Genomic DNA, 142757 nt, shown 5'->3' on the forward strand with positions numbered 1-142757 from the left:
TTCTTCCAGTTTCTAGTCAGTTCATATATAATTTTTACACTTATGTTGTAGTTTTTTATTTTATATGCACATATACTTCATATATGGAGATGCAATATGTACATGCATTACATCTGCGTCTAAAATCCCAAATTTTCCTCTCAGTTTTCATATTGTAGCAAAATAGGGCATGTTTTATAACGTAATATATTTTCCTACATGAGCTTTTAAAAAGAAATGTTATGGTCGCTGACTGGTTGAAGTGGTCACAATATTCATGGTTTGTTGATTTTTATTTATATCTTTGATTTGCATACAGTAGATGTCATGTTTTACCCGTCACACACACATAGTAGATGCTCCAGTGTGGCCCAGGTTCACACGCATACACACATACTGTACACTGGCCTCAGCTCTCAGTGTCTCCAGTTATATAAAATATAAAAACCTTATGTAATGTTTATGTAACAGCGGTGGAAGCAGCCAAGACAAAGTTATTCACTGAGCGGTCGGTGCATCACAGTGACACTTCAGAGCTCAGAGCTGCTCCCAGGTCAGATTCACTGAGCCTCACAGACACAGTCACCGTTGGACTAATATTTACATCTGGACGGCTGCTGCTGCTGCTGCTGCTGCTGCTAACAACGACATAAATCGGTTTTACAGAGTCGTCTGAGAGCAGGAAACTTTTCACATGTAGAGATAATGAATATAGAAAGATGTTTGTTTTAACTTTAAGCTTTTGGTTTGAAATGCAGAAGCTGAACATCACATCAGAGTAAACACAGCTCGGTCACACACATGCACATGCAACAGGACTGAGTCTATAATAAGGAGCTACAAACACTGACCGTGCTGAGATCTGAGGACCAAGTTCTCCTTCTCTGACCTCCTTCTCCTCCTCCTCTACTTCTTCTTTTTCCTTCGTGTCTCTGTTTCTTCTCTGTGTCCGTTCACACGTTTCTGCTGCTGCACATTGAGTTTCTCCACCTCCACTTGACTCCCTCCCTCCCTCCCTCCCTCTCTCTCTCTGCCCTCAATCAGTCCTTTGTGTTGTGGCTTCACCTCGCTCGTCCTTACACATACTCAGCCCACAGTTACAAAAAGAAAAAAGGGAAGTTGGGTCAACATGAGAACTCCACAGACTCAGATGAGAGTCGTGTTACAGAGCAGCAGCAGCAACAGCAACAGTGGCGGTGGTGAAAACTCAGACAGAGATTAAAGAAGTGGCAGGATGTGAAGTTGAGAAACAACTTTAATGAAAACTGTTGGAGAGAAAAAGAAACAGGAAATTTCAATGTAAAAAAAAAAAAAAAAGAGACTGGCAGAAACATGAGAAACATCCTCAAGAGAAACACAAACAAAACCTGAACCTAAGAGAAAACTGAGAATAAAAAATTAGAATTTGAGGAGTCATTTACACAATTTACCACAATGACGATTTTGATTCGATGTGGTAATATAAGTGTCAGTTTTGAAGTAAAACAAGTGACTGAACAACAGTTATTCTTACTGTACGTTCATCAAAATGTATTTTAGTCACAGTGAATCCACCACAGGATAGAAAACATGAGTCAGGTTGTAAACGACAGGGTAAAGTAGGGTAAAGTAAAGTTGGGTCGGCTCAAGTATGTAGGGTCAAGTAGGGTCAAGTTGGGTCAAGAAAAGTAAAGTTGAAGAAAGTTAAGTGAAGTTGCGTAAAGTTGAGAATAAGTTATGTAAAGTTAGGCAAAGTTGGGTCAAGTAAAGTAAAGTTGCGTAAAGTTGGGCAATGTTGGGTCAAGTAAAGTATTATTTGGGTAAAGTAAAGAAGATCTTAATATTTGGTTGACTTGTGGTTCTTATCAGACCTGAGAGAAAACTGAGACTAAAACCAGGACATTTAAAAGTCTTCACTGATTAATATTCAATTAAATTAGTTTAATTAATTAGATTAAACTTTGTATTCGTCATTGGACGTCAAAATGCACTGTTATCAATCATGAAATGCCAAAAACAATGTCAATGTAAGTGATCAATTTGATGAGTCATTTTTACACAATTTACCACAATGACGTTGTGATTCGATGTGGTAATATAAGTGTCAGTTTTGAAGTTAAAGTGACTGAACAACAGTTATTCTTACTGTACGTTCGTCAAAATGTGTTTTAGTCAGAGTGAATGAATCCACCACAGGATAGAAAACATGAGTCAGGTTGTAAACGACAGGTTTCTCAGGAAGATATTTATCATATTTACTGAATAATTCTGACATCACAGAATTACTTGTGTGTCGTCTGCATGTTTAAATACACAGTATATATATATCTATCAGATCAGTTTTCTGTGGAGGTAATGCTCTTCTTTTCTCACATAGTTTCTGTAGTTTTCACTAACAAACTGTGTAAACACAGGATGTTTACGCCAAAACACTGAGGATGTGAAGCACCGAGTCTGAGGGTGATGAAGGTTCAACCGTCCACTGTGAAAAGACTCGTGTGCAATATCCAGCCTGCTTTTATGATGTCACAATGATGTCATCCGAGGTACCTCAACCCACTCTACACACTGAGGAAGACGTCGTTGTCGAAACCGGTCTGTGTGCTGTAAGCGCCGACGCAGTTTGTAATAAAAGTCAATAAGAAGGACACGAGTGCTGCTGGCCTCTCTTCTTTTTCTTTAAGAGCAATTTTTGGCCGTGCACCTCTTTATGGCAAGCCATTTTAACATTTAAAAGCCAGACTGGATATGTGTTGCAGATATCTGTAATTCAGTTTTGCCTCGTCAAAAAGAACATTTCAGATATCCACAACTACGTTCTTCCTAGGACAAAGGACGTCACTTTTGCCGTTCATGTGTATGGGGTTTGTCATTACAGATATCTACAATTCAGTTGCAGATATCCGCTATGTGAATTACAGATATCTGTAACTGAATTATGACTAGTACTAATTCCAGTTACAGATATCTACAACGTCATTTCGCCTTGTCAAAACTTAATTTAAGATATCTGAAAAGGGACATGTAGATATCTTTAACTGAGGTGAATTACAGATATCTTGAACTGGAATTATGACTAGTCAGAATCAATTTGTAGATAACTCCAACTGGAATTCGTAATAGTCGTAATTCAGTCACAGATATCCGTGTTTCACATAGCGGATATCTGCAACTGAATTGTAGATATCTGTAATGACGAACCCCATACACATGAACGGCAAAAGTGACATAATTTGTCCTAGGTAGAACGTAGTTGCGGATATTGGAAATATTCCTTTTGGCGAGGCAAAACTGAATTACAGATATCTGCAACACATATCCAGTCTGGCTTTTAAATGTTAAAATGTCTTGCCATACGTGTGCAATAACCAGCCTGCTTATGATGTCACAGTGATGTCATCAGAGGTACCTCAACCCATACCTGGAAGCTACAGATTTATAACAGAGAGAGACCCGGTGGACCTTTTCAACACAGTGGAGTGAACACCTCGCTCTCGGATAGTGTTGTACTGTTGTTAATGTATATGACACAGTGTGTTTGCGGGGGAGGGGGGGTGATGTACAACAGTGTAAACAGACAGTGGTGGTGTTGGTGGAGAGGCAGAAAACCTGGAGGTGGTGAGACCTGGAGCAGGATGATCCACTGGACCTGCACAGATGTTTTCTGTTAGGACAGAATCCACAGATCCTGAACCGGATGGACAGAGGACAGAGAGTTACTGAGGTAATGGGACTTACATGTGATCCAGTCCAGCGCTGTCCCAGATGTTCACAGAGCTGCTCTCGTATTGTTTCCAGATGGGTTTTGTTCTGAACTTGAGTGAACCAGTTTGACCAGAACAGACTGACCCGAGGACGGTCACGAGATGCATTCACTTACCAGTGTCCAAAGAGGTCTGGAGGCGTCCGATCGGTCCAGATCCACAGAGAGACGCCTTCAGGGGCCGGAGGAATCCTGGTCCACTTAGAGGACAAGAACCTGAAGAACCAAGAGAACCGAGGAGAACTGGTGCTGGTTCAAAGTCGAATACTGGTCTTTGAAAACCAGTCTAAGACAATTGTGGTGTTGGAGAAAACAGAAACCACCACTTGGAGCCTGAAGGTGGGCGTGGCCTGACTTATGAATGAAAACTGTTGTGTTCCCATCATAGGACGTTCGGATATTGATATAAACTATTGATGACATAACTTATGGAGGCAAATTTAAATGATTAAGTCAATCAAATACATGTATTAATAAATCTCCATTAAACTACATCTTAAAATAAACTCTTGACTCAGATGTATCGGTCCTTTATAGACACGTCCAACCTACATCATTTCTACAATCCTGGAAAAAAAAGTGGTTGCTAAAACAGTCATGTGATTATTTTTGATGAACTAATCATCATCATTTAAGCTTACTAATCATGTCCTTATGATCTCAGACTTGTCTTTATAATGGTCCTTTACAGGTAGCTTCAGCTTGTCTGTTGGTCTGGTCCACAGACTCTGTTAAAGTTAAAGCAGAAGTAAGCGGAATATTTGTGTTAATATAAGTCTTAAATAGTTATATCTTCCGACAGCAATCACTTATATAGAGTGTTTGGTCTGAAACACGGGTCTGTCAGTCACTCTGCTCTGCTGTAAGCCGAGGAGAAAACTTTCCTTGTATCCTACAACCTTTATCCAATGAGGAGAGAGAACGGCATAAAGGGGCGGTCCTCTCTGTGTGTGCAGCCAAGGGATGCGTGTGAATGTGGTGACGTAGGGACGAGGGCGGGGACTGCTAACTCCATCGGCTGACAGGAAGTTAGCCAAAACCACCGGATCGCTTACTTCTGCTTTAAACTGTCTTAAAAAAACTCTTGACTCAGATCTATCGGCCCTTTACAGACACATCCAACCGGAAAAAAGTGGTTGCTAAGACAGTCATGTGATTATTTTTGATGAACTAATCATCATCATTTAAGCTTACTACTCATGTCCTTATGACCTCAGACTTCTCTTTATACTGGTCCTTCTAGATCTAGTTCTTATCAGGTAGCTTTTGCTTGTCTGTTGGTCTGGTCCACAGACTCCGTTAAAGTTAAGTTAAGTAAAGTTGGCTAATGTTAAATTAGGCCTAGTAAATTTGGGTTGAGTAAAGTAAATTGGGTAAAGCTGGGTCAAGAAAAGTAAGTTCGATAAAGTAAAGTTGGGTCGGATCAAATATGTAGGGTCAAGTCAAGTAGGGTCAAGAAAAGTTGAGTAAAGTTAAGTGAAGTTGCGTAAAGTTGGGATAAAGTTATGTTAAGTTGGGCAAAGTTGGGTCAAGTAAAGTATGTAGGGTCATGTAAAGTTAAGTTGGGTCAAGAAAAGTAAAGTTGTGTGAAGTTGGGTCAAGTAAAGTATTATTTGGGTAAAGTAAAGAAGATCTTAATGATCAGACAGCCTCATCTCGTCTGTTGGTCTGGTCCACAGTGACGTCCTCCGACTCCGTCTCATTGGTCCAAACATTTCAAAGGAGGTTAAATCGAAAGCAACTGGACTTAGTTATTTGTCTAGGAAGACGTTTCACCTCTCATCCAAGAGGCTTCATCAGTTCATGTAGCATCTGACCAGGCTGGGACTGGTCAGTTGCTTTCGATTTAACCTCCTTTGAAAGACTATGACCTGGGCAAATGAGAATATGCACCGGCTTATTGGTCCAAACAGTTTCATATGAACCCAACCATGTCAGGTTCAGGTTGTCTTAAAAACAACACATACCCATTTATTTGTATATAAAATCAATCATTGAAGAGCTTCAAAAAAAAAAACCTCGTAGTTGATGAACAATAAATTCATGGAAACTGTGATTTTTTTTTTCTCTTTTACTTGTTTTTTATAACAAAGAATATGAGAGTCATGAAATATGAAGAGCACAGAATCAACCCAGGAACACATGAGTATTTCTTACACTAACTGTAGATAGCATGTACCGTAAAACAGGAACAAAGGCTAGCGTTCAGAGTGACACGACTCACGGAGCTCCGCCCCCTGCTGGGCGACGAGGAAACCTACTGTTTTGTTTGTTTTTTATGGTCGAAGCTGTGACAGTACAAAAAAAACCAAAACAAAAAAGTCCCACAGCTGAAGTCAAAGAAAGAAAGAAACCTGGCGGCCATGTTTTTACAGTTCAATCCACAATGATTATGAAGATGATGAAGATGATGAAGATGATGATGAGGGAAGAGTTAACGAGGTAACTACATGATGTCACTGATGACACAGTCTCTGCTGCGTCCAGGTTCGGTTTCACGAGCACGTCGATCCCGAGGCGCCGTCCTCGTCGTCAGGTGGACAAGCAACGAAGTCGGCCAACATGGACGCCATGGCCTCGTCGTCCATCTGAGGGATACAGAGAGCGATTGACGACGACAATCAATATTTCAGATTTCAAAATAAAAAGGCACGTCTCACAAATGATGATATGTATCTATGTCTGATAGATATTTTCGATTTGGATCAATGCTCTTGAAGGGATAGTTCACCGAAAATTGAAATTTCACTCATTATCTACTCACCCTCATGTCGACTAAGGGCTGGGAGAAGTTTCAGAGTCCTCCGTGCCTTCTCTGAGTTACAGGGGGTCTCGGCGTAGCAGTGCATGTCCATATAACGGTTGCAAATGGATAACAACTGTCTTCGTAACAAAAAGACACACCAAAAAACATCCAAATACCTCCATGCTGCTCGTATGCAATGTCCCTGTTGTATTGAAGCCCCGAAATGCGAAATTGTCCCGAAAAAAAATTAAATAAGTCTATATTTCAAGCTTGTTTGTAGCGGAAGCTCCTCTTCCCGGTTCGTCCAAATTTGACGAACCAGGAGGAGGAGCTTCCACTACAAAACACGGACATTACATACGAGCAGCATGGAGGTATTCGGATGTTTTTTGGTGTGTCTTTTTGTTACGAAGACAGTTGGTATCCATTTGCAACCGTTATATGGACATGCACTGCTACGCCGAGACCCCCTGTAACTCAGAGAAGCCACGGAGGACTCTGAAACTTCTCCCAGCCCTTAGTCGACATGGGGGTGAGTAGATAATGAGTGAAATTTAAATTTTGGGTGAACTATCCCTTTGACTCAATGATTGTGATTTGATTTACCCTACGCATTCCTCCTTTAAATAATTTCAAAATAAAAGTCTGTTATTGTGTTGGTGCTTCAACTTGGCGTCAACAGCTCTGATATGTTTCCTATCATGAGTCATTGATCTTAATCACATGTCAGTTCTCACCTTTTTCTTCTCGGTGCTCTGTCCCGCCTCTTCCTCCCGCTTCCTCTTCACTCCCTTCCCTTCCTCTCCATCACTCCCTCCTCCTCCTCCTTCTCCTCCTCCTCCTCCTCCCCTCTCTGTCTCTAGCTGCTCTCCCTCCCCTCTGTCTCTTTTCTCAGAGCTGCTCTCCGCCGGCTCTTTGGGTTTCGGACTGGCGGAGGACTCTGGAGGTTCTGCAGCAGCTGTCGGGTCTGGTTCTCCCTCTGGAGGAGCCGGGGGCTGCGGCTGCTGCTGCTGCTGCTGCACCTCCTGGTTCTCCCTCACGCTGACCTCCTCCTCCTCCTGTGCTGCTTCAGGCCTGAGCTCCTGCAGAGGAACATGAGTCAGTGTCAGTTTCCTTGAAACAACACTGCAAGGATAAAAACTTCATTTATCAACCACAGAAACACGATAAGAGAGTTTCCTGTTTCCTGTTTCGCTGGAACAACTGGAGCCAGAACCGGCTGATTAGACCCAGATGCTTCGATTCTGTTGGTTCACTGGTGTTTTTAAAGTAGATAACACAGAATGAGAACAAAAGAAAGATAAACTACAACAGGATATCAGGATCATACCGAGGAAAATGAAATAATCTAATGTAAATTTCAGAAAGTGGGAAAATATTGGGAATAAACTCAGAATTTTAGGTTCTGGAAAGTTGGGTGAAATGAAGTTGAGAAAGTTGGGTTAAGAAAAGTAATGTTGTGGAAAGTAAAGTAAAGTTGGGTAAAGTTCGGGAAAGCAAAGATAAGTAAAGTTGAGTAAAGTAAAGATAAGTGAATGTGGGTAAAGTAAATCAAAGTTGGGTAAAGTGAAGTAACGATGAATGAAGTAAAGTAAAGTCGAGTTAAGTTGAGTTAAGTAAAGTAAAGTTGGGTGAAGTAAGTAAAGTAAAGTTGAGTGAAGTAAAGTTGGATAAAGTGAAGTAAGTTGAGTAAAGTAAAGTTGGGGAAAGTAAATTACGTAATGTTACGTAAGGTAAAGTTGGGTAAAGTGAAGTAAGTTGGGTAAAGTAAAGTTGAGTAAAGTAAAGTTGGGGAAAGTAAATTACGTCAAGTTAGGCAAAGTAAAGTAAAGTTGGGTAAAGTAAAGTTGGGTAAAGTAAATTACGTAAAGTTAGGCAAAGTAAAGTTGGGTAAAGTGAAGTAAGTTAGGCAAAAGTAAAGTTGGGTGAAGTAAACTTGGGTAAAGTAAATTACGTAAAGTTAGGCAAAGTAAAGTTGGGTAAAGTAAAGTTGGGTGAAGTAAACTTGGGGAAAGTAAAGTAAAGTTGGGGAAAGTAAATTACGTAAAGTTAGGTAAAATAAAGTTGGGGAAAGTAAATTACGTAAAGTTAGGCAAAGTAAAGATGGGTAAAGTGAAGTAAGTTGGGTAAAGTAAAGCTGGGTGAAGTAAAGTAAGTTGGGTGAAGTAAAGTTGGGTAAAGTAAATTACGTAAAGTTAGGCAAAGTAAAGTTGGGTAAAGTGAAGTAAGTTGGGTAAAGTAAAGCTGGGTGAAGTAAAGTAAGTTGGGTGAAGTAAAGTTGGGTAAAGTAAATTATGTTAAGTTAGGCAAAGTAAAGTTGGGTAAAGTGAAGTAAGTTGGGTGAAGTAAAGTTGGGTGAAGTAAAGTTGGGGAAAGTAAATTACGTAAAGTTAGGCAAAGTAAAGTTGGGTAAAGTTGGGTAAAGTGAAGTAAGTTGGGTAAAGTTGGGTAAAGTGAAGTAAGTTGAGTAAAGTAAAGTTGGGGAAAGTAAATTACGTAAAGTTAGGCAAAGTAAAGTAAGTTGGGTAAAGTAAATTACGTAAAGTTAGGCAAAGTTAAGTTGGGTAAAGTGAAGTAAGTTAGGCAAAAGTAAAGTTGGGTGAAGTAAAGTTGGGGAAAGTAAATTACGTAAAGTTAGGCAAAGTAAAGTAAAGTTCGGTAAAGTGAAGTAAGTTAGGCAAAGTAAAGTAACGTTGAGTTAAGTAAAGTAAAGTTGGGTAAAGTGAAGTAAGTTGGGTAAAGTGAAGTAAGTTGGGTAAAGTAAGTTAGGTAAAGTAAAGTAACGTTGCGTTAAGTAGAGTAAGTTGGGTAAAGTAAAGCTGGGTAAAGTAACATTGAGTTAAGTAAGTTGGGTAAAGTGAAGCAGCCTCTCTCTACTCTGTGATGTCACTGGTACCTGTTGGCTCTGATTGGTCGTCTGTTCTTCAGTCGACGGCGTCACCTCCGCCTCACTGGTGCTCTGCTGCTCCCACAGGTTCACCTCCTCCTGCACCGCTGCTCCTCCTCCTCCTGCTCCTCCTCCTGCTCCTGCTCCTCCTCCTCCTCCTGCTGCTCCCCCCTCCTCCACCTCCTCCCTCTCCTCCATCGCTCCTCCGGTCACGCACAGTATCTGGGGCATGGTGGGGTCGCTGTCGTCGTCCTCCTCCTCCTCCTCCCCCTCCGCTCCTCCTCGCGCCTCCTCCAGGACTCCGATGCTCTCCACCTCCTGCACCTTCATCCTGTCGTCGGGGAACACGACTCTGTTGGGCTGGATCTCCTCGATGCCTCCCTCCTCGTCTCCTTCCACGCCGAACGCCGCCATCCCTTCTTCTTCCTCTTCCTCCTCCTCTTCATCCACCACCGCCGCCGCCGCCGCTTGCGCCTCCTTCCCCTCCTCCACGCCGACGACTTCCCCTTCGCTCTTGTCCTCCGCTCCTCCTTCCAGCGGCGGTATGCCCCCGTCCTCCTCCTCCTCCTCTTCCTCCAGCTCCTCGCCCTCCTCCTCCTCCTCGTCGTAGTCCTCGTACTCCTCGCCGTCGTAGAACTCCTCCTCGGCGAAGTCGCTCACCTCGTCCTCCTCGTCCTCTTCGTCCATCCCTTCCTCCTCCTCCTCCTCCAGCTCCTCGTCGTCCTCCATGTCCTCCTCCTCCTCCTCAAATCAAATCAAATCAACTTTATTTATATGGCACTTTTCATACATTGTAACACAAAGTGCCTCACAGAGGATAAAAACAAAACAATACAAAACACCGTGAAAACCCCAAACCTCCCACCCCCACAAATATACACACAGATACACAATTACAGTACAGGTCAAAAGTTTGCAATGCATTTCCTTTATTTTCATGACTATTTACATTGTAGATTCTCACTGAAATTGACCCTTTGTTGGCCTTCTGATTGGTCTGCTGTTCCACCAATCAGAGCGCTTCTCCCCATGTCACGTGTTGCGCAACATTCTAAGGTTGGACAACCCTGGCATGAAACCCTATGAAACAAGATAGGTAGACAGCAACTTTTGGGCAAAAACTACTTTATAATTTTTCAATATGGTTAAAATGTGTGCCTGGGGTTCCTGCAATAGCGACTCACAATATCTGGAACGTATTGGAGTCATTTTTATCCCATTCCCTAAACACAAGACATCAATAAACATACTTAGCCTATGTACTGTATATAATATTACTTTAACCTTCTGTTATGTATTTAGTTGAGCTTAATAATAGGGTTTGGGGGTGGTCCACTAGGGGGAGCTCTAGGCATAGGTCAGGGGTTAACTGCATAGGTTTGTTTGTTGTTGTTGTGCAGTCCTCATGAGAAGTGAGCCTGTTTTTCCCTGGCTGTACTGTGCTAAGTGCTAAGCTCATTCATTCTCTAGTCCACTCTCTGGTCGTGTTCATAAACAGAGAAGATCTAATACCTTCAAAGTTATCTAGCAAACGTAACATTACCGCTGCTAATGTCTTTTGAACTTTGTGAAGTTTTACGAGGAGAAACGGGAGATCGGCGTAGATTAAGCGTTAGCTTGCGCCGTTAGCTACTAGCTAGTGAGTGACCAAAACAATGATTTTCTCCCATTTTTCGGAAAAGTCGGGTAATGCCCGTTCAACCGCTCTTTAGCCACGTCTGTCTTCTATCACGGACACCATTTTTCTGATATGTAAGTTAATTCAAATTTCCCTTACTAGCAATTTAAATCTGCCTAATTTTCAATGGTTTCCAATGGGAGTTAACCCTTCCGTGACCATTGTTTGTCCAACCTAGCAACAGTAACCGTGGGGGGCGGGGCCTTGACAAAGGGTCAATTCCACTAATGAACCCTGACAAGGCACGCCTGTGAAGTGAAAACCATTTTCAGGTCAGGTTCACCTCTTGAAGTTCATCAAGAGGATGCCAAGAGTGTGCAAAGCAGTAATCAGAGCAAAGGGTGGCTACTTTGAAGAAACTAGAATTGATGGGGGCAGAGATAGAGATAGAGGAGGAGGAAGAAGGAGAGAAAGAAGAAAAGAAGAAAGAGAAGACAAAGAAGAAAAGACGTGTTCTCAGTTATTTCACACTTTTTTGTTAATTCCACATGTGTTCATTCATAGTTTTGGTGCCTTCAGTGAGAATAAAGGAAACACATTGAACGAGAAGGTGTGTCCAAACTTTTGACCTGTACTGTACATAGACATACGGACATACATACCCACACACACAAACATACACACCTCCTCCTCCTCGTCCGTGCTGTTGATGTTGATGACGGCCGAGTCTTCGTTGTTGTTGTTGGCGGCCGGTGGCGGCGGATGCGGCGGCCCGTGCTGGTGCAGGTGGCGGCCCTGCTGGCTCAGCTGGTTCTGCAGCTGGTGCATCTGCAGCGGCAGCGCCATCGGCCCCGTCTGCCCCCCCGCCGCCGACGGCTGCTGCATCAACATCTGCTGCAGCTGCGGCCGGCCGGGCAGCGAGTCGCCGGGCGGAGCGGCGGCGGCGGCGGCGAGGGAGCCGGCGTTCAGCGGCGGCACCAGGGAAACCACGGAGGTGCTGACGGGAGGGAAGGAGTTGACGGGAGCGGCGGCGGCGGTGGTGAGGAGGAGCGGCGAGGACGTGGCGAGGCTGTTGGGGAGCGAGATGCCGTCTATCGTCGTTGTCGCCGACGACGCCGTGGTGGCCGCCATCGTGACGCACTCTCCTCCCGGGAGCAGCGAGGCCGCGGTGACGCCGGGCGTAGCAGACACCAGCGGGTTGTTGTTGCCGGCGGCGACGGCGGCGTTGACGTCGTCCTGCTGGTTCTCCATGCTGAGCATCCCCGGGGGGACGATGACCACGCTGTCGTCAGAGTCGCTCGCCAGGGAGATCTCCACGTCCTCCGCCTCCTCCTTGTCGTAGCGGACGAACACGGGTCTCTGGCCCTCGGGGGGGCCGAGCCCCGACGCCTCCGACAGCTGCTGCGCGGCGGCGGCGGCGGCGTGCGGCGACAGGATCATGTCGGCCGGCGTCGGGCCCTGACCCGGCAGCAGAGACAGGTGGTTCTCCAGCGAGCCGAGCAGCGAGGCCGCGCCGAGGCCGAGGGAGTGGCGGGAGGGGAAGGGCGGCGCGGGGGAGGGGCCGCCCAGCAGGGTGGGGAGGGTGAGAGAGGAGGAGGAGGAGGAGGAGGGGGCGAGGACGGGGGCGGAGGGCTTCAGGGTGAGGGGGGGCAAGGGGAGGCAGATGGAGGGGGTGCGGGGGTGGAGGAGGCAGTTACAGACGGTCAGAGCTTCAGCACAGAACGAAGAGACCTGAGGGGGAGAGAGAGAGAGGGGGGGGGGGTTATCAAGTGACTCTGTAGACGTCTCCATAAAGCAGTATCTATCATCAGATAGATACGCTTCACAAACTTTAAAGGGATACTTCACCCAAAATCAATAATTCACCAATCATCTTTCAGTTTTAGTGGTTTTCCAGTTCAGGCAGGTGAAGGGAGTTGGTGGATCTGGTTCATTAGCAACTTGATATTTGGGTTTCAGTGTCACTTGGACACAACATGAGTAAGTTAACACTTAATTTGATCTCTGTTTTTAGCCTTGTTGTCGCGAGATGTTTGTTCGTCATTGTAAACCGTTGGATGTATGATGTAAACACTGAAGAACATCTTAGCAATTCTCACGCATCTCACTCAGCCACTGGGAGCTACTGCAACACGGCTAAAAACAGATATCACATTTATTTTTTCAGAACAACTTTTTCATGTGGCGGCTTCAGGACACTTGGGTCAGTACAGATGAGCAGTATGGCGGTATCTGGATGTTTCATAGTGTGTGTTTTGGACGATTCAAAAGTGAACTCTATCCGCCGCCATTTATATGAAAATCCATTCCCAGCCGGACCCCCCCTGGAACTCCTAAAGGGGTTTTGATGACTCAGAAAGTTCTCCAAACCCTTCCTTGGCATGACGGTGAGTAGATGATTGGTGAATTATCGGTTTTGGGTGGAGTTTCCCTTTAATTTGGACAAACTACATGTTGAATTTGTAAACAGTCATACGTTGGGATATAAACACTGAGCACCATATATACTACCCGTCGTTTATGATGATTATGGAAGTTATGACGTGACTTTTGAGAACCACAGACATAAAGTGACTCTGACTCTGTTTCTCTGATCTCAGGTGACTGCTGTTGTTGTTCGCCTGTCTCGGCTGCTTAACGTATTAAAAACACCTCCACACCCTCAGCTGCTCTGATCTGTGACGTATTTGTTATTCAAACCACACAACAATGAAAAACTGTCTTGACTCTTTCACAAACAAACAAACAATGACGGCTTTGTTGAACTTTGAGCTCGTTCAGTCTGCGACGACAAAAGGAGAAGCTGCGTTTCATGTAACCCGAGTCACCTCTGGGACCAGGTTCCTGTGTCTGATAACATCTGGATTTCACAGTCGGAGCTGCTGCAGCTTCTCAGCGTGTTATAAACTGCACTTTTTCTGTTTGTTTGTTCCTTTTGTTTTGTTTTTTTGTGTTAATTGATGATGTTTGTTGAAGTTTAGATATTTCACAGTCACTTTGTAACATTTTGACACATTTTAATTACTGTACTATTCTTCAGTGAAATTTTGATGTTATTTGCACATGAAATTAGTAGTTTCTTTTTTAAATATATATATATATATGTGTACAGACCATTGTGTGTTTTATGGACTAAAGATGGAAATTAGCTTAAATCTGGTGCAACCATCCTTTAATTTTTTCTCTTTTTCAAAAAATATCAATCTATGTGCACATGGTCCCAAATTAAAATCAAATCACTCTGGTGTTTTTGAGTAAATAAATAACAACTTCATGAGAACAGGTACAAGTTTTTGCAACATTGTGTGATTTCTCTCTTTCTGTTTCTCTCTCTCTCTCTCTCTCTCTCACCTTCAGGTTGCGGTCGGTGCGTCCGCTGCTGAGGATGGAGACGGCGCAGGTCAGAGGTGGAGGCCACGAGGGCGACGGCACCAGGACCAGAGCCAGCAACAACCTGACACACACACACACACACACACACACACAATAACACACGTTAAACTACACATCACATGATCATCACAGCTGCTGGACAGATGTTGAGTGAACTAAACACAGTCTGACTCTGTAACATCTGGAGTTTCTCAGATGTTTCACCTGATCCACTCCAGATGTTCTCAATGTTTTTGTGTTTTTTTCCATTAACTTTAATGTTAATGAACATTTTCCTCTGTGGATATTTAATTAAAATGTTTTATATTTGAAGTAAAAACTAAAAACTGAACGAGAAGCAGTTTTCTTGTTCTAACTGTGTGTAGTTGTCGTTGTGTAGCAGCTGCACCTGTACAGCTCCCGTCTGCTCAGCGCGCTGCTGTACTGCCCACTGACGCCACCTCCTGGTTCACACGCCGCAGTGCTGCTCGTCTGCTGCTGCTGCAGCCGCACGCACAGCGGCAGCACCACGTCATGGAGACGCTGAGGGAGAGATGATGGAGGTTAGTATCAGTTTATGTTTGTGTTGTTGTTGTTGCCTTAGTTACTGTTGTTGTATTCACCTTGTGTATGTCGTCCTTCAGCAGCGTCCCACTGGTCAGGATGATCTGTCTGATGGCTGTGAAGGAGGAGGAGGAGGAGGAGGAGAAGGAGAAGAGACCAAAGTGGATGTTGACAGAGGAAGAAGAAGAGGAAGAAGTAGAAGGAGAGGAAGAAAACAAAGAAGAAGAAGAAAGAGGGGGAGAAGAGGAAGATGAAGAAGGAAGGGTAGAAAGAAGAGAAGGAGATGAAAAAGGAGGAGGAGGAAAAGATGTAGAAGGAAGAGAAGAAAGAGAAGGAGAAGAAAAAGAAAACAAAGAAAAAGGAGAAGTAGATGAAAAAAGAAGAGGAGAAAGAGGAGAAGAAGAAAAAGAAAAAAAAGGAGGAAAAGGAGAAGAAGATGAAGAAAGAGAAGAAGAAGAAGGAGAAGACAACATCAGTGATGGCGTCTCAGACCAGGGTTAAGGTTGAGACTCAAGCCTGAAATACACTGCATGCGGAACGACTCCGGAACGACAGCGCACTCCGCCGTCCGCCAACTCACACATGATTCGTTTGTGATCTGTTTGGTGCGGCTCCGCCGGACAACGAGTGTCGCGGGAACGCACGAGATCTCGCGAATTCACGCATAATCGCGCAATATTGCTGGCTGTAGTCTCTTGGAGAAAGAGGCATATATTCATACATACAGTAGAAGGTCGACTCGGTCCTGTGCTACAGCCTTTTCTCTCTCTCTTTTTTTTTTTCTTTCTTCATCCATGGTGTCGACGGGGTGAAAAGACGCCTGAAAACCTCTGACCTGTTGACTTCAGGTCTGCCTCGCCCATTATGACATGTTCTTGTAATGAAACCCGATCCAAGTGAACACAGAGTATTTTATTTTGAAAATCAACCGGGGTTTTATTTTGTATTTTGTAGCCGACTTCCTTCCCGGCACAATCTGCTCTGTGCTGCTTGATGCGGCATGCTCTGGCGTCCGGCAAAAATAGAAGCTCTGCGTATGTCGTTCCAGAGCAATTTCGCAGCGGAACCGGAGATTGTGTGAGCTGACACATTGACCAAAATTGAAACGTAACGGCTCCGACGCCGTGGCGGAGTCGTTACGCATGCAGTGCATTTTAGGGGTCAGTTGGACTCGTCACCTCTGAGCGCGGCCAGACACGTGTCCTGGTTGGACAGGAAGTCTCCTTTCCTCTGCAGCGCCGGCCCCACGGCATCGACCATCACCAGAGGCTTCGTACGGCGAGGACCCGGCTTACCGCCCGGCACCGCGTCCGCTGAGAGACCGGCACGGAGCTGAGGGGGAGAGGAGGGGGGGGGTGAGTAGAAGACAGAGAGAGGAGAAGAGTCAGAGCCAGTCCTGCACCTCCTCCCGTGTCATCAGTAGTTGCGTTTCCATTAGGGCTGTCAGTTTTTAGAAAAATGAGGTTCGAACGAATATAGAATGACCCGTAATTCGTTCGGATATATTCGAATATTACAACGCCCAGCAAAACTCGTGTGAGAGAAATTGGAGCAGCTTCATACCGCACTTGTTCTTGTTTTAATGTGAATCCGAACCTTTAGTCCTGTTGCTTCTATCTTGTAATGTATTTATCTGTGTGCTGTGTGATTTCTGTGTCTTGTAAGTGTAGTAACTTTTCTATGCTGCTGTCTTGGCCAGGCTTCCCTTGAAAAAGAGGTCATTGTGTCTCAACGGGACCGACCTGGTTAAATAAAGGCAAATAAAATAAAATCACTGCGTCTCACCTTGACTGACTCGGCCCCCGGTGTGATGTCACTGAGCAGCTGGTTGAACAGCAGCTCCGAGTGGCCGGGACTTGCCTGCAGCACGCCGGCCGAGGCTCCGCCCACCTGCACCCACAGCTGCAGCGTCCGGTACACCGACACACGCACCGAGCTGCACACACACACAGAGACAGAGGTTTGTTAGTGGAACCAGCTGTTGGATAGATCCAGATGTGGAGGTGTATGTATCCAGATGTGGCGGCGGCGGGGTCACCTGTAGGCTCGCTGCTGGCCCAGACTGGCCTCGGCTGCTGGCGTCCACGCCGACAGCGTCTGGGAGAACAACCGCTGCAGGACGACGGTGAACTGGACCATGCTGCTGCGCACACTGACACACACACAGAGATACAGAGATGCTGACCTTTGAACTTTTGGATACAAAATAGAGAGAGAGGAAAGAGGAAAGAGGAGAGGAGAGAGGAGAGACAATAGAGGAAAGGAGAGAGGAAAGGAAAGGAGGGAGGAGACGAGAGAGGAAAAGAGAAAGAAGAGAGGAAAGGAGAGATGAAAGGAGAGAGGAAAGGAAAGGAGAGAGGAGAGGAAAGGAGGGAGGAGACGAGAGAGGAAAAGAGAAAGAAGAGAGGAAAGGAGAGATGAAAGGAAAGGAGAGAGAAGAGAGGAAAGGAGAGATGAAAGGAAAGGAGAGAGAAGAGAGGAAAGGAGAGATGAAAGGAGAGAGGAGAGAGGAAAGGAAAGGAGAGAGGAGAAGAAAGGAGGGAGGAGAGAGGAGGTGAGAGAGGAAAAGAGAGAGAAGAGAGGAAAGGAAAGGAGGGAGGAGAGAGGAGACGAGAGAGGAAAGGAGAGAGGAGAGAGGAAAGGAAAGGAAAGGAAAGGAGGAAGTAAGGAGGGAGGAGAGAACATGAGAGGAAAGGAGAGAGGAGACGAGAGATGAAAGGAGAGAGGAAACATGAGAGGAAAGGAGAGATGAAAGGAGAGAGGAGAGGAAAGCAGGGAGGAGAGAGGAGAGAGGAAAGGAGAGAGGAAAGGAGGAAGTAGAGAGGAGATGAGAGGGAAGGAGGGAGGAGAGAGGATAAGGAGAGGTAAGGAGAGGAAAGAGGAAAAGGAGAGATGAAAGGAAAGGAGGGAGAAGAGAGGAGATGAGAGAGGGAAGGAGGGAGGAGAGAGGATAAGGAGAGGTAAGGAGGAGAGGAGAGAGGAAAAGGAGAGATGAAAGGAAAGGAGGGAGAAGAGGAGACGAGAGAGGGAAGGAGGGAGGAGAGAGGATAAGGAGAGGTAAGGAGGAGAGGAGAGAGGAAAAGGAGAGATGAAAGGAGAGAGGAAAGGAAAGGAGGGAGGAGATGAGAGTGGGAAGGAGAGAGGATACGGAGAGGTAAGGAGGAGAGGAGAGAGGAAAAGGAGAGATGAAAGGAGAGAGGAAACATGAGAGGAAAGGAGAGATGAAAGGAGAGAGGAGAGGAAAGCAGGGAGGAGAGAGGAGAGAGGAAAAGGAGAGATGAAAGGAAAGGAGGGAGAAGAGAGGAGATGAGAGAGGGAAGGAGGGAGGAGAGAGGATAAGGAGAGGTAAGGAGGAGAGGAGAGAGGAAAAGGAGAGAGGAAAGGAGAGAGGAAAGGAAAGGAGGGAGGAGAGAGGAAAGGAGGAAGTAGAGAGGAAATGAGAGTGGGAAGGAGAGAGGATACGGAGAGGTAAGGAGGAGAGGAGGGAGGAAAAGGAGAGATGAAAGGAGAGAGGAAACATGAGAGGAAAGGAGAGATGAAAGGAGAGAGGAGAGGAAAGCAGGGAGGAGAGAGGAGAGAGGAAAGGAGGAAGTAGAGAGGAGATGAGAGAGGGAAGGAGGGAGGAGAGAGGATAAGGAGAGGTAAGAAGGAAAGGAGAGATGAAAGGAGAGAGGAAACATGAGAGGAAAGGAGAGATGAAAGGAGAGAGGAGAGGAAAGCAGAGAGGAGAGAGGAAAGGAGAGAGGAAAGGAGGAAGTAGAGAGGAGATGAGAGAGGGAAGGAGGGAGGAGAGAGGATAAGGAGAGGTAAGAAGGAGAGGAAAGAGGAAAAGGAGAGATGAAAGGAGAGAGGAAAGGAAAGGAGGGAGGAGAGAGGAAAGGAGGAAGTAGAGAGGAAATGAGAGTGGGAAGGAGAGAGGATACGGAGAGGTAAGGAGGAGAGGAGAGAGGAAAAGGAGAGAGGAAACATGAGAGGAAAGGAGAGATGAAAGGAGAGAGGAGAGGAAAGCAGGGAGGAGAGAGGAAAGGAGGGAGGAAAGGAGGAAGTAGAGAGGAGATGAGAGAGGGAAGGAGGGAGGAGAGAGGATAAGGAGAGGAAAGAGGAAAAGGAGGGAGGAGAGAGGAAAGGAGAGGAAAGAGGAAAAGGAGGGAGGAGAGAGGAAAGGAGGAAGGAAAGGAGAGAGGACAGAGGAAACATGAGAGGAAAGGAGAGGAGTGTGTGTGTGTGTGTGTGTGAACTCACGCTGTGATGAGCGCTGACAGGACGTCCAGTGTGTTGGTGTGTATGACGGGCAGAACCAGCAGCCGCACACTCCCCTCTCCTGTCAGAGACTGACACACACACACATTTGTCCTGTTTACACGAGAGCTTTAATTCAGAATTAGAATAATTTAATTCTGAGTAAGAATTAATTCCGCTTTAAAAAGACCATGTAAACACTTAATTCCGAGTGAAAATTATTATTCGGAATTCAACCTAATTCCGAAGTAAAGCGTGCCACACACATAAAGATTTTATAAATCTCAACCGATTTTTTTATCTGTGAGAGACCCCACACATGAAGATAAAAAATCTGTGATTGAACAGTTTTGATCGTATTGTGTGTGGTGTGCTGCGATATTCCAAACACAACACACCACACACATTTTTCAGAATCTTGACCCTCTGGTCAGAAAACAATCCGCGGCATCAGCAGCGATACCAGGGGTGTCGTTGTAGCTACTCTTTCGGGTCTATTTCCGGAATGGACAATGAGAGCGACGTAATTTTTTTTTTAATGAAAGCGGGACACTTCAGCCTTTACAACGATCCCATCTGTGTGTGTCTGTGGCTCCGGACACCGAGCAGTCAAGCGGCTGTCCAATAGGGAGCCGTGCTGTCACATGACGGGCTGTGAGCGGCGGTCACATGATCGTTTAAACATGGCTGCTGTATTACCGGCTGTTGCTGGCTATGATCACTACTGTCTTTGCTATCGGCTATCAGGAAACCTCCCGTGTATGTGTGAATGTCTGTGTGAACCTCATGTAACACCAGGGCTGCACCGTGGCTCTCTGTGAGGTTGCCGGTGCTGTGTGGAGAAGTGGCTTTTTGCCGCAAGCAGCATGCAGAGCTCGGTGAGCAGGCGCTTCTCCGCACAACACCGGCTTTCCACACACAAGATGACTTTTGATTGAAACGGCCACCGAAGTCGGCCCCGATAATCGTAAATATTGAACATGTTTAATACTTACGATTATCGGCGCCGAACGTTTTCCGAGCCGATTGTCGGGGGAATTTTGACTCTTAACACACCACACACTACAAGAGAATCTTATAAGATAATCTTAAGACCTTAAGATAATCGGGCGGTGTCTGTCCGTGGTCGGAAGGGGGAAAATCGGGGCAAAATCAGCCCGATTATCTTTATGTGTGTGGCAGGCTTAAGTGGGTGGTTTATTCCAACTTTAAATCTGAAATAATTAATTCCTCGATCATGTAAACGTTTATTCTTATGGAGTTTGTTTTCTTCCGGTAGACGTAAATACGTAAACACGTGTACCCTCTGTCCAATCAGAACGCTTCCCGACCCCCAGACATTAAGCAGAATTAAATAAAGGCAATTGAACGTGTTTTCCATGTAAACCTAAATTCGGAATTACTATTTCCATGTAAACTCGAAGGAGAATATTTTAATTCCGAACAATTTAATTCAGAATAATTCATTCCGAATTAAAAAACATCATGTAAACGTGGTAATTGTTACTGTGTGTGTGTGTGTGTGTGTGTGTGTGTGTGTGTGTGTGTGTGTGTGTGTGTGACTCACGATGCTCTTGGCGCTGACGGCCAGCGCTCGACACACCAGGTTGAGAACCGGTCTGACGGGCAGACGGACGGCCGAGGCCGGGTCCACGCTGAAGGACGGAGAGGGACAGGGTCAGCTGTGATGGGTCCTTGTTGCCATGACGACAGAGACCTTTCCTCTCTCCTATCTCCTCTACTCTCTCCCCTCCACACTTCTCTCCTCTTTCCTCCTCCTTTCCATTCTCCTCCTCACTATCCTCTTCTTCCCTCCTTCCTCCTCTCTCCTCCTTTCCTCTCCTCCTCCTTTTCTCTCTCCTCCTTTCCTCTCTCCTCTCCTCCCCTCACCTCTCTCCTCTCCTCCCTCCTCTCATCTCTCCTCCTCACTCTCCTCTCCTCTCTCATTTGCTCCTTCCTCCTCCTCTTTTCCTCTCTCCTCCTCTCTCAGTTCCTCCTTTCCTCTCTCCTCACTTCTCTCCTTTCCTCTCTCCTATTCTCTCCTTCACCTGCTCCATGATGAACTTCATTTACAGTAGAATCAAAGTAATGAGACGAGAGTGTGTGTGTGTGTGTGTGTGTGTGTGTGTGTGTGTGTGTGTGTGTGTGTGTTGTACCTGAGTGTGTGTTTGAGCGCCAGGCAGACAGATGTGTATCGGTGCTGCAGCTGCAGCAGCAGCAGAGGATCTGATTGGTCGAGGTGAGGGAAGGCCAGTTCCACCCCCGGACCCTCGTACTGCACCGTCCCCTCTGAGGCGACAGGAGAGAGACCATCACACAACCATAGATAGATAGATAGATAGATAGATAGATAGATAGATAGATAGATAGATAGATAGATAGATAGATAGATAGATAGATAGATAGATAGATAGATAGATAGATAGATAGATAGATAGATAGATAGATAGATAGACACTGCACCTGTTTCTGATCCCTGGTAGATCTGAGCCAGCAGCCCATTGGCCGAGGCCAGTAGACAGTGGATCTGATTGGTCCAGCCCTCAGCTCTGCCGGCGCCGACCCCCCGGTCCAACAGCCCCCCCAGGCAGGGCAGACGGCCGTAACACTGGCACGCCATCTGACACACACACACACACACACACACACACACACACACGTTAAAATAAAGACCTGTCCTGGATCTACGTGATGTGAAGAGAGGAGAGAGGAAAGGAGAGGAGAGGAGAGAGGAGAGAGGAGAGAGGAGAGAGGAAAGGAGAAAGGAGATGAGAGAGGAGAAAGGAGGAGATGAGAGGAGAAAGGAAAGGAGAGGAGAGGAGAGAGGAAGGGGGAGAGTAGATGAGAGAGGAGAAAGGAGGAGATGAGAGGAGAAAGGAAAGGAGAGAGGAGATGAGAGAGGAAAGGAGAGGAGAGGAGAGAGGAAAGGAAAGGAGAGGGGAGACGAAAGAGGGGAAAGGAGAGAGGAGAGAGGAGAAAGGAAAGGCAAGAGGAGAGAGGAAAGGAAAGGAAAGGAAAGGAAAGGAAAGAGGAGAGAGGAGATGAGAGAGGAAAGGAGAGGAGGGAGGAGAGGAAAGGAGAGAGGAGAGAGGAGAGGAGAGAGGAAAGGAAAGGAGAGGGGAGACGAAAGAGGGGAAAGGAGAGAGGAGAGAGAAGAAAGGAAAGGCAAGAGGAGAGAGTAAAGGAGAGAGGAAAGGAAAGGAAAGGAAAGGAGAGGAAAGGAGATGAAAGAGGAGAGAGTAAAGGAGAGAGGAGAGAGTAAAGGAGAGAGGAGAAAGGAAAAGGAGAGAGTAAAGGAGAGAGGAGAAAGGAAAGGAGAGAGTAAAGGAGAGAGGAGAGAGTAAAGGAGAGAGGAGAAAGGAAAGGAGAGAGGAGAGAGTAAAGGAGAGAGGAGAAAGGAAAGGAGAGAGGAGAGAGTAAAGGAGAGAGGAATCTTTCCTCTCCTCCAAGCCAAACACACACACACATTAAGACAAACATCCTGTATCTACGTGAAGACGAGTGACGTCACAATTATAGATTTTCTTGGTACAGTTACTGTCAGAGAAATGATCACAATTATTCTGCATTAATTATTAATGTGTAAAATCAAATATAGTCAAAATATAATGACTTTATCTAATCTTATCTAATTATATACACAAAATATTTGAAGTATCTACTAATATAGGACCAATTATTAATCCTCCAGGGGAAATGATTGAAATATTTAAGTCATTAATTGTCATCTATACCAAATGTTTAAGTTTATTTTAATCGTTTTTTATTTGATTTGATTATTATAATTATTATAAATGACACGCTAACATTAATTGTGGCGTTTAATACTGCGATTAATTGTGAAAACAGGTAATCGTGATGACAGTGACAGTGAGAGACACAAACCTCCTGTGTCTTCTTGTTGGTGCTTTCCATCTTAGAGAGGAAATACGCTCCCAGTTTGTCCTGGAAAACAACAAGTAAAACATTTAAATCGATAATAAAAAACACAAAATACACAGAGTCTGGATGAGGAGACGCCGACTCACCCTCAGGGATCCGCAGGCTCGGGGGTAGTAGGTCATACAGGCCGTCATCCCCTCCATGGCCGACAGCTCACACTGACACAACAGGAGCAGGAAGGAACGTTAAAAACAAACTACAGTAAATACAAGACAGTAACGCAAAATAAAACAACAACAACACTTAACAATTATTTATGTTCAAAAGGAGTTGAAAAAAACAGCAGAATAAAATTAAATAGCACTTTTCATACAGTGATTGTAACTCAAAGTGCTTTAAAGGTCATTTAAAAACAACAAATATAAAGGCTAAGGAATAAAAACTCATCCCTAAAACTAAGTAAAATAAATACATTTATATTTAAAAGTAATAAATCTGACAATAAATGGGAGCATAAATATATAAATATGTAAATAGATAAATACAGCTACAAATAAAAACAAAGTAAAATGGCATAGGATAAAATAAAAAATAAAATGAAGTCAATATATTAAAATAAAATGTAAAAAACTGGCTTTTGAATGTATACAAATGCCTTTTCTCTTCACCCTCAATTAATCTTGGTCTGTTCTCTGGGGCAGTTTCTGCTTTTATTTTGAAAGCGGTAGTGACAGTGAGCTACAAAAAGATAGTTTTGATTATTTTGTTCATCAACTATTTGTCTGAGGCTTCAAGAATCACTTTAATATTGTGTGTTTGGATGTTTTCCTCGTGTCCTCACCTCCGTCTTGAGCCCCAGCAGAGACGTCAGGATGCCCAGGACGGAGTTGAGGCCGACCTCTCGGGCGAGTTCAGCCAGCTGGGACGAGTACTGCAGCAGGTCTCTGAGGATGTTCACCGCCAGCTGGATGGTCTGGACCGGGGCCTGAGACTGAGGGAGGAACGGGACCAGGACCAGGACCAGGACCAGGACCAGAACCAGAACCAGTATTATGGATGAGTCAAACAACACACACACACACACAGGAAACATAACTTACAGTCACTACGCACTTTATTTTTCTACACAGTTACACACATTGCACATTTTCTACTTTGCACTACAATCAACGCTGCCAATTTGTTGTTGTATATACTTTTGTACATCACATTTTATTTTATTTGCTATTGCTATTTTATTATGTATAGTTTGTTCTTTATATATTTTACTATTTTATTATGTATAGTTTGTTCTTTATATATTTTACTATTTTATTATGTATAGTTTGTTCTTTATATTCTTATACTATATGTTGTTATCGTCACTGTGTGTCTGTGTAATGCTGCTGCTGCACTGTAATTTCCCAGCTTGGGATCAATAAAGTATATCTATCTATCTATCTATCTATCTATCTATCTATCTATCTATCTATCTATCTATCTATCTATCTATCAACATGTGTGTGTGTGTGTGTGTGTGTGTGTGTGTGTAGGTCGTACCTGGATGACCTGCTGCAGCGAGCGCAGCCAGGAGAGACAGTGCTGCTCAAACAGCTCACTGGAGCTGTCCTTAACCAGCATGGAGAGCAGGCACAGGCCCTCGAACCTGAGAGAGGAGAGAGGAGAGGAGAGGAGAGGAGAGGAGAGAGGAAAGTGGAAAGAGGAGAGGAGAGGAGAGAGGAAAGGAGAGAAGAAGGGAGAGGAGAGGAGAGAGGAAAGAGGAAAGGAGAGGAGAAGAAAGAGGAAAGGGGAGAGGAGAGGAAATGAGAGGAGAGAGGAAAAAGGAAAGAAGAGAGGAGAGGAGAGAGGAAAGGAGATGAGAGAGGAGAGGAGAGGAGAAAAGAGGAGAGGAGAGGAGAGAGGAAAGGAGAAAAGAAGAGAGGAGAGGGGAAAAAGGAAAGGATAGAGGCGAGAAGAGAGGAAAGGAAAGGAAAGGAGAGGAAAGGAGAGGAGAGGAGAGGAGAGAGGGAAGGAAAGGAAAGAAGAGAGGAGAGGGGAGAGGAGAAAGGGAAGGAGAGAGGCGAGGAAAGAGGAGAGGAAAGAGGGAAGGAAAGGAGAGGAATGGAAAGATAAGAGAAGAAAGAGGAAAGGAAAAGAGAGAGGAGAGGGGAGGAGAGGAGAGGAGAGGAGAGAGGAAAGAGAAGAGAAGAAAGAGGAAAGGAAAGGAGAGAGGAAAGAGGAGAGCACATACACGTGTTTATTTGTTTAGTGACACAAGCACGTGAGGATGATGTTTATAAATCACAGAAATCAACACTAATTAATTAAACAAACGGTGACGTCACAGCACAGGTGTCACACAGGTGCTTTGTTTTCCACCTCACCTGGTTTTGCTCGAGCCCAGTTTGACATTGCTGAAGCCCACGAGACCCCCGACGGCGCTCGCGCTCTGCAGAGACACACACACACACAGGTGTTCACACAGGTAACACAACAGGTAACACAACAGGTAACACAACAGGTAACACAACAGGTAACACTCCCCCCAGTTTGTGTGTGTGTGTGTGTGTGTATGTGTGTGTGTTAGTGTGAGCAGCGTGAACAACAAAAGCGTAGTGTAGTGAAGCAGCCGTTACTAGGCAGCAGCAGGCTAGCTAACAGTGAACTAGCCTCGGAGCTAACGCGTCGCCTAGCAGCCGGTACCGACCTGCGTGGGGAAGACGCCGTGTTCCCGGTAGTTGGCCAACAGCGCCGGTAGATACTCCGGACGCTGCTCCTTCAGCACCGACACCAAACCCTCCGTCAGTCGCAGAGCCGTCGGGCCATGCAGCCAAGCCGAGGTAGCCATCTTTCCTCCTCTCCGCCTGGCGACGTCACCGCTGTGCGACGGCGACGGAGGAGTGACGTAGTTATAGTGATGAGGAGAGGAGGGAGCTGTTTTTGTTGAATCTTTTCATTTTACAAGGAAAATACTACACCCAGAAATGTAAATGGAGTCTAAAGAAACCAGATTTTCATGAATTCAAACTAGAAATCCGATGTTACATGCAAATACTGCACATGAAAGACAGAAAAGTGTAGGGATTTGTATTAATAGATAATGAATGATTGGATTATTAAAATAATGAATAGAAGTAGTAAGTAGGCTAATCATGTGTGATGTGATGTTTTAGTGCTGAGTGCTGTAACTTTTTGAAAGAACACAGTGTGCAGAGATAGAGAGAGAAGAGCAGGTTTGAGCATATCTGTTGAAATAAACAACTTATTATGAGGAAAACTCATCTCAGGGTGCTGTAGAAGAAGTGGTGTGAGGGAAGCAGAACAGGATGTTGTCTCTTTTTCAGAATGACCAATGCTGATACGGAGGCAACCGTGGAGTCAGATAACACGAGGAGGATGACAGCATCATGGACCAACATGCGAGTTCAGGCAGCAAACTCAACAGAAGATATTTTAAAAAACTCTGGACTATTACAAACTTCTATATAATTGTTTGTCTGTATATTGTATGTGTCATAGATTGTATAAAGCAGGTATGTGTGTATTTTTTTTAAGGAGATGAAGAAAGAAGAGGGAAGGAGATAGGAAAGAGGAGAGGAGATAAAGGGAAGGAGAGAGGAGACAGAAAAAGAGCAAGGGGAGAGGAGAGGAGAAAAAGGAAAGGAGAGTGGATATAAAAGTAGAGAGGGGAGGGAAAGAAAAGGAGGAGAGAAATGAAGGGAGATAGATAGATAGATAGATAGATAGATAGATAGATAGATAGATAGATAGATAGATAGATAGATAGATAGATAGATAGATAGATAGATAGATAGATAGATAGATAGATACTTTATTGATCCCAAGCTGGGAAATTACAGTGCAGCAGCAGCAGCATTACACAGACACACAGTGACGATAACAACATATAGTCTAGTATAAGAATATAAAGAATAAGAATATAAAGAACAAACTATAGCTACTTAATAAAATAAAATAGAATAGATAGAAAAGGAGAGAGGAGGAGAGGGGAGGAGAAAGGAGATAGAAAAGGAGAGGAAAGGGGAGAGAAAGAAAAGGAGGTAGAAAGTGAGAGAGGAAAGGAAAAAGGAGATAGAAATGGAGAGGGGAGGGGAGAGGTGACGTCACCACTGTGCGACGGACGGACGTGTGACGTAGAACTAGCGCGCCGTTGTGTATTGATTGTTGTGAGGAGTCTGAGCAGCAGCAGTTGTTTCTTTTAGCAGGAGAAACCAAACCAAACCGAGCCGAGCCGGGCCGAACCGGGCCAGACCATAATATTCACCTCCGTGTGCTTCAGTGCGGTTCGACCTGCTGTTGTTGCCCCGGTAACGGCCCCTGTGTTCGGCCTCGGTGATGGCGAACGAGCGGCTCCGAGCGCTGGAGGAGGTGGAGAAGGAGATCGCGATGGTGCTGCAGTGTGCAGGTACACACACACACACACACACACACACACACACACACACACACACACACACACTGATAGGAGTTTATTGTGTTATTATGAAGGTACTACACACAAACTACTACACAAAGCTACACACAATAATCTGGGCTGCGGCTACAGATCACAAGTTTGATCACAATACCATATTATATCGATTATTTTCACAATTATTAGTGAATCAATGAAAGTACAAATGCCATTAATCTCAAATTACAAATAACTTAAAAAAAAGAAAAAGTATTTCTGCACTCAAACAAACATTTAAATGAAAAACTTTATCTTTACGTATTGACCTAACATGTAATAATTTCATTTCATTTTGATACATTCTTCTGGTTGCACATATTTACATAATGTAGCTACACATTGTCACCATGAATGAAAAGGAGCAGGATGAAGAAAACTTATAGCCCCTCTCTGTTGTTATAATTACATTGGCTTACTTCAACACCAATATTATACTCATCCCGTGACACACACACATCTTCACACTTTGTTAGCTATATTTTGCATTTCTGGTTACATTATTTCAAACTTTTTTTACATCAAGGATCCCTCAATCGACACAAATTAGACCACGATCGACCCCCCCCCCCATTGGACAAAATCTTGAAACAAACACCAGAAATACACAAATATTTGTTGTGAAACTGAATAACGTTACTTTTTTTTAAAGTCAATATACGTTCAAATTACTGCCAGTGGCGTGAACTTTTGGAAAAATTTCAAGAAATTTCTGCAAAAACAATGTAGGTACTTCTGGGAAAGAAATGTGGTAAACTTTTGAGAAAAAGTTGGAGACCACCTTGAACCCTCTAAAGGACACCTGGGGGTCCCTGAACCCCATTTTGAGAACCACTGATTTAGATTATATTATAATTACATTATTTAGCCTACATGATATTATAGTTTATATTTATATTTATTTATATATTTCTCTTATTTATTTTACTTACATGTCCACTAGTCTAGGAGCAGCCAGCAGACATTTCACTGCACGTTACTCTCATTCATTCATTCATTTATTTATTGAATTGTGACATTAATCAACATTTCATCCGTAGTAGTTGTGTGTGTGACAAATAAAGTAATATTTTAATCTTGTAATGACCCCCTCCCCCCACCCCTCCTCCTCACCTGTCTCAGGTAACATCGTCCTGGAGCTCTCCAAAGACAAACACAACGCCAGCTTCCTGGACCGGCAGCTGGTCCAGTTCCAGAGCTCCGTCACGCGGGTGGAGAGCGAGCTGAGCGGCCAGATCCGCTACCTGACCCAGGTCAGAGCTGCACCCTGCTCTTAGGATTATTATTATTATTATTAATATAGGGGTTTTATACTCAGCTGTGCTTGGTTTTATATTAGTGTTAAAGGAATAGTTCACCAAAATATGAAATTCACCCTCATGCTGATGAATACTCCGGAGTAGTTTTTTATTCTTCAAAGTGAATCTAGAGACCCAGGAGGCCGGTTCCTAGTCCAACGAAAACTTGATATGAGAGTCAATTAGCGCCTGACACAAAAACGTCCATAAAACTACACAAAAACCATTTAATCTTCCTCCACACTGCTCGTCCACTGCAATCCCAGTGTCCTGAAGGGACATAGTCCAGAGTTTACTGGAAACGACGAAAAATGTTTTACTCATCATCATTGATAAGCACTAACTGTATTTATAAACTACACACTAATGAGTATTCATGCATTATAAATGAAGAATTCAGTATTTATTAATGCTTAATAGTGTGTACTTATTATAATGTTACCTAATTATTTAATATTTATTGATTCCTTAAAGGGGCATTGCGTAACTTCTCCTGTTATCTATAAGTGTTCCTTTCAGCTCTGAATTAGCCGTTCATATCATTCATATCTACATGGAGCAGGTAAGCTCGGTGCCGGCTGCCATGTGGTGTCGCCATGTTTTTAGGTGGCGTCTGTGAAAAGTCACCGCGGTAACGCAGTGAGGAGAAATGGAGCGTTACACTGATGCTGCATTCACCTGCAGTCGGGCAGACGGCCGTAGCTAACAAACCAGATGTCATTTTAGTCACAGAAGTCGAGAGAAAGACGGTAAAACGTGGGTCAGGTCAACAATACGACATCGCCATGACAACATATTGTCACGTGTATTGTTTTGCCACTTGTTTACATAGAGGCTTGTTTATGCCGTTACATACAGCGGCTGTCGTCCGTCTGCCATCTGCCCAATTTCACGTGAATGCAGCATGAAAAATACGATTGAGTTGCTTGCGATATACAACCGCAACGCTAGATGGGAGTAATTCCTACACAATGTACCTTTAATGCTGCACTGACTTATTTGATCTTTTTGACATTTAGGCTAGACTTCTTTTTATTGATGCACTGTTTCTCTTTAAAGGGATAGTTCACTCAAAATTCAAATTTCACTCATTATCTACTCATGTCGACTAAGGGTTGGGAGAAGTTTCAGAGTCCTCCGTGGCTTCTCGGAGTTACGGGGGGTCCGTGCAGCAGTATTTGTCCATATAATGGTTGTGAACGGGGCTCACTTTTCTTCATCCAAAAAGACACACCATAAAACATCCAAATACCTCCATAGTGCTCGTCTGTAATGTCCCTCTTGTATTGAAGCCCCGACATGAGAAATTGTTCCGAAAAAAATTAAATAAGTCTATATTTTAAGCTTGTTTGTAGCGGAAACTCCCAGTGTCTCAGTTCACTGCTTTGCCTACTTATTTTATTTTATTTTTTTGACATTTTTTTTTTAAATTGATGCACTGTTTCTCTTTAAATAGTTTTGATTGGCTGCACAATATCTGTTTTTTTATGCACTTACATAAAGGTGACAATAAAGTGAAATCTGAATCTATTAAAACACAATTTTCTCTGTGTTTTTGAAACCAATCTGATTCCTTACATTCAGTTTTAACCCCGTGTGGTCACTCTGAGTGTCTCATAGGTCTCTCTGTCTGTGTCTCTCTGTCTCTCTGTGTCTCTCTGTGTCTCTGTGTGCAGGTAGCGACCGGTCAGCCTCACGAAGGCTCCACCTACTCGGCCAGGAAGGACTGTCAGATGGCGCTGAACCGGGCCGAGTACGCCAAGGTCAAACTGGGAGAACTGGGACGGACGTGTGAGGTGATGCTGGAGCAGCAGCAACAACAACAACAACAACAACAGCAGCAGCAGCAACAACAACAACAGCAACAACAACAACAACAGTCGACATGAGAGGAGCAGGTTGATGAACTCATCCTCCTTAAAATAATGTGTTTTTATTGTACTTACAAACTAATAGAAAAACAAAAAACATGTTTTTTTGGTAAAACCTCATTTTTCCAAGAAGAGTATGTTGAGTTTATTGTGTTTTTTTTTCTTCTTTATGCACAAAAACCAGCGTCACATCTGGAAACACAACATTTTTTGTAAAAAATAAAAATAAAATAAAGACTTTTTTTTGTTACCATAATTGTTTTTACAGTTTATTGAGAAACAGCCTGAAGCTCATGTAACATTTTTTTTTGATTGATTATAATGATCGATAATAGATGTGATATCTTCCATTTACATTTATATTATACAAATCTTATATTTCTCTTATAATAATGTGGAGAAGAAAAATAAAAAATCATGTAAAAATCCACTTCAGAAGGAAATCAACAAAAAAAAAAAGTAAAGTTAAGTCTATTTGATTGATTCTCCAACATGAACAGTATTGATCCACACTGTAAATCAGTTAACTGTATCATCGATGGACGGACGTCAGACTGGTCATTTGCACTTTTATATTAAAGTGTCTAAAGTTTCGTTTACAATAGTAGATTTAAAACAACAGTGTTGTTTAGTCCGGGTGCATTAAACACACAGTAAATTCACTTCTTATATCTGTTAGTACGAGTTAACTGGAAACAAAACGATGGTTCCTGTAGCTTCATGAAACTTTGTTCTCAGGTGATTTCATCATGAATCAACAGGAACAGGAAGCAGCAACTTCCTCTCGTATTGATTAAGAAACAGACGATCGATTACATCATCATCATCCATCTGAACACGGACTTGATCTGTTCAGACTAAAACGTACAAACTGACAGAGCTTCGTCTGTCAGACTGGAGCAGTGGTTCGGTTGTCTTCCTCCTCCTCCTCCTCTTCCTCTTCCTCCTCTTCCCCCTCCTCCTCCTCCTCCTCCTCCTCCTCCTCCTCCTCCTCCAGCTAACAGAAGGGGAGCTCCTCTTTGGGTCCTGTTAACCTGAGCCGAGCAAAGTCCTCAAACACAAAGTCGTCGCCCTGAGGAGAAGATCTGGAGAGACAGAGACGGAGAGAGAGACGGAGAGAGAGAGACATGAGGTCACTGACGTCACAGTGACGTCACAACACACAACTAAACACATGTGGAAACATAATATAATATGGGTTTGTTTCAGGTATAAGATGTTGCCATATATGTCATATATCAGGGGATATACTTATTATGACCTACTGTATATTACATAGGTTTGAGAGGGAAGGAGAGAGGAGAGGACAAAGGAATGAGGAGAGGAAAGGAGACAAGAGGAGAGGAGAGGACTAAGGAGAGAGGAGAGGAAAGGAGACAAGAGGAGAGGACTAAGGAGAGAGGAGACAAAATGAAAGAGGAGAGGAGAGGACAAAGGAGAGAGGAGAGGAAAGGAGACAAGAGGAGAGGAGAGGAGACAAAATGAAAGAGGAGAGGACAAAGGAGAGAGGAGAGAAGAGAGGAGAGGAGAGGGCAAAAGAAAGAAGATGAGAGGAAAGGAGAGGAGAAGACAAAGGAAAGAGGAGAGGAGAGGAAATGAGACAAAAGGAGAGAGGAGAAGACAAAGGAAAGAGGAAAGGAGAGAGGAGAGGACAAAAGAAAGGAGAAGAGAGGGAAGGAGAGAGGAGAGGACAAAAGAAAGGAGAAGAGAGGGAAGGAGAGGAGAAGACAAAGGAAAGAGGAGAGGAGAGGAAATGAGACAAAAGGAGAGAGGAGAAGACAAAGGAAAGGAGATGAGAGGGAAGGAGAGGAGAAGAGAGGATAAAAGCAAGAGGAGAGGAGAGAGGACTAAGGAGAGAGGAGAGACAGAAGGAAAGAGGAGAGGAAAGTAAAGGAGAGGAGAGACATACTGTATATTACGTAACACTTACTCCATGCCGAACTCTATGAGGTTTGCCTCGACAGGAGCGTTGACCACTGAGGGAACAAGACACAGTGAGTTATTATCATTACATTATTATTACATTATTGTGTACATTGCCTGTGTGTGTGTGTGTGTGTGTGTGTGTGTGTGTGTGTGTGTGTGTGTGTGTGTCTGTGTGTGTCCTACCTGTCTGGGGTTTGGAGCAGGGCTGGTCTGCAGGTTTAGGATGCATCAGGACGAACGGGAGTTCAACCGCTACATCCCTACACACACACACGTAAAATAAATAAATAGTTCGTCCTAAAACAGATTCACTCATCTCATCGTCTATATTCTGAAGGTTTTTACAGAAAGAAATTGTTGATATATCATTCACAGCCTGATTTATACAACATTTATTCCTAAAAACATGGTGAAATTTGTTGTTTTTTTTAGGGCTGGTGACAGTATTTTCTCATTTACAGAGTGATACAAAGAGATATCCAAAATCCTCCTCTGTAAAAACTTCTCACTCTAATATAAGAATTTATCCATTGTACAGGTTTCAGTTCTGGAAATATATGCAAATTAGCGCATATATCAGATATTGCCTCATTTACATATTTAAACATACAATTTGACAAAACCTGTAATAGAAAAACTATTAGTCTTAATGTGAGTGTGGACCGACCCTCCGCGAGACACCACCAGTTTGACTTTGACTCTGTAGGACACGACGATCCCCATCATCTCCTTGTTGGTTCCCTCCTTCACTCTGTAACACACACGACACACAAACAGTATCAGTACAGTAGACTGTGTCAAAGATATACTCTATTTACCAAGATACCCCATAATACATCCATGAAGATACCCCATGAGCGGCCGTTCCATGATAAAAACTGTATGCACTTCCTGTCTCTCTAAATGGGCGTGGCCAACCGTCACCCCACCTCGTCTGTGAACGTGTGTGTGGATTTATACAATTTGTAGGTAGATGAAAGTGAGATATTTATATTTTCTTATGATAACATTAAATATTTACACTACTAACAGTCATATTTAGCATGACGAAAATAATTTAAATCATTTTTTCGGGAGTTCGCGGCCGTTTGTTTGACGTTGCCTAGGAGATCTGTGCCAAATCTCGCGAGAGTGTGTCGTAGAGACAGAGACAGGTCTTGAACAAAGTGGATTTTCTCCTGAAAATTGCCATTTTTGTGTCAAAATGTTCAGAAGAGATGTGGCTTGTGAAAAATGAGTTCAAAATTTATTTCAGTGACTGTGGGGAGAAAGAATCGGCCATAATCTGTGTTCACGTTCAATTTTCCCATTGGAGTCAATACACTCAAGGCGTGGCCTTGCAGAAACCCACGTGACATGTATACGGGAAGCTGACTCGTCATGGGGGGTCTTGGTCAAGGGGGCAGTTGTCGGTCTGAGAAGTGAAGCTCACTTCCGCGTTCAAAAAACTGCAATCCCCTCGGCTTCCTCTGGGGGCTGGTGTCAGAAAGCAGCATTCTCCATAGACCCCCATGTTAAAATCATCGACTTTACATCCTCAATAAACATGTTAAAAGCCTGGTGTCAGAACGTTTTTTCGTCTCAATCGATAGTTTCTACCCCCGCACACACTCTGAGGGGGGTGAATTTTTTTTTAACTCTACCGTTTTACTGTTATTAGGTTAAAACTCTGGCCAATTAGAGCGCGGAAACGTTGAGTGACAGGTCCGTGGACAGCTAGTCTGGGGCCGTTGACTCGCTGTTTTGGTAGGAAACGGATCCAGGGCAAGAGAGACAGACCTTTCCGTCAAAATAAAAGCACCGAGCTAATAAAATGCGGTAAAACTCTTTAATTTAAGGAATATAATTTACAAGAACGTCCCCGAGCCATTAAGTTAACATTTTGCTTTTATTGTATTACAAGTTAATGTTTATTTTATGTTAAAGCAGATATCAGTGGCAAGGCCGTTTCGGCTAATGCTGTGTTCAAGGCAGGCTTTTGAAACCGTAAGTTACAGCTTCAAGTCACAACTACGACTTGGTAGCGTTCCAGGTAACCCGTAGCTCGTGTTTTTACCGTCCTGTTGTCTGTGAAAGTTCCCTATAACGGCCACTCGTAACTTCCGACCCGTGAACTCGTACCAGATCGAACTGGTATGACTTCACAGGAAGGAAAAACACAAAGTACGAGTTTCCTTGAACGCACCATGAGTTAGCAGCCCCCGCCCTTGTCAGGCATCAATTGGTCCTCGTGCTACGTCACCACATTCACGCGCATCCCTTGGCTGCACACACAGCCCTTCATGCCGTTCTCTCCCCTCATTGGATAACACTTGTATCCCACAAGGAAAATTTTCTCTTGGGGTTACAGCAGAGCAGAGTGACGGAGAGACTCGTGTTTAGGCTGAAATACTTCATGTAAGTGATTGCTGACGGAAAATAGGACTATTTAGGACTTATATTAACAAAAACATTCCACTGATATCTGCTTTAAGTTTTATGTTGGTGAATACTTTTATTTTGGTGAATTTGGTGATTTCGGTATCCGCTACAGACAGGAACCAGAATGCAGACTAATTGGGAGGTAACTGACACCAGGCTCTTCGCTTGTCTGAAGAGCCTGGTGATGCGAGGCTAGTGGACAGCTGCTTCGAGGCCAGTGGGCGGGTTCTCGGCCGGTAAATCCAACATGGAACTGTTCAGGCCGCCATATTTGAGTCACAAAAACGACTCCCCAAAACCTATGGGTGACGTCACGGATGCTACGTCCATTCTTTTTACAGTCTATGATCTTGGTTTATAAACCATCTTTGACTGTGTGTAAGTGTGTGTGTGTATGTACATGGTGCTGGAGGCCAGGTTGGTGTCTTCGTGCTTCAGCTTCCCGTCCAGCGCCAGGCCTCTCTTCTCCCTGTTGGCGCCCAGGACGGGGGTCAGCGTGTAGACCTGGCAGGAGGTGGAGCTGGGCGCCACCTGGTCACTGAGGGAGGAGACGGAGACGGACAGACAGGGGTGTGTGTTATTGTTGTGTGTGTGTTTATCTTTAACATCTGTGTAACATCTGTACCGTACTCACTCGGCTTCCAGCTGAGCCACTGGACACTTGTACTGAGCCGTGGAGAAGAGACAGATGTCGGCGTACTGACGGACTGGGAGGAGGACGAGCAGAGTTATAGTTCAGTTAGTGCAGTGCATCATGGGAAAATAGTAAGAAACTATGAATGTTACAAAGCCAACATTAGCCAGAGGTTATGATACCTCCTTTAAAGGGATAGTTCAACATTATGGGCAAATTGGCCCATTGCCATAATCCCTATAGTCATAGCAGTAGGTTCATTACCTTTATTTGTTGGTGCAAGCTGTTTTTAGAACGGCGGAGCAGAGCCGCGAGCTGCTCAGAGCTACACTACGGAGGCTCATGGGATTTCTTGGTTTCCCTCATCAAACACACAATCCAACAACTCCAAAACGCTCTGGTGGACAAGTTGTGACCTGCACATTCACCACGCTATGAGATAATAACACAACGTTACCAGACAGAGTTGTTTTAGAGGGAAATACAGAGACTGCTTGATGAAAAACTGTCCCTGAAGGCAACGCACATCAGCTGTTTTGCATGAATTTCCCTCTAAAACAACTCTGTCTGGTAACGTTCTGTTATTGTTGTGGAGTTGTTGGATTGTGTATTTGATGAGTTTGATGAGGGAAACTAAGAAATCCCATGAGCCTCCGTAGCGTAGCTCTGAGCAGCTCACGGCTCTGCTCCACTGTTCTAAAAATAGCTTGCACCGACAATTAAAGGTTTACGAACCTACTGCTATGACTATAGGGATTATGGCAATGTGCCAATCTGCCAAAATGTTGAACTATCCCTTTAAATCTGTATTCGTGTTGACAGACTTCTCTGTCGTTACCTGAGATCTTGACCTTCTTCACGGTCTTGGTGGAGTTGTTGGTGACGTGGACGTTGACGCTGATGGGCTCTCCGTGGTAGTAGAGCTGGAGACGGACGGACACTCATCAGTTTGTGTCCGTCTAATCAAACAGCAGTCCATTGTGTGTGTGTGTTTGTGTGTTTGTGTGTGTGTGTTTGTGTGTTACCTCCTTATCCAGCGAGGCCTCTAGGTGCAGAGATTTGTCCGACATCAGGAAGCTGCGGCTCGTCTCCACCATCGGCTGAGGACCCGGCGTCTCCGGGGCGAACTGGACCTTTCGTATCGCCAGGTGGACGGAGTTCCTGCACATATAGAAACTTCACGTGAAGCAACGGAGTGGATTTCTTCTCCAGTGGGATCATTTCGTGGGGGGGTGGGGGGGGGTTTGTCTTTCTAATACTAGAAGGGATAGTTCACCCGAAATTGAAATTTCACGACTAAGGGCTGGGAGAAGTTTCAGAGTCCTCCGTGGCTTCTCTGAGTTACAGGGGGTCTCGGCGTAGCAGTGCATGTCCATATGACAGTTGCGAATGGATACCAACTGTCTTTGTAACGAAAAGACACACCAAAAAACATCTGTCTTGTATTGAAGCCCCGAAATGCGAAATTGTCCCGAAAAAAATGGTTCGTCAAATTTGGATGAACCAGGGAAGAGGAGCTTCGAGAAGCTTCCGCTACAAAACAAGCTTGAAATATAGACTTATTTAATTTTTTTCGGGACAATTTCGCATTTCGGGGCCTCAATAAAAGACGGACATTACATACGAGCAGCATGGAGGTATTTGGATGTTTTTTGGTGTGTCTTTTTGTTACGAAGACAGTTGGTATCCATTTGCAACCGTTATAGTTAGTCGTGAAATTTCAATTTTGGGTGAACTATCCCTTCTAGTATTAGAAAGACAAACCCCCCCTCTGACTCTGAAACTGGGGGGGTTTGTCTTTCTCTGACCTTTGGTGGATCTTCTCCTCGGCGCTCTTCGCACAGAAGACTTTGAGCTCGAAGTCGACGCCACAGGCCTTCCCCGTGTCCTCGGGGCCCGGCTGGAGCGTCACCGAGCAGGGCAGGTTCTGAGGGATCTGACACATGCAGACACAGGAAGTGAAAGTCATACAGTACTCTTCTGGTGTGTGGTGTTGAATGTTAAAGGAGAATTCCGGTCATTTTTGACCCCTAAATCGTTGTCCTGATGGTCACCCAGTGTTGGGGGGAGCAAAAAACACGACTAAAATTGATGCAGGCAAACCGGAGTTCAGTGGTGGACAGTAACGGAGTAAATTTACTGTAGAGAGTACTGTACTTAAGTACATATCCAGAGGATTTGTACTTTACTTGAGTATTAGATTTCTTTGGTACTTATTACTCTTACTTGAGTACATTTCCAAGGCAAATATTTTTACTTTTACTCGAGGTAATTTCTAGGAAGGCTGAAAAGTACTCGTTACTTTCAGGTGTTATGGCCCTCGGCCATGTTGTGTTGCTGCTGTGTGTCTCTCTGTTTCATCTCCCCTCCATAGGTTCTCTGTCTGTGTCCCGCCTACCTCGTCAGGGGGATCAACTCCACCTGCAGCTGGGTCTATAAAGAGGAGGCCTTTCCAAGATGGTGGCCTCTTCCTCCCTCCTGGATGGCTGGTGCCACCCAGGCACCTCAGCGTTGTTTTGTTTGATTGTGTTCTGTTAGCCTTTTGTTACTTTATGATTACTGATTACTGATCTACCCTTAACCTTGTGTTTCTTTAATAAATTTATGGTTAATTGACCTGGCCGCTGTGTGGTCCTCCCTCCTTTGTTATGCTCTTGAACGAGCTGGGCATAACAAGTGGGGGCTCGTCCAATTTTGAACTTGGGAGTGTCAGGGCATGGCACTTGTGTGGCGGTGAAGTTGGGAGGATCACAGTGGCTTGGTTTTGTGAGTGTAGTGTAATGCTGTGGTGTTTTTTTCTGGTGACCTGTATTCAAGGAGAATGGTGGCTAAGTTAACTCTGTGTGGCTGCGGGGAGCGGGTGATTGGCGCAGTTGTGTCCCTCAGTAGGCTGTAGTGGCAGTTTCCTCACAAGGAGGGGTTGCTTTGTTTGTTTTTTTGCAGGGCTGTTTTTTGTTTTTGTGTGGTCTCGGGAGCACCCCGAAGTATTGGCTGGGACAAGTTGTCTCCCCAATACAGACGGTTTAAAGGTGCATAAATACCCGCCGCCAGTACGCACATGAAGACTAGGGCGCAGTTAGTCAGCTTAGTCTGCTCTCTCTCTCTCTTTTTTTTTTTTTTTTTTTTTTTTTAAATCCTATTGAACACAAGCTGTGTTTGTCAAAGAAGGAAACCCTGACCCCTAAAAGCAGCACATCAGTGCAGCTGGTTTCAAAGAGTTCATTCTCAGAAACAAGAGTTAAAAGCTCCTTAAATTAATTTAGAAAAAAATATAGCAATTCATTGATGTGAAAAATAAGAAATTTACTCTATTTAAAAGCATGTAGGCTACTATTGGATACTTAAGTACCTTTAAAAGCAAGTACTTTTTTACTCTTACTCAAGTAACATGTCGACTGAGCTACTTTTACTTGTAACGGAGTAAATTTTGACCAGTAGTATTTTGTACTCTTACTCAAGTACTGGGGTCGAGTACTCTGTCCATCTCTGCTGGAGTTACACCAAGCCCTTTGTCCTGATCTGTTTCTCCACAGTTGGATCCCAGAGGTCTACGGGTCGAGTTCGAGGATCATTAAAATGCGCAGGAAGCCGTTGTTTGGAGACACAGTGAAGAGTCTGAAGACTTTTGTGATCGTTTCAAAAACAGGTTTCCACGTTGTCATTGTTATGGATTATTGAGAGTAGATTCACGGGGGAAGAAAATTGAAGTTTTAAAGTGCACAAGTGACTGAAAGACAAACAGAAGCCGCCTGATCTTATCCTCTATCCTTCTCCTTCCTGTTCTGTGCTCTTGACTTCAACCAACAGTTTAACTTTTCGCACTGAACCATGAAGCAGGTGTTTGCAGAACGAACTTCATCTGGTGTCAACAATAAGGACGGAGCCAACAGCTCAATTAAACCTATCAAGGCTTATGTTTCCCTGCAGAAGAGAAACGGGCCATGTGAGGTGAAGTGCCTGTATCTGGGTCACGGTCAGAGATGGACAGAGTACTACACCCCAGTACTTGAGTAAGAGTACAAATACTACTGGTCAAAATTTACTCCGTTACAAGTAAAAGTAGCTCAGTCGACATGTTACTCGAGTAAGAGTAAAAAAGTACTTGCTTTTAAAGGTACTTAAGTATCCAAAAGTACATACTTTTAAATTTACTTTAAGTAAGAGTAAGAGTAAATTTCTTATTTTTCACATCAATGAATTACTATATTTTTTTCTAAATTAATTTAAGGACCTTTTAACTCTTGTTTCTGAGAATTAACTCTTTGAATCCACCTGCACTGATGTGCTGCTTTTAGGGGTTAGGGTTTCCTTCTTTGACAAACACAGCTTGTGTCCAATAGGATTTTTTTTTTTTAAAAAGAAAGAAAAAAAGAGCAGACCTGAAAGTAACGAGTACTTTTCAGCCTTCCTAGAAATTAACTGGAGTAAAAGTAAAAATATTTGTCTTGGAAATGTATTCAAGTAAGAGTAATAAGTACCAAGAAATCTAATACTCAAGTAAAGTACAAATCCTCTGGATATGCACTTAAAGCAGAAGTAAGCGATCCGGTGGTTTTGGCTAACTTCCTGTCAGCAGATGGAGTTAGCAGTGGACCACGCCTTTATGCCGTTCTCTCTCCTCATTGGATAAAGGTTGTAGGATACAAGGAAAGTTTTCTCTTCGGCTCAGAGCAGAGCAGAGTGACTGACAGACCCGTGTTTCAGACCAAACACTCTATGTAAGTGATTGCTGTCAGAAGATATAACTATTTAAGACTTATATTAACACAAATATTCCGCTTACTTCTGCTTTAAGTACAGTACTCAAGTGAATTTACTCCGTTTCTGTCCACCACTGGTCATGGTTGATGTCTGGTTGTCTTACGGTGAAGGTGAAGGGGTGGGCGTGCTGACCCAGCTTCTTCAGCAGCCTCTCCTGCAGCCGGCTCAGAGGCTTCGGCACGTCCTCCCTCTGCTGCGGAGGGAAGACCTGCAGCGAGCTGACGTACAGGTCCTTCCTGAAGGACAGGCCCAGCACGTCCAGGTCCTCCCGGCCGTAGCAGAACGCACAGGTCAGAGTAACAAACACTGAGGAAGAGGAGGAGGACGGACACAACGAGTAAAGGGACAGTCAGTGAATCACTCTGATGCTTTGAGTCTGTATGAAGGCTGGTAACTTTTTTCTTTTTACCTTTACGATCCTTCAGATACTCGGGATCGACGAGGAGGACGCCATCTAGACACAAACACACAGAGAGGTTGAAGATTCAGTCAGATTGGATCATACACTGCCCGTCCAAAAGAAAAAGTCACCATTTAAAGGGATAGTTCACCCAAAATTGAAATTTTTTTTTGCAAATGGATACCAACTGTCTTCGTAACAAAAAGACACACCAAAAAACATCCAAATACCTCCATGCTGCTCGTATGTAATGTCCCACTTGTATTGAAGCCCCGAAATGAGAAATTGTTCCGAAAAAAATTTAATAAGTCTATATTTCAAGTTTGTTTGTAGCGGAAGCTCCTCTTCCCAGTTTGTCCAAATTTGAGGAACCGGGAAGAGGAGCTTCGAGAAGCTTCCGCTACAAAACAAGCTTGAAATATAGACTTATTTAATTTTTTTCAGGACAATTTCGCATTTCGGGGCCTCAATAAAAGACGGACATTACATACGAGCAGCATGGAGGTATTTGGATGTTTTTTGGTGTGTCTTTTTGTTACGAAGACAGTTGGTATCCATTTGCAACCGTCATATTGACATGCACTGCTACGTCGAGACCCCCTGTAACTCAGAGAAGCCACAGAGGACTCTGAAACTTCTCCCAGGCCTTAGTCCACATGAGGGTGAGTAGATAATGAGTGCAATTTGAATTTTGGGTGAACTATCCCTATAATTGGATTTAACGAAGCTAATAGGTCAGAGCCTCCCACTAGATAATTACTGCATGGATGATTATGTTTCAGCTGGCAACAACTTTTTGATTTGATTTGATATACTTTATTTATCCCCGAGGGGAAATTTGTTCATGACGGCACAGCAGCCTTAAAGAGAAGAAAAAGCAGGACAAATTATACAAAGAATAAAATACACAATTCATAAAAATACTTTAAAAAGAAGAAGAAGAAATAGAGGAATATGCTACTGTGCTCTTACTTATTTAACCCTAACTGATGCTGTCTCATTTCTTAAACAAGAAGAAGGAAGACACATCCTGTGGTCGTGGAAAAGATGTTAATCTGCTTCAGAAGGGTCAAATTATTGGCATCAAGCAAATAAAACATCTAAGGAGATTGCTGAGACTAAAACTGGGTTAAGAACTGTCCAACGCATTATTAAAAACTGGAAGGAGAATGGGGAACCATCATTTTCAAGAAAGAAACGTGGTCCAGACCTGAACCCCACTGAGAATCTTTGAAAAATTACAGTAATGCAACTCTGGACGGAAATAAATGTTGTGACATTGCAGAAGCTTATCGAAACGATGCCACGAGCGAATGCGTTTCGTAATCCAAGCTAAAGGCCTTCCAATGTAATACAGTATTAGAGTGTGAGACAGGTTTTTTTTTTTGGGACAGGCAGCGTATAACAGCAGTAGTTTACACAAAGGACTCGATGCACAGTCTGGACTTTCTCCTCCCAACAACAAGCAGACGAGCTTCATTGTGAACATTACTGATTCTTCAACCCCGTTCTGCAGAAACAGTGAAACGAAGCGTTACCGTTGTGTGTACTCACCTACAGGATCGACATGGTCTAAGTGATCAACGAAGTCTCTCTTCCCCAGGTAAACTGTGAGCTGGAGGAAGAAAGAGAAAGTGAGAAACTGTGGCAGAGAAGTAGATCAACAAGAGGAGAGACGTATTTAATCGTTCACTCTTACCTTAGTGTTGGGGCTGGACTTCTTAAACACTCTGCAGAGAGGAGAGAGGAGAGAGTTTGAGCTCTTTATACAGTAAATGTCGAATTTGAATCAAAAAAGTGATCCAATAAGAGTTTGTCGGGCAAAGATCAAAGGTCAGATGTCAGTATGACTTCACAAAATACACTTTAGGTCCTAACTTTCTCAGTTAATACACCATTTAAGACCAGTGTTGGAGAAAAGTTAGTAAACATCAATGTTGAAATCAAGTCTTGAGTCGCCAGTGAAGAGTCACATCAGGCAAACATAACAAAAAACGCTTGAGTCCTCGTCTCCAGTGTCCAAGGTTAAAGGGATAGTTCAACATTTTGGCAAATTGGCCCATTGCCATAATCCCTGTAGTCATAGCAGTAGGTTCGTTACCTTTATTTGTCGATGCAAGCTGTTTTTAGAACGGCGGAGCGGAGCTGCGAGCTGCTCAGAGCTACGCTACGGAGGCTAATGGGATTTCTTGGTTTCCCCTCATCAAACTCATCAAATACACAACCCAACAACTCCAAAACGCTCTGGTGGACAAGTTGTGACCTGCACATTCACCACGCTATGAGATAATAACACAACGTTACCAGACAGAGTTGTTTTAGAGGTAAATACAGAGACTGATTGATGAAAAACTGTCCCTGAAGGCAACGTGCATCAGCGGTTTTGCATGAATTTCCCTCTAAAACAACTCTGTCTGGTAACGTTGTGTTATTATCTCATAGCGTGGTGAATGTGCAGGTCACAACTTGTCCACCAGAGCGTTTTGGAGTCGTTGGATTGTGTATTTGATGAGTGTGATGAGGGAAACCAAGAAATCCCATGAGCCTCCGTAGCGTAGCTCTGAGCAGCTCACGGCTCTGCTCCACCGTTCTGAAAACAGCTTGCACCGACAATTAAAGGTAACGAACCTACAGCTATGACTACAGGGATTATGTCAATGGGCCAATTTGCCAAAAATGTTGAACTATCCCTTTAAAGCTCAAACGTGAGTCTGAGTCCAGGTCCTACAAGTTCTGGACTTCGAGGACTTCAACACTGATTACACAATGTAAACACAAATGTCTAAATAGTTAAAATCAGACATTTTCTCTATTATATCCAAAATGCCAAAAAGTCAACGATATGTTTTATTAGATCCTTCACGGTCTTCATGATGTATTTCTCTGGAGACAGACTAGACAACCAACAAATGAATCTGCAACAATGTGAATAATCAATCAATCAACTGAGTTACTGTTCAAGACAAAAACTGCTGAGTTGTAGTGTCAGAAGAAACACAAATGACCCACAAGCTGCGAAGAGGAAACAGGAAGTCGTTTCTATTTTCTGACATTTAACTCACTAAAGGAGAAAGGATTAGCTGATGGATTGACAGCTCTTGATATAAACTATGGAAAATCTGTTGTGTGTGAGAGGATTGACAACACTTTATAGTGTGTGTGGGAACCGAGGAGCTCATTACAGCCCCAACACACACCAACAGTGCTGTGTAATCAAGTCATATTTCCTGTCTTACACACACACACGCACACACACACACACACACACATGCAGCAGCAGCAGCAGCAGCAGCAGTGACCGGGCTATAAACAGTGAGCAGCTGGAGAGCAGCAGCAGCAGTGGTGGCGGCTGACAGCTCAGTGTAACACAGGAAGTTCATTGTAAACTAAATTTGTACCGAAGTCACAGAGTCACAGAACTGATCCAGAACGGGGCCGTGTTTCCTTTTCCGTGGACCCAGAACCAGAACCACTGCAGTCGGTCTGGGAACAATAAATACCGAGGAGGAACAATTAGAGTTAGACGTCCACATGGGAGACTCGTACTCCTTATCTGTTGTTTTTATTATAGTTTATTTTGGGGGGGACATTGCTTACACACACTCATTATTACATAATCTGGTTCGTTGTGTCCAAACTCAGCAGCCGAGCCAAATACGACAGAACGGAGCTGAGATGTCGAAATGACACAAAACTACAAACACAAACAGCTGGAAAACGAATAAACTGAAGAGGCTCCGCACAACTGAACCAGACCACTACGAAGTCTGATGTATTACTGCAGTATTAAGCAGTCGTTACTATGTTACTACACCAGTAATCAGTTATTACTACATTATTACACCAGTACTCAGTTGTTACTGCAGTATTACCCCAGTACTAGACAGTCATTACTCTGTTATTACACCAGTACTCAAGTCATTACTACATTATTACACCAGTACCCAGTCGTTACTGCATTATTACCCCAATACTGGACAGTCATTACAGCGTAATTACACCAGTACTCAGTTACTACTACATACTGAGCAGTCATTACTATGTTATTACACCAGTACTCGGTTGTTACTGCATTATTACACCAGTACTCAGTTACATACTGAGCAGTTATTACACCAGTACTCAGTTATTACTACATTATTACACCAGTATTAAGTTGTTATTGCATTATTACCTCAGTACTTAGCAGTAATTACTTCATTATTACACCCGTATTCAGTTGTTACTGCATTATTACCCCAGTACTTAGCAGTCATTACTATGTTATTACACCAGTACTCAGTTGTTACTACATTATTACACCAGTACTCAGTCATTACTATGTTATCACACCAGTACTTAGTTGTTACTGCATTATTACCCCAATACTGGACAGTCATTACTACATTATTACACCAGTACTCAGTTGTTACTGCATTATTACCCCAGTACTTAGCAGTCATTACTACATTATTACACCAGTACTCAGTTACTACTACATACTGAGCAGTCATTACTATGTTATTACACCAGTACTCGGTTGTTACTGCATTATTACACCAGTACTCAGTTACATACTGAGCAGTTATTACACCAGTACTCAGTTATTACTACATTATTACACCAGTATTAAGTTGTTATTGCATTATTACCTCAGTACTTAGCAGTAATTACTTCATTATTACACCAGTATTCAGTTACTGCTACATACTGAGCAGTCATTACTATGTTATTTCACCAGTACTCAGTTATTACTACATTATTACACCAGTACCCAGTTGTTACTGCATTGTTACCTCAGTACTTAACAGTAGCTACAACGTAATTACACCAGTACTCAGTCATTACTTCATTATTACACCAGTATTCAGTTGTTACTGCAGTATTACCCCAGTACTGAGCAGTCATTACTATGTTATTACACCAGTAGTCATTGTTTATTACTACATTATTACACCAGGAGTCAGTTTTTACTACATTATTACTGCTGTGATGAGCGGCCATTACTATGTTATTACACCAGTACTCAGTTATGACTACATTATTACCCCAGTAGTCAGTGTTTATAATTACAACACTTCCTCAGTACTCAGTGATCAATTGTTACTACATTATTACAGCAGTATTTAGTGCTTATTACTACATCATTCCCTCACTACCCAGTTGTCATTACTAAGCTATTACCTTAAGGGGCAGTTACTACATTATTACCTCTGTATTCTACTCATTACTGCATTATTACCTTAGTACTCGGTGGTTGTTACTACATTATTACATCTGTGTCATTACAATATTATCCCGTATGTACTCATCTGCCAATTAGTACATTATTACCTCAGTACACAGTGGTTATTACTACATTATTATTATCAGTACTCAGCGGTAATGACTGTATTATGACCTAAATACTTATAGTTGTCATTACTACTCTATTACTACAGGAGTCGTTTGCTGTTACTACATAATTACAACAGTATTTAGTGGTCGTTACTACATTATTATTATCAGTACTAGTAGTCAGTGTGTAAAATAAGACAATTTCTCCTTAAGAGAAAAGTTTCCAATCCTTCCATGAATAAAATTATCCTAACAGATCACCGTAGCAACCTGTACCCGCCACAATAAAAGTCTTAAAGGGATAGTTCAACATTTTGGCAAATTGGCCCATTGCCATAATCGCTATAGTCATAGCAGTAGGTTCATTACCTTTAATTGTCGGTGTAAGCTATTTTCAGTACGGCGGAGCGCAGCAGCTGGCTGCTCAGAGCTACGCTATGGAGGCTAAGGGAATTTCTTGGTTTCCCTCATTAAACTCATCAAATTCAACATCCCAAAACTCCACAGCGCTTTTGTAGACAAGTTGTGAGCTGCACAACCACCACGCTATGAGATAATGACGGAACGATACGAAACGGAGCCGTTTTCGAGGTAAATACAGGGTAAATACGGAGACTGCTTGCTGAAAAACTGTCCCTGAACGCAACGCGCATCAGCGGTTTTGTATGAATTTACCTCGAAAACGGCTCCGTTTCGTATCGTTCCGTCATTATCTCATAGCGTGGTGGTTGTGCAGGTCACAACTTGTCTACAAAAGCGCTGTGGAGTTTTGGGATTTTGTATTTGATGAGTTTAATGAGGGAAACCAAGAAATTTCGTTAGCCTCTGTAGCGTAGCTCTGAGCAGCCTGCTGCTGCGCTCCGCCGTACTGAAAATAGCTTACACCTACAATTAAAGGTAACGAACCTACTGCTATGGCTATAGCGATTATGGCAATGGGCCAATTTGCCAAAATGTTGAACTATCCCTTTAAACACAGTTAGACAGTTTTCCCTGTTCATAACAACAACGCACCACTACATTAACTATCCAGACAGTTCGGCTGCTCCTAAGTTTATGTCTCACTGTGATCTACTGAGTGTTAATGATCCATAAATGACAAACTGTGTATGATTTAGTCTTACGGGGATGAAAGTAAACGCGGCTCCTTGAACGACACAACAGAGGAAAAAAGTCGGTCAAAGGCAACAACAGAAGAGAAAAAGAACAGAGCATCTGTACAATCTAAACAGGAAGTGGGTGCAGTGTATTCCAGGAAATGTGGCCAAGCGTGTGCCAGCAATGTGTACGTCAGGAATGATTGTGCGACCGACCAAGTGTTGGGATTAATCAGCCGAGCGTCTATGACTACAGCAAGGAACACAACAAACAAACACACACACACAACGTCTCTATCGTTTAACACGGCCGCCGATCATGATCAGTACAGATGTTGCGGCCTTGATGTAGCAGCTCTATTCAGGCCAGGTCAGCTTCACTACACAACAACTTTATGCTCACCGCTGCACTTTTAGAGAACATTAGCATGATGTGCCCGAGCAGGAATGTGCTGCCTTTAACATCCTGCAGGAAAGAAAAACAGGAGCAAAGAAGAAAATGCACTTCCTGGTCATGGACGGAGAGGACGGAGAGGACATGGGAACCCCGTCCTGTCCTCCTCTTAGTCCGAGGGCACAAAGACATTATGGAGAAGCAACGCGCATATAACTCACTGTAGAGTTGATACAAGAGATAAAGTTGAACTCATTTTCAGTTCTTGAAGGTGTTTCAGCTCTGATTTAAAAGGTGAACTTCAGTTCTATAGGAAACTGAAGTGGGAGTCCCAGGTATCGAACCTTCGTTGGGGTCAACAGTCAACAGTCAGACTATAGTGACATTATAATGTGTAATTTATGACATATTTGGCCCTATATATCAAAGTAGGTGTGCTATGGATATATGAAGGTCTAATTTTATAACATTTATGACCCATTATAAAACCTGCAAATGTACATGTGTGCAAAATATCTACACAATGAGTTTGTACATATTGAAATCATATCTATCAATACTATATTTTTAATTTTTGATATGCAAATCTATTGAAAAAAACATGCTTATACACGTTTTTCTTCTCAACATTAAACATACGTATGTCTATTTTTTATAGTAACATTTAAAATGTCAACATATGTAAATTGACTTTGGCGTGGATACTGTTTATATGTACATGCCATGTATATTTACAATATAAGCACATGTACATGTAGAAACTGTATAAGAGATGTTTTATTGTTGAAATCTATATGAAACATACTGTATAGATAAATGTTAATAATAAACTCAGTGTATGTGTTTTATATACTGTATACGTCCTTTTAGACATTTATGAAAAAGATGCATACATGTTACATGTATAAAATATTATACACATATGTAAAGGTATATTACACTTGCATATTTATATATTTTATGTGTCACTATATTAAATTGTTCCAACATCTAATAGGTTTAGACTGAATGTATATAGTATATCATGTATGTATGGATGTGTCTCAGTGTTTGACTGTTGAGCTGCAGAGGAAATAAAACAAGTTAGTGGGTGAAATGAATTCATGACTCGAGGCTGTGACTGTGAATTATGAATATTTCAGACGGATGAAAACATCCTGCAGGTTCGATTCCCTGTCACCGCACAGCGAGACGTGATGCAGTATTTAAACAGCAGCAGGTAAAAACCGGTGCCACCACTGCTTCCACGTGACCACTTCACATTTATTATAAACCAGACTGGAGGATTGTTGAGTCTGTTGGATGTTTCTGCGTTTGGCAGCAGCACCTGGTGGAGCTGAAGGAACTCACACCTCCACCTCCACCCCCCCCCCCCCCCAAGAAAAAGAAAAGAAAAAAGAAAAAAACCCTCTTCTCCAGAGGTTTTTTCAGATCTGAGACTCACGAGATCAAACAAAAACACAGACATGATCCCTGTCTCTGTGTGGAAACTCTACAAACACCACAATGATCCAAGGCAGAAGCGAACTAAGCACCTGCTTGGGGCCCCGTGACTATTGGGGCCCCCCAAAAGGCAAGTAACTTTTTTAAATTGTAGTGCGTAATTACAAAAAACTTTAATTATTGTTGCATTTCAAATTATTGTTGCACTTTTCTGTTGCAGTATATTTAAAACCAAAACATTTTAAAAAGCAGATGATGTGTTTACAGTAAATGCATTGTCTGTTGGTTTATTTTGTTACTTTAAATCAACCTATAGGTGACATTCAGTATCCCAGTACTATATCAATTTGAAGATTAAAGGGATAGTTCAACATTTTGGCAAATTGGCCCATTGCCATAATCCCTATAGTCATAGCAGTAGGTTTGTTACCTTTAATTGTCGGTGCAAGCTGTTTTTAGAGCGGCGGAGCAGAGCTGCGAGCTGCTCAGAGCTACGCTACGGAGGCTCATGGGATTTCTTGGTTTCACTCATCAAACTCATCAAATACACAATCCAACAACTCCACAACGCTCTGGTGGACAAGTTGTGACCTGCACATTCACCACGCTATGAGATAATAACACAACGTTACCAGACAGAGTTGTTTTAGAGGGAAATGCAGAGACTGCTTGATGAAAAACTGCACCAGACGGGAATGTGCATCAGCGGTTTTGCATGAATTTCCCTCTAAAACAACTCTGTCTGGTAACATTCTGTTATTATCTCATAGCGTGGTGAATGTGCAGGTCACAACTTGTCCACCAGAGCGTTGTGGAGTTGTTGGATTGTGTATTTGATGAGTTTGATGAGGGAAACCAAGAAATCCCATAATGAGCCTCCGTAGCGTAGCTCTGAGCAGCTCACGGCTCTGCTCCACCGTTCTAAAAACAGCTTCCACCGACAATTAAAGGTAACGAACCTACTGCTATGACTGTAGTGATTATGGCAATGGGCCAATTTACCAAAATGTTGAACTATCGCTTTAAATGTAAATCAACGGCAGGCAGCACTTTTAGCTGAATTTGATGCTATTTCAGAATAAAAAAAACATAGATGGGTAAAAACCTGCCAGGATATGATGATTCATATATGACAGAGTAAAAAATGAAATAGTAATAGAGGGGGCACCAAAAATAAAGATTTAGCTCAGGGCCCCATGGAGGCTTGGGCCGGCCCTGCTGGGTGGAAACAGCTGCTCTGCTGCTCTCACGGCCGGGCACATCTGGATGTGTAGTTCAAGTGCAAACAGAATCGGACACGGAGCTGTCAGTCAATCAACCAGTCACCTACAGGTAAATACATTTAAACCCACCCTGGTGTGTGTGTGTGTGTGTGTGTGTGTGTGTGTGTGTGTGTGTGTGTGTGTGTGTGTGTGTGTGTGTGTGTGTTTGCGCACATATGAGCAGCAGCAGCAGTCAGAGTGTTTGTTGCCTGAGGCTCGAGGCGACATCCTTCCTGCTGGTGCCCAACACCCCAACACACACACACACACACACACACACACACACACACACACACACACACACACACACACACACACACAACACCTCCCGTTTCCTCAAATGAGGAAGTTGCGCCAGAGTTTCCAAAAAAAAACACACACACAAAAAAAAAAACACACACACACACACACACACACACACACGTAAAGCGACTTTTCAGTTTCAGACGGTTCGTTTATAAACATCTGGATATAAAACACCTGTCAGTGTGTTGGCTCCTCCCTGAGCTGCAACACTTCATCTACAACAACAACAACAGCTCCACTTTAAACCAAACACAGTTTAAAGGTTTAGTTTCTACAGAGCAGCGGACCAGACCAGGTCCAGACCACTACAGGTCCGGGTCTAGACTGTAGACGGCTTCACTCCGGGACCTGGTCTAGTTTAATAAACAGGGTCTCGGTTGTTGTTTTTCTATTAGAGGGTCTTTCTTGAGCCGTGCGGAGTTAACGGACCCTCCATCCTCCTCTGACTGCACATCAAACAGCTGGATGCGTGGTCTCCTACCTGGTCCCGGTTTTGTCCCCCATAATAATAGTCCTCTCTCTGTCTCTGCCGTGGACCGGGTCTCTGCTGCACTCTGTGGGGTCCGTGGGTCCGGATCGACTGGTCGTGGTCTTGGTCGTGGTCCTTGGTCGTGGTGTAGGGCAGAGAGAGGTGCGCGGTCTGGTCTCTGCTGCTCTCGGCTCTGTGGGATCAGATCGATCCGCCTGTTTCTGCTGCTGAAGCCCCGCCCACTTCCTGTGATTGACACCGCCGCTGTCACATTCACATCCACGCGCTGCACAGCACACCTGCATGAGCTCCACATCTGCTGGTACAGATGTTATAACCATGATTAGTTACTAACTAGTACTAACTAACTAGTACTGCAGTAATAATACTAACAGCACAGTAAAAGTACACTGTCCGTGAACACATCAGTTTACTTCAGGGACTCTAAGAAAACTAAGTAAACACGACTAGGCTATTTACTTTAGAACAAGTTTTAAAGTAAACATCTATCTATCTATCTATCTATCTATCTATCTATCTATCTATCTATCTATCTATCTATCTATCTATCTATCTATCTATCTATCTATCTAATTATTACATTCATAACATTTTTTAAAAACTTTATATTACATTTTTGTGTTACCAGATTTACTTAATAAGTAGTTGTGTTTCATTTTCCATATGCTATTTCTATTGGACTCATATGTGATAGTAATAAAGGATTTGTTACATAAAAAACAACATCTTTCTTGATATAGGGCCATTTATTTAATACATTACATTTCCATGTGGGTGTATGAAGAGTTAATACAAACATCTACCTTTATTTTGAAGGAGCTTTAACAGACACATCTACCTTTATTTTGAAGGAACTTTAATTAAAAAAAACATCTACATTTATTTTGAAGGAGCTTTAACACAAACATCTACCTTTATTTTGAAGGAGCTTTAATACAAACATCTACCTTTATTTTGAAAGAGCTTTAGTACCAACATCTACTACTGGAGGAGCTTTAAAGGGATAGTTCACCCTAGAATGATATTTCGCTCATTATCTACTCACCCTCATGTTGACTAAGGGCTGGAAGAAGTTTCAGAGTCCTCCGTCCCTTCTCTGAGTTACAGGGGGTCTTGACGTAGCAGTGCATGTCCATATAACGGTTGCAAAGGGACACCGGAGCTCTTCGTAAAAAAACACACACAAAAAAACATCCAAATACCTCCATGATGCTCGTATGTAATGTCCGTCTTGTGCTGAAGCCCCAAATTGCGTAATTGTCCCGAAAAAAATTAAATAAGTCTATATTTTAAGCTTGTTTGTAGCGGAAGCTTCTCGAAGCTCCTCTTCCTGGTCCGTCCAAATCTCGCGTGATTTGCGCCGGCGTCAGTGCGGTTACTGCGAATCACGCGAGATTTGGACGGACCAGGAAGAGGAGCTTCGAGAAGCTTCCGCTACAAACAAGCTTAAAATATAGACTTATTTAATTTTTTTCGGGACAATTACGCAATTTGGGGCTTCAGCACAAGACGGACATTACATACGAGCATCATGGAGGTATTTGGATGTTTTTTTGTGTGTGTTTTTTTACGAAGAGCTCTGGTGTCCCTTTGCAACCGTGGCATTGAAATGCACTGCTACGCCAAGACCCCCTGTAACTCAGAGAAGGGACGGTGGACTCTGAAACTTCTCCCAGCCCTTAGTCCACATGAGGGTGAGTAGATAATGAGCGAAATATCGTTCTAGGGTGAACTATCCCTTTAACTGAAACAGCATTTATTTTGAAGGAGCTTTAATCCAAACGTCTACCTTTACTGTATGAACCTTTAATTAAAAAACAACAAAAACCCATCTACCTTTATTTTGAAGGAGCTTTAATACAAACATCTAGCTTACTTTTATAGGCTTACAGTATGGAGCTTTAATATAAAAAAAACCCTCATCTACCTTTATTTTGAAGGAGCTTTAAACATCTACCTTTATTTTGAAGGAGCTTTAATTTAAAAAACAAACAAAAACATTTACCTTTATTTTGAAGGAGCTTTAATACAATCATCTACCTTTATTTTGAAAGAGCTTTAGTACCAACATCTACTACTGGAGGAGCTTTAACTGAAACAGCATTTATTTTTAATCCAAACGTCTTTACTGTATGAACCTTTAATTAAAAAACAACAAAAACCCATCTACCTTTATTTTGAAGGAGCTTTAATACAAACATCTAGTTTACTTTTATAGACCTACAGTAGCTACTATGGAGCTTTAATATAAAAAAAAACCCATCTACCTTTATTTTGAAGGAGCTTTAATCCAAACATCTACCTTGATACTTTATGGAGCTTTAATAAAAAATAAATAAAATAAAAAAAAACATTTACCTTTATTTTGAAGGAGCTGTAACTAAACAACTGCGGTTTCCTCTGTGAGCGGCATCTCACTTTATTGTGAAAGGCCTGCCCGGAAGCGGCTCTGTGCGGTGTGGGCGTGTCTCCGTGCGCCGTAGTGAACGCCTTGACTGCGGCTCTCCCTCCCTCCTCCTCCCTCCCAGACAGCAGCCAGACTAACGGGACCTGACCGGCCTCTGCTCCCCTCGCCTCGCTGCGTGTGTTGCGGACTGACTGTAGTGGACTGACTGGACTGTGGACTTTCATTTGCGTGGGTCATGGCTTCTTCTCTCTCTTCTCCTCTTTCTTCTCCCTCCTCTCCACGGCGGCCTGCTGCGTGGACCGTGAGCCTGCTGCTGCTGCTGCTGCTGCCGCTGGAAGGTAGGTAGCTCAGTGCGGCTTTGTCACATCCACACGCTCTGCTGCTGCTGCCTTTTGTGCTGCACTTTTCTTTTTTTTTTTGTTTTTTTGTGAAGGCCTGGCTACCGTGGGCCTGGAAAACACGCAGCCTCCACATCCCACACCCACACTACCCCTATAATAATCACCTCCATAGCCACGTGGTCGCATTTTACCACACCGCTCATTCCATCAATTAATTAATTCATTAATCCATCACCGAGGCTCCATTTGCTCCAGATGTGCTCATCATCCATGTTAAACAGCTGCAGCAGACTCCCCCGTGATATGTTTTAAATAATAATATAGGTCGATAGCCTATATTTAATCGATATATTGGTTATTAGACAGTTGTTAGGTGGTGGCTGAGTGAGGGATGAGATGAGGTGGCACCACCCACACTGACCTGTCTGGCTGCAGCTGCACATGATGTCACTCTGGCTGAGGGTGGATGGGAAAGTTAAAGCTGCTGTTAACACGTGTGTATAGATCTGTGTGTGTGTGTGTGTGTGTCTGCACCTCACCCTTTATAACACACACACACACACCCACACACACACACACACACACACACACACACACACACACACACACACACACACACACTGAAGACTGGCAATTACCACGTGGAGTAATGACCTCAGCAACTCTGCATTGATCTACTTCTCTTTTTTTATTATCTTATCTTATCTCTACATGAAATATTATTATTATTATTATATCATTACATACTGTATATTATATTATATTATATTATATCATTGTGTATATACAGCTCTAGAAAAAAAAAATAAGAGACCACGTTCACAAATGTTTCTTAAAAGCATCTCTACATGTATGACAGTCGTTCTTTTCTTTTCTTTTTTAAACACCGACACAAACACAACTCGTTCTGCTTAATGAGACACTGATGAGGTCATCACCTGAACCACATCTGGCCACATCTGGTTTTATTATAGGAAGATTATAAATAAAAACCACTGCTGCTGGGATTAAACATCGACATTAGTATCCCACAAAAAAAACTGATTCATAAACTCTTCCTGAGTTAAAAATGTATTCTTGCTGTGTTGTTTAGGAATAAATATGAACATGTTTTCTTTGCATTATTATTATTCAAGGTTATTTTTTGTTATTTAGACTACAGTAGTTTAGTCATTTTCAGCCAATAAAAGCTCTAAATGGCTATATTTTTATTTCAATTTTGGGAGAAATGTTGTCGTTAGTTGATCAAACACATAAATATAGAAATCAGATGAATACGTTGCAGTAACATCAGATCAGATAGAAACATAGTAAATGCACTTTGTGACTCTGCAGCAACACTCATCAATCAGCAAATAGTAAAACCAGAGAAACCGATCATTTTGGGAGTGGTCTCTTAGTTTTTTTCCAGAGCTGTATACTATATAGCCTACTATATATGTGTTTCCTTCAGTACTTGTGTGAAATGCTGCAGTCATGAATATGAAAATCTGTTTCCTGTCATGGTCACAGTTGGCGAGTGCAGAGCTGTGATGCAGATCTTATTATGCAAATGAAGTAAATGTGAATTAATTTTGCCTCTCGAAGCCAAGGGGACGATTTCATATTTACATGTAGGTCATTTAATTATGTCTATGTGTGTGTGTGTGTGAATCTAAGGTGAAGAGATGAGGTAGAAATCTCAGGTTTCGGGGCGAAGCTGTCCTCAACAAACCTTTTGAAGCTGTGGTTAACGCAGCTAATGTAGTTAATGTAGTTAATGTAGTTAATGTAGTTGATGCAGCTGAGTGACGGCTCAGCATCGACCTGCTGCTGATTGATGAGTGCTGCTGCTGCAGAGTCACAAAGAGCATTTATATGTTTCTATCTGCAACGTATTCATCTGATTTCTATATTTACTTAACTTCACACGTTATGAGTTTACGCAAAAAACACAAGATCAGCGTCAAATCTAAAACAGTTTACACATTAAACTACAACTCACTCAACCTCCAACCAGCTAACATAATGTAATAATATCCATCCAGCCCAGTAAAATCACTTTTACTTTTGATATTTAACTTAGTTTCTTTTTATAAATGACATTAACTCTGTGGAAGATCAAAAAATCAACCACTGAAATAAAGTCAGATAACACTTTTTTTTTTTTTTTTGTTGCTTAAATACAAATTTACTGACACAATTTTACAGAAAACAAATGTTAAATGATAATGAATCAACCTTTTGTTTTTAATTATGACCTGAATTTTCAACGCTATGATGCATGTGCAAATGAAAAAGCAACGGTCCAATCACAGGCCAGAGGGCGGAGCTTATAAACCTGGATCGATAGCAACTTCGCTGTATCTTCTCCTTTTAAAGGGATAGTTCAACATTTTTGGCAAATTGGCCCATTACCATAATCCCTATAGTCATAGCAGTAGGTTCGTTACCTTTAATTGTCGGTGCAAGCTGTTTTTAGAACGGCGGAGCAGAGCCGCGAGCTGCTCAGAGCTACGCTACGGAGGCTCATTATGGGATTTGCATGAATTTACCTCTAAAACAACTCCGTTTGACCTCATAAACCGGTTTTTGAGCCATTACTCAAGATTTTAGGACCAAATTTCACACTAATGGTTGATGTTTTCTCTCAGTCTGTGACCTGAAGTGGTCTGTAGTCTGAGTGGAGCAGGATGTAATTAAAGTTTCATGATGCTGTTTTAATTCACCGCTTCATTTAATTTCCTTTAAAACAACTTTATCTCATGTAAATATGTTTTTATAAAGTCACAGTTGAAGTTGTCTGTTTTATTTTAGACTAAGAACAGGTTTAGAAACTCATAATTAGGATTAATAATAACCAAAGTGACAATACTATTGATTTTAACTCTGATTGATTGAAGGTTTGGTCAAAAATAAGAAATATAAATATATGATATGATGATACAATATATATTATTTATTCATTTTTATTTGTCCAAATGTTCATTATTGATTCTTTTATTTGCTTTTTTAATTCCACTTTTTAGTTTTTTTGTTGTTTATCAGTTCATTTTAGTGACGCGTCATTTATATCAAAGAGATGAAGCTGCTGGTGAACCACACACACACACACACACACACACACACACACACACACACACACACACACACACACGCGCGGTGAGGTTATCGGGGTTTTGTTTGTCTCTTTGTGTCGCTCTGGTTAAATCATCTGGACTCGGGTCCAGAGGATTAGTTTCCTGGGGCCTCGTCCTCGTCTGGCTGCAGCCGGGACGAGGTCAGCTGACCAGTGGACCGACACACACACACACACACACACACACACACACACACACACAGATTTTACCAGATCAGACCAGGAGGTTAATCATTAACATGTCCATTTTTTCTTTCCCCTCTCCCCTCTCCTCTGTCATCTTTCCTTTCTCCTTCCCTCCCTCCTCTCTTCTTTCCTATCTCATCTCTCCTTTCCTCCCTCCTTTCCTATCTCCTCTTTCCTTTTCTCCCTCCTCTCTTCTTTCCTTTCTCCTTCCCTCCCTCCTCTCTTCTTTCCTATCTCATCTCTCCTTTCCTCCCTCCTTTCCTATCTCCTCTTTCCTTTTCTCCCTCCTCTCTTCTTTCCTCTCTCCTCTCTTCTTTCCTATCTCCTCTTTCCTTTCCTATCTCCTCTCTCCTTTCCTCCCTCCACTCCTCTCTCCTGTCCTCCCTCCTCTCTTCTTTCCTCTCTCCTCTTTCCTTTTCGCCCTCCTCTCTCCTTTCCTATCTCCTCTCTCCCTTCCTCCCTCCTCTTTCCTTTTCTTCCTCCTCTCTTCTTTCCTTTCCTCCCTCCTCTTCCCACTCTCCTTCCCTCCCTCCTCTCTTCTTTCCTATCTCCTCTCTCCTTTCCTATCTCCTCTCTTCTTTCCTATCTCCTCTCTCCTTTCCTCCCTCCTTTCCTATCTCCTCTCTCCTGTCCTCCCTCCTCTCTTCTTTCCTATCTCCTTTCCTCCTTCCTCTCATCTTTCCTATCTCCTCTTTCCTTTTCTCCCTCCTCTCTCCTTCCCTCCCCCCTCTGTCCTCTTTCCTTTCCTCCCTCCTCTCTCCTTTCCCCTCTGCTCTCTCCTTCCATCCCTCCTCTCTCCTTCCCTCCCTCCTCTCTCCTTTTCTCCCTCCTCTTTCCTTTCGTCTCTCCTTCCCTCCATCCTCTTTCCTTTCCTTTCTCCTTCCCGTCTTCTTTTTCTTTCCTCTCTCCTTTTCTCCCTCCTCTTTCCTTTCGTCTCTCCTTTTCTCCCTCCTCTTTCCTTTCCTTTCTCCTTCCCTCCCTCCTCTCTCCTTTCCTCCCTCCTCTCTCCTCCTTCCTTTCCTTTCTTCTTTCCTATCTCCTCTCTCCTTCCCTCCCTCCTCTTTCCTTTCATATCTCCTCTCTCATCTTTCCACTCTCCTTCCATCCCTCCTTTCTTCTTTCCTCTCTCCTTTTTCCTCCTTCCTTCCCTCCCTCCTCTCTCCTTCCTCCCTCCTTTCCTCCCTCCTCCCTCCTCTCTCCTCTCTCCAGTCCTGTCTCAGGGCCTGGACCTGGCCGATGCTCTGGGCAACGACGACAACCCGCCCTGTAAGTTACCTGGACAACACAACACACACTCACCTGTTCACCTGAGGGGGCGTAGCCAGATGTGTTTGACTGACACCTCGGTGCTCCGCCACATCTGTAACGACCTCACCTGTGCAGATGTGCAGGTGACCTCGGCAGCAGCTGTTGGTTGAGATTCACATCTTATAGAAATGAATGGAAACCAGTGGCGTCTAAAGATGCCTTCAAAGACACTCAGTTAATTTTTTTTTTTTTTATCCAAGGTATCCGCGGGGTCTTGAAAAGTATTAAAAGGTGATAAATCAATTTTGGGAAAATTAAGACCCTTAAAAAGTATTAAAAAGTCTTCTCACGACTTTATAAAGTCTTAAATTTTGAGGGTATTTTTTTCTGAATTGGCTGTCCAAGAGTTTGAGTCCTAAAAAACATTGTAAAAGTGTGTGAATTTATTCATTTTATTAAAAAACAAAGATGAACCGGTACATAAAAAAGAAAAGAGATGATTGTTTTTGTTTTTTGAGAGTGGAGCAATGTTTTTTTTGTTTTTTTTTAATAAACTTTGCCTTTTATTTATTATCCCAGCCTATTTTGAATTCTGTTGTATCATAGTGGTCTATAGTCTTTATCACAAACTAAAACTGTTGAGTTAAAAGTGTCACTGATGTAAATGGTTGCAGCTTGAAGTGGTGGTGAGGTATTGGAAAATATTGACGGTCTTGAAAAAGTCTTAAAAAGGTATTAAAATTAACTTCACGATTCCTGTATATACCCTGTTATCAGAAATATTTGATCTAAACTCTCTGAATTGTTTAAATTAATACATAATTAATCTGTTTCCATAGTAACCCCTGCTCCACGTCCACCGATACCAGAAGGAGATATAGGTGAGCACAAGATGCGTTCACTGTACAGTAACTGTTCATATCCTATAATATATAATAAGATAAATTACAACTCTTCATATTCACATGTGTTTTCTCTGCAGGTCTTGACTTTGATGACACACCTAAAGTCGTTGAAACCACCACCACCACCACCACCACCAAGCCTCCGCCCAAGGCCCCACCCAAGGCCCCGGCGGCCCCCAAGGGCACCGTCAAACCCAAACCCAAACCAGGTGAGCAGAAATCCAGATGTTCCCGTAAAAAAAAAGTTGATGGAGAAACTGTCAAAAAAAAAACATTTGCCAAGAATGTTTTCATTGATCAAGAATGAAAGTCGGAGGTTGGAAGACGATCAGATACCGTCGTAGCTCCGACCATAAACGATGCTAACTAGCGATCCGGCGGCGTTATTCCCATGAAACTAGGAAAAATGCTGGGCGAGCCGACCACTAATAATAATAAAAACAAAATAACGATAAAGACAAAACGATGTATTTATGGAAAATTGACCCATTAACAAGTGGGTAACGTTACGTAGATTCATCCACATTAATATGAGACTCTTTTATAACCAAAAGCAAACTCCTCGGGGTCTCTTTAAAATAATATAAACAGTTATAATTATGATTGGGATGTGTGAAGGAGAGGTTTGAAATACATGAAGAACATAATAGTGTTGCCTCTGTGCCGTCCAAGAGTTCACCTGTGTCGTTCTATGTCTTGGGTTTCTCCTGTATTTTACTGTAATCTGTATTTTTCTGCGATCTGTATTTTATTGTGATTTGTATTGTGAGTTTTATGTTGGGACTACAGATGGAAATTAGCCCTAGTGGCTAAATCTGGTACAACCATCTCTTCTTTGTTCTAAAATTGATTAATGGTATTGTACACTGTCCTGTAATAATAAACTAAACTAAACTAAACTACACTAAATAATCAAAAACCAAATTGTTACAAATAAAGGCAAAAAAAATAAGGAACAATTAAATGATAACAAAAATGAGTAGGAAAATTAACAATCAACTAAGTGATTATACAGTGAATATAAGGAATTAATAAATTAAAACTCTTTAAGTCTCATTAGAAAAACTCTCCTTATTCCCAGTGTTTCTGTGTGTGAGCAGTTTGTGTTCAGTAGGAATTTAGAAACATTAAATCTGTTATTGAGAAAAGAAACAACAGGTTTAAAGCTCAGTGTAGAAATTGAAGTCGTGGAGTCACAGAGAGGAGAGACCGCAGCAGTGAAACCAGACCGCCGAGTGTGTGTGTGCGTGTGTGTGTGTGCTGACGTCAGCATGAAGGCAGCAGACTGACAGCAGCAGGTCTGCTCACGGTGCGTTCAGGTGCAGTCTGAACATCTGAGTTGCCATAATCCCTTTAGTCTTAGCTGTAGGTTCGTTACCTTTAATTGTCGGTGCAAGCTATTTTTAGAACGGCGGAGCAGAGCCGTGAGCTGCTCAGAGCTACGCTACGGAGGCTAATGGGATTTCTTGGTTTCCCTCATCAAATACACAATCCAACAACTCCACAACGCTCTGGTGGACAAGTTGTGACCTGCACATTCACCACGCTATGAGATAATAACACAACGTTACCAGACAGAGTTGTTTTAGAGGGAAAAACATGCAAAACCGCTGATGCGCGTTGCCTTCAGGGACAGTTTTTCATCAAGCAGACTCTCCATTTCCCTCTAAAACAACTCTGTCTGGTAACGTTGTGTTATTATCTCATAGCGTGGTGAATGTGCAGGTCACAACTTGTCCACCAGAGCGTTGTGGAGTTGTTGGATTGTGTATTTGATGAGTTTGATGAGGGAAACCAAGAAATCCCATGAGCCTCTGTAGCATAGCTCTGAGCAGCTCGCCGCTCTGCTTCGCCGTTCTTAAAATATCTTGCACCGACAATTAAAGGTAACGAACCTACTGCTATGACTATAGGGATTATGGCAATGGACCAATTTGCCAAAAAGTTGAACTATCCCTTTTAAAGTGACGTCCTGACTGTGTGTGTGTGTGTGTGTGTGTCCTCTAACCACAGCTGCTGATGAGTTCGATCTGTCCGACGCTCTGGACCCGAAGAACGACATCGGAGGAAAAGACAAGAACAAGGGACAGGGAGGTGGGTGGAGCTTAGTGACACACACACACACACACACGCACACGCACACGCACACGCACACGCACACACACACACACACACACACACACACACACACACACACACACACTGACTCGGTCTCTGTCCTCGCTGCAGGTGCGTTCTCCGACAGCGACCTGGCCGACGTCGGTAAAGACGCCAACTACAAACCGGACAAGGGCAGAGGTACGTACATGTATGACATCATCAGGGTCACGTGTGTTGTATGTTGGATTTCTGCACGGACACTGATGTGTGTGTGTGTGTGTGATGTGATGAGAGGAGAGGAGAGGAGGAGGGAGGGAAGGACAGTGGGAAGAGGAGGGAGGAAAGGAAATAGGATAGAGGGGGGAGGGAAGGAGAGAGGAGGCAGAAAAGGAAAGAGGAGATAGGAAAGAAGAGAGGAAGGAGGAAAGGAGAGAGGAGATAGGAAAGAAGAGAGGAGGGTGGGAAGAGGAGGGAGAAAAGGAAAGAGGAGATGGAAAGAATAGAGGAGATAGGAAAGAAGAGAGGAGGGTGGGAAGAGGAGGGAGAAAAGGAAAGAGGAGATAGGAAAGGAGAGAGGAGGGAGAAAAGGAAAGAGGAGATAGGAAAGAAGAGAGGATGGAGGAAAGGAGAGAGGAGATAGGAAAGAAGAGAGGATGGAGGAAAGGAGAGAGGAGGGAGAAAAGGAAAGAGGAGATAGGAAAGAAGAGAGGATGGAGGAAAGGAGAGAGGAGGGAGGGAAGGAGAGTGGGAAGAGGAGGGAGGAAAGGAAATAGGATAGAGGGGGGAGGGAAGGAGAGAGGAGGCAGAAAAGGAAAGAGGAGATAGGAAAGAAGAGAGGAAGGAGGAAAGGAGAGGAGATAGGAAAGAAGAGAGGAGGGACGACAGGAGAGAGGAGGGAGGAAAGGAAAGAGGAGATGGAAAGAATAGAGGAGATAGGAAAGGAGAGAGGAGATAGGAAAGAAGAGAGGAGGGTGGGAAGAGGAGGGAGAAAAGGAAAGAGGAGATAGGAAAGGAGAGAGGAAATCGCTTAGTCGCTTTGATAAAAACACACACCTCTGCCATAAGTCCCATGATTACTAAAATCATCAACTGCTCCCTTCAGACTGGCCACATCCCATCTGCCCTGAAAACTGCAGTCATTAAACCACTCCTTAAAAAACCCAGCCTTGACCCGGAAGTGCTTGCTAACTACAGACCTATCTCAAATCTCCCGTTCCTTTCAAAAGTGCTGGAAAAGGTAGTTGCTGCCCAACTTCATGATCACCTTCAAACAAACAACATGTTTGAAAAATTTCAGTCTGGTTTCCGCCCTGGCCACAGCACGGAAACTGCCCTGGCCAGGGTCACTAACGACCTACTGATGTCAGCTGATGCTGGCCCACCATCCCTGCTCATTCTCCTTGATCTCACTGCAGCTTTTGATACGGTTGACCACCACATTCTCCTCCATCGCCTACACTCCACCATCGGACTATCTGACTCAACTCTCAACTGGTTTACCTCCTATCTCACTAACAGAACTGAATACGTCTCCCTGGGAGAAGCCCGTCTCCTGTGGTGTCCCCCAAGGGTCAGTCCTCGGACCCACCCTTTTCACTGTCTACATGCTTCCCCTTGGCCGTGTCATCAGCCGGCATGGAATATCTTTCCATTGCTATGCTGATGACACCCAACTTTATTTCAAAATCAACCCAGCATCCTCTGACACCCTGCCATCTTCCACACTCACCACCTGCCTGGAGGAGACAAAGGCGTGGATGAAGGAGAATTTTCTGCAGCTTAACAGTTCAAAAACCGAAGCCATTCTCATCGGCACCCCACATCAGACCCGGTCATCCGCCATTACCAGTATCACCTTCGCCGGCCACGACATCCACCTTTCTCCATCAGTCACCAACCTTGGTGTAATAATGGACCCCCACCTGACCTTTGAACTTCACATCAAACAGCTTTGCAAAAACTCTTTTTACCACCTAAAAAACATTGCAAAACTCCGTCCATCACTCTCTCTCCCAGATGCAGAAAAACTCGTCCACGCCTTTGTCTCCACCAGGCTGGACTACTGTAATGCTCTTCTTGCCGGGATCTCCAACAAAAACATCCAAAAACTCCAATACATTCAAAACTGTGCTGCCCGGATCCTTACAAGGACACGGAAATTTGACCACATCACACCAATTCTCAAATCCCTCCACTGGCTCCCTGTCTCATTCAGGATTGAATATAAGGTCTCCCTACTGACTCACCAGTGCCTCCATGGTAATGCTCCTATCTATCTGAAGGAGCTAATCACCCCTCAGCCCACTTCACGACACCTCCGCTCCGGTCAGGCAAACCTCCTGCAGATCCCAAGGACCAAACTCCGAACCATGGGAGACAGAGCTTTCTGCCACGCCGCTCCCTGTCTTTGGAATGCTCTCCCTGACCACCTGAGAGCACCACTGACCCTGGACACTTTTAAAAAAGGCCTAAAAACCTACCTTTTTAAAAAAGCCTTTCATTAGTTGTTTCCTTTGGGGAGACGTTCTCTCTCCAAATTTTAACTCTTACCTTTTTTTTTTTTTTTTTTTCTTATGTAGCACTTTGAGATTGTTTGCTCAATATAAAGTGCATTACAAATAAAATTCATTATTATTATTATTATTAGAGGAGGCAGAAAAGGAAAGAGGAGATAGGAAAGAAGAGAGGATGGAGGAAAGGAGAGAGGAGGGAGAAAAGGAAAGAGGAGATAGGAAAGAAGAGAGGATGGAGGAAAGGAGAGAGGAGGGAGGGAAGGAGAGTGGGAAGAGGAGGGAGGAAAGGAAATAGGAGAAGGGAGGGAAGGAGAAAGGAAAGAAGAGAGGAGGGAGAAAAGGAAAGAGGAGATAGGAAAGGAGAGAGGAGGGAGGGAAGGAGAGAGGAAAGAAAAAGAAGACGGGAAGGAGAAAGGAGAGAGGAGGGAGGGAAGGAGAGAGGAGGGATGGAAGGAGAGAGGAAAGAAGAGAGAGCAGAGGGGAAAGAAGAGAGGAGGGAGGAAAGGAAAGAGGACAGAGGAGGGAGGGAAGGAGAAAGGAAAGAGGAACGAGGGAAGGAGAAAGGAAAGAAGAGAGGAGGGAGGAAAGGAGAAATGACAGAGGAGAGAAGACATGTTAAAGATTAACCTCCTGGTCTGATCTGGTAATCTTTGTGTGTGTGTGTGTGTGTGTTGTGATGTGTGTGTGTGTGTGTGTGTGTGTGTTGTGTGTGTGTGTGTGTGTGTGTGTGTGTGTGTGTGTGTGTGTGTGTGTGTGTGTGTGTGTGTTGTGTGTGGACAGGTGGAGCTGCAGGTGGAGACGGAGACCAGATCGACCAGTACGACGACCGTAGTGGAGGTGGGTGTCCGTCCGTCCTTGTTACCGTGGTGACGGTTCAGACGGTCCATCCAGATGTGTGTGTGTCTGTCTGAGCTGAGAGAGCAAAGGAGAGGAGAGAGCAAAGGAGAGGAGCGAGGAATGGGGAGAGGAGAGGAAAGGAGAGAGGAAAGAAGAGTGGACAGAGGAAATAGGGGAGGAGAAAGGAAAGGAGGGAGGAAAGGAGAGAGGAGAGAAGAGAGAAGAAAGGAAAGGAGAGAGGAGGATAGAAAGGAGAAGGAAAGGAAAGACGAGAGAGGAGAGGAGAGAGGAAAGAAGAGAGGAGAAAGGAGAGGAGAGGAGAGAGGAGAAAGGAAAGGAGATAAGAGAGAGGAGAGGAGAGAGAAGAGGAGAAAGGAGAGAGGAGAGGAGAGAGAAGAGAGGAGAAAGGAAAGGAGAGAGGAGAGGAGAGAGAAAAGGAACAAGGAAAGGAGAGAGGAGGAAGGAGATGAGAGAGGAGAGGAGAGGAGAGAGAAGAGGAGAAAGGAGAAAGCAGAGGATAGAGAAGAGGAGAAAGGAGAAGAGAGGAGAAAGGAAAGGAGAGAGGAGAAAAGAGAGAGGAGAAAGGAAAGGAGAGACGAGAGGAGAGAGAAGAGGAGCAAGGAAGGAGAGAGGAAAGGAAAGAGGAGAAAAGGAAAGGGGAGAGGAGAGGAGAAAGGAAAGGGGAGAGGGGAAAGGAGAGAGGAGAGGAGAGAGGAGAAAAAGAAAGGGGAGAGGGGAAAGGAGAGAGGAGAGGAGAGAGGAGAAAAGGAAAGGAGAGAGGAGGAAGGAAAGGAGAGAGGAGAAAGGAAAGGAGAGAGGAGAAGGAGGAAGGAAAGGAGAGAGGAGAAAGGAAAGGAGCGAGGATAGAGGAAATGAGAGAGGAGAAAGGAGAAAGGAAAGGAAAGGAGGAGAGAGGAAAGGTAATGAGAAGAGCGAGGAGAAAGGAGAAAGGAAAGGAGAGAGGAGAGGAGAAAGGAAAGGAGCGAGGAGAGGAGAAAGGAGAAAGGAAAGGAGAGAGGAGAGGAGAAAGGAAAGGAGCGGGGATAGAGGAAATGAGAGAGGAGAAAGGAAAGGAGGAGAGAGGAAAGGTAATGAGAAGAGCGAGGAGAAAGGAAAGGAGAGAGGAGAGGAGAAAGGAAAGGAGTGAGGAGAGGAGAAAGGAGAAAGGAAAGGAGTGAGGAGAGGAGAAAGGAGAAAGGAAAGGAGCGAGGATAGAGGAAATGAGAGAGGAGAAAGGAAAGGAGAGAGGAGAGGAGAAAGGAGTGAGGAGAGGAGAAAGGAGAAAGGAAAGGAGCGAGGATAGAGGAAATGAGAGAGGAGAAAGGAAAGGAGAGAGGAGAGGAGAAAGGAGAAAGGAAAGGAGAAAGGAGAAAGGAAAGGAGCGAGGATAAAGGAAAGGAGAGGAGATGAGAGAGATGAACCTCCTGGTCTGGTTAAGTGCGTGAGTGAGTGTATATATTATTGTGTGCGTTTCCACAGAAACCACAGCAGAGATCGGCACCATCGCCGGGATCGTCAGTGCGGTTGCCATGGCGCTGGTCGGGGCGATCAGCAGCTACATCTCCTACCAGAAGAAGAAGTTGTGCTTCGGTCTCCAGCGTAAGGACACTGTCATCAGAAGAGATCAATGATCAATGATCAATAATCAATGATCAATAATCAATAATCAATGATCAATAATCAATAATGATCAATACTCTGATCGGTCGTCTCATCATGTGTCGTTCTGTGTTGAACAGAGAGTCTGAACACCGACATGGTGAAGGCTGAAAACCCTGAAGCCGTGGTGGCCACAGAACCACAAGGTGAACACCACCTCCTCTCCTCTCCTTTCTCCTCTCCTTTCTCCTCTCTCCTCCTTCCTTTCCTCTCTCCTCTCCTTTCTCCTCTCTCCTCCTTCCTTTCCTCTCTCCTCTCCTTTCTCCTCTCCTTTCTCCTCTCTCCTCCTTCCTTTCCTCTCTCCTCTCCTTTCCTTCCTCCTCTCTCATTTCCTTTCTTTTCTCCTCTCTCGTTTCCCTTCTCCTCTCTCCTTTCCTTTCTCCCATTTCCTCTCCGCTCTCCTTTCTTCTTTAATTTCTCCTCTCCTCTCTCCTTTCCTTTCTCCCATTTCCTCTCCACTCTCCTTTCCCTTCTCTCTCCTCCTCTTTCCTCTCCTCTCTCCTTTCCTTTCTCCTGTCTCATTTCCTTTCTCCGGACCTTTCCTATCTCCTCTCTCATTTCCTCTCCTTTCTCGTTTTTTCTCCTCTCCTCTCCCCTCACCTTTCTCGTTTCCCTTCTCCTCTCCTCTTTCCTGTCATTTCTCCCCTTTCTCCTCTCTCATTTCCTCTCTCCTTTCCTCTCCTCTCTCCTCTCTCATTTCCTCTCTCCTTTCTCATTTTTTTCTCCTCTCTCCGTTCTCGTTTCCCTTCTCCTCTCTTTTCTCCCCTCCTCTCTCCTGTCCTTACTCCTTTTTCCTCTCTTTCCCTTCTCTCTCCTCCTCTTTCCTCTCCTCTCTCCTGTCTAATTTCCTTTCTCCTTTCCTATCTCCTCTCTCATTTCCTCTCCTTTCTCGTTTTTTCTCCTCTCCTCTCTCCTCACCTTTCTCGTTTCCCTTCTCCTCTCCTCTTTCCTGTCATTTCTCCCCTTTCCTCTCCTCTCTCTTTTCCTCTCTCCTTTCCTCTCCTCTCTCATTTCCTCTCTCCTTTCTCAGTTTTTTTCTCCTCTCTCCTTTCTCGTTTCCCTTCTCCTCTCTTTTCTCCCCTCCCCTCTCCTGTCCTTACTCCTCTTTCCTTTCCGCTCTCCTTTATCCCTTCCCTTCTCTCCTTTACTTTCACTTCTCCTCTCTCCTCTTCTCTCACACACACAAGAATATAAAGTATATATATAGATTAATTGTTTGCAAATGTTCATGTCTGTCTTTTTTTCTGTTTGTCAGTCCAACAGACTCTGCTGGAGCCGCCCAACGCTGAACCTCCCACTGAGGAGAACGCTGTGTAACACACACACACACACAGACATACACACAGACACACACACACACATAACACACACACACACACACACACACGGCCATGCTGCAGTCTATTGTGTAGCATGTCTACACTGAATGTGAACATAATTTTTTACTGTGAACAGTGAACACATCGTCTCTCTACGTGTGTGTGCGCGTGATGGTACTACTTCATTTTTTAGTTTCGTCTCTGACACAACAACTGGAAATACAACAACAAAACTGGAAGTGTGTGTGTGTCGCCGCTGCTCGGAGTCGCATGGTTTTCCAATTGATCGCCCAATCAGAGAGCATTGTGGGAAATCCTAAACCTCGTGTAACCCAGTGAAACTGCGACACACACACACACACATGCACACACACCTCAACTGTTTGTTATTGTTTTTCTTTTCTTGGACTAATGATGGAGAAGGTTGTGACTCCCTGAGCGTGTCACTTCCTGTCAACATGGGGCTGATTATCAGTTATTGATCGTTATTTATTTATTAATTTATGTATTTATCTGAAGTGGATCGACAGGTTCCTGTGCCAACATGTGTAGCAAAAAAAAAATGACAAAGATAATGTAGACGGACACACACACATCATCACACGGCAGCCTGTTATTTATCACACGACCCAGGCGCGTTATCACAGAACCGGGGTTACGACACATAACCACCGCACTAATACATATTCCTGATATTGATTAGATCGATGTGTTCTTGTCACTTTGACGATGATGTTTGTTCAGTGGATGATGATGATTATGATGATGATGAAGAAGCGTCACTATCGGCTTTCCACACCGCTGTTTTTTTAACGCCACGTGACTTGTGTTGCGACATCATCGCGTCGTCTCTTCCTCCTCCTCGTGAACAAAAAGTTGCCTTATTCAGATTGAGACGTTTGGCAAGTTTAAGGCATCCCAACGTTTGTGTCTGCAGCTTTTTATACTGTAAATATCCTGATGATGATGCTTTTTTTGTTTGTTTTTTTTGTCAACTGACCTTTAAAAAGGAAGCGGTGCCGATCCGTCAGCTTCTTCCCAAACCACAGAAAGAAGAAGAAGGAGTTCAAGCTCAGAGCACCTAAATACGAAAAGGTCAAATACTGAATTGCCACTTTTATGTAGGATTAAAAACGATGCTAGTCGAGTTAGCTCCTCTGTAGCCTTTTAGCTTAAACATGCACAGTGTCTACGTTTTCTCTCTCTCTCCGTCTCCATCTCCGGCCGTTAGAACCGGGTCGACCGTCCTCGGTGTCGACCCGTCACAGCACCTTGTAGCCCGGAGAGGAACCCGAGTGGAAGTTTGGTTTGGAAGATGCTGCAGCTGCTGCAGACGAGCTGATGTTTGTTTGTTTGGTTGATTGTACTTGTCTTTTATTGTGTTAGCATTGAGGTGCCGGCGTGTGCACAGCTGGGCAAGATCTTCATCCCATGGTGGCCGTCACAAACATGCGACTCCTGATTGGACTCAAGGAGCGTTCAAGACTCCGAATGATGCCTTTTCTTTTTTCCCCAGTAGCTTAAACCCAAAACCCTAAGGTTGAATCTAGATCATCTGGACTTGGTTGTAAAGATTCTTGAAGATGTTTCACCTCTGATCCAAGAGGCTTCTCCAGAACTGTAAAAGACTTTTGGAAACATTTACAACGAAGTCCGGTCGACCTAGATTCAACATCCTGAGAGATCTTTGACCTGGACAAGAACCTTCAAAAAGATCTCCAATGATTTGCTGGTGCAATCGAAGACTGGAGGGAAACAACACCAGGCTTAAGTTTATATACTATAAACATTAAAAGATTGAAGATTTGCTCAATCAGAATCATAACGATGCACAATATTAAAAGTTTAGTACAATGACATGACAATCCCCAATCCTTAAAGTGGGACAAAAACTGCTTCCTGTGTGAAGCTCATACCTAAAGGACGAATTGTTGAAAAATGTTCAGTTGTAAAAATGAGACAATCCTGGTAAATTTGAGTCGTCCGCCATCAGATTCATGTGTGTTACTTTGATCCAAACAGTTGTGTGGCGGTAAAATCTTTGTTTTAATCTAGACAAACAGTTTGTCCAACGAAGACGAGTTGCGGCATGTGGCTGAACGCTATTGGGCTATGTTGAAACCCAACACTTTGTTTTCATTGCCGACATGCAATGAATCATTGGAAAGATTGGGCCTTGAAAAGAAAGATCCATCCACGTAGGAGCCTTTGAAATTGCAAAGTCTATTATAGTTGCATCAATGGATCGGGACACGGCCAATCACAGCCTAGAGATGCCGTGATGTGACGATGCCTCTGGAGCAAACGGAGGCCTGTGATTGGCCACCATGGGATGAGAGATAAGATAAAGATGTAGATGAGTGTAGAGGTTGGTGTGACGCTGACAGGACGAAGTCAGAACGAGGTCGCCGACCCTCGCGGAGAAGATTTCCAGTAGCTGTGTAGGTGACGTTAGCAGCTGTAGTTGTAGGATGTTTGAATAGAAGCTGTGATGGTTGTACATATTACTGTGTTTGTACTGTAGCACCGTGTATTATTATTATTATTAGACTATACTCTTCAGTGTGTGTGTGTGTGTGTGTGTGTTTACACTCTTTGCCTGCTCTTTTTACACTTTGTACCCGACTTAACTTTTTCCTAATAACGTAGCTGAACTTTTTGTATCTGCGCTCACGGCGATTCGTCGTTTTCTTAGAGACTCCTGTGTGTTCCTCAACCAGAGAGGCTTTTATTTTGGAGACCAGGCCGGCCGGCGGCCCGAACCACTTAACTGTTTCCTTTAGAGTCTGATAGCTGCGGGTTGTAATTGATCGATCAGTCTGGATCCACACATGGTGGAGGGATTCTGGGAACCGGCTCCTGGTCTGAGTGCGAAACAGTTTCTAAAAGACTCATGTCAAGATGCTGAGAGAGTTGTCGTTGTCTGTGTTGTACTGTCGACGGCGTTGTGTTGGCGGCCCGTAAAGAGAGTGTGTTACATGATGATACACCACTGCCTGGTCTCCTCCACGTTGCCTTGCTTAAAGCAGCTGCTTGTTGTACCCACAATCCCTCAGTGCTGCGCCTTTAGTCCTTGAACGGCGGAGCGGCTCGTCGGTCGTCCGAACCCAACACAAAGACGGCACTGTGTGTCCGAAAACCGCACACTTCCTGTTGTCGAGCAGGAAGAATTCACTGTGACATAACAGGAAACATCATGAGCTTTAAAGACAAAGACACGACACAGGTCCTGAGTCTGGACTGTGGTGTCTCCACCCTGAAGCCTCCAAAGACCCCGATGCTCCAGATATATAGACCTTAGAAGATCTCAGCAGATCCATCTTCTCATTGAAACCCATTGGTAAGAAGTGGTTTTATTGTAACTCCTTCAAATCCAGATCAGGTTTCCATCAACAAAAGCTGATGCTGAACCTTCTTGAAGGTCTTGGAGAAAGTCGAGTTGGTTGTAGGTTCTTGAAGGTGAGATCCAAGATGGTGTCTCCATCCTGAAGCCTCCAAAGACCCCGATGATACAGATATAGACCTTAGAAGATCAGCAAATCAATCTTCTCATTGAAACCCATTGGTCAGAAGTGGTTTTACTGTAACTCCTTCAAATCCAGATCAGGTTTCCATCAACAAAAGCTTCTTGAAGGTCTTTGAGAAAGTTGAGTTGGTTGTAGATCCTTGAAGTTGAGATCCAAGAGTTCTGTCATGACGAATTGTCTCAGCACTGCGTACCACCTGGATGATGGAGACCCTTCGCAGAACCTCTTGAAGGTCTGTGCGATGGTTTCATCTTCTCCTTGTGGACTTAGTCTGGAAGCCAACCCAGACTTTATTTGGGTCTGTAGGCACCTTCAAGTTTGCATCTAAAGGAGCCATTCTTTGGAGAGGAACCAGGGTGGTCTTCTTAAAGTAGCTCTGCCTTGTGTTGAACCTTGTCACCTTGTCTTGGACACCCCCCCAACCCCCGACCCTTTTGCCCTATCAGCTGTTAAATAGTAAAGTGGCTCTTCTCTCTTTGCCTTAGACCTGCACCGTCCGCCACAGGGACACGCTGCAGTATTCATCAAACACACCCCGAGCTAATACCTGAGCACCAGCACCGCCAACCACCACCACTCCCACCTTGTTGGGTGGGTGGGGGGTGGGAGGTCACAGGTCCTGAGAGCTTAAAAAACAAAGAAACGTCACACGAAGCTAACACAACGCAAACTTTCCCGTTCAGTGAATGTATGAAATAAAAACACCTTCGTCTTCGTCTTCATCAGCAGTTAAAACAGACGCACCAAAGATGAAGCTGATTGATTTTTTGCCTTTTTGTGTCAGTTTGTAAAAACAAAAAATAAAAAGGACTGAACCTGAATGTAACACACGACCTCGCACCCACCCGAGGAGGTCACATTTCACAAATAACTCATTCACTACTTACGGTACACGGTTACTCACGGTTCTTATTGGCTCTTGTGATGATGATGATAACGATGATGCTGCTGTAACACCTGGAAACACCTGTGGACCAGCGGAGGTCCAAGGTTTAGGAGGTTAATGGAGTGGGAGTCTAGCAGTAGCAGCAGCAGCAGCAACACGAGTCATTGTATCTGGAGGTGTTTACAACATAACTGGAGCTCGTCAGGACGTCAGGAGGGTCAGAGAACGACTGGAGGTGGAATCAATATGATCAATATTCAGTATTTATGGTTGATTATTTATAGTATCGAATGCGAGGTAAATACATAGAAACTCCTGCCAGCACTTGAAACCAGCACCACCGCTTATTGTAAAAAAATATACAGTATATATAAAAGGCATATGAAGGAGTTATTATTACTGTTGTAAATATTATGTTTGACATGCACAGATAACACACTGACTAGAGATTAAGTTATCCAGGTAACTATAACCTGACTAACTGCAGTTTTAGGTTGGTGTGAAGTCATCTTAAATAATTGTATGCTCTTGTTTTGAAAAACCCAGGATTGGTTGATCGTTGATTTTGTGATCATCAGACTCTTCTGATTGGCCGACTGTGGCCGTTTGCTCAGGCAAAAAACATCAACATCAACAGGTGCAGATCAAGTAGAAGTCAGGCTTACAGTCGAGCTTGAGTCAGGCTCAAGTCAAGTTTCCATCCAACTTGAAATCAAGGCTTCAGGCTTAAAATCAAGTAGAAGTCAGGCTAAAAGTTGAGTTTAAGTCAGGCTTAAAGTCAAGTTTAGGTCAGGCTCAAGTCAAGTTTCCATCAAGCTTAAAATCAAGTAGAAGTCAGGCTAAAAGTTGAGTTTAAGTCAGGCTTAAAGTCAAGTTTAAGTCAGGCTAAAGTCAAGTTTCCATCAAACTTGAAATCAAGCTGAAGTCAGACTTGAAATCAAGTTTAAGTCAGGCTCAAGTCAAGCTTCCATCAAGCTTAAAATAAAGTTTAAGCAAGGCAAAAAGACTAGTTTAAGTCAGTCTTAAGGTTAAGTTTAGGTCAGGCTCAAGTCAAGTTTCCATCACATTTAAAATACAGTTTAAGTTAGGCTCAAGTCAAGTTTCCATCAAACTTGAAATCAAGTTTAAGTCAGGCTTGTGCCAAACACCACCTACCAAATCTAACAGAAAACAACAAAACAGGATCCTGAACCAGACTTAATCCGGACTTTAACTTTGTTAATCTGTGTCAGCCTGATAAACCTGGGTTTCTCTCTATAACCTGAACCTGCAGTGAAGATCACGCCCAGTCACATGACCTCCTGACCTCCTATAATGAGACCCCCCCCCCCTTTCCTCCTGTCACGTACAACACACACACACAGCCCTCCGCTCTCTCATACATACAAACACACACTATAGATGCATGCTTTCCTCCACACACCGACCGGTGTGAACAGTCTCCATAGCTTTGAAGTGTAATAGTGAGCTCTGCTTTTTTCTCTCTTATCCCACTATGATAAAAAAAAAACTCTGCTGACGTGTTACAGGTTTGTGTTATCGTGATATGAAACCAATAAAGAAACTGTTTGAAAATGAAAACAACGCAGAGACTCGAGTCTGAATGGATCTGATTGTTGGTGTTTTAATTAATTAATTAATTAATTAGACATGATTGTTTATTTACATTAAAAGACACTTGATGCTCCCACAGTGAACGACAAAGTGGTTTTTTTTTGGCAGTGACGGCAAACAAACCTCACGCTGAGGAAGTGAAACCAGTGACGTAAACACAGTGAACAGGAAATACAGAAAACAGAGAGAGAGAGAGGGAGAGGGAGAGAGAAAGATCCACGTGATGTTTTATATAATATTAGACTTATGAAAGTGACAGATTCAGACCGTCAAGAGTTTCATATGTCATAAAAATCTAAGGAACCAATCAGGTCAACTTGTGGGGACAGGGGGTGGGCGGGGCTAAAACAAAACCTGAGACCCTGTTAGAACAGAGAGCCAGATTATCAATAATCAACATATAAAACAAATAAAATATGCTCACTATGGTAACTTTTGTTGTGGGCGGGGCCTTTTTTTTTTTTTTTTTTAAACACGGAGGAGTTTGTGTTGGATCTAAGGATGAAGAATCAGAGTGAGGGCGAGCGAGGGGGGGTTGCACTAACTTTCTAACACTACAGACAGTAATCAATCAATCAATCAATCAATCACAGACCCTGAGACGATTTCTACACTGATCTGAAGTCAGCGTTAAAGGGATAGTTCAACATTTTGGCAAATTGGCCCATTGCCATAATCCCTATAGTCATAGCAGTAGGTTCGTTACCTTTAATCGTCAGTGCAAGCTATTTTTAGAACATTATTTTTCACCACGCTATGAGATAATAACAGAACGTTACCAGACAGAGTTGTTTTAGAGGTAAATGCAGAGACTGCTTGATGAAAAACTGCCCCCCATGGGAACGTGCATCAGCGGTTTTGCATGAATTTCCCTCTAAAACAACTCTGTCTGGTAACGTTGTGTTATTATCTCATAGCGTGGTGAATGTGCAGGTCACAACTTGTCCACCAGAGCGTTTTGGAGTTGTTGGATTGTGTATTTGATGAGTTTGATGAGGGAAACCAAGAAATCCCATTAGCCTCTGTAGCATAGCTCTGAGCAGCTCGCCGCTCTGCTCCGCCGTTCTAAAAATAGCTTGCACCGACAATTAAAGTTAATGAACCTACTGCTATGACTATAGGGACTATGGCAATGGGCCAATTTGCCAAAATGTTGAACTATCCCTTTAAGACTCTCAGGTTTTCCTCCAGTGCAGGTTCAACTGGCTGCTCCGAACCAGGTGAGAAACTTAAATAATAATAATATAAATAAGCAGAAAGAGGGAGGGGAGGGAGGGGGGGAGGGGGGGCATCAGGTTTTAAATTCTCTTTAAATACTTAAAAAATAATAATAATAAAAAAAAACTTTACAAACATCTGGTTTCTGTTATAATGTTAATATAAATGTAAGAAGAATCCCTCAGAGTGTAAACACTGAAACATGAATTATACTGTGTGTGTGTCAGACGGCCGAGTGCAGGGGAGTTCCTGTGGTGTGTGTGGGGGAGGGGGAGTGGTCGGAGGAGGAGGACAGGGAGTGGGAGGTGGCCTCCTTCTGCAGCTCCTCCACCCTCCTCTGCAGCTCCGCCCTCAGGATCAGCAGCTCCTTCAGCGTCTGATGCACCGGCACCTGGAGCACAGGAATGAAAACTAGTTTCAAGTTTCAAGTTTCAAGTTTCAAGTTTCAATACTTTATTGCCATGTCAACAACATTGTTGATTGGGATTTGTTTCAGTGGGCTTCACACACTGACATAAAAACACAACATACACCCAATACAGTAGGGCTGGGGCGATATGCTTTTCTCCCGATTCGATTCTTCTACGATTTTTTGGATGGCGATTCGATTTAAATTGCGATTCTACGATATTGCCGATTCTCTTGATTTTTAGTCTGCATTTTTAACATTTATCTGCACACAAATAGTAGGAGCCTATAAATTAACATACTCCATTATAAAGTGAACTTAACCCCTTTTCAAAACCTGTACTCTCTGTATGGAAAAAAGGCTAACAAATGCACATTGCACAATATTTTAAAAAATTAAAAAAAAAAAAAAAATCCCCCCCAAAATTTATTTTTGAAAAAAAAAAAAAGATTTTTGAAAAAAAGAAATCTATTTAAAAATCGTCAAAAAAGATATTGCGATATTTTCTCCCACCCCTACAATACAGTACATGATAAAAACAGTAAAGTGCACAAAAGTAATAAATAGATAATCAATAAATATGGCACATTAAAACAATACCCGGCCCCTCTAAATGGACCATCAGTAAATAAATATGGCACATTAAAACAAGATAACAGATAACGATGTGTTATGCCTACTATAACACTTGCACAATAACTTTTTTATGTATCCTGTATAGATCGATATTTATCTTGATTCTATTCTATTTTATTTTATCTTTCTATTTTATCTTATCTTTTACTATTTTTTGTACCTTTCGTGCCTGCACCCGACACCACGTCAAGTTCCTTGTGCTGTAAACCTTCTTTGCTTTTGCAATAAAAACATTTCTGAATAGTGCAGGTTTGTAGGTCTTGGTTTTTAAAATTGACCCAATCTGTTCCCTTCCTCCATCCTTCCTCTTTCCTTCCTTCTTTCCACAATCATTTTCCCTTCCTTCCTTCGTCCTTACTTCTTCTTCCTTCCTCTTTTGATCCAATTGACCTGATCTGTTCCCTCACTCCGTCTTTTTTTCCTATCTTCTTTCCACAATCATTTTCCCTCCCTCCCTTCCTTCCTTCTTTCTCTTCTTCTTCCTTCCTTGAACGAATCTGTTCCCTCCCTCCATCTTTCTTTCCTTCCTTTTATCCCTTCCTTCTTTTCACAATCCTTTTTCCCTCCCTCCCTCCCTTCCTTCGTCCTTACTTCTCCCTTCCTTGTTGACCAAATTGACCCAATCTGTTCCCTCCCTCCTTCTATCTTTCCTTAATTTTTCCCTTCCTTCCTTCCTTGACCCAGGAGAACAACAGGAGGGTTAAATGCCCCCCCACCCCCTCCCCCCTACCTGGGGTCTCATGCGGGGGTTCCAGCGGGCGTAGTAGCTGGTCCAGAGCTCCAGGTGTCTGGAGGAGACCAGCGGGTACAGGACGTGGTGCTCGTAGTCCACGTAGAACGGGTTGGTGAAGTCCTCAGGCTGGCTGTGGGGGGAGGGGCGAGAGGGGGGGTTAAATGATAGTTGAAACATCAAAATGTTTTAGTCTTAATCTGACTAGAACTGGACGACTGAAGTGCATGAAAATGTTTTAGTCCGACTGATACCGGAGCTCTGCAGATCCGACTAATTGGAATTGGAAATCGATTTTCTTCTGCATGTGTTCGCCTTAATCTGACTGAGACTGGACGACACGTTCACACGCTTCACAACAGCAGAGACGACACAAAGTGAAGTGCAGTAAAAAAAAAGAAGAAAAAGAATAAAGAAGCGCTTTTTTGATGAGTCAGCGCTGATTCAGTGGTTTTCACACAGAGCAACCAGAGAGAAGATGAGTGTTACAGTGTAAAGAAAAAACAGGAAGCCTGAGGTTGTTGTTTTGCTTTTGTTTTTGAATTGAATTGAATTAAATTAACTTTATTAATCCCGAAGGAGGGAAATTGGTTTGTCCCAGCAGCACACAACAATAAAAAAGCAAATACACAATATAAAAATAGACAGATAAATACTCCAGGCACACACACAACAATCATTCATTAAAACTATGGTCAGCTAGACTGCCCACATCTGGAATCCTTTATGAATCCTCTAATGTTATGTTTGTGCACTTTTTTTTTCTGTTACTGCATTTCATTTTCACCTGAATTATTATTATTATTATTATTATTATTATTATTATTATTATAATCCTCTTTGAGAGTTTGTATTTTCATTTGCTCAATTAAAAAACTAAAAAAACTCAGATGTGAGACCGGTCTCTTCTCACCTGTTGATGTAGGACCACAGGGACACGGTCTGAGTCTGGACCTCCTGCAGAGAGACACAGGAGGGTTTTACTGAGAGACCCTCCCCCTCCTCCCCCCATTAGACTGCCCCCCCCCATCAGACTGCCCCCCCCCCCCCATGTGAACAGATGAGTGGTTCGTACCTTGGCCACTCGCTCCTCTTCACTGTTGAACAGGAACGTACCAAACAGGCAGCTGTAGAGGTGATCCAGCACCGTGATGAGGAAGAGCTCGTTGAACTCAAAGGCTGCTGGGAACTGGAGGAGGAGGAGGAGGAGGAGGAGGAGGAGGAGGAAGAGGAAGAGGAAGAGGAGGAGGAGGAAGAGGAGGAGGAGGAAGAAGAGGATGAAGAGGAAGAGGAGGAAGAAGAGGAGGAAGAGGAAGAGGAGGAAGAAGAGGAGGAAGAGGAAGAGAAGGAAGAAGAGGAGGAGGAGGAAGAAGAGGAGGAGGAGGAGGAAGTAGAGGAGGAGGAAGAGAAGGAAGAAGAGGAGAAAGAGGAGGAGGAGGAGGAAGAGGAAGAGAAAGAGAAGGAGGAGGAGGAAGAGGAGAAGGAGGAAGAGGAGAAAGAGGAGGAGGAGGAAGAAGAGGAGGAAGAGGAGGAGGAGGAAAAGAAGGAAGAAGAGGAGAAAGAGGAGGAGGAGGAAGAGGAGGAAGGAGAGGAGGAAGAAGAGGAGGAGGAGGAGGAAGAGAAAGAGGAGGAGGAGGAAGAGAAAGAGGAGGAAGAGGAGGAGGAGGAAGAGGAGGAGGAGGAAGAAGAGGAGGAGGAAGAAGAGGAGGAGGAGGAAAAGAAGGAAGAAGAGGAGAAAGAGGAGGAGGAGGAAGAGGAGGAAGGAGAGGAGGAAGAAGAGGAGGAGGAGGAGGAAGAGAAAGAGGAGGAAGAGGAGGAGGAGGAAGAGGAGGAGGAGGAGGAGGAGGAAGAAGAGGAGGAGGAGGAAGAAGAGGAGGAAGAGGAGGAAGAAGAGGAGGAGGAGGAGGAAGAGAAGGAAGAAGAGGAGGAGGAGGAGGAAGAAGAGGAGGAAGAGGAGAAGGAAGAAGAGGAGGAGGAGGAGGAGAAGGAAGAAGAGGAGGAGGAGGAGGAAGAGAAGGAAGAAGAGGAGAAAGAGGAGAAGGAAGAGGAGGAAGAAGAGGAGGAGGAGGAGGAAGAGAAGGAAGAAGAGGAGAAAGAGGAAGAGGAGGAAGAAGAGGAGAAGGAAGAGGAGGAAGAAGAGGAGGAGGAGGAAAAGGAGGAGGAAGAAGAGGAGGAAGAAGAGGAAGGGGAGGAGGAAGACGAGGAGGAGGAGAAAGAAGAGGAGGAGGAGGAGGAAGAGGAAGAAGAGAAGGAGGAGGAGGAGGTGGACGAGGAAGAGGGAGAGGAGAAGGAGGAGGAAGAAAAGGAGCAGGAGGAGGAGGAAGAGAAGGAAGAAGAGGAGAAAAAGGAGGAGGAGGAAGAAGAGGAGGAGGAAGAGAAGGAAGAGGAGGAGGAGAAAGAGGAAAAGAGGAAGAGAAAGAGGAGGAGGAGGAAGACGAGGAGGAGGAGAAAGAGGAGGAGAAGGAAGAAGAGGAGGAAGAGAAAGAGGAGGAGGAGGAGGAAGAAGAGAAGGAGGAGGAAGAGAAGAAAGAAGAGGAGGGGAAGGAAGAAGAGGAGGAGGAGGAAGAGAAAGAGGAGGAAGAGAAGGAGTAGGAGGAGGAGGAGGAAGACGAGGAGGAGGAGGAAGAGAAGAAAGAAGAGGAGGAAGAGGAGGAGGAGGAGGAGGAAGAAGAAAAGGAGGAGGAGAAAGAGGAGGAGGAAGAAGAGGAGTTAGGACCCTGACAGGCTGGTGATAATGATGATGGTGATGATGATGATGATGATGATGATGATGGTGGTGGTGGTGATGAAGGCCTCTACCTGGCGGGTCATCTGCCAGACGCAGTCGATGAACTGGACGAAGAGCGGAGAGCGCTCCGAGTTGGCGTGGTTCTCGTCGCCGTGGCCGACGCGCTGCAACACAACAACAACAAACAACAACCTGAGTCCTGTTTCCATGGCGTCTACATTTGTACGTTCAGACACTCAGGACTCTTCTTCTTATTTTATTCTGTTCTATTTTATTACTTTTATTGTTTTTAATTGTCTTTACTTATTCATTTTTATTTAATTATCTACTGTAAAGTGCTTTCGTGGCTCCACGGCGCCGCCCGCTGGATTTCAGCAGGAAACTCATCGACATCCACCTGGATTCACTTTGAAAAAAAAAAACCCTGAACACAACTGGACGTCGGCTATTTTGCCTTAACTCTTTAATTCTGTTGCTGTTTTTTTGTTATTTTCACACATTCCTGACGTTTTTTATACCTAAACTTTACATAGTTTTTATCCAGTGTGCGTCCTGTGTTTGTGTTTTTCTTGTTAGACATTAAATAAGTGTAACAACAGCACTGACGTGTCCAGCAACGATCAGCTTTGACGACCTCGACCGAGAGCCGAGTCTCTACAGAGATCTTTTATTCACAGAGCCGCTCCGCTGTAGCAAACACAACACATTGGTATTTAAAAAGAAACTTAAGCATTGGAAGGGAACTGTTCTAGTAGCTTTTTGTTAAGTTTTTTGTTTTTTCTCTAGTTGTTTTGTGTTTTTTCATTTGTCTGTTTGTTTAGTGATATTATGGCTGACTGATTAAATTCTGGCTGGTAGGTTCTTCTATGTATATTGAATGCTAATATGTACGTCGTATATGGTTATATGAGGTAGGATATTACACCATTACGCCTACGCCAATGTTCTGTCTGTTAAACCACAGATCGTATTGAATCACTAAAAAAAAGTAAACCATGTATTGTACAGACCAAACTACAAACATTTGTTCTTCTGTCATTTTAAAAAGAAACTTAAACTGTTTGAAAATGTAAATTGATGACAGCATTGGAAGGGAACTGTTTCAGCAGCTTTTTGTTAAGTTCTGTGTTTTTTTTGTTTAGTTATATTGGCTGGTAGGTTCTTATGTATATTGAATGCTAATATGTACGTTTGCTTTTGTACATTTCATGGTGGGGAAGACTAGTTGAATGCTACGGCCTCAACTCATAGGGATCTGTAATAAATAAAGAAAATGTTTAAATAAAGTTGGTTTTGTATGAGACGGAGATCAGAACTCACTGCAGCAAACTTGTGTCCGAAACTGATCCACTCCTTCTCCACCAGAACCTGCAGAGAGAGAGAGAGACATTTAAATAGTGCACAGATGCAGTGTGTAGTTGGATTAGTGTGTGTGTGTGTGTGTGTGTGTGTGTGACCTGGAAGCCTCGGAGCGTGCGGTAGTAGCTGTCCAGCATCAACATGGCCAGCGAGGTGAGCTGGGCGGTGCGGTCCCAGCCGTCGCTGCAGTGGACCACCACCGACGTTTTACCAGACTCCAGTTTATCGGCCACTTTAGCCGCTCCAGACAACAACAGCTGCAACACACACACAGGAGATATATATATATATGTAGATATCAACAACGTCTTTCTGACTAGTCATAACTACATTTTGAATAGTTGGATTTTTCATTCAAGATATCTGTAATTCAGTTTTGCCTCGTCAAAAAGAACATTTCAGATATCAGCAACTACATACTTCCTAGGACAAATGACGTCACTTTTGCCGTTCATGTGTATGGGGTTTGTCATTACAGATATCTACAATTCAGTTGCAGATACCCGCTATGTGAATTACGGATATCTGTAACTCAATTACGGCTATTCCTAATTCCAGTTTGAGATATCTAGAATTTGATTCGGACTAGTCATAATTCCAGTTTGAGATATCTACAACGTCATTTTGCCTAGTCAAAATCTTGAACTGGAATTATGACTAGTCAGAATCAAATTGAAAATATCTCAAACTGGAATTAGTACTAGTTGTAATTCAGTTACAGATATAAGATTTTTAATGTGAATACTCTGGCTGTACTATTGTTGTTGGTGAGTTCATCATGTTATATGAACATTATTCCTGAGTCTCTGTGACATATTAAGAGGATTTTACAGCCAGTTGCTTTAGATTTCTTACATACTGTACCTAAACAGGCAACGTGCACCGGGAGATACACCCACTTTAACATCCTGTAGGGGGTGTGCTGGGAGGTTTTCACTAATGAAGTTTGCATTTATCAAAAGTCTTGTCTGGTATTAGCATCTAGATGATATGATTTGGTTCAGGCTATCTTTCATCGTTTCGTCAGCCTGATCTGAAAACATCATGGCTGCCGGTGGTGGAGAACCTGCTTCCTTCCGTGCAACTTATCATATATTAATCATACTTATTTTCAATAAAACAACAGTATAAATTCCTAAAATGAATTAGAACAGTTGTCTAAACATTCTCATGAAGAAAAAATGTTCCAACTGTGTTTGGGGTGTTACTTAGCAGCTTTTGAAATGTATGTATCCCATGAGATACGTTGCCAGATTAGGGGTAGAAATTTGGTCAATGTTCATTATTCAAAATGTTGTTTCAAACTGGAAGGAATGCTAATAATTACTGCAGTATCAGATATTATCATGCACAGCTTTGCCCATTACAACAGTATAACTGTATTTTACTTAAATAAATATATTTATTTTCAAGCAGGGCATCTCGGCTAGGTCATTTTATGGGAAAAGAAAGGATGTGGTCAACTGCTGTCACAGAACCAGTCACACACAACCCAACAATAAATACAGACTATAAATAGCTAAAAAATAAATAATAACTGGTGGTATGTATGTAGTTAGGGGTGTAACAAATAGTCAATTCACGATACGTTACGAAATACGACATAGGGCTCACGATATGAAATAGTCACGGTATAATGTAAAGTGGGGGGGTACCCAATGAAGATCTGTGTAACAAATTTTTGTTGATGAAAAACAATTTGACTGCAAATGGACTTTATGCACAGTTCCACTACTTCCTGAAATAAGCCAGCTTGTTTATTTCCTGTCTTACATTACTGGACCAACTAATTAATCCAGGTGTGTCTGACCTCACAACTATGGTCAGGCACACCTGGATTAATTAGTTGGTACCTGAACCTGAACCTGAACCACAAGACCAGGTCTTTTTGTTTTTCAGTCTTTTCCTAACTATGTGCACAAAACAAGCAAGTATTTTGCCATCTTCTGCCATTCCCAGGTGCAAAATGTTAGAATAAAATGTTATTATGAGTTAATTTAAGATTAGTGCGAAATACAAACATAAAATTCTGTCTCTCTAAAGGTAAATGCAAAAATATTATTTTTTAATTTCTCCCTTATGCAGACTTGAAAACATACAAAAGTTTGTTGCCTGTCTTCACTATAAAACAGTGTTTCCACTAGGATTTTTTGATGGAGTAGCAGCAGTGGCGTGTCACTTCTTTATGAGACTGCTTTCTAATGAGATTACAAAATTGGATTGGAAAAAATGAATAAAATCAACTTTAAAAGGGCTATGTGTAATGTAAATGACCAAGGAATACAAGAATGTATAACTTATCTTCATCAAAATGAGCATTAATATGTTTATCATTTGGGCTCTTTTTATACCTTAATAGGGCAACGTATCCCGGGAGATACAACTCATAAAATCCAAAATATTTAATATATATATATTTTGAATTTTGAAATATTTTTCTTAGGGCCTAAAGAGATGAGTGATAACATTAAATTATTTTTTGCAACTTATTTTCCACTCCTGCCTGTTTAAGGGTTAAAATGGCTTGACATAGTCTGCCTGTGTGTGTGGCAACGTGTGTGTTAGTGTGTGTGTGTGTGTGTGAGGTGTTTACCCGGATGTACTCGAGCCAGTGCGTCTGGTCGATGGCCGAGTGCCAGTGAGCTTCGTCGATGGTGGGATAGACGACGTCCTTCATCTTCCTCAGAGACTCCCTCATCACGTGGATGTTGGGAACGTCCAGGAAGTTCAGCTCCACGTTGGAGTAGAAGGTCTCACTCTCAAAGCCGCCATCTTTGACCTGAGGGGGGAGGAGGAGGAGGAGAGAGAGGTGATGAAGGAGGAGAGGAGAGAGGAAGAAGGAGAGGAGGAGAGAGGGAGGTGATGAAGGAGGAGAGGAGAGAGGAAGAAGGAGAGGAGGAGAGAGGGAGGTGATGAAGGAGGAGAGGAGAGAGGAGAGACGGAGGTGATGAAGGAGGAGAGGAGAGAGAGGTGATGAAGGAGGAGAGGAGAGAGGAGAGACGGAGGTGATGAAGGAGGAGAGGAGCGAGAAAGTTAATGGAGGAGAGGAGAAAGTAAGAAGAAGAAGCAGACGAAGAAGTAGGAGGAAGAGGAGCAGGGGAAGCAGAGAGTTGATGAAGGAGATGAGAAAGGAAGAGGAGGAAGGAGAAGGACATAGGGAGGTGATGAAGGAGAGGAGGAGGAAGAAAAAGAAGGAGAAGGAGGAGAGAGAAAAAGTTGATGAAGGAGAGGAGAAAAGAAGAGGAAGGAGAAGGAGGAGAGAGAAAAAGTTGATGAAGGAGAGGAGAAAGGAAGAGGAAGAAGGAGAAGGACATAGGGAGGTGATGAAGGAGAGGAGGAGGAAGAAAAAGAAGGAGAAGAAGAAGTAGGAGGGGGAGGAGCAGGGGAAGGAGAGAGTTGATGAAGGAGAGGAGAGAGGAAGGAGAAGAAGAAAAAGGAGAGGAAGAAGAAGAGGAAAATGGGAAGAAGAAGGAGAGAGTTGATGAAAGGAAGGAGAAAGGAAGAAGAAAAAGGAGAAGAAGAAGGAGAGATAAAAAGTTGATGAAGGAGAGGAGAAAGGAAGTAGACGGAGGAGGAGCGGGGGAAGGAGAGAGTTGATGAAGGAGAGGAGAGAGGAAGAAGAAGCAGAAGAAAAAGGAAAAAAGGAAAGTTGATGAAGGGAAGAAGAAATGAAGAAAAAGAAGGAGAATAAGAAAAAGGAGAAGAAGCAAAGGGAGAGAGAGAGACAGTTGATGAAGGGAAGAAGAAGGCGGAGGAGGAGGAGGAGGAGTAGTAGTAGTAGCGTTGCTCCTCTACCTTGTTGGTGACGGCCACGCTGCTCTGTCGGGCGTCGAAGATGCTGAGTTTGTGCGACTGAGCGTTGGCGTCCATGATGATCTGGAGGAGACGCTCGTCCTCTTTACAGCGGCGGTCCGACGGCCCGACCAGCGGCTGGCTGCAGCGCACGATGGACGCCTGCGTCTCCGGATGGATCCACGACAACACCTGCAGGGGACAGACCAGTTTTGGTTTTTGCAAAATCCTTCTTTCTCATTTTTTCTAGTTTTATTAAAGAACGAAGACGTAAACACAGAAGTATATATAAATGTTTCAAAATAAAAGCTCGGAGGAATGCAGTTTGTTATAAATTTAATCTGTAAATATATTTACATGCATGTTTTCCAAATAGTTATGTCTGACTGAGACAATATGTTACTTTCACTTTTATATATTCGTCACACTATCCTCTTAGAAGAAAAGGTAAGTATTTCAAAATAAAAGCTGTCACCTGACTACCCTACCCTCCAAAAATATATTTATTTTCTTTTTTCTAACATGATCTTGTTTTAATCGTGACATCAAAGCACTTTGCTCATTTCTTTCCATCCTGAGTAAAAACTTTAAAAGTAGTTATATATATATAGTTTTATTAAGGAATGGAGAAAGGTGTGGTCAGGTGACATGGAAGTAAAAATAAATGTTTCAAAATAAAAGCTCAGAGGAATGCAGTGTGAATTAACAGTCTAATCAATTAAATCTGTAAATATATTTACATGCGTGTTTTCCAAATAATGAGACGACTGAGACTGTTACTTTCACTTTTATATAATCGTCACACTATCCTCTTTGCTTTTATTTTGAAATACTTACCTTTTCTTCTGTCACCTGACTACCCTACCCTCCCAAAATATATTTATTTTCTTTTTTCTAACATGATCTTGTTTTAATCGTGACATCAAAGCACTTTGCTAATTTCTTTCCATCCTGGTTAAAAAATTTAACAGTAGTTATAATACCGGTATATGGTTTTATTAAGGAATGGAGAAAGGTGTGGTCAGGTGACATGGAAGTAAAGATAAATGTTTCAAAATAAAAGCTCAGAGGAATGTAGTGTGAATTAATAGTCTAATAAATTTAAATCTGGAAGTATATCAACATTATATTATATTTATATAACATACTTTGAAATACTTACCTTTTTCCTCAAATGCCCTTTCTTCTAATATGATCTTGTTTTTCAGTTTTTAATTGTGTTTTTTCTTGTTTGTTTTTGATCTAAAATGAAAAATGAATGAATGTTCTTTCCAACCTGGTTTCAACTAAAAACAACAACCAACTAGTCGATTATGGTCTGTTCTCTGACTGACCGGGATGCGGTGCTTGGCCCTGAACACAGCGACTCGTCGGAGGTCGTCGTCGCTGATGTTGGTGGGGATGACCAGGACCGAGGGGTAGGTGTCGCACAGCTCGAAGCTGCTGTTGATCTTACTGATGGTCCAGCTCTCGTTGGGGAGACCCTGAACGCACCACGCCGCAGGAAAAGAAAGAGGAGGAGGAGGAGGAGGAGGAGACCAGATCAGATCAGATTTCATTCTCTGTTTCTCAGCGGATCAATACAACATCAGTCTTTGATGTGAGCTGTCACCTGGCGTCTGTACTCGGCCGTCGGGTCGTAAACCTTCCAGCCGTCCACAGGAAACTGCTCCTTGTACTGGAAGGCGAACAGCGGCTGAGACGACGACACAGAGGAGGAAGGTCACGTTAAACTGAGCTTTGTTTTCTCTCTTATATATGATGTGACACACCAGAGTGACGTTAAGTACATACAGTCTAACAAGAAAAACACAACTAAACAATTAAGACATGAAATGCAAAGAAGAAAAGAAAAAAACTGAAAAGAAAACAGAACGAATCCAAACAGACAAGCAGAAAAACATATGAGAGCATTAGCCAAATTATCTAAAAACAAAAATATGTTCAGATCAGATTGAACTTTAAAGTTATTAAACTGGACTTTGTTTAAAAAAAAATCAATGTGACAGATAAGAAACGACCATTAAAAAACAAAAAATATATATTAAAACAAAAAAGAAAAAAAATCAAGAATGAAAAGCACAGTGGTTGAACAGAAAATAATCATAATGATCATTATAATCATATTAATTACAGACAACAAAAAGCAATAAAAAGCAGCGTCTGACTTGTTTAACGCGTTGGAAAAGGAGCGGGAAGAAGAAAATAACTTATTTAAACCAAAGAATATTGGTTAATAATAATCTACTTGTTTGCAAATAAGAAAATAAAATAAAAAAGATGATGATTGATGATGATTTAATATATAATAATACTGTGTATACACTTGGACAGGTCTCCATACTGTAATAACATACAGTATCTTCCGTCTGACACCTGAGAACTGGCTTAACGTGTTGGAAAAGGAGCAGGAAGAAGAAAAAAACTGATTTAAACCAAAAAGTATTGGTTAAAAATAAGAATCTAATTGTTTGTTAAGCATTTGCAATTTCATATATACTTCTCTCTATATATATTTTCACCATACAATCCTCCAATCACAGACTGCACCCTGTCTTTTCAAAATAAAAGCCTGAGAGCAGCTGACCTGGCTGTGTGAGAGCGGGAAGGCGTGTGTGGCCAGCGCCTCCACCACATCTGGATGACTCTCCTCCGTCTTGTAGGCGAACCGGGGACTCCTCATGTCCTGGAGCAAAACACAACAGGAAGCTCCTTTAAAAATCAAAAACAAAAAACAAACAGAAACCAGCCGTGTTGCCGTGACGATAAGGTTAAGGAGGCGTCACCTTGCAGACCAGCTCCAGCCCCTTGGTGTTCTCGCCCTGCGTGGACACGCTGATGGTCTCCAGCCGGCTGATCACACCCAGGTTCACGTCCAGGATGAACGGAGACTCCTGCATGAGGCCACACCGCAGGTTAATCAATCAATCGATCAATCAATCAATCAATCAATCAATCAATAGATCAATAAGTGATGGGCTTAATGTGTGTGTGTGTGTGTGTGTGTGTGTGTGTGTGTGTGTGGCGTACCCGCTCCACGCTGCTGAAGTAGAGCTTGTAGTCTGTGATGGTCAGAGTCCCAGTGACCAGACCGCTGAACGGACAGATGTACATCACATCCTTCACTGCACACACACACGGAAAGGACAGTGTATTGATTAATAGTGATTGATCAACAGTGGTGGACATTAACTTTTTCTGTATTCTGTATCTTTATTCTTTTTATATAAATCCTAAATTGTAGACAGTATATTCATATTTTTTCCACTTTTAGAATATTTTAATTTATTCTTTTTTTAAATTTTTTTTAATCTTATTTTACTGTATTTACATCTTGCTCCACAGAGTGAACGCACAGATCAGAAAACAGCAGCTGTGACTTGCAGCAGCAGATTCAAGCAGTTGGAGTTCAAATATAAAAGAATACAAATATTTTGTGCAATTTTTTTTTCTTTTTTTAAAGATGTTTAACTTTGACTGCATGAGTTCAACTTCTTATTTACAGATATTCATTTTTTCCCCCCACAACAACTTCATATTGTTCGATACAGGTCAAATCTACTACAACTATAGCAGCAAAAATGTGAGTGTGCGTTCATTTGTGACTTGTAAAACAGGATTTGTGCTCCTGTTGTTAAGAAGAATATATCGCGGTGTAACTGTTGTGTTGTGTTTGTGGGAGAAAAAAGTTCACAACCTGAAATTTACTAACTATGGTAACTATTATTGTAATTATTATTCACCGTTCTGGCCAATAAAAACATTTGTGATTCTGCTGCAGCGATGGACGGGCGGTACCTGTGGTCTGGATGGTCTCCCCTGGCAACAGAGGGACCTGGTTCGGGGACATCCTGGCCTGAGCGCCGTACCTCAGGGCCGGGAGGATCTGCACAGACCAGAGAGAGTCACAACATGATCACAGACACAGACACAGCAGGTGAGTCAACATCTGTTTCTGAGCAGGAACAGATGTTTGTCATGTTAAAGACAAAGTGAACGACGATGGAAAAACATGAAATCTGAACATGTGGAAGAAACAGACAGCTCCAGATCCAGATGTGAGCAGAGAAACCATCTGATTAAAACCTACAGACTCACACTAAACTGTGTTGTCCATGGGGCGCCGTGTACAGTCCTCGCTGCAGGCGGTTCCACTGTCCTCCCCCCTCTCTCTGCCTCCCCACTTCCTGTCTCTCTCAACTCTACTGTCTAATAAAAAGCCAAAAAATATTCTTTAAAAAAAAAAGTGTTGTCCATCATCAATAAGACTGACCATGTAAAAGTCAATAAATATCATAAATGACAGAGGCATCATGGGAATATTTTAAAATGTTAGTGAGGCTGTAAAGTGTTTTATATAATCAATACATTCATCTTAATGTCACTACATCTAAATACACAAAGAAGATCATAATAAAATGAAAACAAGTCAAATGAAATAAATTAATAAACATGATGGAGGAACTCAACACGGTGAAGTGACTGAGACTGAAACGACCACGTTGGGACCGAACCATAGAAGCTGTTCTGCAGGAGAGGAGGAGGAGCAAAAAGAGGAGGAGGAGAAGAAGAAGGAGGAGGAGGGGAGATGGAGGAGAAAGAAAGAGAACAGGAAGAAAAAGAGGAGAAAGAAGGAGAGGAGGAAGAAAAAGAGCAGAAAGAAGGAAAGGAGGAGGAAAAGAAAGAAGAAGAGGAGGAGGAAGGAGGAGAGGAGAACGAGAAGAAAAAGAGGAGGAAAAAGGAGAGGAGGAGGAAAAGAAAGAAGAAGAGGAGGAGAAAGGAGAGGAGGAGGAAAAGAAAGAGGGAAACGAAAAGAAAGAAGAGAAGGAAGAAAGAGGAGAAAGAAGAAGAAGAGGAGGAAGAAAAAGAGGAGAAAGAAGGAGAGGAGGAAAAGAGAGAGGAGAAAGGAGGAAAGGAAAAGAAAGAAGAGGAGGAGGAAAAGAAAGAGAAAGAAGGAAAGGAAAAGAAAAGAAAGAAGAAGAGGAGGAATAAAAAGAGGAGAAAGAAGGAGAGGAAAAGAAAGAAGAAGAGGAGGAGGAGGAAGGAGGAGAAGAAAAAGGAGGAAAAGCAAGAAGAGGAGGAGGAGGAGGAGGAGGCATGCAGACTAGGACAGAGGGAGGAGGAGGAGGAGGAGGAGGAGGAAACACGGAGGATGAAGCACAGACAGTGAGAAACTTGCCGAAGCAGCAGCAGCATCAGAGTCACTATCTCCATGGTAACAAAGACCTTCATCATGTAAATCCTGTTGCAGGGTCGAGCCAGCATGGAGAGAGTGAGAGAAAAGAGAGAGAAAAGGAGAGAGAAAGAGAGGGTTAGGGGTTAAACAGCTGGTTAGTTCCTGTGTGGAGGAGGTCGCTGCTCCTCTTCCTCCTCCTCCTCCTCCTCCTCCTCCTCCTCCTCCTCCTCCTCCTGTCTTTCTACCACCACAGTAAAGACTCAGCCAGTGTTTAGTCTCTTACCCTGGGGTTCAGCCTCTTGGACACCTGGAGGTCAAACACACCACGTTGGTTAGTCCAGATCACACACACACACACACACACAGACAAACACACACACACACACACACACACACACACACACACACACACACACACAGACAAACACACACACACACACAAAGAGCCTCCAAGCTACAACCCCAGTGAGAGGAGCGAAGTGTCAGCGGCACGAGGACGGAGCTGGAGCTGCTGCGCGACGTCGGCCACAAGCGTGAAACACAAGCAGCAGAGAAGAGCGAGTGACACCAGCGTGTGTGTGTGTGTGTGTGTGTGTGTGTGTGTGTGTGAGAGAGATCTGTGAAGGAAACGGAGCAGAGCCGACCGTCTTCCTCCTGGAGTTTCCACCTGCTGCCTGGTTTATATCTGAGCCAGTCGACCTCATAATAACACATAATACGTAGTTACTAAAGGTGTTAGCTACAAGTTTAGTTCCTCCCAGCCAGTAGGTGTCGCACTCACACTCAGCCGCTCTCGCTCCAACCTTCAATTGTACTGGTTGCCAGGTATGCGGCTAGCAGCTAGTAGCTACAAGCTAAGCTAACGCTAGCCGTATTTAACGAGCAGCCGCTCCGGACTGGAAACACATCTGAATCATTTCACACGAACCCGACAAACCCGCAGCATCATCACACCTGCACCGCAAACGTTACAGTACTGACTAACCGTTAGTTAGCATTAGCATTAGATATCACGATCTGGCGTACTAACGCTGTTGGTGCAGAGATCATTTCATGCTGATGTTGCCAACGTAACCAGATGTAAATATTCATATATTTTGGACCCGTCAAAATGTGTAAAACAATTATTTATATACTATAAAAAAAAATCTGTAAAATTAATACTTTTATTCTGCACCCCTCTAGACGTTCTGTGGATGTATTATTTTTGAAAATGTTATTATTTTGATGAAAAAGTTGTAGCTATAACCTTTAAATAATCATGTATAATCATGTAACATTACAACACATGAAGCAAATACTCTACTTTCGCTTTTGAAATCACTCCGCCCAGCAGCCGTGTCTGGAAAGTAGTTCCGGCTGCATTTGCCTCAAAAACAACTCTGTCTTGTAATGTTACATAATTATACATGATTATCTCATAGCGTGGTGAATGTGCAGATCACAACTTGTCCACCAGAGCGTTTTGGAGTTGTTGGATTGTGTATTTGATGAGTTTGATGAGGGAAACCAAGAAATACCGTTCACCTCCATTGTGTTCACTGAGCAGCTCACGTCTCTGCCCCGCTGATCTCAAAACAGCATGCACTGATAATTAAAGGTAATGAACCTACTGCTATGACTATAGGGATTATGGTGATAGGAGGATTTGACCAAAATGTCGAACTATCCCTTTAAGATCTAATAACAACAACAGATGATGCTGCAACAATGGGGTCGACTTCCCCCCTGTATCAGCTGGTGATGTGATGTGACAGGTGTGTGTTTTCTGTCTCACTGTGGACGGACGTCTGCAGAGGAGAGACTGTAGCAGCAGCTGGGACGTAACACACACACACACACACACACACACACACACACACACATTTAACACTTAAAGCTGTGCCCACACGCCAGCGTAAACAGCACACGTGCACATGTACACACTGCAGCTGTTTGTGTCTTACCATGAACTCTGGTCGCCTCAAAGCCTGATAGTTACAGAACACACTGATGAGAACCACTGTCAGTAGTACGACTGTGTGTGTGTGTGTGTGTGTGTGTGTAGGGGTCGGTTACCTTGTTCTCTCTGTTGACGATGTCAGGTGGCACTGATGTTGAGATCTGACTGGAGATGGTGGCTGCGATCAGCTGTTTACACCACTCCACATGGGAACCTGAGGGACTGAACACACACAAAAAAAACCATACATATTTTCTAAAAAATGTTTTTACTTAACATATTTTTCATGTATAGAAATTCACTGTATATTCATATTCATATATGGGTCAGTGACATGATGCAAATGGTGAAACCAGTATTTTTTCCATAGAAATCTGACTATATACAGGGAAATACATCTGGACTCAAATGTGTAATACGTGTAATTCACTCTCACAATGAAACACTATATTTCGTAACAGATTTTACATCATTTGTCACATTATTTAGAAAAAAAGTAGTCCTGCTCAGTATCACCAAATTTGAGTTAGAAATACAGCAAAAAAAACCAACAACTTTTAATGTAATGTAATGAACGTATATTATTCATAAGTACACTTTAAGTACACTTAAATCCACTGTAGGTGGATAAAATATTTAATATTTATCATTCTTTTGTGGTTACACCATTTGACATTTTCAGGGCATTCATTTAAAATGACATAAAACCAACGTGAATACAAAATGTACATTTAAACACATCTGATGTATGTTTTAAAAAACCTTTTTTGTCACTGACCCATTTACGTACGCATGAATTTAATCAAATTATACAATAATTTAACATGAAAACATGATGCAACATAAGTCAATACTACTAAAAACAATAATATAAATACATATCAGTCTTATTTTAATATATTTTATGATTATTATTTAAAGAAAAAGCTACGTACACTAAAAAAAAGAAACAGTGGGTCAATAAAGTGACAGATGTCTGACAGACACAGTTAGCATCACAGTTAGCTGTACAGCTACTGAACCGTTAGCTGTCACGGCTAACTAGCGCTAGCTGCTAACGCTAATGCTAACTGGCACACACCACTGTTTCCTCCGGCTGAGCGTGTGTCAGGGTGTGTGTGTGTTGTTGCTGCCCCATATGTCTGTCATGTTGCCCGCTACATCCCTCAGCCTCCCCGGTGTAGCACAGCCGTTAGATAACACCGTTAGCGAACTCCAGCTTCGAATTCTTTACGGTTAACGGGGAAAAAACGCCTTTTCAAACTTAAAAAAAATAACCGTTACTGTATGTAAACCTGTAGCGACGCGACTATATTAATATTTTTTTTAAAGAAACATCATATTTGAGTAATAATTAGACGACATTATAACACAATAAATGGATAGTTTTTAGACCGCTCACCTCTCCGCGGTCTCTCCGGCCGCTGGTCCTCCACAGGTCGCCGCCGCGTTCCAGGGCTTTCTGTTGGGCCCCGCTCCGTCCGCGGCGCCGCCGGCAGCAGCGGCTCCTCCAGCCTGTTTCTCCATCAGGGTCCGAGAGAGGAGAGCAGAGCAGCGGGGAGGGGAGGAGAGGAGAGGGGGGCCACTTCCTCTGGTATGAGGATGGAGGAGGAGGAGGACGAAGTGAAGCTAGCTGGGTCTGATCCAGTTAGTGTCCGTCCGGCCGCCGGTTCCTCAATGTGTGTGTGTATGTGTGTGCTGTGTAAATGTGTGCGTGTGTGTGTGTGTGTATGTGGTTTCCTCACTTCTGGTTGTTGTTGCTCTCCTCGCGCATCTCTTCCTCCCTCTGAAGCCCCGCCCACTCAGTCCAACACAGATGGAGGAGGAGGAGGAGGATGGGACAATTTATTTACAACCTTTTTATTCAATGTATTTTACCCCTGACTCATTATTTGAGTAATATATACTGTTTGCATGTCAATTAAAAAAAGAAAAAAAAAGAAAAAAGGAAGTGGATGATGAGTATGATGATGAGGAGGATGTGGTTGGTGAGGTGGTGAGGACATGTCCAGCTGCTGCAGCTTCTTCCTCTTGTCTCGTGGCAGCCTGCAGCAGCTGGATGCAGATGTGGATACAGATGTGGTGGCTCGGCCTCTCTCTCTCTCTCTCTCTCTCTGTGCTTTGTGCTCACTTCCTCTTACAGGATGTGAAACTACACGTAACCTGGCTCCACGTTGACACTCGAAAATCTCCTTTTGCTTGTGAGATTACGTATAAACTACTAGTCTCTGTTCACAAAGCAACATAATAATAATAATACTATTGTTCATTCAACCCGATTCAAGCTGCACTGTAATACATTTCACTGTCTGCATCTCTAATGAGCCCAGGATTTACATTATAACATACAACTATGTTCTTATTTCCTGGTTTACCTCATACATATAATATATGCACATACATTTAATTTCCATATATGACATATATCGAGGGCTTGGAGCCAGAGGGGCGTAAGTGGCATTTTGGGCGAAAATGAGTTCTATATATCAAAAGAAAGGTCTTGATGAGCTCTATCCAATGGTGCCTATCTGAGATCAAACTGTATTGAATAAAGCAACAAAACAATAAAGACCTAACACAAAAGTGTGAGTAATGTTTGGAGCCAGAAGGGCCTAAGTGGACTTACGCCCTTCTGGCCCTGAAAAATACATGTAAATACATGTAGGACCCACATGTTTGTTCAGAGCCAGAAGGGCGTAAGTGTAGTTGTTGCCCTTAAACAGCATTGAAAATGGCTGAGAAAACTGCAGACATGGAACTGTCTGTGGCAGAAAAGATTTTGATGAATATTATGAAACAAACTGATTAATCCTATATTGAAGAAGTTGAAGATGAGTCAGAGTTGTTTTTGAATGTATGTCCTCGCAAGAGTGATGACAGTAAGACAGAATCATGCCTTGAGGGCCTTACTGGGGTCATCCCTATGTTCTCCGGGTCCTATGTAGCTGTTTTGTGTGTGACTGGGGAACATAGAACCCTTTTTTAGAAAAATTGTCCTATGTTCCCCACTTTTCCCCAAAAGGACCCGGGGAACATGCCATTTTTGGTCCCATACCTGCAGTGGAGTTGTGACTTTGCAGATTTTTGCCTATTTTGGAGTGAGAAGTTGAGTTGTGACTTTAAGTGGGACGTGTAGTTGTCCCATTGGTTGGGTTCAGGCAATGAAGAAAGGAGTTGGTTAAGTTTAATACAGTAAAAAGACCAGGTAGAGGCTAGACAGGCCAGATAGAGAGAGACAGTCCAGATAAGTAGAGAGAGTCAATTGATCGGCAACAGCGGGGAAAATAGGATCCTTTTGAAATAATTAATGAATGAGTTAAATGAAAATTAATTACTTATTCAAGTGTTATTCAAGTGTTAATTATTCAATCAATTCAATGCATTGTTCAGCAGATACGCCCAATATGTCCATAGAAGACTTGGAAATGTTTGGTGCCAAAAGGGCGTATCTGACGTTTTTGCCATATTTTTTTGATTTTAAAATGTTTTAGAACATGTTCATTGTGTTAATATGCCATAAGTTTATTACATAAATACTCATTAATATAAGTATGTCTGTGGTTGCAATGTTGTGGTTTAAGGTTAATGAATACAGTTGATTGAAGTGTGGTCAAAATTTTGTTTTGTCTTTCCTGTAAAGTTTGTCAAAAGCCACTTACGCCCCTCTGGCTCCAAGCCCTCGATATGTACATATGAAATAAAAACATACATGTCAATAGGAATGCTGGTTTCAGTACCATGTGTCTCCATGCAGTGAGAAATTTGCCAATTTGTGTTATTGATCACAAATTCATGGAATCTGGACACAGCCAAATGGAATGTGACAGTGTCCATGCAGCCATTGAGACTGCCAGAAAAAATGTGCCTGTGTATACTCCGGAGGGATACTACACTCTTGTTAGGATGGCAAGGAAGGGCATGCCATACAAAGTCATTGAACTAAACCACAGTGACTTTCTGGATTTCAAGTCCTTTTCAGAAAACATTCTCCGAAACAAAACGAAAGACACAGAGGGAGACACAGTTCGTTGGCAGAAAATCAAATGGCTGCGATACAGGAAAGACGATCCCAGGGGTGTTCAGTTCAAATATGAACTGTCTGACCAAACATTTCGAAGGTTTGAGGTTGGACGACAGGAGACCAGAGGTTCTCATGGAATGGAACCCAAAAAGTTGCATCCTAATCCACCTGGGATCACTGCTGTGAAAAAGAAAGACTTACTTACACTGTGCATGAATGGCAGCATCCCTCAGTCCTACATGGACTTTTACCAGGCTTTACAAGTCAGACAGTCAGAGTAAGCTATATGAAAATTCATCTGAAGCTTTCATGCTTTCTATGAAATACATTGTTATTGCCATACACACACATGTTCTGTGTTTCTGTGATTTAAAAAAAAAAAAAACACGAGAAGTAAAGGGTGTGTGTGGTTAAAGGTGTGTTTATAGTTTATGGTGTGTGTGTAGAGTGAGTAGAGGAGCAGCTTCCTCCTGTTAAAGGTCAAAGGTCAAATCATCCTGAGTTTCTCCTGATGTGATTTGATGAATTACTGAACAAAGACACACACACACATGCACACACACACACACGAACCTCAGACACTTGATTCATCATAGTTCAGATAGCCTGTTTTGTTGTTTCTGTGTTTCTGTGATTTAAAAAAAAACATGAAACAAATATGAGAAGTAAAGGGGGTGTAAGGTGAATGTGTTGTTCAGAGTGTGTGTAGTTAAAGGTGTGTATTAGTTTTCAGTAGAGGAACAGCTTCCTCCTGTTAAAGGTCAAATCAAAGTTTCTCCTGATGTGATTTGATGAATTACTGAACAAAGACACACACACACACACACACACACACACACACACAGACACACAGACACACACACACACACACACAGACACACAGACACACAGACACACACACACACACACACACACACACACACACACACACACAAGAACCCCAGACACTTGATTCATCATAGTTCAGATAGCCTATGTTTTGTTGTTTCTGTGATTTAAAAAAAAACATGAAACAAGGGTGTGTGTGGTTAAAGGTGTGTGTATAGTTTAGGGGGTGTGTGGTTTAAGGTGTGTAGTTCAGAGTGTGTGTAGTTAAAGGTGTGTATTAGTTTTCAGTAGAGGAACAGCTTCCTCCTGTTAAAGGTCAAATCAAAGTTTCTCCTGATGTGATTTGATGAATTACTGAACAAAGACACACACACACACACACACACACACACACACACACACACACACACACACACACACACACACACACACACACACACACACACACACACACACACACACACACAGACACACACAAGAACCCCAGACACTTGATTCATCATAGTTCAGATAGCCTATGTTTTGTTGTTTCTGTGATTTAAAAAAAAAAACATGAAACAAGGGTGTGTGTGGTTAAAGGTGTGTGTATAGTTTAGGGGGTGTGTGGTTTAAGGTGTGTAGTTCAGAGTGTGTGTAGTTAAAGGTGTGTATTAGTTTTCAGTAGAGGAGCAGCTTCCTCCTGTTAAAGGTCAAATCAAAGTTTTTCCTGATGTGATTTGATGAACAAAGACACACGCGCACACACACACACACACACACACACACACACACACTACACCAAGATGAATTTTAAGCATTCTTTCTGTTTCTGTAATTCTGTAATATCTGTTACATGTTATCAATAAGTAAATAATATTTAATCAAATGTTTTTTAATAAGTAGTTATTAATGTTTGTTCATGTTGTCAGCAGATGCGCCCCTGATTCATATTTGAAATTGGATGAATTCTCAGTGCCAAAAAGGCGCATGTGACTTTTTTCAAAATAAAAAATGTAGAAAAAAAAAAAAAGAATAAATAAATTATAAAATATTGTCACTAAGTATACTGTCATTCATGGGTGTATGAATTTATTTTATAAAATATTGAAATCAGTACATTAAGTCAGATCAAAATATGGTAATTTTTTGTTTGGGTCCTCCTGTAAAGTTGGTGAAATGTCACTTACGCCCTTTTGGTTCTCACCCCTCGATATGTAATGATTATATTTGAAACTACTATAAAGTGGAAAAATGTGTACATCTAATGTCTATGTGTTTTATATTATGTGTCTATATTATGTACAGTATATGGGTATGTATGGGTCATTCTACAAAACAGGTGACATTTGATGAGATGCACAAGGCACAATTGTTAGTGTGTTTTCAAAGTTTACAGCTATTAAATAAAGTGTTATAAACATGATGTATCAGAAAATACTATTCTATAAGGCTAACATACTATTTTTAATCTTTTTCATTTGTACATGATCTTTTTCATGAGTTTGTATAGACCAACACGATATTTGCATGTTAAATATCACCAAATATTCTATTTTTTCTTAAAACTTTATTATTTTTAGGATTATATAGGTGTCCCTGTTTACAATATATATACTATATATTCAAAATAACATTATTTTTTGTTTGTGTGCATTCCTCATCGTGACTGACCAACCCGAAAATTTGAAAGTGGAAATGGCAACCGTTGTATGTTTACATATTATGAATAATACATACTTGAATTTGATATGGCAATATGTTACATTTCTGTATGGGACAGTACTGTGGAAACAAGATCACCTGTAAAACAAAAGCTGAGTTCAGAATATACTGGTAACACTTTATAGATCAATTAATAAAGTTTATGGATGAATTTTAGTCCAGATGTGTAACAGATTAATAATGCAACTAAATACATTTTCTTATGTCAATCTTATAATAAAGTATGGCAAAAAAAAAAAAAAACACGATCACAGTGAAATCAATCATAAAAGAGCCAGAAACAGATGTACTTAAATTAATTTAATCAGTAATATTTACATAACAGGAGCTATCCAACAAACTGTGGAGAGGGTATAACATGATTAAAAGACATACAGGTGAAATGTGCCGACGCCATCTTTGGTCAGCCGAGACCATAGAGAAAGCTGAAACACATTTCCTGTGTATTCGTTATAAAGCAGGCTATATTATGACACAAAACCCCTCAAACTACAATCCGCTAATGTTAATGAAAGAGTCAAACTGAAATGAACAATGACACAGGTACTTGTCAGATTCATTACCACAGAGCCAGAGTGAATCTAAAGACCATCAGAGAACTGAGAGGAAGATGTCGACGGCCTGTGACAAGTGAACGCATCCAGAAGCTTCTGCCTTTTTTTTGTTTTTGTTTCCTGGGTTATTAGCAAGTACAAAAAAAAAATAAAAATAAAAATAATAATCCCACAAAAAGAAAACATTTACCCAATGGAGCAGAAATCCACAATTTATACCAACAATTTCTGAACCAACATTACTTTCCTTTTTTATAAAACTGTAAGATTTTACACTACACAAAATAATTGTATTTTACAACAATAGAACTTTAGACAGTAAAATAGGTTTTGATTGAGGTAATTACATCATGGTGCTTGTACAAAGTAAAAAATAAAAAAAATAGATTTTTTCATCTGTTTTCCCCTTAAAAACGCAACCACCCGACCAACACCGTTTGTTTTTGTTTCTTTTTTATTTTGAAGTGGCTGTCTCTGCTGTTTCACCTCCGACCCTCCTCCTCGGTGAGACCAAACCTCTCCTCGGACACCAAAGACTGTTTTTATTTTTTATTCACCTGTTTTTTTTTGCGGAAGAACAGGAACCAGGTCGTTCTCAAAAAAAAAAAAAAAATCCACCCACTCCACTCCAGAGACGGACCATCCCTCTCAGACTTTACCCTGATGATCCAAGCCCCTCATTGACTATGTGCAGCTTTGGCTACACCTACTGGCCAAACTGCGGAATTACAAGTGTATTGTTGATAAATATAGAAATTGGAAATGACCAATTCGTAGAACTGTGCTGTTTTTTTGGGGGGTTTGTTTGGTTTTTTTTCGGTAGAGGAGCTCAAACTCCAATCAAGGTGAAGCAAAGCAGGTTGGATCGTCAGTAAAGGTCTGCCGTGACCGACCGGGGGCCTCGTTTCTATTGTGAAGTGAGACACCGAAACTTGTCGCAGCACTTCTGCTTTAAAGGGTCGATTCTGCCTCGAGAGGAGAAGCGTCACCGATAGCAACCAAAACTACAACCGTTCTCTCAGACTCATTGCTGAGGTTTAAGTCAACGATGTATACCTTTTAAAGGGTGGAACCGACGTATCACTGACAAGTTAAAGGGTTACGGCGACACTGAAAACGAGTTATCAACCAACACCGTTCGTTACAGATCAGGTAGTAGAAGGTAGGAGGTGTCCTGGTAAACTTCCTTGGTCTCTTATACCCTTTGTAGTTAACCTGAGGACTTCCTGTAGAGACCAACCCCCCCCAACGAAAACCTGATCGACCCCATAAACGACAGTGTCCTCTCAAGATCAAGAGCTCGGGCTCAAACATGACAGAAGGTGATTCCCGGGAGAATCAAGGCACAAATCTGGACATGACCTGACGCACTTCACGAAATTACTTATTATTATTACTACACCTCATTCACAACTGAAACGGTCGCACTGCACATACGATACATCGTCGTCACTTGCCGGAAACCCAATCAGCCGGAGTCTTAACTGGTGTTTCTGCTTCTTACCGACTCTTTTCACCAGTTAACGCTGCTTGGACTTTAGATTCAGAGATACTGTAGAGCGGCACAGTCGTCGGAGGAGCTTTACAAGATCTAGCATGGTTGGAAAAGTTAAACCTCTACTCCCAATGAGCATCTTGGTACGAAATACCCAATCATCTATCAATGAATTCGGATACCTGTGCCGATAACAGTAACGTCAAATCAAATTAAATCAAATCAAATCAGGGACTTTGCCGTTGTAAAAAAAAAAAAAAATAGTGATCAAGTGCAGGTTAAGGTTAAAAGCTGGAAAAGATCTAACCCATATAAAACGTTCAGCCTAGAGTCATGTGTCTTCTGTGCTGACAAATACTAGCGTAAAGAAAAACCCTCAAAGTCTCAAAGAGTCGACGTAAACACAACATGGCCTTGAGAAAATGTTGATGGGGTTTTTTGGTATCTATCAGTCCATTGGTCTCGATGGAGAGAAACTCTTGGTTATTTATTTGTGATGTGGTGAGGTGTCTAGAAAAAGGTTGAATCTGTGGTGAAAAGGGGAGTTTGATCCAAACAGACTGTAGCAAACTGCTACGTAGACCACATCTGGAGCTTCTGCTTGGTGCTTATTCATTGGTTTGTTTTGTTTTGTTTTTTTACTGGTGGACGATCCCACCACTGGAACCGCCAATCGGGATCAGGATTTCTCCGATGGTCCGATTGATCGAACGGCTCGTCTTGGATCAAAGAACCAGAGACTGAGGACGACGGGGGACGTTTCACACCAAAGACCGACTGAACAAACATGGTGGTAAATGAACAACGCTGTCATTACCGGACAGGCTGATCGATACAGTACGTACGTTGCTGGCCATTGATTCCTCTGAGTTTGTGTCAGTTGGTTTCAAACTAACTAAAAAAAGGGAAGGAGGGAGGGAGGGAGGGGGCTTTTGAAGTTAGCAGCAAAATCCTCATCAGGCTATTTCTAAAAATCTTTAAATCCCATTGTCATTGACTGAGAAACTTGATTCTGTTTCCAACACATACACGCACACGCTCGCACACACACGCTCGCACACACACACTGATGTCCATGTGATGTCCTGAGTTTGACTGAAACCCAAACACACAACGATCACAGCGGGTGCTTTTTGGACAAGTCGGTTTTCAGCTCCTTCTACTGGACGATTCTACGGAAGCTCATTAGAGTAAAAAAAAACTTAGAAAAAGTCAAATGATTATAATGATGGATAAAAATTGAAATAAGGTCAAAATTAATGACATAATTTCAGGAATTTGTAAAAACATAAACCTGTGCTAAATATGAGACAGTAAATCATATCATTGAGGCTCAGAATCCCCCAAAAAAGGACAAAATCCCCCAAAATTGACTCGTTTCATCAAACAATTATCTCATTTAACTCATAACTCTTCTTAAAACTTTACCATATCATGAATATTTAGATTTTTTGCCGTTGCCAACATCTGGTTTTGTTTTTCTGACAGAAATGATCTTCCATAGAATCTCCTGTGTGAGACAAAGTGGACACACGAGCAGTGGGACAACTTGAGCAGTTGTTGTAATCAAAAACAATTATCTAGTCCAATCGGAGAGTAGATAATTTACATGTAAAATAACTACAAAAAGGGTCCCAACTGATGTCCAATTGAAACGTGAGAACTTCTCGGATAAGAAAACCGGCGTCTGTCCAAAAGGCGTGTGTGCCGTTCTCCAATGTGAGACATTTCACACGGGACTTTTCAGTGAGGGAGGTTTGAATATCTACAAACAGGCTGATTTACAAAAAGAGCTTCTTCTTTTTTTTCAATTTTCTTTTTTTCTATTCGTTTTTGCTCACTGTCCCTCAAACCATGTGCTGGTAGCAAACATCTTGGCATGGTAAGGCTGTCATGGACCTGGTCTGGGTTCTCCATCCAGGGTCTGTGTTTAGTGAGACCATTAAAAGGTACAGGAGGTGATGCAGGATCAGAGGCCAGCACCACTTCATTTCCCTAAAACTACCTGTGAGCACCTGAAATACATTTCAAACGGTATCAAAGCTGCATTCAAAAAAAAGTAAATCACTGATTGGTTCTAACCAAAACTCCTCCTCCTATTGGCTAGAACTGTATTTGCTTAGGAAGTGCTAGAAAATACTGCAGGACGTACGAGACACAACTCGAGCTTCGATCCACACCAACACATCCAGCTCTGACCCGACACCTGATTTGCTGGAGTCGGGACGTTTGCTGCACGAGCTCAAGGCCGCCGACTCTGTAGGCCGCTACCCACTAGGCCTCTTAAAGTCCAGGCCTCAACCCTCCAGGCCTCAGACTCTCAAGGTCTTGACCCTTCAGGCCTCAACCGTCAAGGCCTCATAAACTCTAGACCTAAACCCTCCAGGCCTCAGAGCCTTCAGACCTAGACTCTCCAGGAGTCAGAACCTCAAGGCCTAAGAAACACCAGGCCTTGACCCTCTAGGCCTCAGACTCTCAAGGTTTTGACCCTTCAGGCCTCAACCGTCAAGGCCTCAGAGGCTCCAAGCCTCAGACTCTCTAGGCCTAAAAAACTCTGGGTGCTCAACCCTTCAGGCCTCAACCATCAAGGCCTCAGAGCGTCCAGACGTTGGCTCTCCAGGCCTCAGACTCTCAAAGTCTTGACCCGTCAGGCCTCAACCGTCAAGGCTTCAGAGGCTCCAAGCCTCAGACTCTCTAGGCCTAAAAAACTCCAGGTTTAAACCCTCCAGGCCTCAGAGCCCTCAGACCTTGACTCCCCAGGCCTCAGACCTTCCAGGAGCCAGAACCTCAAGGCCTCAAAAAGTCCAGGCCTAGGAGCCTTCAGGCCTCAGACCATCCAGAAGTCAGACCCTCCAGGCCTCAGACTCTCAAAGTCTTGACCCTTCAGGCCTCAAAGGCTCCAAGCCTCAGACACTCTCGGCCTAAAAAACTCCAGGCCTAAACGCTCAAGGCCTCAACCCTCCAGGAGTCAGAACCTCAAGGCCTACGAAACCCCAGACCTTGACCCTCTAGGCCTCAACCCTCAAAACCCCAGAGGCTCCAGGCCTCAGAGCCTTCAGGCCTCAACTCTCCGGGGCACAGACCCTCCAGGAGTCAGAACCTCAAGGCCTCAGACTCTCCAGATCTTGACCCTCTGGACTCTGACATCCCTGGACCTTAGACCACTCAAGGTCTTGACCCTCCAGACTCTCCAGACCTTGACCCTCCAGCAGCGTCGGCTCTGCAGCCTCCTGCAGCTCCTCGTGGGACAGGGGCCGAAACACTCAGTGCAGCGGGTTGGAGGAAGTGTGAGAAGTGAGAGTTGTAACGACATGTTGATTAGCATCACGCTTTGTTCACAGAGGAACGCCGGCGGCTGCGCAGCAGGACAGAGGCAGGAGGAGACGACGGGCCGAGTGTGTGCGTTTGTCTCATGTACGTATCTCACTTTAACTCATTCATCGCTCTGATTGGGGGAAAAGCTGAATGTGTCGAGATCGTTTGGGTTCAAGGCCTAATTTGTTTCATTTGATCTTCAGTCTTTAGCTTCTTATCATTGTTTTTTATTAGGAAATGTCAGTAATTAGTAAACGATACCAACACACACACAAACACATACGCCTCCGTCCTCGCTATGTCCTGCGCCGCCGCCGTGTGTCCTGTGTGTTCAAGCCCTTTGAACTGAGAGCCACTGAATGTGTTTAAGGCTTCACTGCATGACGAGTGTGTGTGTGTGTGTTTGTGTGTGTGTAAGTGTGTGTGTGTGTGTGTGTGTAGGTGTGTAGAGAGACGTGTTGTGACAAAGGCCGTACTGTGACATATTGCATAAGTCGCCGCCATCACCTCCGTTGTGGTGTTAGAGTTAACCATCAAAGCTAAGTCTTATTAGCATCCTTAGTTATCACAGTTAGGACTGAGCAACACTAATTCATTCCCTGCGTGTGTGAGAGACAGAGATCAGAGTGAAAGACACAAGTGCAAGTCGACAAGTATATCAGAGTGTGTGTGTGTGTGTGTGTGTATAAATGTGTGTGTGTGCGCGTGTGGCTGCCCTCAGAAGGGGGTTTGTAGGTGTGTGTATTGCTGCGACCGCGTGGAGGGCGGGGTGTTGGGGGAGGGGCTGTTGGGCAGGCGGGAGGAAGGGGAGGAGTCGGAGAGCTGCAGCTCCTCCAGCTTCTTCAAGTACTCGTCTCTGAGCGCCAGCAGCTCCTTGTAGCGCTGCTCCACCGGGCTCTGCTGCTGGGGACACACACACACACACACAAACATAATGCAAAAATGAAACAGATAGCAAAACAAATGTAAATAGATTGAAGTCAAGGTTTAAATCTAAATGTAACCGGCCTCTTAAAACCTACTTTTGCAGATTTATTTTCATCATCTTAATGTTTTTCTGACGTCTTTTATTCCCTTTTTTGTTGTTTTGAATTGGAAGAGCCACAATTTATAGAGAAAAGTTAAGATAAATAGTTTTATAAGTACGGTATTTGAATTTAATAGTTCAGAGCGCTCCTTTAGTTTGAGTATTTAGACAATGTCACCGACAGCTTAGGTGTTCAGATTAGAGCTGCGACGACAAAGGGAGCACAGCAGTTTTTTCTACAGAATGATGGGATGGACGTACTTGAGTTTTATTTTAGTAAACATACATTTTTTTTAACGAATGCATCTCTTTTATTCATTCTCGTAAGAAAACCGACCTTTCTTGCATCTCATGAGGATTTGACACCCTGAAGGAAAGCCACAATATGAATTGTTTTTGTTTAACCTTATTGTCTTTATTTTATCCCTCACTGTCTGAAATATTGTCCATTTTTATTGTTTTTATTTTCTATTCTTATTCAACTGCTCTTACTTGTTTTATATTTCTTTGACTTTTTATCCCTTATCTTGTATAATTCATTTTATCTCCTCTTATCTCGTAAATGCATTGTTACATCATAACATTAATCAAGAGTTCAAAAGGGTAGATGCCCTGCACAGCTCAGAACTTCACATTAGTGCCGGTGGTGTCAGGAAAGCAGCCCATAGTGGAAAGAAGAGGTTCCACAGCACATAATGTACAGTAGTAACTTTAATGTAATTTGTTGGTTAAAAGCTTGGCAACGCATTTCGCCACACAGGCTTCATCAATCCCATAACAGTCAGTCCATATCAGCTGGTTTTTATAGGCTGATCATTTTGAAATCATGAGATTTAACTGCTGATGCGTATCTATTGGTAATTGATGCCAATTGGCTCCTACTAGCCCCTTGTCAGCTGCTGCCGATTCCCCTGATTGCAGTAGCAGCCTATAAAAACCAGCTGATATGGACTGACTGTGATGAGCCTGTGTGGCGAAATGCGTTGCCAAGCTTTTAACCAATAATAAATTATATTAAAAAGTTACTACATTATGTGCGGTGGAACCTCTTCTTTCTTTCATAACGTTCGTGTTGTCAGGTTCTTGTATTGACTGTGTTGTTTGGGCTTTTATAGGTTTTATTTCACCGTCCCTGCAGAAGGAACCACATCTTGACCACGTGACATCATGACGACAGAAAACTGAAACACTGACTCATAATATTTAGATGTTAATCTCTATATAATTATTAACAGTTAAGATCAAGACGTCCCGTTGACCAGGCGTCTCAAACATGTTTTTCTCAGTAAATCTGACTTTAACTTTTTTAACTTCCTGTTTGTTATGATCCGTTGCCGTAGTGATAACAATCCCCGATCGCTGACTGAGGAGCTTCTGCTTTCTCTGGTTTCTCACCAGGGTTATGTGAGTTTATCTGAAGTGGTGCTTTCATTTCAGAACGACTTAACTGCAAACTGAGGCTCACATTATATCAAAGAGCGTTTTTAAAATGTATTTACTTTTTCTTAAGTTTTCAGTTAAGTGTAGGTTTTTTGGTCTTCATTTATAATGCATGAATAGTCATTAATATGTAGTTTATTATATACATACTAATGAGTATTCATGTGTTATGATAAATTCAGTATTTATTAATGCTTAACTAATGCTTAATAGTGTGTACTTATTATAACAGGGTATATACAGAAATCTTGAAGTTAATTTTAAAACCTTTTTAAGACTTTTTCAAGACCTTCTCAATATTTTTTAATACCTCACCGCCACTTCAAGCTGTAACCATTTACATCAGTGACACTTTTAATTTAACAGTTTTAGTTTGTGATAAAGACTATAGACCACTATGATACAACAGAATTCAAAATAGGCTAGGACAATAAATAAAAAGGCAGAGTTTATCAAAAAACAAAACAAAAAACATTGCTCCACTCTCAAAAAACAAAAACAACAATCTTCTTTTCTATTTTATGTACCGGTTCATCTTTGTTTTTTAATAAAATGAATAAATTCACACACTTTCACAATGTGTTTTAGGACTCAAACTCTTGGACAGCTAATTCAGAAAAAATACCTTCAATGTTTAAGACTTTATAAAGCCGTGAAAAGACTTTTTAATACTTTTTAAGGGTCTTCATTTTCCCAAAATTGATTTATCACCTTTTAATACTTTTCAAGACCCCGCGGATACCCTGTATAAAGTGTTGGTGTTTTCTCTTCTCTCTCCTCCTCCTACCTGCTGTCGGATGCGTGGGTTCCAGCGGATGTAGTAGGTGACCCAGAGCTCCAGGTGGCGCATGCTGGCGACGGGGTAGAGGACGCGTCCGGACTCGGGGGTGTAGAAGGGGTTCAGGTAACTGTCCATCTTACTGTTGACCAGGGACCAGAGGGACACCGCCTTCGACCTCACCTCCTGACCCAGACAGAGACAGAGACACGTCAGTAAAAAACACAGGTGCAGGTGTGAGCTACAGCAGGTTACAGCTGTTCCAGATGTTACAGCTGTTCCAGATGTTCCCGGTGTTCTTACGTGCTGGTCTCTGGCGCTCTCGCAGTTGTAGAGGAAAGTCCCGAAGCGACAGCTGTACAGGTGATCCAGGATGGTCAGCAGGAGGCGCTCGTTGAACTCAAAGGCTGTGGGGAACTGAAGAAGAGGAGTAATGGTAGTTTATTCAATCTTGTGCACAAATTGTTACAGTCAGTCAGGCATCAATCAACAATCAATCAACATTCAATAATGCATTCCTTAATTCATCAAGGTGTAGGCTGAAGCTGTTCAGCTTCTAAGTGCCTACTGTTTAATTCTTCATGTCAGTTCAACCTTTGGAGCTCTTTATGGTTTCAGTGCAACAGAAAGTAGCAGAAGTCTTATCAACAGACGAAGCCAAAATAAATAGACAGTATTAAAGCTGCAGTCAAATCTGAAATGATCAGTCCGATTATTAACCATTAACCGATAAGATTACAACGCTTGCGGGAGCAATCAAATTTTTTTTTAACCTTTAAATATACACGTGCGCTGTGACAGCTGATCAGCGCCACATCCACTGAGCTCTGTCTCAGCTGATCGCGCTCATATGGAGGTTAGATCGTCCAGGGTTTTCTGTGGAGTTTTTCCTCAGTCAATGTGAGGGTCTAAGGACAGAGGATGTTATGATCAGTGTTGGGTATAGTTACTTTTGAAAGTAGTACTGAGAGCCGGCCCGGGCTGCTTGTTGCTGCTGGAGAAGCAGGTCCGTACGTGGAGCTGATTCATGTAAATGGGCCCTTAAATTGGATGTGGATTTTTTTTGCGGTCGATAGAAGCTTATCACCAACGCAGAGTGTTTTTACCGTTATGTTCTTGTCCTTTTCGCCGGCGAATTGAAACGCACACACACAGGCAACGTAGGTCGGCAGGACACAGACGCATCACAGCGCTGCGCCTCGGCTGACACATCCGCAGGTTGCACAGTAGTCTGTCTGACAAAAAGCAGGCTGCAGTCGGGATTTTCATTTCCTTATCCGGCGAAAAGTAACGGATTACTTTTTTAAAAAAATAACTAAGTTACTGATTGCTCAACTCACGAAACTAACGCGTTACGTTACACGTTACTCGAAAAAAGTAATTAAAGTACTCTAACGCGTTACTTTGTAACGCGTTACCCACAACACTGGTTATGATGCCATGTAAAGCCCTTTGAGACAAACTGTAAAAAATGGGCTGGACAAATAAAATTGCCTTGCCTTGCCTTGCCAGTGTTGAACTGCTTTTATACAAAGTGCAGCCAAACACCAGGCTGAAGGAACAGCAGAGCTCCTCTGTGGAGCTGCAGGTGAACCGGCTGGAGAGCAGCGACATCCTCTTTTTCTTTTTTTTTTGCAGCGCCGTTGTTACAGGTGACACATACTGTCAGTCCTCCTGTGTAATTTATAGCTGTGAAATATGACTGAAGGCACGTGGAAGTCTGTATGTCTCAACAACATAAGGAGCTAATAAAAAAATAAATAACCGATAGTATTAATCGGTCAAAGTTCTTGTTAATGGTTAATGGTTAAACAGTTAATCATCTGCATCCCTAGTCCGGTTTATAGCTCTCTATCACACTATGTTTTCATGTTTTTTAAAAACTGTGTTATGTTTTTGCTTTGTTTGAAATTCCACAGCTTCACCCGAGCCACAGAGATACCAAACCCAGATAAAACCACCTATTTACATTAAAACGTCCGATTCCCCTCAGAAACATTCAATCTGATCCATGAACACATCGACACATCAGTGTTGAGAGTTTTTGAAGGCAGCGGAGAGGAGGAAGAGCAGGGAGGAGGAGGAGGAAGAGGAGGAGAGAGAGCCTGGTGGAGCAGCAGGTTCAAACCCACGGCCCACGTCCAGTGAGTCAGACCGGTTCAGAGTTTAACACGCTCATCAATCCAGCTCAGAACCAGTCTGATGTGGATCAATACATCTGTCCACATCTGCTTTATCATGTCAGGACACTGTGTTGGTCACAGAGGACAGACCTGCGAGTACATGTTTTGTTTTGTCTTTTTTCCTCTGAGCTCTCGACATCATTGAAACTGAATCCACGAGAGTTCGATAACGGCTTAATAAAATGAAACGTGTGCACTTTCCTGCTTCATATGCAAAGAAATTCAGTCAAAATCAGTTGTTTTTTAGCCAATCGACAAAGAGAGACGAGGTCGACTCACCTGTTTAGTCATCTGCCAAACGCAGTCTATGAACTGGACGAAGATGGGGGATCTGTCCTGGTCCGCGTGGTTCTTGTCTCCGTGACCTATCCTCTACAAACACAGACAATAAACAGGAAGATGAATCATTTATAAATAAATACATTTCTATAAATTTCTATTGATATGTTTTATTAGTTGCTATTTATTTTATTTATCAGTCTTCATCCAGTCTTTTATTTTTTTATATAGTTCTTATCATGCACTTATACTGTGATTTTATTCTGCCTCATGTTATTGTATGTACTGGTCTGTGTTTTAATTGTTTCTTAATTGTCTGGATGAGCGAGAGACACCTGAATTTCCCTACTGGGATTAATAAAGTATCTATCTATCTATCTATCTATCTATCTATCTATCTATCTATCTATCTATCTATCTATCTATCTATCTATCTATCTATCTATCTATCTATCTATCTATCTATCTATCTATCTATCTATCTATCTATCTATCTATCTATCTCAATCAATTTCTTCCAAACTGAACAGAAGTGAAGATGATATCTGAGAAACTGTGACTTACCGAGGCAAATTTGTGTCCGAAGCTGATCCACTCCTTCTCTATCAGCACCTGCAACACAAGTTCATCCCATCAGGTTTGTTTTAACTGAAGCTCATGGAGCCTCTGAAGGTGTTTAGTTGTTGCCGTGTGTTTGACCTCTGACCTGGAAGCCTCGGAGCGTGCGGAAGTGGCTGTCCAGCATCAACATGGCCAGAGAGGTGAGCTGAGCGGTGCGGTCCCAGCCGTCGCTGCAGTGGACCACCACCGAGTTCCCACTGGAGACCTTGTCTGCTACCTGGATGGCTCCCGACAGAACCAGCTGCTCCAACACACAACAGAGTCCAGATTAAAGACAATAGGACGAATCTCCTTGTTGTTTACAACTACTTCCGGGTAGAAAACCGGCATTCGAACAATAGTGACGGACGAGAGTTTCGCTATATATATCTAATTTTTCATGTCACTATATCGCCGTTTAGACTAATCTGATGTTTGTAAAGTCTATAAAACCAATGATTGGACAAACATTACTATTTACGTGTGCACATTTTTGTAATTAGTCATGGTAATCATAGATTACTGGGCTAACGGTTAGCTACCTGTTTAACTTTAATAACTCAGTGACTCAATAAACAATCCATGAAAAAATATTTTCTCCAGTGAATGTCTTATGGCGCATTTCCACTAGCACGGTTCGGCTCGGTACGGCACGGCTCGGCGCGCTATTGCGTGTTTCCACTAGCACGCAGTACCTGCAACCGGGTACAGTTTTGGTATCACCTCAGCCCTGGTTCCAAGCGAGCCGAAGCGTTACTAAAACGTGACGTCAGCCGACTGCCTTCCACTGATTGGCCGATGAGTGTCGTCACTGGAAGCGTCATAACCACTCGACGACCGACAACAGAAATGTTCCTGCTGAAGCTGTTATTACCAGAGAATTTCTAATATTTAGACTGGCTCTGTTATTACGTGACTTTATTAAGTTTTAATATTTTTTCATGCGAGAAAGTAACTGTTTAGATCCCCATGTGCGGTTAGTTTATCCAAACGACGGCTGTTTAGAAGTTTGCCCCGATGTTTTTCGGAGAAGTGAAGCTCCAGGTCCGAGCAGCGACCGCGACATCACAGAGGCAGCAGCCCCGGCTCCTGACGTGCTCCGCCGGCCAGCCTACCACCGTCACCCCGAGGAGAACAGACCGCTAATTAACTTCCCCGATGGCTTTTTAGAGGTTTACCACCGGCTGGTTAAACTCTTAAATGTTGGTCTCATTGATTAAATCTAACAATTGTGGCTGTAGCAGCAGTTTGTTTGTGGTTAGAAAGAAGAGCAGCACTGCCTTGGGTTCTGTACGCACAGAAAACACCACATTTACATCAATAAATAAATGTTTTACAATGAACCAGGCCGATCTCGGAGCTGGCAAGACTCTCCGGTAAGGCATATTGAAAATTAAATGCCGTTATGGGGACGAGAGCAATCAAAACGGCGGTTTAAAGCTGGCTACAGCGAGGGTAGGTTCACTTCCTGTTTACAAAGTAAAAGCACCAGTTCTATCGTAATGGCTTTCCTTATGATAAAAGGCAACAGGTGTTTTATTTTGTGAAAATAACCGGAAGTGCGTTGCTCACTACGGCTAGCTTTAGTAACGCCGACTTCGTTGAAACAAAATTGTAAACAGCTGGTATTTTGTCAGTTTTTCAACACGTTGGGGATCTAAACGACTACTTTCTCGCCTGAAAATGTTTCAAATGTTGCTAAAGTTATATATTTACAGAGTTTAGAGCGTTGCTCGGCGCCGTGTAAATGACGTCATGGCGGCACTAGTGATACTCAGTTGTAATGGAAACACAACCAAACCGAGCCGAGCCGTGCCGTGCCGAGCCGTATCGAGCCGAGCCGTGCTAGTGGAAATGCGCCATTAGTTACAACATGATTGAGCTAACTGGAGCAGTTTCATGTTGCTGATATTTTCTAGACACAGTGATTCCCCCAAACTGAATAAATACAACGCATAGCAACACAAAACACACACACAGAAATAGTAATGTTTCTTCAATCATTTCAGATTTGTCTAAACGGTGATAGGGCGTGAAAAATATGATATATATAGCTATACTCTCGTTTGTTACTATTGATCTCATTCAAATTACGTGCTGGTTTTCACAACAAGGCGATTCGGTCTATAAGAACATGATGATGAAGCTGCAGCTGGATGAACAGAGGGTTTTAACGTGTAGACGGACTCTGAGTCCTGCTCTCTGACCTTGACATGTTCTAGCCAGTGTGTGGACTCTAGACTGGACAGCCAGTGGGACTCCTCCACGTTGGGGTAGACGATGTCTTTGAGCTTCTTCAGGGACTCCCTCATGACGTGGATGTTCTGGATGTCCAGGAAGATCAGCTCCGCGTTCTGGTACTCGTCGCCCTCGTAGCCTCCACCGGTCGCCTGAGGACCACACACACCATGAGGAGAAGAAGAGCAAGAACAAGAAGGTCTTCTTCAACAATAAACTTTAGAGATACTTCAAGAAATAAAGGTCTAAGGGTGTTTTCAGACCTGTGGTTCGTTTGCTTTGTTCGATTCAGCGGCTACCGATACAATTGTGTCTTTTGGGTCATTTGTGTTGACACGGTAACAGTCCCAAGTGGTCCATTGGCCAGAAATCTTACCTGGAAGGAGGTGGGGGTTAACGGAAAACAAAAAACATGGAACAGAGGTCTCAATGGGCCTGAAAATAAAAATCCAATCCGGTCCGAAACGCTGTTGAAGCCCGGACCCAATCCGAGTCATTTGTGTATATTTTTGGCCCGAACCCGACCAGAACATGGCCCAAAAAAAGCCAACCGAAGTCATTGTCGGTATTTATTTTCGGCCCGAACCAGCATGCCCGATTGTTGAGAACCATTGAAGATCAGCAGCGTGTTGCGTCGGTTGAGTTGATAATGTTCTAACTGCAAGCGAACCGCTCCAGGAAACAAGCCCAGACCACCCCGTCTGAGCGATCTCGGCTCGCTAGTTTTATTCCGCATTGGAGCGTGATTGCTTTGTTCACATATGAACCAAACGAACCGAACAACCGGAACAACTGCTCCAAACAAACCAGGTCTGAATACACCCTAAGAGAAGATGCTGGCCAAATGGTGACCGTCTCGTTTGACGTTGGCCTTCTTCTACCATATCCTCCAAAGGCTACCACCCCCTGATCTCCAACATATCTCAAGTTCTTCTGCTCTAACCTTGTTGGCCACGGCGTTGACGTTGGGCCTGGCGTCGTAGATGGTGAGCTTGGGCGTTTCGTTCGCCTCCCTGATCATGTCCAGGTAGCGCTCGTCGTCCTTGTTCCTCTTGCCGGACATGCCGACCAGAGGCTGGCTGCAGCGGACGATCACGGCCTGGTTCTCCCGGTGGATCCACGACAGAACCTGAGGAGCAAAAACACAGAAGGACTTCAGAACTAAAAACCCTTCAAGCTTCAAGAACATCAGAGAAACAGCCTCTAGTTTCTGTGGAACGTCTTTGACCATTGTTGGGTTGGACCGACTGTTTAGTCCTGTGAACCACCTCAAACACGTTGGTAGTTCTAGATCTAGAGTTGGTCCCTGTTGGAGACTGGTTGGTATCTAGGAACTTTGTTGAAGAACTCAAGTCTTCAACATCCTTTCGGTAGAAAGTCTTTGACCATTGTTGGGTCTGACTGACTGTTTGGACCTGAGAAACATCTCAAACACTTTGGTAGTTCTAGATCTAGAGTCAGTCCCTTTTGGGGACGGTATCTATGAACCTTGTTGAAGAACTCAAGTCTTCAACATCCTTTCTGTAGAAAGTCTTTGAGGTGGTTCTCAGGTCCAAACAGTCAGTCCAACCCAACAATGATCAAAGACTTTGGTAGTTCTAGATCTAGAGTCGCTCCCTGTTGGACACTGGTTGGTATCTATCAACCTTGTTGAAGAACTCAAGTCTTCAACATCCTTTCTGTAAAAAGTCTTTGACCATCGTTGGGTCAGACTGACTGTTTGGACCTGAGAACCATCTCAAACACTTTGGTAGGTCTAGATCTAGAGTCGGCCCCTTTTGGGGATGGTATCTACGAGCCGTGTTGAAGGACTCAAGTCTTCAACATCCTTTCTGTAGAAAGTCTTTGACCATTGTTGGGTCAGACTGACTGTTTGGACCTGAGAACCACCTCAAACACTTTGGTAGTTCTAGATCTAGAGTTGGTCCCTGTTGGAGACTGGTTGGTTTCTATAAACCCTGTTGAAGGACTCAAGTCTTCAACATGCTGAGGTTTAAAAACACAGTCAGGACAGACTCTCACCTGACTGTAAACATCTGAGATTACTAACATGGTGATAGAAACTGTTGTAGTTCTGTTTTGGAGTCAAAACAAGAGGACAGACCATGACTGAGTTTCGGGTACAGCAACAAAATATGAAACCCAAACTTCTTCACACACAACTCTCAGTTTTGTTTCTGCTCTGTAGTATGGTGACTGTCATTTCAGTATTTCGATATTTCTGTGATATAATTCAGTTGCCAGACGAGTTTCTGAAGCCTGATATCCGTTATTCCCATGAGCCAGAAACCTTCAGGTACATGAAGCCTGATTTACGGTGATTATTATTATTAGATGTTCTGTAGTTGAGGCGCTGTAGCTCACCGGGATGCGTCCTCTGGACCTGAAGGTGGCCACTCTCCGCAGGTCTTCCTCTTTGCTCTTGAAGGGCACGGCCAGCACAGTGGGGTAGGTGTCGCACAGCTCGTAGTTCTTATTGATGAACGTGATGCGCCACTTGTTGTTGGGTAGACCCTACAAGAGACAATCAATAGAGCCGTCAGTGTTCAGACCTGTTTTCCTGTTTTATCAATAGTAAATATACATTAAATCAATGTCCTAATCAATTTGTCCCAATGTCTGGGACCTGGGACTCCCACATCGGTATAAAGATCTGAAGGGACCTTTTGGTTTAGAGGTGAAAGGTCTTCAAGAACTGAAAAGACGTCCAGTTGCCTTCAAATTTGGCACCTAATGACGTTTCTAAGTAATTTAACCCTGTGGCTTTACATGACTGAGGTTTACAATTACACATAAATAAATCATGTTTTGTTAGTTTGGTTTTAACACAGCACAGTGACATGAAATGGGTTTGAAGGTTTGTCCCAACTAGGGGTGTAAGGAAACATTGATACCGTAAAAATATTGCAATATTTCATGACATGACAATGTAGCAATTCTTTGAAGCTCTGTATCCAAAGTTTATCAATAATTTGCATGGTGACGGTGGATTTGTGTTGTATTTGAGCCTCCAACCAATGGTCCTTCATTCAGGTTGCACAATAACTAGTACTATGAAGAAATACAAACACAGGTTCAACTGTTCTGAGCCTGAATGTATGCAAATAAACTATATTTGTTGAGATTCTTGTCAATACACAAATATAATCCCAACACAGTGTCGTCCTCACCTGGCGTCTGAACTCCTCTATGGGTTTGTAGATGTTCCAGCCGTTTTCTCCGTACTTCTCCTGACTCACGTAGGCAAACAGAGGCTGCACAGAAGCACACATATAAACACACACAGTCAGTTTGATCAGATCTATGAATCATCTTCATTGTTTGTTCTTCTACCCATCTTGTATGTGTTGGTTTTATACGGCAGCTGCCTCGGCCAGGTCTCGCTTGCATAAGAGATTTCTGATCTCAATAATCATACTTAAATAAAGGTGAATAAATAAAATTGTTGGACTTCCGCTGTGACATCATGAAAAGATCAAACATTCAAGATATTCAAGTTATAATAGCACAAAACAGAAGAGCAGTAACTCCTCAGGCTGGAGCTCGATCAATGACTCTAATGGTTGTAATGGTTTATAATAAAATGGACATTTGATTAAATATAAACTCTACAGGATATCTTTGTTGTCACAGTCAGACTCTGAACCCGTCGATGGACAACCTGTGTGTCCGTCCATCCGGTTCTTGTGGACGCAGCATCTCAGCAACATCTTGAAGGAACTCTTTTCAAACATCTCTCAAGCTTTCAGAAGGACTCGAGAACGAACTGATCGGATTTTAAAGAATTTGGTGCATTAACCGGAGTTGACGATGGTTTAACTAGATCTTAGTGGTCACATTTCAGAGGTCAAGATGGATGGATCCAGACTTTAGAGGCAGGTTTTGTTCTGATGATCCAGATGAGACAGTTTCATGTCTGTCCTGTGGTCTGTTGTAGAAGATGAACAAGACTTTTATTTCTGTTCAGAGATGAACCTCCTCCTCCTCCTCCTCCATCATGAAGCTCAGAGCTTGGCCGACGTCCAGCGGAGCCTGGAGGTCGTTAGCAGCAGTGGTGGACAGTAACGGAGTACATTTACTTGAGTACTGTACTTAAGTACATATCCAGAGGATTTGTACTTTACTTGAGTATTATAATTCTTTGGTACTTATTACTCTTACTTGAATACATTTCCAAGACAAATATTTTTACTTTTACTTGAGTTAATTTCTAGAAAGGCTGAAAAGTACTCGTTACTTTTCAAAGAAGGAAACCCTAACCCCTAACAGCAGCACATCAGTGCAGCTGGTTTCAAAGAGTTCATTCTCAGAAACAAGAGTTAAAAGCTCCTTAAATTCATTTAGAAAAAAATAGAGTAATTCATTGATGTGAAAAATAAGAAATTTACTCTTACTCTTACTTTTACTTAAAGTAAATTTAAAAGCATGTACTTTTGGATACTTAAGTACCTTTAAAAGCAAGTACTTTTTTACTCTTACTCGAGTAACATGTCGACTGAGCTACTTTTACTTGTAACTTGAGTAAATTTTGACCAGTAGTATTTGTACCCTTACTCAAGTACTGGGGTCGAGTACTCTGTCCATCTCTGGTTAGCAGAGCGAACACTAACGGTTTCCATCGTCTCTTTAAGCCTCAACCAGAGACAGAAGAGGAGGAAGAAGAAGAAGCAGTGAAGGCTCTAACACCGGTTTGATCTCACACACACAGATATCAGCAGGCAGATGTAGCTGCAGTGTGGGCGGGCAGGTGTGTGTGTGTGTGTGTGTGTGTGTGTCATCTCTGCTTTTCAGCATTAGCATGAGGCCTGGGTGATGAAGCAGTCGGAGGTCGGCCGCTGCTATAAATAAACACACGGAGCTCTGGCGCTCATCATGAAGACGGTGGAGGCGGCGGCGGCAGCGGTGGCTCACACGGAGCAGAAACAGGTGTGGAGCCACATCTGTGTCATGTGACCTGGTGTCTGCGACGTGATTGGACCGTGACTCACCAGACCGTGGGAGAGGGGGAAGGCGTGTCGGAAGAGCAGCTCGAAGATGTCTCGTCTGCTGTGGCCTTCCTGCTTCAGGGCGAACCGCAAGTTCCTCATGTCCTGACAACACACACAGGTAACACACAATATTACTAACAACAACACACACAGAGATAGTGCTGGTGTACAGAGGGGTTTATTTGTGTTTTGAATCAATTGATATTTGTGTTAAATGCAATAAAAAACAGGGGGAAATTAAAAAGGTTACAAATCTAAGTGTCTATAAATATTATAAATATAAAACATCCACCCATAATATAATGGAGAGAATTTAATATCTTCATACAGACCAAACCAAATATCAATATTTATATAATATTATCAATATACAATATTATTACTTATATTAGCTTTTTATGTTTCAGGTCTGTATAGATAAATATATTGTTGCATTTTAAGTTTCTGTATGTAACTCAGGAATCAGCAACTTGTATAATATGGCAAACAAATACATAATAAATATAAAATAATCATAATAACACATTATTACTATTATTATTAATAAGTCATAAAAACTGGATCTGAAGCATCTAATTGTATCACCTTGATCTCATTTTTCATTTTCCTTTATTTGTTCGAGAGGGACAGTGTACTTTAATGAACATTTTAAAAAGATAAAATGTAAATGCACCCAATTATAACCAATAGTCCACTTTGCTGCTGTAACACTGCAAATACACAAAATGTGGGACTAGTAAAGTTCTCTATGTCATATATTATATTACACTGTTTAATAATATTGATTATTGTTTAATATTGGCTCAGAGAGAAGATACAGATGTTTGGTCGCGTTAAGTGGAAAAATAAAAATCACATTTCAAAATAATACTTGAGCAGAAACACTGTGTTTCCTGTTAATAACTAAATTATAGATATTAATACTAAAGCACACACACACACACACACACACACCTTGCAGGTGATGTCCAGGCCGTAGGAGTTTTCTCCTCGGCTCGAGGCTCCGCCCATCTTCTCCACCCGACCGATGGCGCCCAGAGGAACGTCCAGTGTCAACGCCACATCCTGCAACACACACACACACACACACACACACACAATGACACGTCGCCACGTCAGCCAATCAAATCCTGTGCACTCAGTAAAAATGACAGAGGTTTGTTGAAAGGCAAAAAGAAAATCATGTTTCCTCTTGATTGATCTCTTAATCTGTAGTAAGTTTCAGTATTGATCGTTCTCCTGAGCTCCAGTTGATTATTGTTGTTGTGGATTCACTGAACGACTGAATGAGTTTCTGTTCTCAGTGTTTACATGAGTCAGTCGGAGGTGTGGTTCACACAGGATCAGGATGGAAACACGTCGGTCTGAGCCGCCAGGAAAAATCCTGTTTGACCTGACGCACACACACACACACACAAACAGACACACACACAAACAGACAAACTTACAGTGTCTGAGCTCTTGAAGTAGAGTCTGTAGTTGGTGATCAACACTTTTCCTTTCACGGCTCCGCTGAATGGACAGATGTAGATGATGTCTTTATCTGAAAACACAAACATGACACTTTGTTTTATTTTTTTATTCTATCATTAAACTAAAAACTACTTTTTGTTTTTCAAAATGCTTCATTATTTAAATCATTTTCCATTTCATCTTATCTAAACTATCAAACTAAGCTTCAAAGGAACAAAGTGTAAAAGTCGTAGTTAAACGAGTTCACAGTGTCATAAAACTGTCACAGTAACAGTCAATGGTCAAATTAGGATGTAATAAAGTAGTAAAAACAGTAAAAACAACTCATACACTATACTTTATACTTGAGTAGGTTCTGTGGCTACTGCAAAAATATAAAAACCTAATATTTTAAATATTTGATGACACACAACTAAAAGAAGTCATGATTTTTGGGCGCAAGTAGTAAAAAAGTAGTGGTAGTAATCCATATTAGTAGTATTAGTAGAAGCTGTAGTAGTATTAATAGTATAAGTAGACCAGTAGGAGTGGTGGGGCGGCATGGTGGCACAGTGGTTAGCATTTGTCGCCTGTCAGCAAGCAGGTTCTATGTTCGATTCCAGTGGTAGGTTGGAGTAGAAGTTATATTAGGCCAGTACTGATAGTAGTAGTAATAATAGTAGAGGCAGCAAAATGGGAGTACTGTCAGAAGTAGTAGCAGTAAGTAGAAGTAACAGTGGGCGTAGACGTAGAGTGGTATGGCGGCACGGTGGTACAGTGGTTAGTACTGTTGCCTCTGAGCAAGAAGGTTCGATTCCAAGGGGTAGGTGGTAGTGGAAGTAACATTAGACCATTGGCAACCAGTAGTAGTTAATAGTACTAGTAGCAGCAGAAGTATGGTAGTAGTACTAGTTACTTGTAGTAGTGGTAGTAACTGTAGGTAGCAGTAGAGGTAATGGTAGGGTGGCATGGTGGCACAGTGGTTACTGTAGCTCAGTGTTTGATTCCAGGGGTAGGTGGTATAAGTAATATTAGTAGTATTAGGCCAGTAGCAATAGTAGTTAATAGTATTTGTAGTAGCAGTAATCGTAGGTAGGTAGTAGTAGATTAATACTTATTAGTACTAGTAGAAGTAATAGTAGGTTAGTAGCAGTACGTAGCACCAAAGATACTCTATTACTATCAAGATACCCAATTACAAGCTACTCCAGTGATATAAATAGGTTCAGCTACACTTCCTGTCTCCTAAAGTGGGCGTGGTCACCGTCCCGCCGCCTCGTGTTGTGAACGTGTGTGTGGATTTATAAAAGTTGTTAGTAGAGGAAAGTGAGATATTTATGTTTTTCTTATGATAACATTAAATATTTACAAAGCCAACAGTCATATTTAGAATTATGAAAATTAATTAGCGCGGACATTAGCGAGTGTCAAAGTTCATTTTCTACTGATGTATCGGTCTAAATTTTGACATTTTAGTGTCAAAATGTTCAGAAGAGATGCGGCTTGTGAAAAAATTGTCCAATATTGACTGTGGGGCGAAAAGAATCGACCATAATCTGTGTTAGACTCAACACCTGCAGCTAGTCTCCAAAAAGGGGCGGAGTCATGGAGAAACCCACATGACACAGAAACGGGGAACTGAGTCAGAGCGGAGCGTCTTGGTTTCTAAACCATCTTTGGTGAAACTTCAGAGTAGTCGTGGTTAACAGCAGCAGGAAGTGGAAGTAATAGTAGGGTTGTAGGGTGGTACAGCGGTTCAGTGGTTAGCAGCACTGCTACTCCTCGAAAAAGTAAAGTTCTGTGTTCGAATCTAGGTGAAAGTGGAAGTACTGGTGGTATCAGTAGTAGTAGCAGCAGATTAATAGTTATTAGTACTAGTAGACAAGGCAGCTTTATTTATATAGCAGATTTCGTACCAAAGGGGCAACTCAATTGTGCTTTATATAAAAACAAAACATTAAACAGTAAGAATTGGAAACAGGAAACATTAAAAACTTTGTACTGTTGATAATATTTGACCTTGATATATAAAAATTAAATTATGCCAATAAAAACAGTTAAAAAAAAAAAAAAAAAAAAGGAAACATTAAAAACATACATTTTTTAAGAATTAAAATAAAACCCCAAAATAGTAAAAATTGGAAACATTAAACATACAAGTAGAAGTGATAGTCGGAGTTAATAGTAGCTACTGGTGGGAGTATTGGAGGAAGTGGTAGCAGTAGTAGTTGACAGTAGTATTAATATCGGTTGGTACTGGTATTGGCATTGGTATTGGTAGTAGTTGTAGTATTGGTATTGGTTGTAGTAGCATTAGCATTGGTATTGGTGGTAGTAGTAGTAGTATTGGTATTGGTATTAGTAGTAGTATTGGTATTGGTTGTAGTAGCATTAGTATTGGTATTGGTGGTAGTTGTAGTATTGGTATTGGTATTAGTATTAGTAGCAGTAGTAGATGTATTGGTAGGGTTGTAGGGTGTGTACAGTATGTGTGTGGGTGTGTATATGTTTGTGTGTGTGGGTATGTATGTCTGTCCATATGTCTATGTATGTGAGTGAGTGTGTATGTAATTGTGTATCTGTGTGTATAGTTGTGGGGGTGGGAGGTTTGGGGTTTTCACGGTGTTTTGAATTGTTTTGTTTTGTTTTGTTTTTATCCTCTGTGAGGCACTTTGTGTTACATTGTATGAAAAGTGCCATATAAATAAAGTTGATTTGATTTGATTTGGTATTGGTATTGGCAGTAGTATTGGAATTGGTATTGGTATCAGTAGTAGCAGTAGTAGTAGTATTGGTATTGGTAGTAGCATTAGCATTAGCATATGTATTATTATTAGTAGTAGAAGTAACTGTACCTGAGATCCTCTCCTCTCCAGGCAGCAGAGTGACGTCTGCTAACAACTCCATCTTCAGAGACTCTCTGGAGGTCTGCACACACACACACACACACACACACACACAGTTATTTAAGCAATATAATGAGCATATACCACGGACTGGAGTCATATATTGCTTTTATAAAACGGTTACGAATAAAGGCAATATAAAAGAGGGATACGCAATCAATTTCATGTAGTTTTATTCAACCAGAAATACATATTATCCAATAAAATAGCCTCACTGTGGAAAAAATAGTCCCACCTCTCCAGACGTTAGCTCCAAGTAGCTCTGCATCTCCTCTTTTCCTCCGCATTTTTTCAGGTGAAAGTCACTGCTCAATCCACTCTACCATTGTTAACCCTCTGGAGGTGAAAGTTCACCTTAAACATGTGAATTCAACTACTTTAGTCCATTTTTTAACATCGTAAAAACATCAGCTGTATTTGCTACGGACTGCAACAGTCCGTTGTCATGGATACATGACAACGACTTCCATTCATATCAGTCATACGTGCCTGACGCGGAGTGATAGCCTATGCTGTGATAAGGCTTTAGAATAGTAGCCGTGGTATATGCTCATTATACCACGGTTAACAACCAATCAGATCGCCGGATTTCACCTTTCCGTTTTATAAATATCATTAAAGTATTCATGTAAACCTGACGGCGCCCCCTGCAGCCGTGGAGTGTAACTACGGCTACGGCGCGGTTGAAGTTACTCACACTGGAGATGTTGTGTGTGTCCAAGGCATTGGAGTTGTAGACTGAGACTGGTGAGGCCATAGCTCAGGGAGGAGGAGGAGGAGGAGGAGGAGGAGGCGCTTCCACAGGCTGACGGACACACACAGAGAGAGGGAGGTGTTACATACATGATCAAAGACCAATAGTTCAATATCTGAGATCCTAATCAGCAAATCTGTGGTTAAATATAAACTAATAATAACATATAATCAGCTTCATTGAACTGCGACTGAGATATAAAAGGACTCGTTTGACATAAAGAAAAGCAAGAAGAAAAAGGGAACAAACAGTTTCTAAATGAGCGACAGGAAACAGTCCGATCAACTCAGTGATTAGCGATCAACAACACACCGACAGTGACAGTGGACGGTTCCTCAGGGCCCATTGACCTTTGACCTCTGACCTCCAGCTACAGACTGTTGGGAGTATGAGGTCAGGTGAACAGCAGGTGTTCGGTGGCTGTTGTGGTGAGTTAAACGCAGCGCTGCACCGTCATGTTACCAAACCAGTGGAACCAGTTTGTGGTCAGTCGCTCGCACCAGATGAATGAAAACAGGCCTGGGAGTGAGTCAGAAAAACTCCCATAATGCAACTCTTCTGGCATTATTTATCCTGACTTATCCCACCCTTTTATTTTTTTTTAATTATATATTTTGGGCTTTTTTTTTTACTTTATTTTAGACTGGAGGAATGACTGCACCAAGGATCGTCTAGGTCGGGAGTCAAACCGGCGATCATACTTTTACTTTCACTTCTTTTCTCTTCTTTTTTTTTTTACCATTTCTGTCAATTATATTTGTGACTTTGTTAAAAAGTGAAGTTTAAATGAAGTTTGTTATCAAAACGCCCACATTTACCTGGTTTAATAAAGAAACTTTCCTCCATAGACCATTAAATGACTGAAAATCTGTGATCAAATCAATTAATCAATGAATCAATACATTTTTCCTCTAGTACCAAAATAAAACTGGATTAACTGTGTTAAAAAAAACTTTAAATGAAACCTTTATGGAGCAGAAACGACAGCAGGATCGAGCATCAACAGAAAATCAAATGTCTAAAATCCACCACCACTACACTGTGACCTGACACCAGCAGCAGCAGCAGGGGCTCATGTGGCACCAGTTTGATTCCCAGCCAGCGGCACCATTTGCCACCCATCAATCCCTCTCCGTTCACTTCCTGTCTCTTCGTCTTCTATTCTCAAATTAAAGCCATAAACATGTATAAAGAAAATATCTCGCTCCCCGCTGAGCCGCTCTGACTCATCACAGCAAAACCTGCCAGAATACTTACAGCCATTTTTGTTTGTCATTTCATTTTTTCCATCCAAGTTTGTATTATTTTTTTATTTTTCTATCAGGGTGTTGCTGGTAAACACACGGCGGTCGGACTCGGTGGCGTCGAAGGCCTGAATCCATCATCGACTGATAATTAATCTGCTGCTGCTTCGACCTTCACACACAAGGTCACAGAGAGAGTGGCTGGTTTACTGAAGCACTTGAATGCACCATCAAGGTTTGAATCCCATAATGCACAAACATAGATATATATATGATGCACAAAAAGCATCAAGTCAAAGTTCTCAGGAGGACGTTGCTGCTGCTGCATCATCACCTGCACACGTTGCCGGCGGCGACCAGAGGCCTGAAACTTCCTGCATCACGACCGTGTCGAGTTTATAAACCCCAACATGAAACCAGAGGAGAGAGTCTCTGCTTCCTCATTCTCATAAACGCCTCTGACGGCAGCGTGAAGGGCTCACCGCCGCCACCATTTTATTTATAGTCGACTTCATCTCGACTGTTTTTTTTAATTTTATTTTATGTATTTATTTTTGGTAACGAAGACGAACAGAGCAGAACGAGCTTGAACGCATCACAGCTTCCTGCAGCGGGTCAGAGGTGGACGGTAGGCTACTGCACAGGTAAACAGCACCTGCTCTGACGGAGGAGAGAAGCTGTAACCATGGTAACTGCACATTAAGAAGATGTCACCTCGGAGGTAAATGACACTAAAAAAAAAAAAGAAAGAAAAGAAAAGAAAACGACGTTGCAAATGTGACAGAAGCTTTTTTTTTTTTCAGGTTTGCTGTGCTGCAGCAGATCAGAGCTGCTGCCGACGAACCACGATCGATCAATAATATATTGAACGTGCAGATGTATTGATCCGGGTTCCAGTAAATTAAAAAAACAAAAAAAAGCAGCCGCTGGTGCAGCAGAGAAGCTGCAGAGTCTGAACACACTGAGAGAAAACGGAAAATAAAAACCTCAATCATGTAGGCTACTAATTAGGATTTTGATTTCCTTCTCCTCCTCCTTTTTAATAGTAGAAATATAATAATTTATGCTGTTGCTATTGTTGTTAAATTGCTGACAGATAAAAGGAGACTAGTTAGGATTAAAATGTGAATATAAGAGTTGAATGAATTGAAATAAGTATAAAGATGAGGATGGCGCACAATGTTACAGAGAAAACGGAAAATAAAAGGCATCATGTGCTGATTAAGATTTAGATTTTCTTATTATTATCATCATTTACGTTGCTGTTACTATTGTTTAAATTCAGCCAGATAAAAGGACAGAGACTAGTCAGGAATAAAGTGTGAATATTAGAGTTTCATTTTCCATTGAAATAAGTATAAAGATGAGGATGGAGAGAGAAAACGGAAAATAAAAATCACCATGTGACGATTAGGATTTAGATTGTCTTATTATTATCATAATTTACGTTGCTGTTACTATTGTTTAAATTCAGCCAGATAAAAGGATCAAAGTGTCAGGATTAAAGTGTGAATATTAGAGTTTCATTTTCAGTTTAAATGAATAGAAACATAAAGATGCTGATGAAGAAGATGCTGCAGGCCGGAGCTGCTCTGTGACATCACACTGTAACACTAATTTCTAGGGATTTTATCAGCGATCTGCTCATTTTTATGTTAATTTTCCACAGGTAGCATCAAAACAAACATCTGTCCCACATCAGCATCCTCAGCAGCAGCCTGTGACCTTTGCCCTGAGCCTCAGTGATGATGATGATGATGATGATGACTAACACGTATTAAGAGAAAACAGTGACACTTTGACCTCGTGTACTCACACAATAACAACAATAAAAACAGCAGCAACAACAACAAACGCACTGCAGACTACAGTGAGGGAGCTGGACCTGTGTGAACCGGACCAGTTTGGACCAGTTCACCCACTGAGTCCCACGGTGTGCTGTGCTGTGACCCAGTGGTTTTTCACCGGACTGACAGCTCAGCTCTCCCCGGGTTTAGGTGCTCGGAACACGGACTCTCTCCGTCTCAGAGCCCGGTCCGACCCTGGTGGTTCTGTTCCCGGTTCTTCTGCTCTAAACCCTCGGACCCCGCAGGCGGTGTCTGAGCAGAACAAAGCTCCTCCAGCCCCAGCAGCCCCTCAACTCAACTTTTCCAACTTGGCCGCTCCAGCAGCAGCAGCAGCGGCGGTTGCAGCTGTGTTGGAGTTGACCAGGAAATAGCAGAGGCCTAGACGGGGTACACGGCGGCGGCACTTGCTCCAGCCGGAATTCGGGGCTGTTTCGTCGGCCACAGAGCTCGGGAAGCTCCGGGAAGCGGCTCCGGAGGACTCTTAGCGGGGACCGAGAGGGACTCACCGCGGCCAAACGTCGTTACTTACCCGCAAAGTGCGATTCTCCCGCGGCTGAATGTCGATCTGTTTCCCTCAAGCCACAGCAGGAACTTACTCTCGTCACGTGTCCGCCTGTCATGGCGCCCATTGGCTGCTTGTCAAACTACAGCCCGCAAGGCATCATGGGAGACGTAGTTTCCCAGGCGGTTGCCATGTTCCACACTTTGTCATATTATTAGACATGAAAGCCTTTATATATTTTATAAAATAAAATAAATGAGATAAAATTAAAATTAAAATAAATTTATAAAAAATAAAATACAACTGAAAAATGAATAAATAAAATTAGGTATAAAATAAAATGAAATGAAAAGTAGAAAAAATAAAATAAAATAGAAAAATGAATAAATGAAATAAAATAAAATAAATACACAAATAAAAATTGAAAAATTTGTAAATAAAATAAATCACATGAACAAAAACAGAGAACTGCAAAAATCATTATGACAGATGATAATAATAATAATAATAATAATAATAATAATAATAATAGTAAATTTTATTTAGAAAGCGCCTTTCACGCCACTCGAGGACACTTTACAGCAGTTAAAATCATCAGGCACCAAAACACAGAGTAAATCATCAATAAACAATACCAAAGCATAAATCATCACACCGAAACACAAGAGCACAGAATAAACAACATTAAAAAACACAGAATAAACAACGTTGATGATGTTTTGTGGTATCATCAGACACACGATCTGCTCAGTCAGGAATAAAAATCATGGGAGACGTAGTTTCCCAGGCGGTTGCCATGTTCCACACTTTGTCATATTAGACATGAAAGCCTTTATATATTTTTATTAAATAAAATAAATGAGATAAAATAAAATAAATAAGATTAAAATAAAATAAAACAGAAAAATGAATAAATAAAATTAGGAATAAAATGAAATGAAATGAAAAGTAGACAAAAATAAAATAAAATAGAAAAATGAATAAATAAAATAAAAAATAAAATAAATACACAAATAAAAATTGAAATATTTGTAAAAAGAATAAATCACATGAACAAAAACAGAGAACTGCAAATATCATTATGACAGATTATGTTTTGTGGGATCATCAGACACACGATCTGCTCGGTCAGGAACAAAAATCATGGGAGACGTAGTTTCCCAGGCGGTTGCCATGTTCCACACTTTGTCATATTATTAGACATGAAAGCATTTACATATTTTATAAAATAAAATAAATAAGATAAAATAAAATAAAAATGAAATAAAACTGAAAAATTAATAAATAAAATTAGGAATAAAATAAAATGAAATGACAAGTAGAAAAAAATAAAATAAAAAATGAATAAATAAAATAAAATAAAATAAATACACAAATAAAAATTGAAAAATTTGTAAATAAAATAAATCACATGAACAAAAACGGAGAACAAATATCATTATGACAGATGATGTTTGAGAAGTTATAACTTGTGTGTGAGATTGGTGTTTCTCAGCAAAACACTCAGAACTTTACAAAATGCTGTTTTGTTATCATACGCTTGAACTGCCTCCACCCTTTGTCTGGTCCGGTATCAGAGGCAAGAGATACAACCACCACAGAGACAGGTGCAACAAAAACTATAGTCTTTATTAGAGGGAATTATTTGATGAGAAAAAATAAAAAAAGGACATCCAGGATCAGCATGCCAAACACAACACACTCGAGGAGTGACACTGCATGACTGCACAGGGGGAGCTCCATAAAAGGGTTTGTATGTAGCAGGTCAAAACCACTTCTAACCACTAGAGGGAGGCAGAGCGCTGCCGTTTAGACTTCAGACTTCAGACAACTTTATTTATCCCTGAGGGGCGATTCAGTTCAGCACACTCAGTTTTGTTACTAAAAGACAGATAAAAAAGAGTTAGAAGAGGGAGACAAACAAATCCATGTCGGGCAGTCAGTCTGTGGCACAGACTCTCACAGTAGTACATCAATAAATAAAAAACACAGTGATAGCACAATAAATAACAACATAATCACAGTAAAGTGCTTCTTCATTCCACATAGGCCTACTACTGATGAGGAAACGAGTCTCGATCGATTTGGGCCGTTGAGCTGTTCTTCACCACTTCACGAGAATAAAGTCTTAGTAGAGCTGAGCTGTCTTTATTCACTTCAACAAGAACAACCCGAGTCACTTCCAGAAATAAAAGATAAGAAAATAAAGTTGAGAACTTCATGCCATGCACTGCAACAGACTAAGAGTGACTGAATCGTACCGTTCTTCTTTTTTAAAGTTTAGTTTTGGGCTTTTAGGCCTTTAAGTGATAGGGCAGCTGTAGAGAGACAGAGAGGCGGAATGACATGCAGCAAAGGACCACCAGAGGAATCGAACCGGGGCCAAGGACTGTAGCCTTTGCATATGGGCACCTGCTCTATCTACTGAGCTAAACAATGCCCTCAAAACACTATCATTTATAGAATAGAATAGAATAGAATAGAATAGAATAAAACTTTATTAACTTTATTAGGGTTAACCCTAACCCTAACCCTTGTTCCTCTCTACGTATCCTCTTTATGATAAAACAATCCACATATATAGCCTAATATTATTATATAACATTTGAATTCATGAACAATAACACTGAATTATTAAGAATGAATAGAATACTAGAATAACATCATGACAATTTTGGAACTTGTGTGTGTTTGTGGTGTTAGTGTGCGTGTGTGTGTGTCTGTATGTGTGCGTGCGTGCCTGTGTGTGTGTGCGCGTGTGTGTATGTGTGTGGTGTTAGTGTGCGTGCATGTGTGTCTGTGTGTTTGTGGGTGCACAGGTCACGATGCCTCCTGCACCAAAGCTAAAACACACACACACACAAACATTGGGTCTGTATAATAACAAGGGGTATGTGACCGGCATTAAGTTAGTTTAACATTCAACATTCATTTGACATTCAAAATATAAACCTATTATGTGCTTCAACCGTTTGGGTGAACGATGTCAAACCAACTGTGCAACATATAGATTAATATTCCTCATCTGCCACAAGGCTTATTTTTCAAATATATCTTTTTGTCAATTTTTTACAATTAAAATAAATAAATAAACGTATTATACTCCCTGACCATTTGACCTCAAGATGTCAAACCAACTGTATAAGACAGATATGAACATCCCTCATCTGCCACAAGGCTTATTTTTCAAATATATTTCTTCGGCTATTTTTTAAAATTAAAATAAATAAATAAACGTATTATGCTCCTTGACCTTTTGACCTCAAGATGTCAAACCAACTGTATAAGACAGATATGAACATCCCTCATCTGCCACAAGGCTTATTTTTCAAATATATTAGTAGAGGGTTAGGGTAAATATATATAGTTTTAATTGTAAAAAATAGCCGAAGAAATATATTTGAAAAATAAGCCTTGTGGCAGATGAGGGATGTTCATATCTGTCTTATACAGTTGGTTTGACATCTTGAGGTCAAATGGTCAGGGAGTATAATACGTTTATTTATTTATTTTAATTGTAAAAAATTGACAAAAAGATATATTTGAAAAATAAGCCTTGTGGCAGATGAGGAATATTAATCTATATGTTGCACAGTTGGTTTGACATCGTTCACCCAAACGGTTGAAGCACATAATAGGTTTATATTTTGAATGTCAAATGAATGTTGAATGTTAAACTAACTTAATGCCGGTGGCAAACCGAAGATACGTAATATATGCTATAGAAACCATCAAAACTCAACTCTGAAGGGGGCCCATTTTAGCTGAAATGCATGGCTCAATTTACCATGATGCATTAAGGTAAATTGAGCCACCCACAAAATTTAGGCTAAATGCATTTAAATTAAAAATAAGTAGCCTAACCTTAGCAAGAATTTTGCATTCTATCCAATGTATTATAAATCACATTGTAGATCTGTTTTTTTTACGGAGTTATCAACCTTACCATCACGGCACGGCTCGGTAAGTTGCTTTTCCACTACAGCTGAGTTCTCTAGTTCCTCCTCAGCGGGGGCGGGGGCGGCACGGGGGTGATCGCGGGGTCGCATTGTCTCTCTTTTTTCGATCCGCTCGTCAGCTCCAAACTCAGTCGTCTGCACCTCGTTACTAACACAAATATATCACTTACTTCTGCTTTAATCCCCCAAGGGAGAAATTCACTTTGTCACAGCAGCAACAGATACAAGACAGGCACACAAAAAGGTAACCTATCACTAATAAATAAAATAAGTTGATAAAAAATAAATAAGGCTTATGAGTTAATAAAGTGCTTGGATCTCTGTGTGTGTGTTCGTGCATGTGTGTGTGTGTGCTCACGCTCAAGCACTATTGAACAGTCTGATGGCTGTGGGAAGAAAGGAGCGCCTAAACCGCTCCGTTCTGAGAGTGAGTCTCTGGCTGAAGGTGCTCCCCCTCAACCACAGCTCCTCGTAGAGGGGCTGGGAGGGGTTCTCCGGGATGTTGTTGATCTTGACCTTTATCCTCCTCTCCGCCACTGCCTCCAGACTGACCAGTTTGTGGCCCACCACACTGCTGGCCTTCCTCACCAGCTTGTTTTCGCACACTTCTCCTCTCTATGTATCCTCTTTATGATAAAACAATCCACATATATAGCCTAATATTATTATATAACATTTGAATTCATGAACAATAACACTGAAGCATTAAGAATGAATAGAATACTAGAATAACATCATGACAATTTTGGAACTTGTGTGTGTTTGTGGTGTTAGTGTGCGTGCGTGTGTGTCTATATGTGTGCGTGCGTGCCTGTGTGTGTGTGTGTGTGCGTGCATGTGTGTCTGTGTGTTTGTGTGTGCACAGGTCACAATGCCTCCTGCACCAAAGCTAAAACACACACACAAACATTGGGTCTGTATAATAACAAGGACAATACGTAATATATGCTATAGAAACCATCAAAACTCAACTCTGAAGGGGGCCCATTTTAGCTGAAATGCATGGCTCAATTTACCATGATGCATTAAGGTAAATTGAGCCACTCACCTTAGCAAGAATTTTGCATTCTATCCAATGTGTATTATAAATCACATTGTAGATCTGTTTTTTTTCACAGAGTTATCAACCTTACCAGTTTCAAGTGAAATTTGTTTGCCAGGCCACTTTTCGCACACTTCTCCTCAGCAGGCTGGATATAAAGCATTGTCCCACCCACAACAGCAACCAGAGATCACTCAAATCAATTGTTTTTTGTCAAGTACAGTTGTAGCAACAATTTGAAATCATTTACAGCCATTGCCTGTTAAAACTTAAAGAGCTAGGAGGCTCAAACCTTAAATGGCTCATTTTACCTGATGGCCCAATTTACCTGAAGTCACCCTAGATGCTTTGGCTCAGGTTTACAGTCAGCTAAAAATGAAATCAATAAAATCAAAGGAAAACCATACTAATGGCGCTTTTCCACTACACTTTCACAGCACGGAACGGCACGGCTCGGTAAAGTTGCTTTTCCACTACAGCTGAGTTCTCTAGTTCCTCCTCAGCGGGGGCGGGGTCGGCACGGGGGTGATCGCGGAGGCGATCGCGGGGCCGCATTGTCCGTGTCTCTTTTTTCGATCCGCTCGTCAGCTCCAAACTCAGTCGTCTGCACCTCGTTAACAGACCACAGTGTGGTTTTACACACAGCAACATTTGACTCAGGTGAACAAATAACAACAGTCAGCTGGCGCTGTTGCCGCTCTGTTTTTGAAATTTCCGGGTTTGATTCTCATGTCGGACTAACGCTCGCGACTCTTCCAGTGACAGCTGACAACGGCACCATGCACCAATCTCTGAAATGACAAATAGGAGTTACTCTCCAACAATACACATCAACAATGTTAAAAGCATTAAACAAACATTAAACAAAACAAACATAAAAGCACATTACCCCAATTGTTTGTGGCCAAACTGTCTGTCTGTGCGATAGGCCTCCGTCACTGTGGCTATATGTGAGATAATGTTTAAGTCTCTGGCATAAGTTATTTTAAAACAATTTAAGGTTCCTGCTGTACATACCCTTGCTTGTGGCTTTTCTGCGCATGAGAGAACAAAGGACACCAACACACCTTGCTGCCTGTGCAGCGCAGCTCCTACTAGTGTGTGAGCTGGGACTGAGAGTTAGACACAGAGGTCTTAATTACCCACTTCCCCCATAGTGCAGCAGATTAATGGCATATTTCAAGAGAATCGTTCACTTTGGTATAAAAGCATGAAATTTGGCACAGATACTCTCTAAGGGTCACTTTTTGGGAAAAAGATGTTGGCCACGCAAAAATTCAAAATGGCGGCCATTTTTTCAAGATGTTCTGTATTTAGTCTAGTAGGAAGAGGGGGTATCATGTACAGTATCTCCTGAAAATATAGTTCTAAACAGTGTTTCTAGATTGGAAAAAATGTGTAGAAAATGGTGAGCTATGTTAAAAAGTTGTCAGAATGTCCCATGTATCATTTTTATGCAAATTGGTGCCGCCATTGTTGAAAAAAACGAATTTCACTATATCACAGCCAATATTGCAGATAACTGAACAAATAAGGTGTCTAGACCCATGTTTTGAGGGTCAGAGATCATAATAAAACTATTCATAAAGTGATCACATGTTGGTGCCATGCTAGTAAGCAAACCTAACCCTTTTACCAATTACAAGACGCCAATATTGGAGATACCAAATAAGGTGTCTAGACAGAGGTTGTTGTGTGTTTAACCGATTCTGGAAAAACCAAAACCCTATGATGAGGGGCAGGGATGGATGAAGACTGATGAAGGAGTGTTGAAACCGGTGTGGTCCTGTGGTCCTATCCTACCAACTTCACTGGTTGATCCCCATGACACTTGAGAGCATGAACAGGAAGAGGAGGAGAAAGAGGAAGGAGAGGATGAGTTTAACTCTGATGATTTCAGTGAAAACGATGATGAGTGATGCATAGTGGAGAACCATTTACTTGACTGTTTATCTGGCATGGGAAAGAGAAGAGTGGTCACATCAACAAGAGTTCTATTATGATGTTTGATCCAAATAAACCTTGGTTAAACACACAACAACCTCTGTCTAGACACCTTATTTGGTATCTCCAATATTGGCGTCTTGTAATTGGTAAAAGGGTTAGGTTTGCTTACTAGCATGGCACCAACATGTGATCACTTTATGAATAGTTTTATTATGATCTCTGACCCTCAAAACATGGGTATAGACACATTATTTGTTCAGTTATCTGCAATATTGGCTGAGATATAGTGAAATTAGGTTTTTTCGATAAGGGCGGCACTAATTTGCATAAGAATGATACATGGGACATTCTGACAACTTTTTAACATAGCTCATCATTTTCTACACATTTTTTCCAATCTAGAAACACTGTTTAGAACTATATTTTCAGCAGATACATGATACCCCCTCTTCCTATAGACTAAATACAGAACATCTTGAAAAAATGGCCGCCATTTTGACTTTTTGCGTGGCCAACATCTTTTTCCCAAAAAGCGACCCTTAGAGAGTATCTGTGCCAAATTTCATGCTTTTATACCAAAGTGAACGATTGTCTCACTAATCTGCTGCACTACCACACATAGACCTACACTGAGTCATAGAGAAAACAAACGTGTCTTCTTGACCCAGTTTCACCTGTCACCTTTCACAACTGTCTGTAAGATTTAAGTGGATGCGCACACTATACTGAGTCTATCTAGGTATAAGATTAAGAGGAAATGCAAACGCATTACTGTCTAGTGAGGTGAACAAGAGTCGACCTGGAAGGGACATGAAACAATATAGTGTTAAAGTGATAAACATAAAACCAAAAAAGATTATATTTTGTTGAAATGATAAAACAATCCATAGCTACTTGATTTTTTTTAAAGGTAACATAATATTCTCTTAAACCTTTATGTCTTCTTTAATAAAAAATACAACCACTACCATCAAGGCGCACACACACACACACGCACGCACGCACGCACGCACGCACGCACGCACGCACGCACGCACACACACACACACACACACACACACACACTTTTTCTTTCTCACAGACAATTTCCTGTCTGGCTAAATAAGGGGAATGGAGGAAACTGTGTGTAATGTTCTGCAAAAAAGTGTGTTGAAGAATTGCAAGCAAAGTGTAAAGCAGAAAATGTTTAACGTATTGTCACTGTGATATGTATATTGTCAAATATGTGAAGTGTCAGGCACTAACATATTCAAATATATATTTGACAATAGTAAATGGCAGCTACTGTAAATGGTGATTATGTTCTCTCTTTACTATAGGATTATGATCATGTGGGTATTATAGAGAAATGTGTGTCAGGAGAATTTGAACATGTCAGAACCTATGGATCCATGGTAAATGGGTTTCTCATTCAATAGACAGATTTCTTGTGTAGCTATAAAGATGTCCACGCCCAACCAGAAGGCAAAAGACTGCGCCAGAGTGAACTGATATTGTTTGTAAGTTCTCCTTCCCTCCCTCCTGCATCTTAATTCAGAAACAACACTTGCTGACTGTCCTGTAACTTGCATTTAAGACAACAGATAGAGGAAGTTCAGATTGCCATGCACCAGCCTATGGTAAGTATCAGAGGAACTTCCTGCATGTGTCCTGATGACGGATGAAAATAATCACAGAAAAGTTGCATATGACCTGAAGGTGCATTTTCATAACGACTCAGATACTGCTCGATCTAGCTCCTGAGTAAGGTAAGACAATGAATGTTAAAGATTTCATCTTTAATATTCAGATTCATAACTTCATTTATATTAGAAATATCTATCTTTGATCCATCTTGTATGACATTTTTCTTCTTTTTTTTCATAACCAAAGATCACATTTAAATCTGAAGAATGTTAGACATTTGAATTTTAACTTTAGTGACTGTAAAAGCTGATGATAGAATATTATTAAGTTGTTGAATTTGTTAACATAATGGATTTCTATTAGAAGTGATAGAAACATGTTGATGATGATGTCTCTAAAAAGTGAATAAGCTACAAGGCTGATACATCCTGCATTGTCAGTGTTCAACATAACTTTATGACTATATAGAAAAATGTCAACATTTCTAACCTCATAATCACAGCTGTTGCCAACAAGTCTTACAGAGTAGTTTCATCTTAATCAGGCATGAGAAACATCATTACAGAGAATACTATAATAACCTATTGTTGTTGTTGATGTATGTGTTTGGTATGTGTCTAATATCCTTGTTTATATTTGTAAACTAGACTATAATTAACGATTCCTCGTTTAAACAGGAAAAGGTTTTTATAAGGTAAAAGGTTTTTTCCTATGTATTATGACCCTTGTGTCCCTGTTATATTTTAATGGCTTTTTAACATCTTGCTGGAGGACTGCAGTTGAAAATATACTGTAGCCTCTGGCTAACACTGGCAGTTTACAGAAATGTTAATTAATGTGCACTGTCCTCTCCAAATAAAATAAAAAATAAAACTGGGCACCAACCACCAGGCACGTGCACACATAGGGCCCAAAGGGTGCTTGAGCCCCTGCCCTTTTTGCCTCGTATTAAAAAGTGCCCTTTTTTATGTTTTTTTTTTTTTTTTTCAATAAATGCATTCCTGTTGTACATGAGGATGTAAACAAACGCGCTGTAAAATGCCACGGTTATCTACCGTACGCATTTCCTTGTAATACACACAGTATTACCTACGTTGGTGTGTCTGCTCCGCTCTGTCCCTCACTGAGGGGGGGGCTGCCCCGCGGTGCGCGCTCCCTCACATGCACGTCCAGAGAGAGAGTAGAAGCTGCGGTTTCGTTGATAACTTTGTGTGCCGCACATAGATGAGACGTGACAGTGGAGCGACTTGTGTCGAATCTTGTGAGTTATAAATCCACCAACATTAGCCTGGTTGGCACGACTTTCCAATGTTGATACTCAGCATTGGGTCTGGCCAAGACGTTAAGAGAATCCATTTCTCAAAGCGCATCCTTCAAACCTGGTTTACCCGCCCCCCTCAAATGCCTCAGTCTGCTATTGGTCGAAGCCAGAATAGGCGGTGTCGAAGCTTAAACCAATTACAATGAGGTTCCGGTCGCTGCTCCAAAGACGGTTTGGCTGCTCTACTGCGTCACTTACTTGAACACGCCTCTACCCAGAGCCGTACGTACAACCCTGTTTTTTGTACATCTGTTTATATGTACAGCTGTTTTCAATAAAGCTCATTGTAAAAAAAAAAAAAAAAAGTGATGAGAAAAAAAATCAAAAAAAAAGAGCCGTTGGAGAGGCTCGACGTTGATTGGCTCTCGAAAAAGAGGGTGGAGTTCCCGAAAATTCGGGAGACAGAAATCCAGTTAATAGCACGGTTGGCCAGACTAGCAGTCAGCAGCGCTTTTGCGACATAGATATATATACGTAGATGCCGCCTCTGACGCTGCTGCCCATTGGAACGGATTGTCGCCGCCGCGGCCATCTTGAGCAGGAGGTGTCTAACTTTTACTTACTGTAGTCTAAAGAGGCAGAGGTCTATTACTGAATTTTCAACCGATTTTCAAGCCGTTTGTTTTAATATAAATACTACAATTCAGGTACATAACTCACGTTAGCAGTTAGGGTTAATGTCAGTGCCATGAAACTGATTTAATATGGCCTAGCACAATTATATAGGTAGCCTACAGTGGTTTACACTCATTCGCCGGCCTCATCACCATGGCAACCACAAACTCACAGCCGGGGGAAACAGCTGATAAGCCTATTAGCCTACACATACAGGCAACAAAATAACAAACTATTAATATATTAACTACCGGTATATGCACTAAATGTAACACATATCCACCCTATGATACGTTACGTTAGTTTCATTTATGTCAGATAACTCACCTACATCAAATTCAACAAGTTCATAACAGTTATATAATATAAAACAACTTATTACTTGAGAAAAGTTATTCCATGTCTCTTCCTTTTGGCGTTTCTTTCATGGGAACATCCGTACGCGGCACAAAAGTTTGGCATTTTGCCAGATTCACAACTGTCAAACCCTCTGACTGTTGACTGCTGGTCAGGAGGAACTACTCCTCAAGATGGCGGCCGTGAGACATTCCAAACAATCCCGAATGCGGCATCTACGTATATATATCTATGCTTTTGCGAGGCGTGACGTCACTAGTGTGGGAGCGACCAGGCTAGACCAAAGACGGTTTGGCTAGACCATAGACTGTAAAAAAAAAAGGGCTACACCAATCACTTTTTCTAGAGAACTGGTTCACCCATGGCATTATTTTGGTTAGTCAGCTTTTCAATTCTAACGGCACACTATTATCATATTCAGAATTTTTAAACAAATATACACTTCCTATTCCTCTTTGCTTTGGACTATCAAAATGTATTGTTTGGTTTCTTTTCAGTCACGGCTTCCCAATTAAACCAATATTATATAATCAATTTGATATTATTTTTAGCCAAAGCTCATATTCACAACCGCAAATTTACAAATCAAATACTTTGCACTCACCGTTTCAGAAACGAAATCAAACAATACATCAACTTAATTAGTCAATCTGAAAATAAGAAAGCCATAAAGACCATAGCACTATTCTCTCTGTTTCCACGTTTTTGAATAGACCTCTGTTTGCCTAATATGAAATGTACCTATCCCTTGTCTTCTCCTGCCTGTCATGATACTATGTAACTGAACCTGTTGACATTATTCCATTTTTATTTGTAACCCCCTCATCCCTCATTTCACAATGTAGCCTACATCCCAACTAACAATTCTTCAATAAAAAAAAAAAAAAAAAAAAGAAAAAAAAAAAAGAAGAAAAAAAAAACAAACAAAACCACATCACTTCCTGTCGGTTCTGACAAGTCACCGCCCACTCATTCAATGAGCTTAATATGAGTCATGTTTCAGAAAAGCCCCATTTGTGTTTGTTTAGCTGACTGCTTGTTAAGAGTTAAGCCCCACACCCTCCCCTGTCTAACATCACCTGAATGTAGTGAACAACAGCAACAGGAGGAATCACTCACTCAGCTTGATTTCACTGACTATTTGAATTTGTTTCCAGATATTGAGTTACTGCTAATTGTGACTTTGCTGTTGTAAATATTGCTGCTGTTCTGAAATATGCACAGTAGCAGTCACAGTCATTTCTTGGTTTTGTGTGTGTAGCCTGTAGGTTTAGCCTACTTCAATTTTGCACTTGCACTCACATGATTTTTTTTTCTGCAAGCCATGTTAATGTGCACCCAATACCATATTAGCCTTAGCCTACCAGTTCAGAAGTCATGACTCTGTTTCGGGAAGTTGGGAAATTGGTCCAGCATGTTGACTGCAGTCTGCTTTCTCTACCGACTAAATAGTGACTGTAATTTATTTTAATTTATTTATTTTGATATTAAGGCCTGAAAAAATTGTAGATACTGCCCTTTTCTGATGTTGAGCCCCTGCCCCTCTATTCATTAGATTCACATGACGTCACTGTGTTTCTGCGCCGCCATATTTGTGTCTGAATCAGGTCAATCTGGGCACAGATCACAGCGTCACGTTACCAGAACAAGTGGAGTAGTACAGTAGGAGGAAATCAGCAAGAGACCGAAAATTGACGTTATTTGAAAGATGCCAGGTCTAGCTTGTTAGAGGGAGAGTGGAGGCTCTCTGCCTCCCTCACCGCTGCTGGAATCAAACCTGCGATCAGAGCGGACAGAGCGGACGGGCCAGCGCAGTGTCACAGCTGTGACCAGCTGTGTCTGTGCCACCGCGAGTCCGTGACACAAACGTGTCCCGTATCGTAATCTCTTATGACAGACAGGACTACATAAATGCGCACATCGTAACATTTACATGATAATTCATCAATCTACTGATTGATTATCAAAAGCCCATTGAAAACAACTACACACGAGTCGACCGGGAGGAGGGTGAGGAGCAAACAGCGGAGAAAGTGACCGGACTAAGGACTTTGATCAACATAACGTCTCAAATTAATTAATTAATTCTGTGTAATAATAATAACTGTGTAATAAGTGTGATAATATAGAGTTTGTCTGTTGTTATAGAGATATAAACCCAGACTGGATGTATGAAACCCTGTCATTTTGTCAAGAAACTGTCATTTCCATCCTGCGGTTTGCATTCGACGTGACGTCACTGCAACCCATGAATAGTCATGTGCACGTCCCTGCCAACCACCATGAACCAGAGTTTTTACCTGACTTACTCAACTACAGATTGAGGATCTTTATGGTAAATCTATTTGTTTATTAGGGCCACGGGCAATCGCACCGGGCACTGGTCCCAACAGCTATGAAATAGCTGCAGGGACCAGTGCCCGGGCGAAGCCCGGGCACTACTGTTATTGTGTGGATTTTTTCTTATTAGTGTGAATGCTGGAAGCATTCACACTATTGTTATTCGGTTCGGCCATTTTCTGCCTTTCTTTGTCATGTAACTAGTCCTTCATACTTTGTGCTATTTCAACAATTCAAATATCAAAATGTTCAGCCTTTTCGGGACAGGTGTGCTATGTCTTTTCTCTTTTCAACTATTCATACTTTTTGCAATATTCAACTATTTCTGATTTTTTTTTCCCCATAGAGAATGCATTGGAACAGTCTTGAAACTCTTCAAATCTTCTTACTTCTTTCAGCCTTTAAAGCGTCCACATACTTTCAGCTAGAGACTTCATTCAAATTCTGAGCTGTAGACAAACTTCTAATGTATTCATCCTGTATTTACAACTTTTTCATAGCTTGTACCGTTTTTGAGATAAATCCTTTAAAAGCACATGAGGATTTCTGACAAATTTCACACTTTTCAATGAGTGTGTATGGGGTTGGGTCAGAGTGAGTGACATCATCGTTAGAGTGAGAGGGATCGAAAAAACATTCAGGATTTTTTCTGGATAAATTGCCAGCACGGCCACAAATTAAACTCTAGACACATGATTTCCTCACCGGTTTGTAGCCACACTTGTCGTGTCTCATTTAATGTGCTCAAAACAGCAGACAGACTTACAGAATTGTCTCAGTGAGCCTAATTGTCCAGCTAGACCCGCTCCAGTGGCTCATCCACTTCAATATAAAAGTAGGAGCTGATTTTTTTAGAAAAGCAGAAATGCCCCCCTTTTCTACCTTGCGACCCTGAGAAAAGTTTTTGCCCTACAAACATTTAATGCACATCAATGTGCTCAGGAAGGTCTGCTTGCCCCGATGGTCAGGACAGCACATTCTGATAAGAGTTACGGTTCTCTTTTTATGGGCTGTTTTGGGAAGCTGCACAGAGCTCAAATCTCTCTGCTCTGCTCTGCTCTATGTGCAGTGGCCAGCTGTTGGGGCCAGCTCGTTATCAAAGTCTATAAATAGAACAGGTCAGGTGCAGCCTGGCTGCTCGTTAAGATGTTTTTAAACACAGCCCCACACACACATGATAAACCAGACTGACAAGAGGATGTCCACGCACAAACACAGGCATCACACTCACACAGACAGACACACACAGACACTCACACACAGTCTCACACACATACACATACACAAACAGACAAACACACAAACACAACACTGTTCCACACAGTAAAATGTAAGCATGGTAGTCGCCATGGTAACTTCTGAGGGCAGGCTGCCAATCAATCAGATCATTAGGGAGAGAGGAGTTTTGTGGCGCTTAACAGTTTTACTTTCTGCACATGTACACACAGACAGAGAGACCGTCAGACTCACACACCCAGACACACACACACACACACACACACACACACACACACACAGGTTTTCAGCTCAAATTCATCAGGCTCTCAATTATTTTATACTTTTGATGTAAACATCTCCAACAATTTATATTTTTCTCATGAATTTAAGTTCAGACGTTTAGTCTTTCCAACTCTATTAAAGGGATAGTTCAACATTTTGGCAAATTGGCCCATTGTCATAATCGCTATAGTCATAGCAACCTGCACAACCACCACGCTATGAGATAATGACGGAACGATACGAAACGGAGCCGTTTTCGAGGTAAATACAGGGTAAATACGGAGACTGCTTGCTGAAAAACTGTCCCTGAACGCAACGCGCATCAGCGGTTTTGTATCTATTTACCTCGAAAACAGCTCCGTTTCGTATCGTTCCGTCATTATCTCATAGCGTGGTGGTTGTGCAGCTCACAACTTGTCTACAAAAGCGCTGTGGAGTTTTGGGATTTTGTATTTGATGAGTTTAATGAGGGAAACCAAGAAATTCCGTTAGCCTCCATAGCGTAGCTCTGAGCAGCCAGCTGCTGCGCTCCGCCGTACTGAAAATAGCTTACACCGACAATTAAAGGTAATGAACCTACTGCTATGACTATAGCGATTATGGCAATGGGCCAATTTGCCAAAATGTTGAACTATCCCTTTAATAGTAGTACAATTACAGGTGGAGCCAGGACATAGGATGCAGCTTTTAACATGTGTCCTATCTATCTATCTATCTATCTATCTATCTATCTATCTATCTATCTATCTATCTATCTATCTATCTATCTATCTATCTATCTATCTATACCCCTCCCTATTTTTTAACCCCTCTGTCTCCTTTTTTTCTTTCTTTCTTTCTTTCTTTCTTTCTTTCTTTCTTTCTTCTACTCCTTCATTTGTATTTTACGTAACTTTTTATATCCTTCCCTCTCTATCCATCCATCCATCCATCCATCCATCCATCCATCCATCCATCCATCCATCTACCTCTTTCTATCTATCATCCCCCTCTCTCTTTTTCTTCTTTCTTTCTTTCTTTCTTTCACTCCATTTCTGTCTTTTTACTTCTTTGTTTGTTTGATTGTTTCTTTCTTTCTTTCTATTCCTTTTCTCTTCCTTTGTTTTTACTCCATTTCTTTTTTTCTTTCTTTCTTTCTTTCACTCCATTTCTGTCTTTTTACTTCTTTGTTTGTTTGATTCTTTCTTTCTTTCTTTCTACTCCTTTTCTCTTCCTTTGTTTTTACTCCATTTCTTTCTTTCTTTCTTTCTTTCACTCCATTTCTGTCTTTTTACTTCTTTGTTTGTTTGATTCTTTCTTTCTTTCTTTCTTTCTTTCTTTCTTTCTTTCTTTCTTTCTTTCTGTCCTTTTCTTTTTTCTCTCTTGTTTCAATCTTTCTTTCTTTCTTTCAACAATTTCTTCAGCTCATTCAGCATTGCTTCCAGCATTCACACCATTTCCATTCTTGGAAATGTTTTTTCTAGTTATTTTTCATCTTCCGGACGCTTTTTCGATTCGCATCTAGTCCTGCAACTCGAAGAGTTGCAGGACATATTATATATCAAAACGTGCGTCTTGATCGGGATCGGTGTGCTATTACTTTTCTCAACAGTGTACGAATTATTCGCGACGTAGTCGCGAAAAACTGCGCAAAAATTTTGCATGTAAGTCAATGGGACGGGCGAAAAAAAAAGAGCGAAAAAGACCAATCATTGGAGTTTAACAAACGTCTACTGCTCAGGCATACTTTCACCTAGAGACTCCATTTAAACTTTAAACAGTAGACACAAGTCTTGTGTATTGTCGCATTACTCCACGTTTTGATAGGTCATATAGTTTTTGATCAATCCCTGATCAATGACCATGATCATTTTTGGAGAAATTATGAGATTATAATGGGTGTGTATTGCATAGAATGTTCGTGTCAGAGTGCGTGACATCATCGGTTAGAGTGGGAGAGAGTGAAGAAACATTCTGTATTTTTTCTGGATAAACTGTGAGCACGGCCACAATTTACACTCTACAGACATAATTTTTTCAGAATTTGTAAGACAAACTTGTTATCTCTCATGTCATGTGCTCAAAATATCAGAGAGACTTACAGAACTTACAGAATCAGCCTCTGAGTGCGGCCACGTCTGTCTCTGCTCCTCATTGAGTCCAATACAAAT

At 42.3% G+C, this 142757-nt stretch overlaps 7 protein-coding genes across 19 annotated transcripts in view; 2 read left to right on the forward strand and 5 right to left on the reverse strand.

The window, feature by feature from the left end:
* alox12 (arachidonate 12-lipoxygenase) overlaps window positions 1-1032 on the reverse strand; it is a 9105-nt gene extending 8073 nt beyond the window's left edge. The window contains exon 1 of the mRNA XM_085758969.1: window positions 831-1032. The gene's annotated coding sequence lies outside the window, so the exon portion shown is untranslated. The remainder of the gene's footprint in view (window positions 1-830) is intronic.
* A 4734-nt stretch (window positions 1033-5766) lies between these two features.
* Window positions 5767-25900, reverse strand: pelp1 (proline, glutamate and leucine rich protein 1). Its single transcript, XM_085759481.1, has 20 exons — window positions 25716-25900; window positions 25393-25457; window positions 24569-24674; window positions 23871-24020; window positions 23176-23247; window positions 23033-23092; window positions 21611-21767; window positions 21304-21436; window positions 20715-20802; window positions 19151-19239; window positions 16947-17060; window positions 16694-16844; window positions 16087-16240; window positions 14968-15023; window positions 14754-14887; window positions 14324-14426; window positions 11657-12703; window positions 9364-10098; window positions 7205-7549; window positions 5767-6309 (listed from the first exon to the last, which is right to left on the reverse strand). The coding sequence occupies exons 1-20, from the start codon at window positions 25854-25856 to the stop codon at window positions 6217-6219; spliced, it is 3993 nt and encodes a 1330-aa protein (XP_085615607.1). The 5' UTR covers window positions 25857-25900; the 3' UTR covers window positions 5767-6216.
* A 1312-nt stretch (window positions 25901-27212) lies between these two features.
* On the forward strand, window positions 27213-30886 carry med11 (mediator complex subunit 11). Its single transcript, XM_085760082.1, has 3 exons — window positions 27213-27434; window positions 28602-28732; window positions 30454-30886. Exons 1-3 carry the CDS (start codon window positions 27365-27367, stop codon window positions 30664-30666), a joined length of 414 nt encoding a protein of 137 aa, XP_085616208.1. The 5' UTR covers window positions 27213-27364; the 3' UTR covers window positions 30667-30886.
* On the reverse strand, window positions 30797-51228 carry arrb2b (arrestin, beta 2b). The gene is made up of 14 exons (XM_085760081.1): window positions 51090-51228; window positions 42490-42520; window positions 42345-42405; window positions 40800-40844; window positions 40494-40696; window positions 37438-37565; window positions 36655-36790; window positions 36468-36552; window positions 35630-35702; window positions 35396-35533; window positions 33242-33325; window positions 32758-32834; window positions 32579-32624; window positions 30797-31733 (listed from the first exon to the last, which is right to left on the reverse strand). Exons 1-14 carry the CDS (start codon window positions 51110-51112, stop codon window positions 31646-31648), a joined length of 1218 nt encoding a protein of 405 aa, XP_085616207.1. The 5' UTR covers window positions 51113-51228; the 3' UTR covers window positions 30797-31645.
* Window positions 51229-53651: 2423 nt separating this feature from the next.
* On the forward strand, window positions 53652-73943 carry cd99l2 (CD99 molecule-like 2). Of its 2 annotated transcripts, XR_015034307.1 has the most exons (11): window positions 53652-53843; window positions 58360-58416; window positions 59238-59279; window positions 59381-59512; window positions 61317-61397; window positions 61533-61601; window positions 64697-64753; window positions 66233-66352; window positions 66493-66558; window positions 67668-73281; window positions 73327-73943. XR_015034307.1 is itself a non-coding variant. In XM_085760170.1 (10 exons), the coding sequence occupies exons 1-10, from the start codon at window positions 53741-53743 to the stop codon at window positions 67727-67729; spliced, it is 789 nt and encodes a 262-aa protein (XP_085616296.1). In that variant the 5' UTR covers window positions 53652-53740; the 3' UTR covers window positions 67730-73943. The 2 variants fall into 2 exon arrangements, 1 of the variants encoding a protein (XP_085616296.1); XM_085760170.1 differs by having other exon boundaries at window positions 67668-73943.
* Window positions 73944-75042: 1099 nt separating this feature from the next.
* mtmr1a (myotubularin related protein 1a) lies at window positions 75043-93297 on the reverse strand. Of its 10 annotated transcripts, XM_085760155.1 has the most exons (21): window positions 93151-93297; window positions 91865-91970; window positions 91753-91776; window positions 90090-90113; window positions 89806-89872; window positions 88729-88832; window positions 88429-88516; window positions 87661-87755; window positions 87417-87524; window positions 87218-87316; window positions 86243-86326; window positions 85965-86114; window positions 84634-84822; window positions 83432-83617; window positions 80937-81095; window positions 80800-80847; window positions 79551-79643; window positions 77827-77940; window positions 77665-77708; window positions 76752-76884; window positions 75043-75367 (listed from the first exon to the last, which is right to left on the reverse strand). In XM_085760155.1, the coding sequence occupies exons 1-21, from the start codon at window positions 93273-93275 to the stop codon at window positions 75200-75202; spliced, it is 2208 nt and encodes a 735-aa protein (XP_085616281.1). In that variant the 5' UTR covers window positions 93276-93297; the 3' UTR covers window positions 75043-75199. The 10 variants fall into 10 exon arrangements, with proteins under 10 accessions (XP_085616281.1, XP_085616282.1, XP_085616283.1 ...); XM_085760156.1 differs by lacking the exon at window positions 91753-91776 and having other exon boundaries at window positions 93151-93296; XM_085760158.1 differs by lacking the exon at window positions 89806-89872 and having other exon boundaries at window positions 75044-75367; window positions 88729-88839; window positions 93151-93296.
* A 10752-nt stretch (window positions 93298-104049) lies between these two features.
* On the reverse strand, window positions 104050-126049 carry mtm1 (myotubularin 1). 3 transcript variants are annotated; one of them, XM_085760167.1, is made up of 16 exons: window positions 125905-126049; window positions 122251-122312; window positions 121503-121575; window positions 118644-118738; window positions 118150-118260; window positions 117196-117297; window positions 115378-115461; window positions 114572-114721; window positions 113151-113336; window positions 112177-112359; window positions 110076-110231; window positions 109934-109981; window positions 109370-109462; window positions 107211-107324; window positions 106917-107093; window positions 104050-104565 (listed from the first exon to the last, which is right to left on the reverse strand). In XM_085760167.1, exons 2-16 carry the CDS (start codon window positions 122308-122310, stop codon window positions 104380-104382), a joined length of 1818 nt encoding a protein of 605 aa, XP_085616293.1. In that variant the 5' UTR covers window positions 122311-122312; window positions 125905-126049; the 3' UTR covers window positions 104050-104379. The 3 variants fall into 3 exon arrangements, with proteins under 3 accessions (XP_085616293.1, XP_085616294.1, XP_085616292.1); XM_085760168.1 differs by having other exon boundaries at window positions 104050-104562; window positions 122251-122358; window positions 125928-126031; XM_085760166.1 differs by having other exon boundaries at window positions 122251-122358; window positions 125928-126030.
* Between the last annotated feature and the right edge of the window lie 16708 nt (window positions 126050-142757).

Source organism: Trachurus japonicus, chromosome 18, assembly GCF_045865225.1.
Source record: "Trachurus japonicus isolate A0001 chromosome 18, Traja_1.0".
Lineage (NCBI taxonomy): Eukaryota > Metazoa > Chordata > Actinopteri > Carangiformes > Carangidae > Trachurus > Trachurus japonicus.

Coding starts and splice junctions, on each gene's coding strand:
- cd99l2 (XM_085760170.1), top strand. CDS start 53,741: ATGGCTTCTTCTCTCTCTTCTCCTCTTTCTTCTCCCTCCTCTCCACGG. Junction 64,754..66,232: donor GTACGACGACCGTAGTGGAG/GTGGGTGTCCGT, acceptor GCGTTTCCACAG/AAACCACAGCAGAGATCGGC. Junction 66,353..66,492: donor GTTGTGCTTCGGTCTCCAGC/GTAAGGACACTG, acceptor TGTGTTGAACAG/AGAGTCTGAACACCGACATG.
- mtmr1a (XM_085760155.1), bottom strand. CDS start 93,275: ATGGAGAAACAGGCTGGAGGAGCCGCTGCTGCCGGCGGCGCCGCGGAC. Junction 89,873..90,089: donor CCAAGAGGCTGAACCCCAGG/GTAAGAGACTAA, acceptor ACCCTGCAACAG/GATTTACATGATGAAGGTCT. Junction 83,618..84,633: donor GCGTGGCCGTCACCAACAAG/GTAGAGGAGCAA, acceptor CTCCCCCCTCAG/GTCAAAGATGGCGGCTTTGA.
- med11 (XM_085760082.1), top strand. CDS start 27,365: ATGGCGAACGAGCGGCTCCGAGCGCTGGAGGAGGTGGAGAAGGAGATC. Junction 27,435..28,601: donor GATGGTGCTGCAGTGTGCAG/GTACACACACAC, acceptor CACCTGTCTCAG/GTAACATCGTCCTGGAGCTC. Junction 28,733..30,453: donor AGATCCGCTACCTGACCCAG/GTCAGAGCTGCA, acceptor CTCTGTGTGCAG/GTAGCGACCGGTCAGCCTCA.
- mtm1 (XM_085760167.1), bottom strand. CDS start 122,310: ATGGCCTCACCAGTCTCAGTCTACAACTCCAATGCCTTGGACACACAC. Junction 109,463..109,933: donor TCGGACACAAATTTGCCTCG/GTAAGTCACAGT, acceptor CTGTGTTTGTAG/AGGATAGGTCACGGAGACAA. Junction 107,325..109,369: donor TTTGGCAGATGACTAAACAG/GTGAGTCGACCT, acceptor CCTCTTCTTCAG/TTCCCCACAGCCTTTGAGTT.
- arrb2b (XM_085760081.1), bottom strand. CDS start 51,112: ATGGGGGACAAAACCGGGACCAG. Junction 36,791..37,437: donor GAGGAGAAGATCCACCAAAG/GTCAGAGAAAGA, acceptor CTATATGTGCAG/GAACTCCGTCCACCTGGCGA. Junction 31,734..32,578: donor CTCATAGAGTTCGGCATGGA/GTAAGTGTTACG, acceptor CTGTCTCTCCAG/ATCTTCTCCTCAGGGCGACG.
- pelp1 (XM_085759481.1), bottom strand. CDS start 25,856: ATGGCTACCTCGGCTTGGCTGCATGGCCCGACGGCTCTGCGACTGACG. Junction 24,675..25,392: donor CTGGGCTCGAGCAAAACCAG/GTGAGGTGGAAA, acceptor CTCCTCTCTCAG/GTTCGAGGGCCTGTGCCTGC. Junction 24,021..24,568: donor CGCTGCAGCAGGTCATCCAG/GTACGACCTACA, acceptor TTCCTCCCTCAG/TCTCAGGCCCCGGTCCAGAC.